This window comes from Eleutherodactylus coqui, chromosome 3 (genome assembly GCF_035609145.1).
Source record: "Eleutherodactylus coqui strain aEleCoq1 chromosome 3, aEleCoq1.hap1, whole genome shotgun sequence".
NCBI lineage: Eukaryota > Metazoa > Chordata > Amphibia > Anura > Eleutherodactylidae > Eleutherodactylus > Eleutherodactylus coqui.
In genome coordinates, this window is record NC_089839.1 from 146,041,619 (window position 1) to 146,185,797 (window position 144,179).

Here is a 144,179-nt window from a genome sequence, read left to right on the forward strand (position 1 = left end):
CCATATTCTGACAGCCATAATGTTTTTATTTTTCTGTCGACATAGTTGTGCGAGGGCTCATTTTTTCACAGGACGTCTTGTAATTTCTTCTGGTACCATCTTGGAATACATACGATTTTATGGATGTCAGAATTGTTACATTTTTTCTTGGAGACTGGGTGACCAAAAAAGCTCAATTCTGCTGGGTGTTTTTTTTTTTGGGGGGGGGGGGGGGGGAGATTCACGGTGTAGGGTAAACCATGCGTTACTTTGATAAATCGGACTTTTACGGATGCAGTGGTAGCAGCAGGTTTTCTTTGTTTTATTATAGAGATTCTTTTCTTCTAAATATGGCAAACATTTTTTTCTTTCAAACTTTCATTGCCTTTTTTAAAAATAACTTTTTAAAACTAAAAACTTTTATACATTTTTTTTAGTCCCCATAAGGAACAAGAACTTGCGATGCTTTGATCGCTTTTGCAGTATGATGCTGTGGGAGATATGCCATAACATTGCATTATCATTCCACAGGCATGGCTTGATAGGCAATCTGTCATGGCAGGCCTGAGGCCTTTCAGAAGGCCCCTGGCTACCACGGCAACCCGTGATCTTATTGCAGGGTACAGTGAGAGACCCCTGAACATCGATTGAGGTATTTAAAGGGTTAACAGCTTTGCTCAGTGGCATGGTTTATCGGGAGCTGTTGCCATCCCCCTCCATACATCCCTCGAACCTGCAGGATGTAAATGTAGGTCCTGTAGCATTAAGGGGTTAACATTCTAAGGCAATGTTTGAATTGGCTTGAGAAGTGGTGACCACTGAAAAGCAATTGTTAGTTTCTTGCCACCCACACATTGGTATGCCAAGCCATATACAGCGATTTACTGACACAGCGGTGTGCATGGAGCCTCATCGGAGCCGCATGTAAGCACATTGTGCAACCATTCAGCAAAGTATTATAAATATACTCTGTTAGAAGCAAATCTCCTGGGGAAAAACACTGCTGGAACAGGTTTCTGATGGAACATGTGTATGAACCAATTGGCATATCGAAGTACAGTACATAATCATACAATAGTCATCCGCATGAAGCTTTGCTGCAGGCTGAAATACATTGAGTAAAATAAAATATATTATATCAAACGCAGCCATATTAATAAAGAAAGAAATGACAGGAGCCAAATTAATTAATGCTTTAGCAGCCAAACACATTTTAATAGACTTTGTATTCCAAGAACCCCCCCAAAAAATATCTTGTCGTAGTTATAATGTGAAGCAACAAAGTTGCACATAATACAATCAAATGTTTTTTTAAAACAAGAAAAAAAACTTGTTAAAAGCTCCCACATTTGTCCCCTTTGAAAAGTTAAACAAAAAAAAAAACCCTCAGTTTTCAGAAGACTCCACATGTAAATCCCTTTTCTACCAGACTCGCCCTTTGTATGAGGATTTGCTGGTAGAGAATGGATAAATATATAACATCTGACAGGTATTTTGAGAAGTTACACAGACATTAACCAAAAAGCATCCAGAAAAATCCTGGCAACCCCACCCAATCCCCAATAATTTGGGTTTTTGTCTCTGAGTCATATGTAATGATACAGTACCAGCTGCTGCAAAACACAAAGAATTGTAAAATAATAACTACAGTCTCAGCTTATACACAACTTATAGAGTTAAACATTTTAGCTTGCAGGAATTGACAAACATAAAATTTCCTTCTTGTAAGTACCACAATACTACATAAGATTTAAAACATGGTCTACAGGAAAAAAATACAAAAAACAGAGGGGGCAATGTGCTAGATGGATATGCTGAAATGTGATTACTGGAACTGGAGGCTAAACAAGAAAAGATTACAAAGGTGAGAAAACAATAATGGTACACCCAACTATTTAGCCTGAGGAAGTTAGATGATGTTGAAGAACCTGATTTTGTCAAGACTTTATCTGGCCAAGATTTGGCATAACCAGTTAAGGTAAATCAAGAAAACAATTGGATTTCATGATATAGCCCATAGTGTTTCCAATTTCCATAGTAGCACATACACAAACCCCTCATCTCGATTATAACAATTTTCCATTCAGTTCACTTGCTGAGCAGTGTTCTATTAACAGTGTCTAAAGCTGGTCGAACACACTTTAAATAGAGGCATCATTCAGCCTCTGACTCTCCCATAAAAATGCTTGCTTGGATTGGCTGAGCATGCACGTTTAATGCCATAGAGAGATCAGCAGGTAGAAGACCCCTCCGGCTCCCCAAAAGCTAAGGAACAGGCATACTCGAAAATGCCCATTCGTGTTTTCTCAATGGCAAAGACTGGGGAACAATCAGTCTACCCTCACACAATTATCTGATGTGTGTGGCCAGCTGATGAAAAATGGCTGCACTTGCCAATCGGGTGACGGCATTGACTGCAGCTGCCCATCATGTTTGCCTATCAAGCAGGTTTCAGAACAGACACTATCCCGATTCCTAAGAGCACAATATATTTCATTTTTATCCGACAGTCATGTCCTGAGAAACCTAAAAACAGTGGAGGGTTGTCCTGTTGCTTTGGCAACATTAAAGTTGCTGATTTTGCGGTCTGCATAATATAGTAGTATAGCTCTAGCTTTATGGACCATAGTGTGAGATCAGACGTTTCTGATATCTGATAAAAACATACATACTTCATGTTTATGGACAGAGTTTCAAAAAGGACCTTAGATTTTTCCCTTTACCTGCGCAGGACACTTGCTGGGCATTTCATACAGCTTCTCTAGATCAGACGTTCGGAAGCAAAAATGTAGCTATGGATCATGTTTGTTAAGCACTGCGCACAAAGAATAGAACTGATATATGGTCACGCAGAGAACCTGGAAGGAGTTTCAGGTCTGGCCAATGCTTACCAATTAAGACCCATAATGCTTTGCAAGACAGAGCAGAGCATATTCAAGTATGGTTTAGAACAAAACACTGAAATCTAGAAATCTGCAAATCTTTCACTGCCAAAAGGCTCAAATATTCTTAACAGGCAGCATAATATAATGACAAAAACACGAAAGTAAAAAGAAGGATGAAAACATATTCTGACCAGGTATTTTGCATTACTTTTGTATCAGCAATATATGTGCAAGACACCTTTACTGTAACCTCTTGGAGGCGGCTTAACTGAGTCTATTGCTCAACCCTAATAAGAGGCACTGCATACGTGTACACTGAAGAGAGCTAGCAGGAGTAACGGTGTCAATCTTCTATTTGACATCACCTTTCTCTTATCTATTGCAGCTGACCCATGTTTCCTCAAACCTAGTCCATATCCCCCTAGAACTCAAGAACCACATGACAGATGATGGGAAGTAGAACTGTAGCCTAGTAAACATAAAAAAAGCAAATAAAACCTGCAACAGATGGAATTTCTTATGTGTTTCAGTTATGTTTAATATATATGTTAAATCTTGAAAATTAAGACATTTTTTAGATGACTCTTCGGTTAAAGACTTCACTATTTCAACGTCCAAGCATCTATGCAGGTTTCATGATACATTTGGTCTGAGAACTAACATCCAGCACTAAGAGCTCAAACATATAAAAGGTCAAAAACCAGTTAACTGAATGAAAAGCTTCCATTGACATGCTACCTTTGGCAACAGCAGGAAGGAAAGGGGGCACATACTTATAAAGGATAGGGGAGGGATGGCGCTGACCTGATGCACATTTATGGATTGTAAACAATGGACAGTCAGTTAAATTCCAGTCCCCAACCCACATGATGAAGGATATAACTAACTATTTTGCAGTTCTATAAGGCTGTAAATGGTTACAGAAATTCCAAAGCATGACGGAAGAGCAGCCTTCTTAAAACAGCACGAAAAGGCTTATTCGAAAACATGGTGGAACGTCAGCGACATACTAAAGATTATATAAAAACACCACACCAGGTTTGAAAATAAGCGATACCTTTCAAGATCGGCTATGACCTAACACTAAATGCCCCTTATTTAAAAAATGGCTGGAAATGGAACGTGGCGGTTTGTTAAAACATTAAGTCCTGGGATTACGGACCAGCAACAGACAAACAAGAGAATAACGCGGCCTTTACCTGGAGCCTGATAAGTAAAACGTTACAACAGGACTTCATAACAATACACATACATCTTTTTTTTTGTTTTATTTTATTTTTTGCTTATTTTGGTTAGCTGAGAAAAGTCCAAGTAACACAATTACACAATATACGAAACATGTTTCCCCTCTTAAATGCGGAGGAATTTATTTTCTGTAATCTTTAATATTGTTCCCTTCCTTGTCAATCTGAATTTAGTTCACAGCTCGGCATCTTCTTATTGGTGCAATGTTACAAAAATAATGTTAGTGCATTTTTTTGATAAGCTATCAAATTTCAATAGCGTTCGGTGTGATAAAATCCTAACAATTGCTTTGAAATGCCTTATTATAATTTTGGCAAAATTGTATGCAAATTTTGAAATGTAACTTTAGATACACATCCCGCAGAGGTACTTTCTGTAGATCAAACTGATTACCAAATTTTGTATTAGCAAAAAATATTCACAGTAGTTAGGCTAGGGATACATGTCCAACATTCGTACCGCTATACCACACACAAGTTTTGCAATGCTGTCCACGAAAATAGCATTGTGCTGCGATCATTACACGTACAGGCGTTCTGCTGCGGCACTATCATGCAGGATAACGAAATAGAAGTTCTGTATGTCAACACAGCAACTCATGGGAACACTTGACACATTGCCTGAATGCTACAGCCATGTAGCTCCAGCCTTAATGCAAAATTTTAGATCAGCAATCAGTTAAATTTTTTCTTCTTCACTTGCTTATAAAAATAAGTTTAATCTCAGAATGTAATCCTTGCATAAATTTCTTAACTGATGTTTTTACAAAATTAGGCATAATACAAATAATTTGCCATTTTACAAACAAGTTTTTTTTGCCATAAAAAGATCCTGTAATATTCTTCCATGATTAGTAATAGGGCTACCAAGTGTCATACAATCTGGGAACCTTTTTTTAACTTAAGTTTTTCATTCAGGTAACACCCCCCACAAGTAAACTTTAGTATTGTGTATTTGGAAATCTGTGCTTTTCTCATATTTCTAAAACACTGACTGAAAAAGAAAATCTAGGCAGCCTAAAATAGCAGTGCGTATTACTGTGTGTTAATTCATTGATGTTGCACTGGTTATGGTTGGGCGCAGGTAGTGTGATTCCAAATGCCCATCAAGTTAAGTGTCCATAGAGGGGGAACAAATATAATCAGGTGCTATACATTAAGATACAGGACAGTTTAAATTTGCATATGTAGCCTTAAAAAGGCAAATTCTAGGACATTTACAAAATTGACATGTGTTAGGGGTGCTCCACTTTATTTCTCGCTGCCCATAAATTTCAGTAGAGACAATCTGTTCACTGAGCCATCGGCTACCGCCTGTTGTCTTGATAGATGGGACCCTACATGTTTCACATTTATGGCATTTACCCAGGATAATAAAAAGTTGGAAAAACTTTATGAGTACAAAAAAAATATAAGATTGCCAAGAAGCTACAGCATGAAACTGATGTGCACTCAATTCGCATAACTGCAGACCAAATGCGGGGATTAATCACCTTCATATAATGAGCATGAAAACAGGTGCATGGCTTATATAATGCAAGGAACCTGTTTCTAACTGAAATATGGAGAAAACAAATCCTTACAGGCATCAATGGAAGATGCAATGCCTTCATCACTGCTTAGGAGGTAATGAGAGGTGATATCCTCCCCATGGCACATTTGCTTCTACATTTGTGTAACACCACCAGGACAGAATAAAGCTTGTACACCAGTTACTGGAGGAGTAGCACCGCTTAAAGATGCATCAGATCTGTAAACAATTTGGAATGAGGTAAATACAGCCATTATTTGTTGCCAAGTATTCAGAAACTTCTTTACCAACAACTCTAAAACACACCCATGGCCAACCATAGCAGCAAAGACACTTTTTGGACCATAAAGTGACGCTACAAATAACTGGCAGCTTACAATTTTACTCTACACATCTTTTATTCTGATGCCAGTCTTCCTCCTAAAAGGTACAACTGCTGCATTCACAAAGTAGGCACCACCCTGCTCCCAAATACAATCACACAGGCCATCAGTGATGATGCTGGTGAACTGATTGCCCACAATCTCATGCTCCGTGTTCAGCTTCACTATGTAAATGTAGCAAGTCAACCTCAAAATACTAATAATCAAGAGGCTACAAGAAAAACTCAGACAGTGGTGGACATTTGCTTAGCTGTAATCGAAAAACATAACATGCTGGATCTCATTAAACCTGTTGTCCTTAAATTAAAATGACCAGAGGACATATATTAAAAGGATGTATAAAATGAGGAGTTTTCATGGCAACACTTCCTCTATGCAGAATCTTACCAGTGAGAGAAAAAATGAAAGCTAAGACTCTGATTAGTTGTCACGAGGCCAAGTTGTTCAATGAGATCAATGAGGTACGGCGTACAGGGACAAAGTCGTATTATAGTTAAAATATTAGAACAAAAGGCCAGTTAGGTCAAAATCCGGTAACTCAGAACAAAAATGGAGAAATTCAAGAACTGATTTTTTTTAAACACACATCAATGGCGCTTTAGTATGCATTTTCTGTTTGTTTGCCTTTCCGATTATGAAACAGCAATGAACCTGTAACCTATCTGGATGCATTGCTAAAATGAGGAGGTGCAACATCCAGGAACTTCTGAAATACTACAGTTTGCTCATCACAGAGGTGAAGAAACTCCCAAGTTTGATAACCTGCCAGCCAATCAATGGAAACCACATCACCAAATTACATCAGAAATATGCATTAAGCACATTGCCTAAAAGCTCTAAAAGGAAAAAAAACGATTAAAATAATTGAAGATCAATTAGACATCAATGAAATAATATTTATGGTACTTACTCTACTTTATACCACTGCTCTACCAAATTGTTACCAACAGTCTATCCATTACTTTCCTTCTACACGTTCAGAAGTCAACACTTTTAGACCAGTCATTTCATAGCACTCACGCACAAAGCTCTAAAGAAAATTTGTGTTACTCCACTTTTTGACATCTAAAGCTGGTCAAAGACCGGAGATTACCTCTCGATCCAGAAATGCCATTAATCGTTACTTTCTCTCATCCAGTAGATTGCGGCCCTTATGTTAATAATATGCCATGTCAGATTTTACAAATAGTAGTTAGTTGTAATCTGAAGAGGAGCATACACCATTAAAGGAACACAAGGATGTTTCAATTTTACATCCGATGGTTTTTGTTCATGGTATATGTATTGTAATGCTATAGGGTAAAAGAACTGTCCCCTCTGGTGTACGGCCAGCTTTTTACATTTTGTTCTATTGTTACATATGAGTAATTACTGTATAATTTTACAAACTGTTCACAACCAGAGAAGCACTGAGAAGTCTTCAGGGTTCTTCTATCTAATCTCACAGCAGCTACAGTGCTCACTATGCTTATATGCCATCTCATAAGAGAAGTTTTTTCTCAAGTGTTATATAGAAACTAGATCTTCCAACGTAGGAGCTCCACTATAGGAGCTCAGCATCAATTCCATTAGCCAACATAGTTCAGAATGCATTTCAGTGAATGTGAACAGCCTATATAAGACATGAACCTCATGGTCAGTCAAGCATAAACAGTTGCTTAACCTCATATACATCAGCAAAAGGTGAACTTACAGTTTAAAAGGACAGTCAATGCAGGTTTGCACTTACTCAGTAGAAGCCTAAAATGGAACAAGAAGTCCAGCAGTAGATACATTTTATCAACTGCTTTGGAAGATTCATATAAAAGGGTCAAAATAAATCTTATACTATTTTACATACAATTATGAAGCAGCCAGAGATTCCATAAAAAGAAACGAGTGTCTATTAAAGTTTGTCCAGTTGCACACTACTGCTGGCTTATCCTCAGGATAGCTCAATAGATCGGTGGGGGGTCTATAACCTGGGACTCCGCCGATCAGATGTTCACCAGGCTGATGTGCTTGTGCACTGAGCTAATTTCTGCAGGATGCAGACAGTTCCGTTCCCATTGCAGTGGCCTTTCGGGGTATTGCGGGCCAATATACCATTAATTTCAAAGAGAACTTTGCCTGCAATACAAAGCTAGACCAGTGCAGTGGGAATGGAACTGTCTGCTTCCTGAGCGCACAGCTGATCGGCAGGGACCCAGGCAACGGATCCCTGCCCATCTACTACTAATCTAGCCTGAGAATAGGCCAACAGGATTTTACAACTGGGCAACCCCTTTAAGTGTTGGCCTTAACAGTGTATATAGGACATCACTGGGTGAAAAAGAAATAAAAACTTTATATAAACGATACAATTAATACAAGAGCAAAGTATAGAATAGCATACATGCGTAACATTAATAAGTGTATTACATTGTACGTTGATATGCAAATGTGTATATACATCGTATTACTATTCTCAGCTATGTACTGTTCAGCAGAAATCCTATCATGGGATTCCTTGTCTGCTCTCAATATGCTTAAAAGGGGGCTGTTATCCATAGAAGACGTCTGGTATTGCAGCTATGTGTCATTCAAGTGAATAGGACTGGCCTGCAATACCAGAAATAACCCATGGAGAACAGACCACAGCAATATTTTTAAAAAAACTTTTTTTTTAAATTCAGGGCAACCCCCTTTAAAGGGGAAAAATGCAGCCTGAACTACATTTATTATAATAGTGGCCACAAGCTAGTATAGTCTAGAACAAAACAGAATAAAAGTGTGGAAACAGCCAAAAGGAAGGTCCACATACAGGGTATAAAAAAATCATCCTTATTGTACACAAAACTATTATAAACAATTAAAAACCAGACCGACTGTAGATGTGCTACAAAATATGCGCAACTTCTACCTCCTATCCCCACAGATAACACATAGCATAGCCAATGTAACTTAAGGTGCTTATAAAAACATTCAAAAAATCATAGGGTATCAAAGAACTAAATCAAGCATAAAACTTGCATTCGTTATGTACTACAAGATGAAACATTGTATCATCAACAAACAATGTCTCAAAGCAGAATAGATCCAGGATATAGCATCATCAGCTTCTTTGAATGGGTAGGGAGGTAAGGGGGGAGAGAGAGAACCTGATATAGACTATGCCATGTGTATCATCTATGGGAACAGGAGATAGAAGCTGCGCATATTTTCTAGCACTTCTAGGTCTGATTTTTAACCCTTTCCAATCCACTGTCTGATGTCTAAAGACATTCTGATTGAAGCCTGTACAGCTCCAATGTCGGAATACGTCCGGCAGGGTATTCTTACTGTATATTACTGGCCGCTCTGTTGTCGGGGCCTCTCCAGCATGTCCCATACTGCAGTACTGGCTCTAGCCAGCAGAAGGCGCTATTGTATAATGTCAGAAAGAGAAAGCCCCCTAGGAAACCCTGTTAATGGTTTTGCTGCGTGTACAATAAAGATGCATATCAGCTGTCTGGGCATTAATCCTTTTCAGCCATTTGTACACTTTTTGCTTTTGTTTTGCCCCCTTCAAACAAGGTATACAGGTTTTAACAATTAATGGCCTATCCTCTGGTCACCAATACCTGATTGGTGGAAGCCTATCTCCCTATGCTGTTGACCAGCTTGTGTGCGCTGCAGCCTCTTCACTGTTTACATCTGAGAATTATCCTGTTTGTACTTAGAATACCATACTTTTCATAGCGCTAACTCTGAATTCTGGTTCCAAGTCCCAATTATTTTAATGGGACAAGGCTACAGTATTCAAGAAATGCCACTATGAAAAAGTCTGACTCATTATGATCATCCTCAGATGTAGACATTGAAAAGGCTGCAGCGCTCACATGAGTGCACGGCCCATTCAAATACATGACTGACGGGGTTGCTAGAAGTTAGATCCCCACCAATCAGGTATTGAAGGCCTATCCTGACGATAAACCATTAATTCTTAAAATCTACTGGTACCCAATGTTGTGTTATTTTATTCAGAAAGGCAATCACATTTAAACAGATATTTGGATTTGGTTCTAGGAGCTCGAGGTTCAAAGATGGATCTCAAAAGTAAAAAAAAAAGTCAATTTGAGAAAATCTGTAATGCAAAGAGTGAAAAAATGAAGATGGAATCAAGTGGACAAAAGTAAGGCATCTACAAGTAGTGCTAATTGGGCATGTGTCCAGAAAACTGCTTATCACGCATGTAAATGAGCCCATAAGGTGTCTCCTCTCATTCTATGAATTCTGTCAAGCAATCCGTAGTGATTTGGAGGTTTCCCATCCTCATCGAGGAAGAGAGGAGGAATGACATGTTCTCTTTAAGAAACAGGACAACATTATGTAACACACACACACACTTCTCTCTGGAGTTACAGGGACAGTTCCATTTCTAGCAGTTTTGATGCAGGAAGCAGGCAGCTCCATACATTGCACAGTGGCCTGGGTTAGTACTGCAGGCTGACACCCATTCACTTCAATAGGACTCAGCATGGAATACCAACCACGGCCACAGTGCAATGTATGGAATAGTCTGCTTCCTGAAGTTAAACAGCTAGAAGTGGGAGAACCCCTTTAAAATAACACTTTCATATCAATGTTTGATGAAATTAAAAAGGACAATATCCTTCTTTAAGTTTTCTAAAGTATATATATAAAAACGTCAGTCTTAATGATATCCAAAAATGACTTGCATGTATCTAAATTAAATGTATTTTTCAGGCATATTATTAGACCTTGATCTCACAGTACACTTTTTATGTACATTAAAATGAGAATTGTAAAGCTTCTCACATAGTTTCCTTCTGTGCAGCCAAGTTTTGGCCAGGTCTATGGCGGATACCTCGGATGTTTATGCTTTTAACGGATACCACCTTAAGGGATTGGCTACTCTGCTCTGATTAATCTGTTAAGCCCCACCCCCTCATCCAATCCCCATTGTTCACCCGTCCATAAGATGGCCGAATATGGACAGGCATGTGGCCATAGACTTCACTCTGACCATTCTTCATAGTAATGCACAGCATGCAGACACAGAGGAGGAGGCCAAGCTGTCTACAGGCACATGCCCCTACATAGTCAGTCATTTTAGAAATGAAGAGCAATAAGGATGGGACAAGGGGGCAGTGCTTCACAAATTCATCAAGAACAGAACAGCAAGAATAAAAAAAAGTACATAGGTTACTCAATCACATTTACAAAGTGCGTCTTATATTATTTGTAAGGTGGCTAACCCCTTTAAAAGCATCTTTGGCCCATAGCCCGACACTGTAAAACCCGTATACAACACTGTATACTTTTTTTACTAAATGCCTCTGCAAGAAGCAGCAGACGTCTGTACTATTCCATGCAGAAAAAAACCCAAGAACACAGAAACCATCTGAAAAAGGCCAAAATTGGGGTCAGCAGGTGAATGGAGGTCTAGGTTTTCAGGAGCTTTCCTGTGCATATGTGGGATTGTGTACTTATACACAGTGTGAAAGTAGTCTAAGTTGCAAGGTGTGAACACACGAAGAGGAGTTTAGGTAAAGATTAGGCAACTTTTGGCATTGACAGCGTACGTGATTTTAATTCACTAGAGCGGGAGGGGGGCAAGAATTACTACAGCCTACAGTGCTATACTTGCCATCAAAAATACCTAAAATTAATAACCCCCAAATTAAGTCTATAGGGCCCGTTGGAGAAAAGAAATCTGGAATAGCCATCATCGTTCTGTCATGAATGGAAGCCAAAATGCTTGACAAACTTAAGAAATAACAGAGCACAATAATGGCCAACACAACTTAAGTACCAAAACAGATGGTCATTGGTTTTTGCTCCATTGTTTCCGATGCACACAGATAGCGTCACAGTATACAAATTGTTCCGCTCTTCAGCAAATTAAGCATCACAGATTTCCATAAACCGCACCACAGCATTGATAGTATCTCAATACGCCCTAAACCTGGAAATACTTTCATCTATAAAAACACTCAAGCTGTTTTCTTTAGGAACTGGGTGAAAATTCAACCTTCAAAAACACCAAGGCTGCACTCACACAGGCGGCTGCGAGTCACATCCAAGAACTCACATCACTCCAGTCTGTGTGCTGTGTGATCCAAGGGAGGCCGCACATCTCGCACAAGAATATGTAGATTTGCATGAAAATAGAGCATGCAGCAGTTTTTACAATTTGGCAGCATTACTGCAAGAGAAAAATCGCTCATGCAAATATACCCATTGCAAATAATAGTTTGCATTTCCATGCAGGTTTTGAGAGTCTCACTTTCTCTCCTGTGTGAATGCACCCTAAGATGTTCATGGAGGGGAAGTTGTGTATCCAGTGGTGTTGCTGACTCAGACTGGATGCCACAAGTAACTCCACTATTTTGTTTGCCCCAATTGTAATCATTTTTAAGAGGTACTACTAAAATATAGTAGGAAAAAAAAAAAAAAAGCTTCAAAAAGTATGTAGTTTGCACCATGTTGAAGCTGTAAATCACTAAAGTTACAGCAGAGAGAAATGTGGAAATTGCTCACAGTATACATGCAGGCAGCACCATTCCAAGTATAGAAGGGTAAATGTAATCCTTTATTAACAAGCACCTTTTATTTGTCGACAAGTAAAGGTTAACTTGTATCATTTACAGTGCAGCGTTCTCACAACACCTTCATAATAACATCCCTGTTAATGACATCAACGTTTACAGCCACAAGGGTAAGTTTTAAGTGGTACAGATATTTTATGTTTCCCTGAATTCTGCACATTTCAGCTGGGGAACAAACAAAATCCCCTAAAAAAAGTCAAATACAGATTATAAAAGAAGGGTAAAACTAGGTCTACAATGTTTATCCACATAAAGAGGTATTCGCCATAATAAAGTGCATCCTGCACATATAAACAGTGGAGTCAATCAGTTCGCACAAGAATACTAATATTTCAAGAGGAACCTTTATGGTTGAATAAAGTCATTAAAGATCTTCCCGAGTATCGTTTGTGCTAATGGTTGCCTCCAATGTGTTCAGGACGTGTCTGGTAGAATCCAACCCTTCTCCACCACAACATCAAGACATGACTTTGATGAACAATATAGATCTCAAAATGCAAAAGGGATTTTGTATGATTACAAAGAGAGGAGACGCAATAGCTATAAACAGAGTATACTGTCCCTTTAAATGTATAATATATAACTAATAAGATTCTTTTAAACAACAAAATATACAAGGACAATTAGCAGCACATAGAAAAAGTAAATGTAACTTTCTGCTGGAAAGATGCAGCCTTTTACGTTGATGTACAGCGCACAAATGTCAATGGGCTTTAGGGCATGTTGGGCACAAGGTGAGAGTGTTGCTATGTGCCGTGAAGAGTACTAAATAGTGGAAATGATAATGCTGCGACATTGTAAACAGGATACTAGGATGGCCCGCCACAAGAAAAGCGGAGATACAGTCTTCATCAGAAGTAGATTCAAAATAAAGTTGGTTAAAAGACAACTTCTGCTGCCGCCGCCAAGTCTTTTTCCCTCTTTACTGCGTGATGTGAAGACTTCTTTGCTCGCTAGACATCAACGTTTTAGTAAATACTTGCATACCACATAAAATAATAATTCTTTGAATTGTGCGATTTCTTTGTTAATCCTCCTGGAAATGTTTTAGTAGTTAGACTAACCTCATTGTCAATGAGGCATGTTACTACATAGTCAGGTACTGTTCCATCTCTCTTATTTGCATGTTACCCAGAGGAGCATGAATGGCCGTATAAGTCTCCTCACTCACTCACCTTCTAGGTGCTCTCCCTAAGGAGAAAAGATAGCATTCCTGAGCTACATAGTCAGACATGGTCTAATCACTGCTGACAGTCAGGACTGTGTTAGGAGATACCTTGTTGAAAAGGGAGAATTTATTCATATGTTATTTACTAAAACACACGTCAGGAGAGCTGGCAGGGTCCTCTAAAAATTTTAGAGAAAGTATTATTGTGAGATAGAAAATACCATCGACTGGATTTTAACGGCTTTTATACCTTCTTCTGCTCAACTGTTTTCCAAACTATCCTTGTTTCTGTCAATGGGTTGACAACATACCCAGATAGCTGCAACTGCATTAAAATAACAAAGAGCTATACTTACCACTCTTCTGCTATGGGGATGCTGTAGCCCCAGTGTTGTCGTTCTCTAGGTGATTGTTGTGGAAGAGGTTGCCACAGGAAGTCACCCGATGGTTACAACCAATCAGAGGCTACAGGGTCTCTATTCTGAACTCCAGAATCATGGCACCCAGAATATGAGCACAGATGCTGGGTAATGATGCTGCAGGAGTCAAGTGACTTCCTGTGAGGATATCTCCCACATCAATCACCGGAAGGTGTTTACGGAGGGGCTACAACGCTGGATCCACGTAGCAGAGGAGTGGCAAGTACTGCTTTTTTTTTTTCTTCTTCACACAATTGCAACTATCGGGGGAATGTTGTCCCATCCGCGGACAACCCTTTAAAGAGGTTTTCAGATAACATTTCAATGAGACAACACATTAGCGTTACATCAGTGGAAGTCTCAGTGATGGGAGCATTTGTAGGTTTTCATAGCTCCCATAATTTCAGTAGACAGCTGTGCGTTATATCAGAGCTGGGATGCCCATGAGGAGGCCCCAATGATTCTCATTAAGAGTTTCTTAATACAACACGACCGATTCTCCTGAATATAGCCATGTTGCAGTTCCCTTAACAGCGGCTTCCTAGGAGCCGAGCGGAAGTACTGCTGAAGGGATATCCTTCCATTCGTTATAATATCAAAGCAAAGTCCCAGAGTCTGGACCCCCACCGATCATGACATTATGGTATATTACTCGATGGAAATATCTCTTTAAAAGAAACAAATGGTATTCAGAGCGATGTGTTCAAACCACAATTAAAATCTAACATGGACACGTAAAAACAAAAAAGACTGGAAATGGGGCTAAAACCAAAAGGCGGTTATAGTAGTTATATATCACTCTAGGTATTTACTTGTCAGGAATGGTTGAAATGTTCTGGATTAATATTAAGTTATACAGAGGTTAGCTAATGGGCATCAGGCAGAAATACATGTATAGGTTTTCAAAAAGGGTATAATTCTTTTCATAAACAGTGAACACAAAACCATTTTCAACCTCAGAAGTGCTCAGGAACAGTTCAGAGCATGAATATAGGTGAGGGCTCAAACCAGTAGATTAATCAATGACAGTCCATGGGAGATGAAATGGCGCAATGGTAAAATGCACAGGTGTGAACTGAAGAGCAACGTAGAGCTGATCACGTAGATCTGTGGACAGGTCATCCTTTACACTAATATACTGCAAGTTGTATTGATAGCAGCTCCATCAGATGACACTGCGTAGCATCCTACAGTATAGCGCTGTCCTAGCAATAGCGATTTCCCCCCCCAAAACTCTCAGCAAAGATGACCATGTTATTTTAAGCAAACACATATTCCCACTGTCTATGTGGCCCTGGATGCCATTTACTAGCGTAAGTGCATAAAGGTGAACTAACCCATAGTAAGCAATAAGACATGCTAAGAAATCATGGCGAACGGCTTGTTGACTGCAGACCACTCACTGCTGCATATATTCTCCATGTTGGAATATGTATGTTGGGAGCCATGGTTTTCCCAAAAACATGAATATGAACACAATGTTACACACAAATAAGTTGCCAAAAACACACCACAAAAACAAGTGAAGAAAACGACATTCTCCTCCTCCAGTCTTCGGCCTCTGTCACTTGGCAGTATTTTGCATCTGTAGTTACCAGTAACGGGCCTAAAATGCAGAGGTACATGGCTTTCTATTACAATTTTTTTTCGTTTATTCTCAGTTCCTGGTTTTGGCTTACAAATACTGAACAAAATACCGCCATGTGAGAGTGGCCTTATACTCAGAGCATAGTTAACACAACCAACAGTGACAAGCAGCATCATAATAATTGCTATAGCGTTAACTAAACAGCCGACGATAAATGCATAGATAAGGCCCATACTGACCAGTCAGAGAATCCAGTACCTTCATTTTATGTATACTCATCCCCAATACACAGGTGAGCCAACCATTGTGTCAACAGGTCTAACATTCATTTACAAGCCATCAAAACACTGTAGCCTTCAGACTGACTTGGTCCACCACACCGACGCCTTCTAGATGTGTTGGTGATGGTATATAATGAACCTCAATGTAATCTCCAGCAGGAAAATATTCTTCATGGAAGAATACTGTTTAAGGGATGAAATGTCACGCTATAACAGCAAGTCAAGCATTAAAGAGGGATAAGTGCTGATGAAGATCATTGCTTGGTTGAAGAAGTCTACCACACAAGTAACCAACTGAGCTTGTTCTTACTGCTATATTAACGGCATGTTCTCTATAGGTTGGAATATTCCCGCAAGAGATCTATAATGTACCTGTCCTAAACCAGTCAGAAAGTTCTCCAATTCTAGCCGGCATAAGGTAACTAGCTGTCATTAGTAAGCCTGCATGGTCATGAGCCCCACAAGCCTAAAGCAGGGTTCTCAAGGAGCAGCCAAAAACTGCAGTTTTACTGTAAAGCAGCACGTATTTCCAATAGACTGTTAATGGCAGCAAAATTACATAGCATTAATCAATATGCAAAATGCACTGATCTGCAGTAAAATTGCATGCCAGCAGACTTTTTGCCCGCTTCGTGACCACCATGCAAGAACCCAGCCTATTGCTGTGGGGAGGTTGGGATATAGTCAATTATGAGAAATAATAAAAGTTGATGGTCGAGACAATTTTTTTATTATTTTTAAGAACTTAAACCATCTTTTGCATTTCGTAACAAAGTAAAATGTTAATTTCTGTTGGGAGAAAAAAAAAAAAAAGGAGTTCAGGTCTTCAGCTTCTCCAGATTTACAAACAAGCGCTTCTCTATATTTACAGTTAAGTATCGACAAGACAATCTGGACAAAATGGAGGTCAGCATATGCAGCTTATATAGAGGCACAATGAACACCTTCTGGAATGGAACGTCACACTTGTCAGGTACGAGGATACAGCTTGGAGTGTGCTTAAAGAATTAAGACGTCAAACTGAAGTTTCTACAAAAAGACACGACATCGGCCGCGCACTTCTGTTTCAAATGCAGAAAATGAGCAAAGAACTTGAAACACTTTGTTGTTTGAAAGGTACCGAAATGTAAGCAGCAACCCACCAGTGAAGTATACAACTTAGTCCAGCACAAGAGATGTTAAAAAGGCTAAAAAAAAAAAAAAGTAGAAGTGTGTCAATACTAAACCAATAAAATGCCAGTTTTCAATATGTTATAATTAGTGCATCTGAGTGTAAGACGATAACAGTATGAACAGAGTACGTATGTATCTGAATCTCCAATGATCGGTAAGAGCCAACACATGACTCAAAGGGGTTATAGAAGATTCAATAATTGGTCTTTTTTCCCCCTTGTCTTTCAGAAACAGCGCCGCTCTTGTCCATGGGGCCATATCTGGTACTGCAGTTTAAACTCAGGTCTGAACTGCATTACCAGATATACCACTAATCTCAGAAACCCCTTTAATAAACTGGTGCCCTTCTTTTTAAACACACCCTTATCATGTATATATACTGTATGCATTAATAATACATGGTTAACCATTTGATCGCAATGCCAAGGAAACATTTACATTGTACACGGCAAACGGGTGCTACCATGGCACGATAGCGATTCTTCTTTAATAGGACTATACCTTAGGTATATGGGTACCATCGGCAATTTAGAAGAGACTGACGTTCTACAGATATGCGCCACATTTTACTTTTATCGTTAAATCCATGATCATAGTGCACACAGCATATTGTAATGTATACATTAAAGAGACTGTCAGCAGACAACACAGGGTATCTATTCGCTATTAGCCAATAACAGCAAGCTAAATGTGCCAAACATGACACCAAAGCGGATCATGGGTTCAGCAACACAAGTACTGTGGTGCCGGTGGCATAAGCAGCCCATGATGGCTTCTGCCTCGGATTGCATTCAATGGAACAGCACCCACTAACTTATTAGTGTTAGTGTAATAGAGGTCTGTCTGGTAACAGGTTCTCTTCAAGGCAGACTGAACTTACTAGGGTAAAAGTTGTAGAAGAAATGATTAAACATTTTTGATACCTCTTGAAATATTTAAAGCGAATACAATTCAGACCATCAATGGGACCCAGTGCACATTTCTATTGTAAAATTTATGACAATTGCGCAAATATGGAATTATATCTCCCCTCACCCCCCCATAACACTCATAATAAAATGATGACAAACTTTTAAAGATGCAGATACAAGTTATAAAAAAGGAGCAATATATTTAGCAGCAGATTATACAAACTGGTATTGTATTACCTTTGCCTGTAAAACTGTATTAATGCATAACCAATGTATTCAATAGAATGCACACAATTGTCACTCCGGGTGCACAATACAGTCGTAAAGGTGGTCGTACACAAGAGATAAACATCAGCTGAAGCAGCCAACCATTCACTGTGTATGCGGGTCCCCTCCCTGCCTCCCCCAAGAATGATGGGGCATGTAGGATTTCAGCATGCCCGATCATGCTGCCAATGACAGCTGCTTATACCCCCTTCTTCCTATTGAGGATGTGTGCACACTTGTCCAAGCTAGGGGTAATAGCTGAACAGTTATCTAAGGTGTAGAACCACCTCAAGAATTTCTGTATTTTATGAGTTTTACAGGCCTCAAAAGAAAAACATTAGACAAATGGTGCGTTTTTTTATCTGGAGATTTAACTTGCATTAACTTTGCATGTTGCAGTGGTAAAAAGGATTATTTGGAAATCACATGAGTGTTTTTTTTTTACTGGCATCCAGTGGAGGTGGAAATAGAAGCGACGGTTTAAGTACAGGTATCTAGACTGGCAGTGCAATATATGCAGCAACTACAGAAGGCTTGTAAACCAAACCTATAATAAGCTATTTCTGTGCATTGCTGTCATTTACGTTCATCTCAGAAATCCAATGCAGAATTACCCTATAGATGAGTGCCAAGTGCTGTTCTTTGCATTTGTGGAAGTCCGCTGTGCCGCTGGCCATCTTCGAATTGCATTTTGACACCGACATCCAAGAATCCATGAGGCAACAATGAACTATAAATTCTAAGTGCCACCAATAAGAGATCAGAGTTCAGACATTGACCCTTCTGTCACCAGAAAATCTCTAGAAAATGAAGGCCTCTCTGGCAGCAAACATATGGATCCTGTGGACGTAATGCACTGTAAAATGCATTATTCTCAGGAAAATAACAGAAAGGGTTTAAACCAACACAAAAAACAACCTAACACGTTGGGGGAGAGCATGTTTTATGTATTCATCACCTAATTGAAAGCCTATTCCCCCGACAGGCAGTCTTTCCTGCAGTGTGTGTTGCAGATGTTTGGAGAAACACCATAAAAAATACCTTGGATATTTACATTAAATCTCTGAAGTTGTGCCCGCACGGGCAACCAGGTGAAAGGGGGAGACAAAATAAAATGCATGACTGTCACAGTATACAATACAAGATGAGCATGATACAATTTGGTTTTCTTTGCCAGCCATGCCAAACCCCCGCCCCTCCCCGATCCCAAGCTGGGAAAGAAATAGGTGCTTACGTTGCCATGTTTTACCTTGAAATGTTCGTTAAATGCATGTTAGAGGAGCATTTCACTCACTTACCCTGAAAACAAACAGCTCTATTAATGGGTAAAGCACTTTGCTACCAGTGAGAACTTTAGTGCATTAATGTGCAACATGTCACAGCCCGCTCTGGCAGCAAACTGGTTATTTTTATTTTTAGATTTTTTATTTTTTTTTAAATACCCCTCTTCCCTGCATGTTCAAAAAAATAACTTTTGCACCAACATAATTTGTTTTCAGCAGTCCCAAAATGCCATGTAAAATAAAACAAAAACACCCCACTCTGAACCCCCCAGCACAAAATGACTCTTAAATGGTAGGTTTTGTGAATTCACATTGTCTTTCAACATTGGCTTTCATTATTCAAGTATTTCAAGACTGATATGTGTTTTTGTCCTTTTTTTGTTTTTCTTTCATTTTCTACATCTCCCTCCCCCCAGACCATTTCTTTCAGGAACCCTCTCTCTCCCCCCTTTTCTTCTGATCTTCAATGGGGGAGAGGAAGGAAATTGCAAGCACAAAAAGGATAAAAAAAAAATAAAAGAAAAAAACTGAAAAAAAAATTAACTAAAAACACAACCACTTTGATAGTGACCGCAGGCTTTTGTAACATTGGCGATCAGGAGTCTTAACTTAAACGCACCTGATTTAACTTTCTGTTTTCTTATTTTTTTTTCCTCTTAAGTTAAAAAAAAATGTATTTATTGCAAGTTTTGAAAAAAACAAACAAAAAAACAAAAAAAAAAAGGTCAAGTTAGTGCTGCTGCTGCTCTGAAAGGTCACGAGGTCAGAGTTGAAAGTTCAAAAGTTCATATTGAGTCGGTCCCTCCTCCCAATAGATCACCGGGTAGTAAAGGGGCGGGGCTGCCCATCCGATGGGCGTCCTCTGTGCTGGGCACCCCCCACAGGCTGGATGTGTAGCTTGGAGTACCCCATAGAGATACACCTGGCAGGTCATTACCACCACCGCCACTGCTCCACTGTCCCAGCCCTGTGGTCCCTCCGAAAAGGTTAAGGGCTGGTCCTACCGGTTCAGCCTGATGGTTTTGTCCCACTTCCAAAGGCTGCCAGCCTGCGCCAGGAGCAGAGGGAGTTGGCGGCTGAGCTTGTGCAAGGTAACGGCTCACCTCCTCATCCGTTGCAAATTCCGCCAGGATGGTCGTGTTACCCAAAACGCACCTAGGTTGCAGAAAAATCGTACATACAATGAACGCACAAATCTTTATAATATGTTAACAGTTACATTATTTGCTAGTGTGTGTAAAATTAGGAAACTTGCATAAAAAGTAACATGGCAGTCCTCTCTTTTTAAAAACTAACCTCTTACATGCCAATGTTCCCAAATGGGTTCATTTCTTTTCAACTTTTTCTAGTGGCCTAAATTTTACCACTTCTGTTAAAAAAATTTAGCCTGTAAAAGGTTAAGACTAGAGATGAGCGAGTATACTCACTAAGGCACATTACTCGAGCGAGTAGTGCCTTAGCCGAGGATCTCCCCGCTCATCTCTAAAGATTCGGGGGCCTGCGCCGGTGCCAGGTGGGTGGGAGGGAGAGGGAGGGAGGGAGGGAGAGGGAGGGAGAGAGAGAGACAGAGAGAGAGAGACACAGAGAGAGAGAGAGACACAGAGAGACACAGAGAGAGAGAGAGAGAGAGACAGAGAGAGAGAGACACAGAGAGAGAGAGAGAGAGAGAGACACAGAGAGAGAGAGAGAGAGAGAGACACACAGAGAGAGAGAGAGAGAGAGAGAGAGAGAGAGAGAGAGAGAGAGAGAGAGAGAGAGAGAGAGAGAGAGAGAGACACAGACAGAGAGACAGAGAGAGAGAGAGACACAGAGAGAGAGAGAGAGAGATCCCCCCTCCGTTCCTCCCCGCTCTCCCCCGCAGCTCCCCGCCCCCCCCCCAGCTCCCCGCCCCCCCCCCCCCCCCCCGAATCTTTAGAGACAAGCGGGGAGATACTCGGCTAAGGCACTACTCGCTCGAGTAATGTGCCTTAGCGAGTATACTCGCTCATCTCTAGTTAAGGCATCAAAACTTCTACTGATTTGTGGGACGCACGATGCATAATATTCTTAAGGTTCCTTTTACACCAACTGATTTCTCATCTGAACGAGCGAACGATGTCCGAGCTCGATCAGGCAGGCTTTCCTGGACAAAATAACACAGCATGCTGTGCTATTTCATCAGTGATACAGTTGCTGTTGACTTACATGTGCAGGGCATTCTGGGCCTTGGCTGCCTCCTGTTTGGTGCTGTATCGGATGAGAGCTGTGCCCTGGGTGAGGTTGAGATGGAATGTCAGCAGGGGGCCATGCTGCATGCAGATCGTCCGGAGTGTAGAGCCGTCGATCTAGAAAATTGGAAGCAAAAAATATCAAGGAAACAAAGACAATATTTGCCAAAGTTATGTCTACAGCAGGCAATGTCTGAACAAACCTGTGGTGTAAGATTAAGAAGGATCAGCCAATAGCTAGGGCGCACAGAACTGCCATCACTCCAGGTAGATCCTATAAAAGTAGCATAGTAATGGCTGTATTAAAAAAATATTATAAATACACACAAAGCTCTGTTAGGCAGAAATTACTCTATTTTTTTTTAATAAAAGGTGAGTAACGTCTCCCACGATCTCATGCTGGGGTCGGTCGGTGAATACAGTAATCTCCTACGAGAAAATTATCTATCAAAATAGAGGATGCCCAAACAAATTCCACAAAATATGGGACATCTGGTTGGATACCAACTCTACCTTATCCGCGGACTGAACTCCCAGACTCGTATCCCTTCTCTCTCCCCCCCCCTCCCTTCCCTCTCCCCACATATACTCCTGTGCCCCTATTTACCTAACAAATAATGAGAGCAGAGCTTTATCTCACAAGAATGCAACCAATCGGCATGGGCGGATCGAGTTTATCGGTTAAAAGTTTATTGTTATTTACAGAAAAAATATACAAGGAAAATGTTATGTTATTATATCTAAGCAAACTATAGCACAATATGTACTCTATGCAATATTGAGTCTATACTTTTACATAATTTTACTATGTACTGTGCAATTTTTCCTTAATAAAGAAAATAAATTTAAAAAAAAAAGGTGAGTAACGTACGCTTTCTAACTCTCAGATGCAGGCTAGTATGGCCAATAGCTTTCCCACACGATTCCCTGATAAACAAGCATGCTCAGACCCCCTGACAGCCTATGTTCATTTAATGGGGTGAGGGCTTATCTCCCAGGGAACAAAGGACCAAGCATAATGAAATCCAACACGCCCAATCCTTTTCCCCACTGAGAGGGCTGTTATAGGGGGGATGACCATCAAGCTGCCACCCACATACATGTGTTGTCCGAACTTGCCAACTTCCATCTAATGGTATGTTCACAAGCTCATTTTTGCTGTGGTTCTGGTAACAATAACAGGAAACTCACTTCTTGCTAATAAGGCACCTGGGTTTGACAGGCTTCTTATTGAACAAATATGGGGAGCTCTTACTGCTTGAACTCCTCAAAGTGAGGAGTCCTCCCTAAGCCATAAAAAGACCTGCTGTGCCCTGAATCATATCACCCAATTTTCTTGCTGACGACTGATATCAAGATGGCAACGAAGGCCATGTCCATCTATCTACTTAGAGTAATCGACACATTTATCCACCCCAACCAAACCGGGTTGATGCTAGCAAAAGCCAGGGAGATTAATTTGCGTAGATTTTATTTAAACTTACAAACTTCGGTGGACAATTTGGGAAGTAGGGTAATCTGTTCTCTGGATGCAGCCAAGGCCTTTAACAATGTATAGTGGGAGCTATTAGCTATTAGATCTCTCCCCCCCCCCCCGCTCATTCCTGCTGACTGCCGCTACTCACCGCTCCCCTGCGCCGGCGCCCGAACCTTCTGTCTCGAGCGGGCAGGTACTCGCTAAAGGCAATGCTCGCTCAAGCAATTGCCTGTAGCGTGTATACTCGCTCTTCTCTAACACAGACACATATTGAGGTACATGCATTACAACTAGTGTTTACATTCTATGATCATATATATTCCACAAAACCTTTTTTCAATGGTCAGTCACAAATAAGAAACATGAAAAATTATCATAAGTAAGAGGCGAGTGCGGACGTCAGACCAAAAAGTAGGTACTACTACCTCCTCATCAGTAATGGTCTTTGGTGACTTCACTGTAAAAGTGTGTGGTAGGGCAGTGAGGGTGATGGTTGGGAGAACTCGTTTAAAGGAGTAATCCCCTGTTAGACATAGTACATACCACACATGTCTAACAGGTAGTTGTCTCACCTGTAGAACCCTTACCCATCTACAAAACAGGAGCCCTGTGACCAGCACCATTTCACTTACTCAAAGCAGCCATCAGCAAGAAATTCAATAGAATTCAATTTGTTGCTGGCCAATGTTTACTCACACCTCTCTCCACTAAAGATTAGGGGAGTTACGAAAAGTGCCAAGCAAGCATGTGTGTCTGCTTTGCGTAGGTAAACCAGGGTCAGGGGGTCCTCCCTTCTCCAGGTTTTTGGGGGTTGGAACACACATACGTGTTTCAGGTGAGTATAGCCCTTTAAAGACTGAATTCCTGGAAGTAAAATCTGAAATAAAAAATAAAGCCAAGTGTATAGGAATAATAGGCAAAAAAGTGGATAAAACAATGTATGCACCTAAAAGGTTTTTTTCAGGGAAATACTATTGATACCCTTTCATCATGATAGGTCATCAATAATTGATCGGCTGGGGTCTGCGGTTCGGGCCCCCGACCGATCAGCTGAGCGGGTGCACGCACATGCTGTCAGGGCCACAAATACACAGAGATCGAAGCTGAAGCATCAGAAATCTCAGCGACGACCTCTGTGTAGTGGCTGGTGCTTGGAACTGCAGGCACAGCTTGCGTTGATTTAATGAGAGCCATGCCTGCAGTTACAAACGCCGGCCACTACACAGAGGTTGGCGCAGAGACTTCAGCTGCGACCTCTGTATTTGGGGTGCTGACAGCATGCGCCCCGCTCAGCTGATCAGTCGGGGTCCCGAGCGACGTACCCCAGCCAATCAACTATTGATGACCTATCCTGAATATAGGTTCTTAATAGTATTTCCTTGGAAAACCCCTTTAACACTTGACTCTTAAACCCTTTCAAATCCACTGTCTGACGTCTTCCTACATTCTAATTGAAGCTTGTACAGCTCCAATGTCAGCAAAACGTCCGACAGGGTAGTCTTACCATCTATTGCCAGCCGCTCTGCTGTCGGAGCCTCTCTGGCGCACACACACTGGCCTTAGCCAGCAGATGGCACCGTTGTAGAACAGCAAAAAGAGAAAGCCTTTTAGGAAACCCTGAATCCAAAATTGGATTGGAAAGGGTTAAATGAACTTAAAAAATAATTAAAGGCCCTTTTAGTGAACAGACAAAATGGCTGCCCATAAACATTAGTGGATCCTAATAAACAGAAAATCAGAGAGGTACAGCGATTAAGAATTGTAACTATATAGCAAGAAAGATGAGCAAATAATACAAGAAGGTAAGAGAGCTTAAACCATACCAGATGAAATCCTGGAGTCCTGTGCCCCCCATCCTCTGGCAGACCGAGGGGCTGTGCTGTTCCAGGGTGAGTTGGTGGCTTTGGGGTTGTTGGTGAGCCCTGGAGGGGGGCGAGGCAGCCCAGGGCTATTCCTGGACATCTGATTCTTCCACATCTTGTTTGAATGATGTGAGGGGTTGTGTCCAATGGGGTCTGGTGACCAGGTGGATTTATAGTCTCCAAACTTTGCTGAGAGTGCTAAAAAAATGAAATCTACATTTATTTCTAAAGTAACACATTCCACATCAAGCCAGCATTGCCACTAAATGAACAGAAAATCTTCATATTCTATTGATAAATACATAACTTCTACAGGTTAAGTACCTGAAGTGCTGTGGATATTCTCTGAGGCACTGTAGGGCCAGGCACCAGGTGAAGGCAGCGAGGTGTTGAGGGAAGAAGTGGACCCTAAAAGATGAAATACCACAAAGTACATGAAATACAAGACCACTGAGTTTACACTGCCCTCCTGTGGAGACACCTAGAATAGATTAAGGTAAATTTAAGCATTCAGAAGGTGCAAGCAAGTTGCAGATTTCTACTGCAATTACCCCATCAATATGGCATGTTTTTTGAAAATCGCAGAAGGTGGAATAAAAGAAACCTGACTTAACTGCACAGTCTGAGTAACCCCAAGTGCAGGTTTTCGAAGTACATGGTGGTTTGAGTTGAAATAATTTTTTTTCAAGCTTTGAACAGTTTAAATTATAACGGTATTTATTGTTACTGCTCCACTCCAGATTTTTTAGAATTCTGAAACATATACGGTTACGTTTACCAGAACTAAAGCATAACCTCCACGATCAGGACACTAAACGGAGACTTGTGCATAGCCCTAATTTGCTTTTGGTAAATGCTGGCACAAGACTGCCAAAGACTAAAAAACAGACTAAATAAAATGTAGCTACTCCCAAAATCTCCAGCACTATTCCTACTAGGAGATCGTCCGCCAGGAATAAAATACCAAGCACATAAATTGATCCAGCACATATGCATGGCAACTAGAATCCATATAGCAGCTAGGTGGAAACAGCCAACCCTCTCATATAATGAAGTCCAAAACCGGATCTCCCAGATTGCCTTATATGAAAGACTACATGCTATACAAACTGACACTCTAACGAAATACAGTGAATTATGGAGACCTTGGATTGAAATGATGGACATCCCAGGCCTTAGACATAACTGGCTCTCAACCTAAATCCCCCCCGATAACCACACAAATCCTAAAAGAGCTAAGCAAAAGAATTACCCAAAGTTGGTAGCGAATGGAAAACAAGATGTGAAGACCTACTTTTCCATGTTCTTTCATGTTTTTAGGTTTCCTTTATAATTTTGTAATTGCTGAAACCTGAATACCCAGAATTCACCGAAAAGGTCAGAAACAGGCGATACAATAGAATTCAGCTCGTTAAAAGAAAGGTTATGTAAGAAATGTACAAAAATGTCTGAAAATAAACCTTTGTCATTCCTTCTATTAGTCTCACCGCCCCCTGCGTGGGGAAATAAGAAAGCATGAATGACTACTGTTTTAACTTTCTGAACTTTAATAAAATCTGTTGAAACTAAATAAATGTAGCTACCACATACAAAACCTTTGCAGAAAGTGTATAAGGAACTTTGTATAATCTTTGTTCAAAACTCACCTGTTGGGGTGTCCTGCAGTAGCTGGTGGTCAGTATCTACGATGGGAGATGGGGCTGGACCCCCCAGCACACTGCCAGGGGTAACATATGGGTCAGATTCTGGGTCAATATTCTGAATTCCTTTCCATGGCACGCCTGGTTGAAACTCTACAAGATTAAAGTTAGGTGAAGCACGAAGACAAGCAATACTAATAACTACAATCTTTACAATGGACACTGCACAATTTTCTATCCTAGAAAACGTGGACACTTTGACAGATCATAAAGAACTTTATAACTTCAGAAATCACTAACTATGGGACTTTGTTCACACGCTGTTTTGTCATAACACTACTGTAAAAAAAAACCTCAATACAAAAACACAGACTTACACAGTGGAAGGAATCAAATATGACAATGAACAATTGTCTATATGCTGATTACTGAAAAGGAGTATGTACAATGATTTTTTACGGTGCTGTCACACATGCAGGTTTCATTCAGTGAATTAAAGAAAAACAAAAAAACAAACAGTAGTATTATTTGTCCTTTAGCATGGGCTCACATGGCCATAAGCGTAACACGCCGAGTGGGTCACACAGTGTTTTACAACTTTGGAGCCAGTGGTGACTCAGCGTACGGCTGCGTGTGTCAATGAAACTGTACTGCACATGACAGCGTATATCATGCATGCTGTCATGTGCAGTCCACCTGTTTTTTGTTTAGATTTCCTGCGCAGTCGCTTGGCGAAAAACAATGTAAAAAATTGCGGCCATCCGCAATATAATTACCTATATACGTACCCATAGAGAACAATGGGCTCTATCGTGCATATATGCGCAGCAAAATAGGTCATGCCATGTTCTTTTATGCGCTTGCATATTATGAAATTCTGACGCTATTTTGAGCAAAATTTCCTAAGGCAATGAAATTGATTGCTGCGAGTTACCGCGTATCACACAGGCGTACAGGGCACGTATAATACAATAGAGACGTTTTGTAGCATGACTTTGACAAATGGAACTACAAAAGATCTCCAAGTAGCCCCAGACTTCTACTTCTTGTCCTTTTATGATCCACACCTGATTTTAGTCTCAAAAATTGCATTAAAAACAAACTGAAAAAACCCTAATGTAACAAAAGCAGCCCGAGGGTCTGTTCCTACAGGGCATAATTGCCACAGATTTTCCGTGCAGAATTTCTGCATGGAATATCTGCAGTATGTACAAGTAATGTGCATAAGATTTTAGAAAATCTCATCCAACTGGTGTGGAAGAAGCAGCATGGAATCAATTGCTGGCTGTGATATTTCACAGTGAATTTCACCCTCTGCTTTGTAGTGTGAAAGCTTTAACAAAGTCTGCAAAATAGCCACACTGAATTCTACAACAAAAACCCCACACACATTTGTGGAGGATTTTGCAGCTGCAGATTTTCAGCAGATTTGCTGTGCTGTGGAAACATACCCTCAAACTTAAAAAGACTCACCTGGGGGCCAGCTGGTATTAATTGTCTTGCTTCCCATTTTGCTTGAAGGAGGTGATTTGGCAGGTAACCAGCTGTCACCCGTTGGCCCTCCATGTAATCCTACAGAATCTCCAGGCATCATGTCAAACTGGTTATAGGGGGAACCACCACGATTCTTCCCAGGGGGTGCAATGGAACCTGAGGGTAGAAGAAAAGATTCTAATACTACGTCAGAGCACTTTTTCTTTAACTCTCCATTGCTTGTCCTGTAATCTCCTGTACTCCGGCAGTGCCTTGCTGTCCTCCCGTTTATTTACAACAAATGTATAAAACCATTCTCTGCTGGAGGAAACCAATTTTGCATCAAGATTTCACTAGTCTTCATAGGAAGACTTTCTCAACATTTTTACTAAGCTTTATGCTAACATGTTATCTCACACAAGATAGTAATGTAGCTCCACAACACATCTAAAAACACAACAAGAAGAAAATAAATAAATAAATACACTTACCATTTTTAGGTAGACTGACATCTTGGGACACTGAAGAAGGCAACCCATCCATCATGGATGTCCACTGCTTGAAACGGGATTCTACCCCAGCCTCCTTTCCATAATCGACTCCACTTGAGCCGAAGCCTGGAAATGATAGGAAATAATTTTTTAAGGGAATACATAAATAAGTTGTTATTTTCCAAACCAGTTTTGACCAAAGAAAGTTTTTTGTTTTTTTTTTCTTCAAAGCACCATCATCTAAATATGAAATTATTTGGGCTGGGCTGTGGCACTACTCTACTACTTGTATGAGTGTCAGACCATAAGGAAATAGCTAAAGGAGGAGACTATATAAAAGTGGTGAAAAAAGTTGTCGGGGGTTTATGCTTCCCCACAATCCTGCAATATTTTTGGTCCAATGCATCATTACAAGACAATTGTACTTAGGCCACCTATGAAATAACAAAGACATAGCCCAAAGCCAACATTTGTTGCAGTAACAGCACTAACCTGATCCGTATCCAGACATGTGCCCTTTGGACTGCATGTCTGAGAGCCCTACAGGATCAAGATGAGACTTGGGCCCAGCTGGATGAGAAGGAGAGTGCTTCATACCCGGCTGCCTCTGTTGCTGTTGTTGCTGCTGCTGGAGGGCACTTACCATTCGAGCCAATTGCTGGAAAAAGCATGAGCAAGTAAATCAATAACCATAATGATACAGAAAGTATAACTAATGTGAAATGCTACAGAAGACAACTACAAACAGAGCATTAAATACATAATAAATGTATTCACTAGCTTCACATGCATTTCCTAAATACAAAAATAAAAGCATGTAGACTGCCTAGTAACCCCTTGGCACATTGTACTGAGCAAGAAGTCCCCTTAGAGGTCTCAGTCATTTGTAACCTTGGCACCTACATGGTTAAACATAGGAAAAGGATGGTTTATTATGGGGGGAGGGGGGGGGACATAGAACAAATTACATATTAGTATTGCCACAACCATTGCAAGCTATACGGAGGTTTAAAAACAAAAATTATATTATACCGGCTTGTTACCCACAACTTCGTCTACATGGGATTTATATTTATTTTCTCTAATCTGTGTTTTGCTGAATTTTGAAATGTAAAAAGTTGAAATATTAAAAGGAATGTAACTACAATCTGGTTTCAGCACAGTGCTGTACACCACGTTTTTTGGTCTTGCCATCTTTTGCTAGGATATAAAGGCTTTGTGGGCTGTATACACGTGTGAGCGCGCCATATACAGCTGCCCATATACTGTTTTTTTATAGGAATATATAAAACTTTTGATCATTTTTAACTTAACTTTTGTGACATGTATTCGCCAAAAACAAACAAAACAAAAAATAACAGCAACTCTGGCTTTGTGTACTCAGTGCAGGATAAATAATGTGACATTTTAAAAGTCTAAATTTTCACGGACTAATACTAATTATGTATTTTATTTATTGTTTACATGTTTTAATGCAAAAAGATGGAACTTTTTTTCTTTGTAATACATTTTTTTTTCTTTTTTCTTAAATTTAAAAGGGGATATTTGGTCATTATATCAATTTTTAAGCACAGGTTTTAAACAAACCCAGCGGTACTTACCTCTCCTCAGCATTAACAATCCAGCACTGTTTTTTGTTGTGAAATGGCTACTACCTGACCGCTGCAACCAATTAGACACTAACTCCCAGTTGCAGTGCTCCTGCTATTACTGTTCAGATGCTGTGAGCGGATATGCCAGGAGAATGGGATCTAACTCCTGCAGCAGTGAATCGTTAGCCATTTCACAATCAAACTACTAACGACCACTTGTTCGTATGTATGTATGTATGCATGTATATATGTATATGTGTGTATGTGTTTCCTTGCTTATCATGCCCCGCCCCCTTGTGACAGCATCAACCCCTGGTGACGTCATCGCAGGTCCTACAACATATATAAAACACAGAGCCTGACCAACACAAGAATAACAAAGTTAGGGCTCTTGAAAGGGGAGGACAAAAATAACAAAATGAGAATACAACTAAGCCATTATTATCTCAGACACAACTCAGGGGTCCTGACAGAGGACACAGACCTACTGCCACCACAGAGATCCGGTGGGCTGAAGGACCTGCAGTAAGGTCACTGCTGTGGGAGGAGCGATTGTGCAGTTTGCTTATCCAGTATGTAGTACTTTCTACCAGACAGCAGCCATCAGGACCTGTGATGACGTCACAGTCATGCGATCACCTGTGTGGGTGTGAGGTGTGTCAATCAGGATGCATGTAGTAGAGCTGTGTGTGTGTGATGTGTGGGGATCATAATGGATGTACCACTGTACACAACTGTATGGCGCATCGCACCACCAAAAAACACTGGTACTATAATTTCCTAATAATTACTAGTAACTAATAGGAGGACCACAAAGCGGCCAGATCGCCGAGACAGAAGACAAGCAAGTACTGCTGGTTTTGTTAGCTGTTCACCTGTCCTTACAAAATGCATATAGTAACTGAACAAGCCCTTTAATTTTACACTTTTTCTTTTCTTTCTTAACCACCACCCACTAGGGAACTTCAACATATAATCGCTTGTACAAAATACTTCTGCATAGCAGTATATAGTAATTTTTAAATGTTCAGCTATTAAAGTTTTGCTATAGGTATGACTGAATAATAGGCATCAATACATGATATGGCAATCTATTGGAACCCCACGACCACATCTTTAAAAGGCAATGGTGAGGGCGGGGGAAGGGATTTTCTGTTGTCTAAAATCTGGATGCGCCGTATTGTCAGGTGGGTCTTCTAGTCCAAAAAGTATATATACACTGCGTTTTATGAATAAAAAGCACTGATTAAATATACTATGACTAAAAAATGTAGAGAATTAGATTGTATCCATCTAAATAAGGGAAATGTGGAAACCACCGACTATGTAATCGTTCCATATAGAAATGCACATTCATAAAAGTTGAACTCCCATTTAATAAGTGCATCCTTTAATGAATAGGACATTTCAGGCACAAGTTAAATGGTTACCTGCTGTTCTTGCTGCTGCCTGACAGCCTGTGAGATCTTCCTCTGATTCTGTAGAAGTTGCTGCTGCTGCTGCTGCTGTTGTTGCAATAGGAGCTGACAGGCCTGTACAAAAAAAAAAAATATATTAATTAGCAATGCAAGTACCCAGAGCTAAAGGCCCCTTTACACACACAGATGATTGCTCAAAAGCCATCTTTTCAGCAATAACAATTGCTTGTAAATGTGTGCCCATCATGCACTTTTCGTCCATCGATGAGTTCAGCTCAGCTTAAAATCCGTCGTCCCTGAAAAGAGGGACTGCACAGGGAGTTATCTGCAGGCAGCGCTGATAACATTCCTTTCAGCAGCAATCCAGCTGGAGAAGAATAGTGATGTATTTAGAGAACAGACCACTCACTGTTCTCTAAATACATGCAAATGAAGCTCGTTAGCTACTAATGGGCTGATTAGCCCATTAGTAGCTATGCAAAATGATCGCATAAAACGGTCAGTTTCTGACGAATTTTGAGCAATCATGTGTGCGTGTAAATGCACCTTAATCTTGCTTAAAGCAGATTGCACAGGTAAAGCTGAACATGCCCTCCTAATAAACGGCAGCTGCATGCTACAAGCAGGGGTGGTGCCATACAGCATTCTGCACATTACTCTATCATTAACACAATGCTTCAAGTTAGCAATACAGATTAGGTCAAAAATTGTCTGAATCCGTTGATTATGGCAGGAAAAGTTGACAATCTAATGTGTATGGGGCCATTCCTGACTGTTCCACAATGACAGATACATGCCTTATCCTCTCTGGAGATGGATCGTTATCAGTTAATTCACAGTGAGTGATGGATGCCTGCAGGAGGGGTAAAGCTAGTGGGAGGAGTTAACACTTTTTATGCTTAGTCGCCTCCTAGTGGCAGAACCTATACCCAAGGTCTTTGCTGTGTCCCCCAATGATACCAATGAGAAACATGCCTTATCCTCTCTGAAGATGGGTTGTTATCAGTTAATTTACAGTGAATGAACAAGTTTTCTTGGTAATGACAAGGAGGCATGAGGGACGTGTTATTCTCTAGTACGATATATAACAAAAGTTTTTAATATTCGCTTGCAATATTGATTTAGAGATGACTGTTTATAATAATCTGATGTGTGTTTAAATCCCTTAACGGTACAGCCCTCCCCCCTGCCTTCCTATTTAAGTTTTTCCTTCCGCCTTTAAAAAAAAAACAAAAAAAAAAAAACGAGTTGAATTTTTCAATGGTACTATATAATGTACAATATAATGTACTGAAAAACTTTTTAAAAATTTTAAGTGGAGTAAAATGAAAAAAAACCAAAAAAAAAACAAACGACATTCCGCCATCTTTCAATCTTGTTTCTACGACATAAAAGACTGCAACAAAAATTACATGAATTGATAGGCAATCTGCAATGACAGACAGCCCTGTGGCCTTTCAGAAGGCCCCTGCTGCCGTTAGAACTGCACGGCAACCCAGAATCTTATCACAGGGGGCAGTGCGGGACCCAAGAACATTGATTGGGGCATTTAAACTGCCACTCCATACAAACCCTGAACCTGCAGGACCGTAAATGTACGTCCTGTAGCGTTAAGAGTTTAAACAGCTGCACATTTACATATGGTCTTAAAAAGAATGTGGCAGCTCTATGGAAAGATCTGCTGTAGTAAATAATTGTATGTCCATTAGTAAAACAATGGGATTATTCCTACTAGATGTTTATGAACAAACTGACAACTACTAAGGGTTACCAGTTGGGGCCATGTCCCTGCACAGTGTGACTGTCCTATTAGTGCTGACAGCGTAGGGACATGTCCTAATGAGAAGGAAATTGTTAACACCCATTGTCAAATTATTCATAAATTCCCAAGAGGAATAATAGAGGAACAGCACAGAGGTCTCAGAAGAGATTCTACAGAGCCGTTATATCACAAGGAATACAAGTGTACACAAAAATAGACATGTCAGGAGAGGAACGTCTTTTTTATTGTGTTTTATGTGAGCAATCTATTTTTGCATGTATGTAAGCTGTTCTGGTTTTGCTAGGTTGCTTGTTCAGCTTGATATGGGTGTATCTGATCAGATTCTGTTGGCAGTATTGCTTCATCTACTCACCAGCTGAAATTGCTGGATTTGGGGGAGCTGGCTCAGCATGGCAATCTGCTGAGGAGAGAGTTGGGGCCCCATGTTGAACAGTCCTGGGTTCATGTTGCTGTTAGGGAACTGCTTCAGCATAGAGGCTGAGACCTAATAAAATAGGGAAAAAAATAAGTAAAATTAAATGTAATATAATGTAAAGGTATAGAAAAAGCTTCAGTTATGAAAAAAAAAAAACACATTATGATCTCACCTGGGGAGAAAGGAACTGGGGAGGCACTTGTGCCCGGAGGTTGGGAGATGAGTTGAGCGATGGCACAGGGTTGTGCATGCCTCGCGATTGTGCACCGCTGTTCCCGAACAGACCGTGATTGCCACCCTAAATTATGAAAGTAACAGAAAAATTGCATTTTAGATTAGGCGACTGTACTTTAGGGTTAATTATGTGCTGTACATTAATATTCTCTTCAGGTGTCCCTACTACACTACCAAATTAGAGAAAAGGGAAAGAAATAAAATGCACAAAAACAGACCATTTGAAGTAGTCATTAAGTAAATTCACAAATATCCTCCAACTGTGGTAAACAAAGGCAACATACAAGTAGGGCACCTGTACGCTATCAAACCAGTGATGTAAGCCTATGCTGGCATGAAGCTTCCAGACAGGGCAGGTCCACACCAGACCTAATTTCCACAGAAGAAGAAATGCAACCAACCCACGACAAAATCTGCATGTGCCAACATATGGATTTGCCATGTATTGTGAAAATCCTACTGTGAAAACCCGCAGCAGAAACTGACATACCAAAGACTTAAGATCTGCTCTTCTGTTCACTTTACGTGTGGATGAAATTCCTTTAAATCTATCCACTTGGCTGGTACTGTAACACTGCGCATTTTGCACATGCAAATCTGCAGTGGAAAATATGTAGCATATATGCTAGGTGTGAATATGCCCTATGGCTGCATTCAGACGGCCCTGTGTGAGTTACACACATCAGATACCCTGCCCGTGTGCTATCGGAGCTCCAAAATGTGGTCTGTGTGAAAGATGGCTCCTCTAAGCAGCCCCATTGATTTTAACGGGCCCAAGTTCTGTCTGAATTGATTCACTTACAAATTGTGACGGGACTTGGTTGAAGGGGGGGAAAAAAATGCTCATGTGTTTTAGGCCTGAAAGTACCATTTTTCTTGGTACTAAACTAAAGCATTGAAAATGAAATAAAGTTTATTACTACAGTAATGCATTTTCGGCTGCCTTCAAAATTAGAGCTTCTAAAACATCACCCCCTCGGCCACTGAAAACTGGTCAGACAGCGGGGTGGTATCACAGCAGAGACCAGCTTTACAGGGAAGATATTGTTATAAAGTACTAAATGTAAAAGGGTTATGTACCCTATATAAACTTAGAGAGCCCTGTTCACATTATCATTATAGTCTACAGAGCCCTTACAGCTTTCACTGGATGGTTTTCATATAGATCCCATAGACTTATAATGAGTTAGGTCAGGTTTCCATTGTTTTGGATAGTGAGACTAGCACGTCAGATTAGTCGTGTTCATAAAGCGTGTAAAACCTGCTGTATGGCTACATCATATATCTTTGGGTTTCCACCAAGCACTCCAGTTTCCTTCCACACTCCAAAATATATGGACAGGCTAATTGGCTATGAAATTGGACCTAATGTGTGTCAACTGGGGGAATTAGATAGTGAGCCTCATTGGTGCATATGGCAATCTCTAGACAGCACTGTGAACTATGGAGGTGCTGCTATATAAACAAGAGGAAGGAAAAAAACATCTATACAAATCAAAAACATTCACCCACAAGACATCGGTGTTAGAAAATGATTAAATATAGGCAATGCTACATAATAAAACAACTAGTGAGAAGGTTACTTGTGATCATTAAGGAAAAAAAAAGTATAAAACTTAAAAACAATGGTAAACAAACAAGGATTCATAACTATCATTTTCTACAGAATGGAATTAAATGATAAAGCTTTTAATATTCCACTGCACAGAAAGGCTGCCTTAATAGGTGACCCAAAGCACACAACTCTTACTTGTCTAGCAGCGAAGGTTTGGGGGTTGAGGCCCGAACCAATAGCCCCCAGGCCCACGGATGGGAGCGAGGAGCCGGAGGGAGATAGCTTGTAGCTGGGGGAGGGAGAAAAGGGAGAGCACGGAGCCTCGTCCCCAAGGCACCCGTCTTGATTGGAGAAAGGCAAAGTCAGCTAAAGCCAGTCAAAGGGTGTTGGTTAGTGATGCAGCAGAAGGCGAGAGGGAAAAGGAGAGACAGACACAGAGAAATTCTATTGAGTGCAAATGAAAGATGTGTCAGTCTTCTACCAAATCACATTCATTGACGGGAAAAAAAATGTTCTCAAGTTGATAGCATGCAAAAAGGATTCAAACAAAAGATCACTTTAGGAAAGTAACATCCTTAAATATCTAAATAATTATAAGAAAGAACATACACTCCACTCAGTGGAGTTTACCCCTTTAGTGGCCAAGCACTTTAAATATACGGCTCTTGGTGCCAGGCCCTAAAACCGCTCTACAATAAATTTATGGTGCGGGTTTAAAGCACCTGCAATCTAGCAGGATCCGGTCCGATGCTCATCTGTGTACAGACAGCCAAGCACCTACTCTTGCAGCCAGGAGAGGAAAAACCTCTGTTCCGGACTGTTTACTGCCTTTAATGCCACAATCAATAGCAATCGTAGAATGGAAGCGGGTAACGAGGCTCACCCTTTCACCCATCGGCACTCCACCATGCAATGGAGAGGTGCCGATAAATTACCATGGCAGCAGGGAGCCTCGGGCAGAATCTGATAGGCTAAAGGTATACACAGAGTACTGCATTTCAGAATTAATGCAATGTACTATGCTAGTTATTAAACAATCATATCTTCAAGTCCCTTTAAGGGACTAAACTGTTTTAAAGGAAGTTCAATAAAGTTTCTTAAAAAAAAACACTATAAAAGAAAAAAACACAAGACAAACAAAAAAATAAAAATTACCGGTACATAAAATAGGCCTTGCCATGCCCGCAACTACCTGAACAATTACAATATTCATTATTCATCTAGTATAGTGATTGACGTAAAAATAATTTCAAATAACATCAGATTTACTATTTTTTGACTATTTTCCCGGCCAAAAAATGTAATATAAAGCAATAAAATTTTTTTTTAAAAAGGACTTCAAAAACTGTTCTAGAGTTGCTGTTTTGATACTTCCACCTCCTAAAAAGCAGAATAAGAAAATGGGCAAAAAGTTCACCTTAGCCAAAAATTGTACCAATAAAAACTACAGATTGTCCCACAAAAAATATGTACTTATACAGCTCTTTCAATAAAAAAAATAAAGATGTTCTGGGTCTTGTAAGGCAGCGATGGAGAAACAATTTTGCTTTCTATGTGTTTTTAGTGTGCAGAAGCAGTGACATATGAAAACTGCATAAATTTGGTATCGCCAATATCATGCTAATCCAGAGAATAACCTCTTCAGGTATTTTTCTTTTTTTGCTGCACCGCGAACACGAATAGAACAACTTCACATAAATCAATAGTACAGGGAATATAAGAAACTTTCTAATGCATCTTATCAAAGAAAAAGAAAAAAAAAAAAAAAAAAAAGTACTTTCTCCAATTCTCAGGCTCCCTTCTACTCTTCTCTCTCGGAACTACTGCTAAAATCAGCCTTGCTAGAGAAGACAGACTAAAATCTGGTTAAACAGACAATTACGCCCATAGGGAATCATTGGGCACCCACAAGTAATTAAATACCTATGGATGTCATTTTCCCCCGGCCTGCAGGAAAACAACCGGAGCATGCTCCACTTTTGTGCGGTTTTACCGCACGGACCGCTCCCACGGCTTCCACTGAAGCCAATAGAAGCCATCCAGATCCATGCTACAGATGCAGCTGTCACTGCCTCGCACGTTGCCGGAGTGCCGAGCATGTCCGCCGGCCCAAAGAAAGAAGATCCGGCAGCGATGGAGGGAAGACCCACAGTGTTTGGACAGGTAAGTATAATCTATTTCCTGGGTCATGTATGCGGGCCAGGAAAGAACCGCTGCAGGATTATGCATGGGGAATCAGTGCAGTCCCAAATTTTCCCGAGGACATGAGGCTTAATGGTTATATCCTCCCAAACACAAATAATAAATTGTATTCTTTATTAACGTATATGAAAATACTATTTATTATTTTGTGTTTGGGAGGATATAACCATTAGGCTATTCTCTTGCCTCTGTCAATTTTCTTGGTAATTGCAGTGCATGGGAGACATCATGGCAGCTAGTCTCCACCCACTACCTCTGGGGAAAACTGAGAATTAGAGATGGAGCTTGACAAGAGGAAAACTGCAGGATACAAGTCAGCTTATTTGGAAAAATCAAGTTGTTCAAATCAGGAGTTGATCAGAACAGATTCCTTAAATATATATTATCAAACATTGCTTATTTTATCTACTCCAAGAACAGAGAACTGCAGTGGTAGCATATTCCTTGTCAGGTAAAGGCAGTATTACATGTATGGCAGTATCTGCAATGTGGTGTCCATTAGCCAGTAACTGGTTACTATAGACAGAGGAGGAGGAGGAGTTTGGTTTGCACACAGTAGTAGAACAGCATCACTAGCATCAGAACATCACTTGTACGAAGGAACGCAAAGCTGGGTCAAGTCCCAAATTAGGACTCACTGAAGAGGAACCAGGGCAGACCATAACAAAATTACATTTAAAAAGATCCCTGCTCTGGTCACTATAATAATTACAATTTTCGTTTGTAGACAATGATTACAGAGGGTTCCTGATCATGGAGAACGGTAGGGCTTATAATTGGGGACAGTCGTCTGATTTGACCACAAAGATAAATGCTCACCTTCTCAAAATAAGGCCCGCTGTCTGCGGCTCCCATCTCTTTGGAATTGGGCAGACGGAAGCCAGACCGGTCCTTCCGCATCATATCATTGAAATCCCCGAGATTCACACCCCTCTTGTCTGCCTCAAACTTCTTATCTGGAAGAACACCTGTGGGCAATAATCAAGGGGGAAAACAATAACTTTTAGAATTCAATAGTTGGAAACAGTATGTGGAAGTGATGTCATTCTTCATACAGAACAGGACTAAAAGGCAACCATAGAACTCACCAACAGGGTGGTCCATCTTACTAGGAGATGAGTCATCCACTTGGCTCTATACAAGACAAGAACAAATTTGAATCGATCAATTAGTACAGTACACCAAGAACAGGGGACAGGAGACCTTTTGAGCATTAAGTGCCACTCTAAAACCACTCACTTGTAGAAACATTAACCTACAATGTACGTTTAGCAAAAGCATTTAGGAAAAACTGGGCCAAAATAATCCCCAAAGCAACGGCGTAATCCAGCAAATGTGGTTACTGTAGAATATACCGTTTCTTACCGCATACATATAAAGTACATACCCACATTTTAAGCAGTGTTAAGGTACCTTTACATGGGACGCCCATTGCTTGAACGATCGCTGGAAAGAGTGAATTAAAACGATAGCCGTTCAGTGTGAACATGGACACTGACAGCGAGATGAGCGAAAAGCCGCTAATAGTTTAGTTTCCGTTTACCAAGATAAAAAATCATTAGTTGACCAAAAGTTGTGTGCTGCAAAGTCAGTCATTGGTATTTGAATGACCAGCGAACAACTCTGCATGGAGATCCTTTGTATCTCAGCAAACAACTAATGAACAATCTTCGCTCTGTGTAAAACCAAATGAATGACTGTTTATACGCTTTAAGGACTTTCCTGAGCAACATCTGAACGATAGTTGCTCGGTGTAAAAGGTACCTTTATGGTCCCTGACATATCAGGTAAAAGGCATCTGGGTTTGGGGATGGATTACAGGAGTCTGAAAACCTGTTTCCAAATGTCCCACATTTAAGTAACATCTTAGACAATTTTCACAATTTACAATAGTAAGGCTGCCTGCAGACGGGCAGGTCGGATTCTCACCGCGGGACCCAACCCGAGTGCCTGCAGGGACCAGCGCGTACTCACCCGCGCCCGCGGCTCCGGCTGTTTGATGTGCCAGCTTGCCGGGCAGCTGGCGCATGCGCAGACCGGGAGCCAGCGGTGGGTGAGTGACCGCACAGAAATAGAACATGCCGCGGTTTGTTTGCCGCGCGAGGTTTCGTGCGGCCAAAACGCGGCTGTCTGCATAGGATTGCGGGATTTCCGCTCATGTGCAGGCGGCCTTAGACAAGGTTAAAAACTCTAAACAAGGGAGAAACCCCCTAAAAAATATCCATTAGGATATTCTGATTAACACAAAGGTTCAACATAGTCGAACTGTCTAATACATTAAGGAACTTTATTTCCAGAAGTTACCCCCCCCAAGGGAAAAAAAACCCCATTAGCTGTAATATACGAGCGCTAATGACAGTCGCTAAAGGTTTTCTGATCGCATATATCTATATTACTCCCCAAATGCACACCATTCACAGCCTGATTGGTTGTTTGGATTTACTCATTCCTGGTGATTGGTTATTTGGTTTGCCTGGTTCACGGTGATTGGTTGTTTAAGTTGGCTCGTGTAGAAGTGGGGAGTAAGAGGCTAATATACTTCCTGGTCATTGCTGGGCTATACCTGCTTAGATGAAAGCGTACATCGGACGGCCGTAAAAACGCCGGCCGATATATGCTCGTGTGAATAAGCCCTAAGGGTGTGTTTTTGGGCTATGTGGTTTTTACACATGAAGCCCAGTCAAACTATGAGCTTCACCTGTAAAGGTTGCACGGCCAAAAGCTATAGTAATTTGTGGCAATGTGCACAGATTTTAAAATGAGTTAATGCGAGTAATTAAAACGTACATAAGAAAAAAAACTAAACTGCAGTAAAAATGTTGGGGTGGGGAAAATCTCCATGAAAACCCTTCCTACCAAATCAGATGCTATACAGAGGTATAAAAACATTAATGCTGTTCATTACTGTCACTTACCAATAATCCCATGTTTGAGAACTGCTTGGACAATGGGTTTATCCAGGAATCATTGTTTCCCCCTTTTAGGGGACCCTAAAGTAAAAAAAATTCCAACATATGTTCAAGTTTCAGATAGAAGATTTGAATTACATAAAAATGTGTCCATTAACCCCTTAACGACCTATGACTGATATATCACGCGTGGCAACGGAAGGTATGTGGCGTGCTCAGGAATAGAGCTCGCTTCATACCCAGTAGTTATCAGCTGTTTCTGACAGAAGCCAATAACCATTTAACTACTTAAATGCTGCAGTCAATGCAAACCACAGAATCTTAGCAGCTAGCCAAGGTAGAGGGCCAAAAGCATCCCATCAACGCACCAGTGAGGAGATGGTAGGATACCCATGGGTTGGCATGGAATGCTGACGTCTACTGAAGGCTCCCAGAGCAGTCAAGCATTGATGCCTATTAAGGCTTGCCTGTGGGCTTAAATGAAGTCTATCAGTTCGATCATGCTGTCCAAACTCCAGGCATCAGATTATAAAGCAGGAGGAGCGGAGCAGATTAATTTATAGTTTTATGGGGAAAGTTTCAGCAGAACTTTTTATTAATTTAAACCTCTGCTCATTCTGAGCTTAGAGATCCAATGGGCAGTCCTATCAGTGGTTAACAGCTGTCTGAGAAATTGCAAAAATCAGTAAAGTTACAATATACTGCAATACTCAAGTGTCACAATATATTGTACAAGTAATCAAACTATCTCAAGTTTAAGTTTCCTATAGGACCTCCAAAATAAATATTATATAATATAAATCTATATCTCTGTAAATATAGTTACATTTAATTTTTAAAAATGTAGTATTAGAAAGAAATAAAAATCCCTTTTCTAGGTTTCAAAAATCTATTGACAAATAACAATGAGCATAATTAGTATCGCAGAGTCTGTAACAGTCCGAAATATCGAAATATTGCATTAATTTTTATCACACATGGTGAATGACACAAGGGGGGAAAAAAACAGTGTAAGAAGTGGGTTTTTCCACCCTGCCACTTTAAAGAAAAATTGAATAAAAATTGATCAAAACGTTGTATGTACTTCATGATAAAACTACAGCTCACCACGAAAAAAAAAAAAAAAAAAAATACGCAAAAAAAGCTCACATAGCTCCACTAAGAGAAAAATAAAGTTCTAAAGGTTAGAATGTGGCAAGAAAAAAAACAAACAACTTTTAGCGTTCTATATTTTTTTAAAGTAGTAAAACATAAAAACTATATAAATTTGGCATTGCTGTAATCTTACAGCGCCATAGAATAATGATAACCTGTCAATTTCAGCAGACCGTGAATGCCATAAAAGCAAGATACAACCCCCAAAAATGTCACAGCCCACTTAATATATCAATACGGTACATTAAATAATACCATTAAAAAATCTACCTCATCCCACAATAAACAAGCCTCAATATGGCTCTATTGAAGAAAAAAATGAATAAATATGAAAGTGAGGATGAAAAAACACGAATAAAAAACAGTGTGTTCAGTCAAAACTCTATATTCATACCTTGTGATTGTATTACTTTTTTGTCACCATTTTCCCCAAAAGTGCAACATTCTGCCACAATTTCATGACAATCACTCCAAGAGCCACAATATGTGAATATAACCATACTGCAATAACTTATGTGCACATAGACAAAGCAATTGGATCTGAAGATTCCTGCGAAACATCACTACACGGTAGAGTGGGGGGGCTACCTGCCCGATCGAAGTATGGAAAAATAAAGAAATATTTTGCGCGCAGAATATGGTGGCAGAAAATAATTTAAAAAAATTAAATGTCTTTGAATATAAAAGTAGTAGAGCAAAAAACAAACAAAAAGCCCCCCAAAAAACTAGATTCGCTTGGCATTGTAGTAATCATACTGACCAATAGAATAAAGTTATCATGTCCTTTTCGTTGCAGTTTATGTGCCATAGAAACAAACTCATCCAAAGATGGTGGAATGTTGTTTTTTTTTTTCATTTTACTCCACAGAATTTTTTTAAAGTTTTTCATACATTATATAGTACCATTGAAAAATACAACTCATCCCACAAAAAACAAGCCATCATACAGCGACGTCGATAAATAAAAAAAGAAGTTGCGATTTTTTAAAAGGGGGGAGGAAAAGACAAATGGGAAAAAAAGGGGGGGGCCGTGTCCTTAAGGAGTTAATTGCATCAAAACCACCAGATGTGAATACACCCTAACTGGGCTCATTGCTACCTCTGATGTTTGAGTGACCTGGGGTTATACTATGATGTTTAAAGAGGTTTTCCAGTGAGAATACTATTGATGACCTATTTTCGGGATAGATCATCAATAGTTGATTGGCTGGTGTCGATCGCTAGGGATCCTGACAGATCAGCTGATTGCATGCCCGCTGACAGCGCCGTAAAAACACAGGGGTCGGAGCGAAAGTCTCTGCTCTAAACTCCAAGAAGTGTCCGGCACTTGTAACTGCATAACCGTCTCGCGTTGATCTCATTGAGAGCTGCAGTTATAAGCGCCAGACACTTCACAGAGGAAGGAGCAGGGACTTCCACTCCAACCCGTGTATTTACGGTGCTATCAGCAGGCGCACAATCAGCTGATCGGTCAGGGTCCTGCGTGTGGACCCCAGCTGAAGAACTATTGATGACCTATCCTGAGGATACATCAATAGTATTCTCCCTGGAAAACCCCTAAGAGTCCCCTTATCTTTTTTTGAGCAGCGTATAGCAAGATACACAAATAAGACAAGCTGGTGACTTGTAATACATAAGCTTTATACATTACATGGCAATGTCTTTGCTTCTAGTAAGGTTTTAGACAAGTGAAATATGCAATTGTGTGTTTCTACAAGACTGTATATACCCCCATACAAAACATTTCTGGTCACCAAAACCTTACCTTAATCTGTGGTTTCTTTCCTTGGCCCCACCCTGCTGAATTATGGGAGGAGCCACTTCCCTGAGATCCTGCGCTATTCCAGACACCCCCCTCCTCCTCTTCATCCCAGCTGCTGTGACGAGTCCCTGCCACCGGTCCTTCAGTCTCTCCCCAGCCGTCTTGCATAGTTTTTGTACCTGCAAGTAAGAGAAAATTATTTTGCTTCTAATTTCAGTACTTTACATTTACACCGGCATCGCCACAAACCTCGTGTGCAGAATTATATTACGGGAGGGACTTTACAATACATCCACAACAGACATAAAGCAGCAGACCCCTCTCGGTCTTCACAGGGGGACTCACCAGTTTTCATGGCACTGGGAGCTACAGGGGCTGCATTTCCCCAACCTGGGGTTGGAGGTCCTGTCTCCTCGCCTTCTCCCCATCCGGAAGCAGGTTCAGACGGCTCGCCCCAGGCTGATGTCCCATTATCAGCTGGAGGAACCTTATTTTTGCTCCAAACTACGAATATAAATAAGAATAGAAATTTGGTACAAGACACAAGCATATATATCTGCGAATCAAAAAGGGTATGAAGCAAATGAAGTCACCTGCTACAAGCTAGTGACAAAACAGTGTCTTGGTGGATGATGGCCTCTAGAAAGGAATCCAATAGGCTAGTACATAATACCACTTTCAGAATGGATGATCAGGGTTAAAGGACATTTCTGGGACTACAAAAACTTTTTTGGGTAGGGAATGGTGTAAACTAACACTGCTCTCTGATGCACATGTGACCTCTGCAGCCAATCACAGACCTCAGCGGTGATAGTGCCACAAACCGTATGGGACGGTGATGTAGGTGACCGGCTGCAGCGGTAACATGTACAATGAACAGCATGTGATCATGGCAGTGTTGGATTGAGGTCCGTCTAACACAGAAGTATTCTGTTTTTTCCTTTCACCATTCCATGCTTATAGGACAATAAAAGATGCTAGTCTGGGAAACCCCCTTTAAACTGCAGTAGTTTACAATCATGTGCCAAGGATTTAAATGATGACATACAGGTGAGGAAATTGACGACAAACATCTGTAGAAATGACAGGTATTACAAAGAGCAGCATTGTGCGCACCATGAGTAAGAACACACTGTAAAAGCACATGACTTGCCTACAGACTAGTACAATTACACGATATCCCCCCATGTATCTGTCAGATACCGGCACTCACAAGCATATTTTTGGAGGCGAAGCATGTTTATCGTACTTCTGCATTATAAATCTAATTGCATTTTATTTCTATTTTATTATAAGACCGCTGCGCCCTTTAAGGCCGTGTTACATGGATGAATGCGATATCAATGTCACAATTGCAAACTTGTAATTTTACCTGCAAGTGCAAGAAAACGCATCGCTACACATACGATGGCATGTTTTAGTACGAGGGAAAGAAAAAAAACAAACAAACTGCATTGCACACGGATGTGAGTACGATGCAATTTTTTTGCTCCTATTGAAAATAATGGACAATATCGCCCCCCCCCCCCCCCCCAAAAGGACGTGCTTTGATTTTTTGCTTTCACACTATTGGTGCAAGTGAAAAGTCCCTCATGTACCCATTGAGGATAATGGGTTAATACAACATGCAATTCCTGTGTGTCTAGCAATCGCACGCAGCCGTGTACATACGGCCTGAGACCCCTTTCCAAGCAGGAGTGAAGTACCACAGTGGAGAGTTCTGCTCCTTTTCTCACTGCAGGGAATTATAGGCGATGCAACTGATGCTCCGATTAGGAGTCACATGACTTGTATTGTCTTTGGAGCCATCATTCTATCAAAAGACATCTGATCATAGCAATTTATTTTTTACTAGCAGGCATGCTTTCAGATAAATCCTGCTCACACATAATTATTGTAATTCTCACCTAAGAAAGCTGTGTGTCTCCGGGGAATCACTTCTACAGCATCTGTCACCAACATACAGTATGCTTTAGGCTGGTTTCACACCTGCGCCGGGGATTCTGCTTCCCTACTCCGTTTGGGAAGCAGAAAAGGGGAATCCCCGTGGCCGAACGGTCCAGTCTGTGGATGGAACCAAACAGCACTGGGTGGACCCCATTGACTATAGTCAATGGGGTCCGCCAGCTGGTGGATGGAAGAAAAAGTGCTGCAGCTGGATCTGTGAAGGAAACCTTCAGCCGGAGGTTCCGCCATAGATGTGAAACCACCCTTAGACCAGTCATTTTAGAATGCAATAATAGATATATTTAACATTGAGTGTGATCCTTCCTTTACACTTTCATACCTTTTGGATCCATTTCCAGCTCCTGGCTAAAAAGGAACTGCCTAAAAAGTTCAAGTATGAATCCAGCATCAGGTCTCATGCACAAGGTTATACTGCAGCTTCGTTGTGTGTGGAGCCATCATAGGAGAAGGTCCATGAAGCATCTACTTGTACCCCCACATGCCTTTAATTTTATAAGGAGCCATGTTCCATCTGATGCTTTAAAGGGGCTCTACAGGACTCAAAAAACATGGCAACTTTTTTCCAAAAACCACACCTGCCCAAGCGTTGTGTTCAGTGCTGTAGTACCGTACACTACCTGTGGACAGGTGTGGCTCCATTTCAGAAAGAAAGGAAAAAAAAAAAAAAGTGGTTTTCTTATGTCCTGTACAACCTCTTTAAGCAATGCATCTAGGGGAGGCTTGTATGGTGGCACACAGAATATGCAGGAGCCCCAAGAGATTTCACAGACTACAGTCACAGAAATAACTCCGATTACACATAGAAATTATATTTCAATTAAAGAAAGATAACCCCCAGCATTTAAATGACACTTAGCTAACTTTCACAATTTCAACTACTGCTGCACAAATATTCCAACACTTCATCCTCCATATCTCTTCTGCATCTTCAAGATCATCACGTTAACCCAAAACAACAGGTTGTTATGACAGACCCACTTTGTGTGAAGGGAAGCCTAAAAGTATCATACCAAAATTTCTTGTGGACGTTCTTTCTGGCTTGTTTAAAAAAAAAAAAAAAAAAGAAACAACTCGCCACACTTGATATTTAAACGTTTTGTGTGGCTTTCTATGCCCACACATAAGCATATGACAAAAAAACCAGCACAAGTCAAACCAAATGCTGTTTTTGAAAAATATGCCACCAACCAAAAAAGTGCACGGCAAGTGAAGTGTACTGCTTGTAGCGGGTATAATATACCCATATTTCCCTCCTGCGCTGCTGTTAACATCTGGCTGCGGGGGTTTTTACCGTAATGAAAAAAAAAAGTTGCAATAACACCTGGAAAAATGCCATTACAAACGTGGCTTTTAAAGGGAAAAAACAAAAAAAAGATGTGTGTGAAATCACCCAACTGCGGTCATTCAAGCTGGGAGAGTTACACTTTCCAAGCAGCTTCCAAAGTGCCGAAGAAGGAGGACGAGAGAAAAGCTCTTGGAATAATATGCTGCATCACTTGTGCCCTTTGGGGTGGTTAAGTGGTCCCACTACTACGGTGGTGCACTAGATGAGGAGTTAACATTTTTAGGAGTTTAAGGATTACCGTTTATTTTTTAATGCATCAACAAAGAGTTGTGAAAGATCTTAAAAAGTACATGTGTAATTTTTTTTTTAAGGGGGTGTTCACATGTCGCTGATTTGCTGGGGATTTTGGTGCAGATCTGCAGAAGAATTCAAACTGAAAGGTTAAAATCTGCAGCAAATCAGTGACATGTAAACATAACCTTAATCTACAGACTAGGCAATTCTAATTTTTTCATCAAGTTTTATTAGCCTATTCTGTACATTTTTCATGCAGAACCCCTCCTCAGCTATGCTTCACTAGATGAAGATGGGCTAAGAAATCACCCTTCACTTGACGGAATAGCAGAAGAGCGAGTTCCAACTGTACCTGCACTGTTCTCTCTAAGGCCCCCTGTCCACGACCGTGACGGAATATCGCCAGCGATATTCCGGCGCGGGGGACGAGGGGGGGAGCGCTGAGAGGTCTCAGTGGTGAGTCTATCTGACAGATAGGCTCACCATGGAGAATTGCAGAATGCCGCGATTTGAGTCCCGTGAGCAGAGAATTGCTATGATTCGCCGCTCATGGGCGGGGGGGGGGGGGGGGGGGGCTGCGCTTTCCATAGCAACGCTATGGAAAGCGTGCACTGCATTATTCGCGGCCAGGTTATTGCCTCGAGTCACACAATGCACTATTGCCTGTGGACAGAAGCCCTAATGCAGGCATGTGCTGTGTTTATTAATTGCCTGCTTGTGTTGCTCGTTCCCCAGCACTGTGCATGCAGCAGCTGTTCTATGCTGCAGATGGCTTCTCTCCTTCACAATGCTCCTTCCTCAATGGACCTGAAGTACTTTCAGGGTGTCAGTGAATTGGATGTATAGTACTACTGTGTTTCCCCCAAAATAAGACACTGTCCTATATTAATTTTTGCCCCAAAAAGGGCACATTGTCTTATTTTCGCATGGGGGGGGCTTATACTCACCTGGTCTGCTGCGTCCCAATGATCTTCGGTGGTGCTGCAGTAAACTCTGTCCTCCTCGTCTCATAGCTGAGCTTCTTCTTGGTGACGTGGCTTTGAATACCCCGCCTCCAGCAAAGAGCGCTGTGATTAGCTAATCGAGCGCCAGCAGTCAATCACAATCAGCGCGCGATGAGCCAATCATAGCCATTCAGTGAGGTCGTTCACTGAATGACTGTGATTGGCTCATCAAGCGCCGGCTGTGATTGGCTGCTTGCGCTCGATTAGCCAATCGCAGCGCTCGCTTTGCTGGAGGCGGGGTATACAAAGCCCCGTCACCAGAAGCTGAGATAGCAGACCGGGAGGACTCAGCAGTTTGCCGCAGCGCCGCCGGACGCCGCAGACCAGATGTGTATTGATTTCCTTTTTTGGGGGGGTGGGGGGCTTCTATTTAAAGCCTCTCCCAAAACCCGGTAGGTCTTACTATCAGGGTAGGATCTATTTTCGGGGAAACACGGTATGTGTCATAGCTTGATGAACAGACATCTTGACAATGCATCGGGTCTGGCGGCGAGTGAGCGCTGTGAAGGGGAAAAGCCGTCTGTAGCACAGAACAGCTTTTCCATACACACTGCTGGGGAACGAGTAGCACAGGCAGGAGATTAATAAACACAGCACAAAGTTCAGATCACAGGAGCATGCAGTATTTAAAAAAATCAATGCAAATATATAAAGCAGACTTGATTGGTTATAATGAACAGATGTGCCTGCACTAGAGACCACAGTGCAGGCACAGCTAGAACGCACTCATCTGCCACGCAGTAAGGCTGCCTGTCCACAGCGGAGGAGGGGTGAGCACCGACCGATCTTCGCAGTAAGCCTATCTAATAGATGGGCTCACCGCGATAAAATCGCAGGATGCCGCGATTTGAATTCCGCAAGTGGAGAATCGCTATGATTCTCCGCTCTTGGATGTCAGGCTGCACTTTCCATAGTTCTCCTATTGCAAGCGTTCACTGCGTTACCTGCAGCCGCATTATAGCCGCAGATAACGCAATGACAACTCACCTGTAGACAGGCAGCCTTAGGTGAAGACTGATTTCTCACCTCCATTTTCGCCTAGCTGCATAGCTCTAGTGGGGTTTTGGAAGAAAAATTAACAGAATAGGCTAATAAAATCTATTGCAAAAATGCTTAGAATTACCTAATCTGTTCTTACTCTTTACAAAAAAAAAAAAAAATGACAGACAAAATATTAAAATTCACATCCTTGCAGATTGCAACTGTATTTCTATGTGACGTAATAAAAAAGAATGTTTGTACAGTTATAAAACTTAATATATTAAAGAGAATAGCAGTAACATATTTACCCATACCTGATGGCGCTGCCTTGCTGGCTACTGGCCCTGGCATTCCCTGCTCCCGTGGCAACTGTCCAGGGTTTCCTTGCGCATTCTTGTCCCACAAGCTAACATTCTTGTAATTGTAATTGTTAGGATCCCCCCAGGCCGCTGTACCATCATCAATGTCCATTTTACGTCCGATGGATTGCGCTGATGGCTCCTCCCAGCCACTTGGCTCTTCATCTTTCGACACTGTAGGGGTAGGACCACCTTTCCATCCTTGGGTGGGTGGCTGTCGCCCATTTCCAGATGCTGGAGCCTGAGGGCCCCAAGAGCCAGAAGACTGTGGAGCTGGTGGAGCTTCTTGCTGCTTGTTCCAGGTTATGGGAGGCCTAGGTGCTTCTCCCCAATTACCTCCTCCAGGAGGCCTCTTATTCTCATCCCAACCACTTCGAGAAGCTGGGTTAGGATTAGCCCCATTGCCCCAAGAGCCAACATCATTTTGCCCTACTTCTCCCCAGCCAGAGGAAGCTTTGTTTCCTGAACCATCCCAGCCAACAGGGCCTTTGGGAGGCTCTATGTCCTCACTGTTGCTTCCTCCCCATCCATTCTTTCCAGCAGACCATCCACTTCCAGGATTAAGTTGTCGAGTACCCCAACCCTGCTCAGTACTAGAACCATTATCATTGTTCCATCCAGGACCTGCCTTTTCCTCTTGACGTCCACCAACCCCACCCACATTCCCACCACCACCACCACCACCGCCGCCACCACCACCACCACCACCCCAACCAGATGGGCTATTTTTATAGTCATTCCAGCTAGTTGCTTTGGTGTCCTTCCATTCCTGACCAGATGAAACAGGGGCAGGGGATTCTCCCCAACCAGACTTATTTTGATTGCTTTGGTTGGGGGCATCCCCCCAACCCCCTGAGCTCTTTGCTTGTGATGTATTTTCCCAGCCTTCAGTGCCACGGTCTGCTTTACCATCAGGTCGAGCTGTAACTTCCTCTGAATCCCATGCTGCATCTTGCTTTATCTGGGTTTGGCCCCAGCCCGAGTTGGAAAGTACTCTGGGATCTAAGTCTGTTCGATTTAGCAGGGTCTGCAAAACAGCCTGACTATCAGGGAGAGTAGATCTATGTGAACGCCGATTACACGAGTTCAAACTGTCTCCACTACCCCCAGCCTTGGGGTTGCTTCCAGTGCTTTGCCCACCTGCCTCACTTCCTGCAGAGCTGGGAGAGCGGCCCCAGCAGGCCGATGATGACGTGTTGCCCTGGTTTTCGGATAGTGAGTGGCCCTTCTGATTGTCCCATGCTCCAGTGCTAGAATTTCCTTGGCTTGAACCCCCCCAATCTCCAACTTTTAAGTCCTCTTGTCCAGACTGCTGCTTCCATTCTCCCTGAGACGCCCCACCTGCCACCAATTTGTTCCCTTCACCCCACTTCACTTCACTGGGATCTGCCTGTGGGCCATATCCCCAAGAACCATTTCCACCACTTTTGCTGTCCCAAGAATCTCCCCTGGACCCATTGGGCCTATGAGATGAAGACACTTTCCTTGCATCCTCCCTCTCTCGTCCATTATTTCCAGAATTACCATGTCCACTATTGGCATCTCCTGTGACAGACTGACCCCTTGTTGTCCCCCAAGTGCCCACCCCTCCATTCTTTCTTTCTCCAGTGCTTTGAGCAGAGAGGTCAGAACCTCGGCAGGCATCCCCCGCCCCAAAGGCAGTTCCCTTGTTGTCAAGGGGATTTGAAGAATTTGAGTTCGTAGAGTTAGTGTTTCCATTTTTTGGTCCGTCAGTGTGATGGGTTGTTGCCGACTCTCTGCCTGAGGCTGCAAAACCGGCACCCGCATTTTCCATCTTTGACTGCTGCTCCCGAGAGGTTGGACCCGTGGGGCCAAGCTGTGCACTGGAGAAGCTGCCATCTGGCTCTGGGTTCCCTTTCCTGCTGCCTTCCTGAACCAGGGCCGGCCAGGCCGACGGGTTGGTATTTGGGTTAAAATTGCTGAAACCAGAGGCAGGCCCCGTTCTTTCAGGCCCACCCATATTCCTCCAGTTTCCTAGTCTATTAACGCCCTCTGTAGCAGGGTTGGAAGACGGGACGGGCTTAGCCTTGGGGTCAGCTTTCCATACCCCCTGGATACATTCACTGCCAGGCTGCTGCTGTTGTTGGCCTTGGCCCCCCCTTCCTTTGTGATTAGTGGCGCTTCCTTGCGGGGGACCCTTCTCCGAGGCTGGGTTCGAGGCACTGTTGTTGTCTGTGGCGTTGTCGGAAGGGGGCTCTGCGTCCACGCCGGCTATGCAAGGCCACTCTTCCATATCTGACCCGTCTACAATCACTTTGTCCCAGGCGTGGGGAGGGTTTGCGTTAGGGCCGCTGCTGGATGGGGCTCCCGAGCCCCAAGTGGAATTTGCATAATTTGAAGTAGCAGCTGCCCCTGACGATGAATCTGGAAAAAAAATATAACAGTAAAATTAGGATTCAAATTACACAAAGGCAAAAAATATTAAAATATTACATAGCCGTAATAAAATAACATTTCAGAAATGGCAGGGCTGTGGAGTCAGTAAGCCAAACCTCAAAACTCCTCAATTTTCCCAGACTCAGACTCCTTCACATATGACTAAAGTTGAAGTGATAAATTTACTGTATTAAAATGGTAACGTCAGGCTTTTTCACCACCGTTCTGATAAAATAATCAAGATATTTAGATCTTTTCACATCTTAACAATGTTTTTGATAAATAGGGGCTTAGATGATACAGAACATATATTTAGGACATTTCAAAAACACTTTCCTAAATTCCTATTAAAAGGAAATCTGCAAATTCTGTATTGAATTATACCATATTTATAACATTATACGTAATGTTATAAATATGGTATAATTATATATAGGATTTTTTTTTAGAAGCCAGAGTTGGTATATCTCTAACAGATCCAACTCCACAGCCCTGAGAATCAGGTCTCGCATGTGCAGCAAGGTTGCAATATATTTAAAGGGGTTGTCTCGCGGCAGCAAGTGGGGTTATACACTTCCGTATGGCCATATTAATGCACTTTGTAATGTACATCATGCATTAAATATGAGCCATACAGAAGTTATTCACTTACCTGCTCCGTTGCTAGCGTCCACGTCTCCATGGTTCCGTCTAATTTCGCTGGCGGCTTGCTTTTTTAGACGCGCTTGCGCAGTCCGTTCTTCTGCTCTGAGCACGAGCAGCTTCAGCGTGCTCGCCGCTACAGCTCTTCTGCGCATGCGCAGACGAGCTGTAACTTCTTGGGAGCGCGCTGGAGCGGCCATTCTGCTACCATCCTCACTTAGAGGAAGATGCAGAAACTTGAGCCGCCCAGCAGTGCCTAGAAGCCGCGCAGCCGTGCCGAGAAGCCGCCCAGGTAAGTGATGGGTCAGGGGTGATGTGTGACTAACTGGCCTGGGCCCCGGAGCCTACATCTGTAGCGAGGGGACTGCCGCTGTGGCCCCGGAGCCTTCGTCTGTTGTCAGGGGACTGCCGCTGGGGAGCCGGGGCCTAGCGTGGGGGAGCCGGGGCCTAGCGCCGGTTACCTGCTGCCTGGCGGTGGGTGATTGTGGCCCAAGAGCGTGTGCTGTGGTCAGCCGCGTTCAATCCCGAGGCCTGGTCGGTGGCTGTGGGGTCCGGTCGGCGGCCGCGGTGGGTCTGGTCGGCGGCTGCGGGGCGTCTGGTTGTCAGGGAGACACAGCTGGTAGCGTCTCGGGAGCGCGCAAGTCGGGCTACAGCAAGCGCGGTGCACCATGGGAGAAACCCGCGGTGCACCTTGGGAAAAGAACCGGTGGCCATCTTTGGGAAACGTTTTATAAGTTGCTGAAACACAAGAACTGTGAGTAGAAACCTGCTTTAAAACCCATTTACACGTGTGCATAGTAATGTATGCTTAAGATGAGGGACTGGGCAATAAAAAAATTCCACCCTTGCCTCGAGACAACCCCTTTAAGGAAAAAAAAACAAAATTGCAAATTCTCTTAAAATTGAACCATTTTAGGATAGAAATAATGTAGTGTTTAACTTTATTCTTTTGAAGGTGGGGTGAAAAAAACACAGCAATCACAAGTTCTTTGGGTTTTGTTACTATGACAATACCAAAATCAGAATTTTTTTTTTAAGAATTTTGTTTTTTTACTTTTGCAAAATAAAAACACAATTTTTTTTGCATTTATTTTTGTGGCAATTCAAAGACCAATATCAGTTTTACTTTCTATGTGAGAGCTTGTGGATTTTTTTTTGTAATACAATTTTCTTTACAATGCTCACTATGAGGGATAATTAATGTTTTCACTACTACTGTATGGATCATTGTGGATGTGGTGATAAAATTATGCATAGGTTTCCAGTTTATTTTCCATAAAATAAGGTACTTATTTTGTCAGATAGGCTCAGCGCGGAGAACAGTCTGCTCTCCCCTGCTCCCCGGCGGCAGTTCCCGCAGCGGGATATCGCTATGCCCGTGGACAGGAGCCCTAAGGGGTTACCGTGGGTTTTGTGCGCATAATACAGGGTATCAAACTTTATATTACTTACAATTGTGCCTCTCACATACAGCGCTCAAAAGCGTTGCTATGGAAAGCGCAGCCCCTTGTCCACGAGGGGAGAATCATGACGATTCTTCGCTGGCGGGACTCAAATCGCGGCATGCCGCGATGAGCTTATCTGTCAAATAGGCTCACCGCAGAGAACTGTCAGTTCTCTTCCCTGCTTGCTAGCGATATTCCGCCTACCCCATGGACAGGGGGCCTTAAGCTTGCAATCCTCTGATCTCTCATATAATACACTGCAGTACTTCATTATTACAGTGTATTGCGTTTGTAATTATAAATCTGACATGCAGCCTTTTAAGTCCTTTGTAAGAGCATAATAAACATCCATACAGGGCAGACTACCAACACCGCCTCTGCGCTATAATATAATGGCAGCTCATGAGAACAATGTACTGTTGCAGCGAGGGGTGGGAAGGGGTTAATAAAAATCATCAAGGATAAATGTCTGCATTTTAACGTGACTGTGCCTTCTCAGAATCCAACCGGTGTTTTTCCTTTATTAACTATTAATTAAAACACAACTTGATAGGAAAATAGGGTGAAAACACAGCATATATTTCACGCCAAAATACATATTTAAATCAATATTCCTAAAAGAAACCGAAGGAAGAAATCAAATTGTAATATGGAGTGAGATTTTCTGTGCATATGTGGGTGTCTGTACGGGGCCACTGACAGGCCTTCTGAGTACACACATCATTGGAGAGCTGTTTCTGTTTCCACTCTGAAGGATAAAAGCCAAGTTTTTGGACCTACATAAGAGTCTACAGATGTCTGGACAGAAGTCTTGGACACCATAAGGGTTGCCCCTCAAGAGGCCTCAATAAGTGAAAGAGATTCTTACAGCCTGAAAAGCTATTCCAGAACACCATGTACACTGCTGGCTCTGCACAGAAAGGGGCCTTTGTGTTGTAAAGAGACCCTGCCACATGCAGAGAAGAGTATGCTCCTATTCCAGATACTTCCTACAGCACACCGCTACTGCCCAACCATTCTCCAATATATACCATTAACTTATAGCTCAAATTCTCCAAAACCGCCGCATAAAGAGCTACTATGTCTTCTCTACACCTGGCCATAAATATGTATTAGGGCACATTCACATGGGTGGATATTCCGTTTGTATATTTCACAGACATCACATGGACACCAGACTGTTCACAAGTTATCACACAGACAGTGTGGGAAAAATAGGAAAAAAATTGCAGCATGTTCTATTCTAGCCCGTGTCACGGCCGAGTACAATATGCAATGTCTACTGTCCTGCATACAGACAGGGTGCTGTCAGTTCTGCCTGACAATCGCGGGGCAACTCACACAACTGTCTGAATGCAGCCTTAGGCCGGTCACCCTGCGTACCGCACTTTAATGACAGCGGAGGCTCGCAGGCAGTCATGTGTAGTACAGTTTTTTTCCTTTTTTGCTCATTTGTAATTCCTGCGCCGCTGCTTAGTGACGACTCTGGTACCCGCAGCCCATACGCAATGTTAAGTGCGTGTGGGCTGCGACTCGCACTCCTCTATTGACATAAATGGAGGCAGTCTGCATGTATTCTGCGGTAAAATAGAGCATGCTGTGATTTTTCTTCTGCTCGCAAAATACGAAATTCGTATCCGCGAGTGTGAAGAAAAAATTCATGCCTTTCAATGCCCACATTTTCACATGGAAAGTCTGATTGTGCAATCTGTGATTCAAATTCGGTAGTGTCAGACTGGCCTCAGACAAAAAAAACAAAACAAAACATGTGGTTAGCATAACTTCTAATAGAGTTCCCCAAGAAAAGGCTCTTGGTCCTCCCCGCATGGGGTTTCCCAGCTGTGGGTACGTTTTGTACATCAGTAGTACCAGGGACATTATACCACTGCAACTTGGCAAGACCACTTTACTGGCAGTTGTCTCTACAGTACAGGCCTAATCATGTGGTATTTTTGTTTTCAACCTCAGAGTTAGAAAAGCCTGGGGACTACTGGCATGCAGCAACCAATACGCTTGTTTAGTCTTAAAGGGGTTGTCCCGCGCCGAAACGTTTTTTTATTTTTTTTAACCCCCCCCCCCCCCCCCCCGTTCGGCGCGAGACAACCCCGATGCAGGGGTTAAAAAAACAACCCGCACAGCGCTTACCTGAATCCCGGCGGTCCGGCGTCTTCATACTTACCTGCTGAAGATGGCCGCCGGGATCCTCTGTCTCCGTGGACCGCAGGGCTTCTGTGCGGTCCATTGCCGATTCCAGCCTCCTGAGTGGCTGGAATCGGCACGTGACGGGGCGGAGCTACACGGAGCCGGCATTCTACACCAGCGGCCCCATAGAAGACTGCAGAAGACCCGGACTGCGCAAGCGCGTCTAATTTGGCCATCGGAGGGCGAAAATTAGTCGGCTCCATGGGAACGAGGACGCCAGCAACGGAGCAGGTAAGTATAAAACTTTTTATAACTTCTGTATGGCTCATAATTAATGCACAATGTACATTACAAAGTGCATTATTATGGCCATACAGAAGTGTATAGACCCACTTGCTGCCGCGGGACAACCCCTTTAAGCGAGCCATAGACATTAGGTTTAAGGTTGACTGAACCCGACAATGATCAATGTGTATAAGCACACATCAACAGCGTCCGGATGACAGATGTTAGGGTGAGGTATAGAAAGACTGAGCATATTTCCATATTTCCAAGGACTCTTGTTCGTCCAGTTGGGACGATCAAACAGATTGTTTAAAAAAGAAATTAAATAGCCACTCCAGCAAAAACAGATTTTAACATCACTGCATCCCTCACCTGATTGTCCTTCACACTCTGGATGTCCACTATGTACACTACCAGCTAGAAAGTCTCATCTTTTCCAGTTACTTTTGACATTAACACAGTTAAGTCTAGCAAATAACGTGAAATGGTTCAAAGGTTCAAAAGAAAGTTAAAAACATAAAAATATTATGAAAATTTTACCTCAAAAGCAACATTAGTCTATTTATGTCAACCAAAGGGCTCTTTTTTCTTCAATAAACATATCAAGGACAATTGTTCTGCAGCAGAGAAAGCAAATTATGGTTTGAAATGGGATGCAAATTATTCCCACAGGTGTCTCAACCTTTGGAGATTACTTTCAAACCCTCTGATTCTATATAACCAGCACTAAAACAGACTGCATTACAACACCCCTCTAGGATAGGATTTGCACAGTTTTGCAGAGCACATTGTGATTATAATGGCAAGAAAAAGGCAATTAGCTAATGACAACATACTGAGAATTATAACCCTTAGACATATAGGCATGTCCTACATATCAAAAGGCACTTGGAAACTGGGGAAAAGTCTGACCGGAAGAGATCTGGCTGACCAAAATAAGATGACGAGTTTTTAAGAGTCACCCGTGATTTGTACCTCATAGCACAAAATCTTCAAGCACAGCTTAACGCCGAACTCACACGAGTGTGGGATTACCGCGTATTACACGTGCGCTACATGCACGTGTAGTATGTGGTCATTTGCAGGCAAATACGTTGCTATATGCAGTTCTGCTCACATCTGAGTGTAGGAATTAATATGCAATGGAAATTTAAAAAAAACATTAAAAAAAAACAAACACATGGACTACATATGACAGCGTGCATGAGATACTCTGTCATGCGTAGTACAATTTCGCTGACATACGTGGCAACAGTCCGGATCACCAGCGGCTCCACAGCGGTAAGAGGCTCTGTGACTCATGCAGCGTTTTACGCATACGGCTGTGTGAGCTTTATGCAGCAAAATAGAAACAAGTTTCAATTTCAGCTGTGAAGAAAAGACTTCTATTTGCAGGTCTGAGAGGTATAGTATCAGTAAGACAGACACTGCGAAGATTGCAAAATAATAAAAAAACATGCATGGGCCAAGCATGGATCTCCAGTGGGCTACTAAGAGTGTAAGAAGGGCTTATGGACACATGAATCAAAATCTGTCATCTTTGGTACATCACGAAGGGTTTTTGTATGCCATCGATTAGGTGAAAGGATGGTTCCAAGTGTGTGACACCAACTGTCAAACATGGAGGAGGAAGCGTGATAGTCTATGGCTCTCTTGCTGGATCCAGAGTTGGCAACTTACACAGGGTGACTGGCACACTGGACAAAAATGGCTAACACAGCTGGTAATACCCTCTGGTGTACGCCTAGTTGGTCAAGGGTTCATATTACAGCAAGACAATAATCCAAAACATACTTCTAGGTTATGTAAGAACTACTTAAAGGGGTTGTCCCGCGCCGAAACTGTTTTTTTTTTTTTTTTTTTTTTTAACCCCCCCCCCCCCGTTCGGCGCGAGACAACCCCGATGCAGGGGTTAAAAAAACAAACCGGAGAGTGCTTACCTGAATCCCGGCGGTCCGGCGTCTTCATACTCACCTGCTGAAGATGGCCGCCGGGGTCTGCTCCCTCCGTGGACCGCAGCTCTTCTGTGCGGTCCATTGCCGATTCCAGCCTCCTAATTGGCTGGAATCGGCACGTGACAGGGCGGTGCTACACGGAGCCGGCATTCTGCACGAGCGGCTGCATTGAAGAGAGCAGAAGACCCGGACTGCGCAAGCGCGGCTAATTTGGCCATCGGAGGCCGAAAATTAGTCGGCACCATGGAGACGAGGACGCCAGCAACGGAGCAGGTAAGTATAAAACTTTTGATAACTTCTGTATGGCTCATAATTAATGCACAATGTACATTACAAAGTGCATTAATATGGCCATACAGAAGTGTATAGACCCACTTGCTGCCGCGGGACAACCCCTTTAAGAAGACAAGAAGAAGCCAGTAGGCTTCAAAGAATGGAATGACCTGCAGTGTCTAAAGACTTAAACCTCATTGAGCTTGTTTGGGATGAACTAGAGCAAAAAGTGAAAGTAGACAATCTACAACTGCAGCACATTTGTTGGAACTTCTACAACAATGTTGGGAAGAAATTTCTGAGTAATAACTGAATGCAATTGTAGAAAGAATGCCTCGATGGTGTGAAGCTGTTATATCAGCTAGAGGGGGCGACTGTGAAAAGACAAAAATCTAGACTTAATTTGGTGAAACAAAGTTAATCCATTATTTTTATTCATCTTAACGTTTTCATTTGTTCTATGCTTTAATTTTAAAGTACATTTGATACATTAAACTGCGCAAAGAGGATTAAAAACTGGAAAAATTGAGGGATTCTAAAATCTTTGACTGGTAGCGTATATTGCAGTTACTTCCATGCAGTGCAGCCTCCTGTCTGGTACTTATCAGATACCAACTTGATTTTTACTTTTCTCCCTGCTTTCACTATGCTAAGCTAGCAATCCCATGATGTGTCAGCACAGCATCACATGACCAACTAGAGCCAGTACCATATCTACCTGCTGGGAGGATAGTGTGATTATATTATGATAATCATCATTAACCTCTAAGGTCTCCTAAATAAGCTAAAGTACATAAGTATTCAGTCACAGAGGATAATTTGCCACTGCTTTCATTATAAATGTATGACAAGAGCCTCTAAACAGCAGGTGTAACTGTGATAGGAGTTTGTCCCCGACGTGAAGAGCATGTGTCGTATAGTCCATGCAGTTTCATCATACAGCATGTTCTAGTGATTGAATAGAGTTTTTGGAGTGAACAGAGAGAAGTACTTCCCAGGCAGTCACTATGAGATCACATGGCCCAGTGGAAGAGAAGAATTCCAAGAAATTTGAAATACAAAGAAATAACTGAACAAGGCAATACTAGTAGACTTCTTTATATAGAGGGATTAGTTACATGATTATATTATGGTCACTACTATGTGGCTGGTACAATTTAATGGACAATGGTATATGGTAGACACATTGGCAGACACTATCTAGAGTGGATGTTATTACTGGGCTGGCACTGCAGTGTGTTATATCTACTAGTTGGGACAAATGTGTAGGTACTTTATGTCTCTAGTGGTAAGAGTGTGCTATGTGCACTAGAATTTGCAACAATTTAGGGGTGTAATAAAAGTCACTAGACTGAAGCATTATACAGTAAACCCTTGAGAAGCATTGCTCTTAAGTAACACTGTTTTCAACTTAACACGATGTGTCAGGGCAGCGGCGGTCCCTCAAATAAAGTTGCATTCCCCAGATAAGGGGACCCTGATCCTGGGCGCCGCTGCGCAACTGATGCCAGTCACTTCCTGCTTCTCCTGCATCAGCGCGTGCCTAGTCCAACCCCTCTCCACAGTGCCGGCTGAACGTTGCGGTGTCTGCCTGCCTCCTGACACAGTACAGCAGCTGAATCCCCAAAGTGCCAGCTGAACGCTGCCTGACTCCTGAATCCCCACTGTACTACAAAATGTAAGTACTGTACAGATGAGTACAATACAGTAAAGAAACATAGGACTGCAAGTAAATACTGCAGTCCAATGTCAAAGCACAGATAACACAGTGATACGTACCGCAATAATGATGTCCCTGCAGTCCTATGTCAAAGCACTGTATGCTAAGACCTCATGTTCAGTTAAAAAATACAATCCGCGCAGAATCTGCCACGGATTCGCTTTAAATGGTATTTTTTTTGCATGCAGATATCCACACACATTGCTATCAATGTGATAGCTATGTTGCTGATCCGTGCGGAATCCGCGGCAGAATGGAGCATGCCGCGTTTTTTTTCTCCCGCGCGTGAAAAACGCAATTCTTTTAAAATGCCAATGATTCCCTATGGGCAAAATCCGCTGCGGATTCCGCAATTTCATTTAGCTAGTGGACATGAGGCCTAAATGTCCAAAAACCAATTAAATGTTAATTTATTCTTTACAGTTGTGTTTTATATTCATTCAATATTGTTATTCTTTTTGGTATTAAAGACCAGAGCTATTCTCTATTAAATGGGGTTTGGTGCGTTTTTTGGAACGTCTAGAACCAATTAATTGGATTTACATTAATTCCTATGAAAATAATGTCATCAACTAACATTGATTTCTACTAAAGTCCATTGCTTCCGGGCGGATTAATGACGTTAGCTGAGGTTCTACTGTATTACCTTAAAATTACAACGAGGATCAGTTTCGAAGGATTGTTCATAGTAGTAAACGGTGTGACTGGGTTTGGGCTAAAATATGAAAAATCTGCTTCAGCATGTGCTATGCCTCCATAATTGAGGTTCCTGAATGGCAACCAGCCATTATTGTAAAGACAACATGAGAGAATTTGCCACCTTCTCCTTGTTTATTACATTGCATTACCATTGTAGACAAATTTTCTTACCTGTAGCAGGTCCGCTCTCCCCCGGCAGCAGTGCTCCTGTCCCTGGCTGTGCGTTGCCTGGGCTAGTCCCTGGTGCAGTGGAGGAGGGGGGAGTCCCTGCTCCTCCCCCCAGCAGCATACAGGACGCCGGAGGGGGCTGCCCACGTTTCAGTAACACTTTGTGGTCCTGCTGGCAGCGGAATCGCGGTGGCACCTCCCGAGGCATGTAGCGGGTGGTGCTGGGCGGTTGTCCGTTCGGCACTGCCACCCTTTTGGCATTGTTGCCACCATTTACTGGTGGCGAGGGGGAACTGCCAGGTAGGCTGGCGGCCGTCGCTTGGCTTGAACTTGGTTTCGTCACTTCGGGCACTTTGGTTTTTTGTTCTGTGACCTACAAAGAAATGTAAGCGAAAATCAAATAACGAAAATAAGAATATAGCAAACTGATGGTAGAAAGACTATGTGGTCATCTTGAGCAGTGTTTTTCAACTCCAGTCCTCATGGAGCCCCAAAAGGTCATGTTTTGAGGATATTCTAGAGTAGGAACTCCTGTGGCAATGTCTGAGGCACCGACAATTACATCACCTGTGCAATAGTGAGGAAATCCTGAAAACATGATCTGCTGGGGGTCCACGAGGACTGGAGTTGAGGGAACACTGATCTACATGGCCCGGAGATCATTTCAATTTTGTTCTTAACATAACGTGTTTTCCCAAAAATAAGACACTGTCATATTAATTTTTGCCTCAAAAGGGGCACAGTGTCTTATAATACTCACCTAGCAGCCTGCAATCGGGTCCCTAGAGCTGGTCTCCGTCGCTCCAGCAGGCTGCCATGTGCTCCTGCACATTGATAGAGCAGTTCTTTCTGGTAGCAGGGCTTGAATACCCCGCCTCCAGGAAGCTAATGCTCTGATTGGTTAATCGAGCGCCATGTCAGCCAATGAGAACTAGCGCTCGATTAACCAATCACAGCCATTCATGGAATGGCTGTGATTTAGTCGAGCGCTGGCTTTCATTGGTTAATAAAGCACCGCGCCAGCCAATCAGAGCATTAACTTGCTGAAGGTGGGGTATTCAAGCCCTACTACCACAAATAACTGCTCTGTCGGCATGCCGGAGGACACAGAAGCCTGCGGGAGTGACAAGGGCCACCGCGAGAGACCCAAACGCCGCCTGCTAGGTATTTAAAAAAAATTTTTTTACATGTAGTGTAGCTAGGGCTTATTTATGGGGAGAGCTTATTATCGGGGAAACACGGTCGATATATGCTTTTCCCAGACATTATTGGATTTACTGCCGATTTTCCAACCAAATCTGTAAGTTTGTTCCAAGCATCTGCTGCTTTTTAGTAAACTAATAAGTTATGACATTGTTACTGATTTTTCCCCCTCAACTAATCTCAGATTGTGCGCCCTTGTTCTCGTGTTTAGCTTCTAAATAAAAACTCTTCCCTCTTGATCTTTATTCATATCTTTAACATATTTAAAAGTTTTGATCATGTCCCTCCTCTCTCCTCCAGGCTATACAAATTAAGTACTTTAAGTCCTTTCTGTTAAGTTTGGCTCTTGAGACCTTCCACTATCTGGTAGTCCGTCCTTAAACTTCTATTTTATCAACGTCTTTCTGTATATTAGGCCTACAGAACTGAACACAGTATTCCAGGATCAGAAGCCCCATCCTGCAGCAGGCCTTACGCAAACCCTCCCCTCAGTATTCTGGTGGTCTCACCAGAGTTCTATACAACAGGTCCATAATCTCGCTCCTTCTACTTGTTATAGCTCTAGCTATGCAACCAAGCATCCTACTTGATTTCCATGCTGCCTAATCACACTCTTGACTCATTTCGGAGTGTGAAATCAGAACACCCATCTCCTTCTCTTCTGAGGTCCTTGATAAAACTGAACAACAGATCGGCTACTCAATCGGAGTATCCCTTCTCTCCAAGTGCATTATTTTACATTTGGAAGCATTGAACTGCAGCTTGCATTGTTTGGACCATTTATCTACCTATTCTCTAAAGTGAGCTGCTCCAGCAGTTAGCAGGAAAAATGCATAAGAAGCACATAGAAATTTAGTAGTACAGGCTGACCATTCAAGTGAATAGCCAACCATGGAAAACATGGACGAGCAGGGCCAACCAGACTAGGAGCTGCTGGTACTTAGGACCCTCCACTATGAGTCACTGAATAGGTCACCCTGCTCTATGACGATTTAACTCATTACTGAGGAAGGCACCTCCCTGCCAACCCGGATAAAAATTCCCTCCTGACTCCCAATCTGGCAAGCGGAATACTCCCCGGATCACCGACCCTTCTGACATAATCGGTGATATAACATGTAATATGGTGTCGCTCAAGAAAGACGTCCAAGGCCCTCATACTCTAATCAAATTTGCCATCACAAGATCCTTAGGCAGAGAGTTACATAGTCTCACTGCTCTTACAGTAAAGAACCTCCTTCTATGTCTGTGTAGAAAACCTCTTTCTTCTAGACATAGAGGGCACCCCCTTGTTACAGTCCTGGGTATAAACAGATGATGGGAGAAACCTCTGTATTGTCCCGATATATTTATACATAGTTATTAGGTCACCACTCAGTCGGCTTTTTTCTAAACAAAATTTGATAACCCATCTGGGTGTTGTAGTCCCCCCATTCCGTTTATTACTTTAGTTGCCTGCCTTTGAACCCGTCAAGCACTGATATGTCCTTCTTGAGTACCAGTGCCCAAAACTGTCCACAATATTCCATGTGTGGTCTGACCAGTGGCTTGTAAAAAGGAAGAACAAATGTTCTCATCATGTGCCCCTAGACCTCTTTCGATGGCCCCATCATGATCCTATTTGCCTTGGCAGCAGCTGCCTGACAATTTGCCTTGGCAGCAGCTGCCTGACACTGGTTGCTCCAGTTAAGAACTGGACATTCATATTACAGTTTAACAAAAGTTTGTCATTGATAGAGCACAGGACTGAACATAGAAAGGAGGATGCTGCACTGAGGAAATTAGAGAAAAATCATTTTAAGGAACATCAACAGCAACAAAAACGAGGCGGATATGAATTGGCCATTAATTGTTGCCAGGGACAAGTCTAAAGAACAAGGCTCTTTATCAATGAATTTGTGGTTTCCAAGCCAAAGTGCTTTCCCATCAGCCTGTAATTGTTTGTCCCAGAGGGGAGGAGGTTGTGAGAGGAAGTGGATGTACAAGAGAGGCAGGTATTGTACATGCACAAACCTAGGAAACTTCTGAGAAGCACCACAAAAGTGAGCTAAAAGTTAACTCATTACTTAAAACAGGTTTAGGGCTTTATCTGTTTTATAAACGTAAATAATATGACTTTTGGTAAAATCCCTGCCTGTGCTTTCACAAAAGAATGATAATCGCTCACTGAACGGAGGCAAAGAGCACCACAGATTTCTTCCGGACGTCCATCCCCATTCAAGAGTAAACAGGCAGTCAATCATAGATGAGCAACTGCCTGTTTAAACAGTTCGATGGTCACTTGGCTCTTGGCAAGTTAAAACAAGCAATTCACACTCGCTTGCCCCGCCAGGTCCTATGTTTACATTGAACGGCAGTTGCTCATAATTGCTCTTGAGCGATCACACCAGCGACTATCGTCCTATGTAAAAATACCCTTACAGTACAAGCCCTGGCAATGTGCAAACTAAGGCATGCCTTCTGCCATTACACTATGAAGGCCAAGCTGCACCAAGAGAGATCAATAGCCCCAATATCTGCTCAAATGGATGAGGAGCTTCAAAAAAGCTGCAGGAAAGCTGCACTCTGGACGCAGGAGTACTTCAGGAGGACTTTTATTAGGGTCCAGCTGCAACCAATATTGTGCCTACACAAGGGACTCAAGTAGAATTTCAAAGAGGTTTTGTGAGGGACCCCTTATAAGCATTTTATGTCTGGGCATATTGTGACCTCTAGGAAAGCAGAATCCCATTCTGAGAACCATAACGAGTAATGGAGAACTTTTTGATTAGTCAGAGCCACTTTCTTCAGAAATACCTTTGAAAAGGGTCTAGCAAGGCACAAAAAGTGTCTAAAACTGATGGAAATGTGGTATACAACATGGAAGACATTTTCGGTGCATTTTAAGTTAAAAGTTCTTGCACATCTGCATGAGTAAATCTGCTGCAATTTTATTTTTGTATTGCTGCATTTCTTTACAATTGTTTTTATGTATGGGTTTGTTTCTGCAGGTTACGCTGTTAACCTGCAGTTTAAATAAGGTGCTAGCTTTATTATTTGGATTGTTATAAGTTACATTGCAGCGATTTTATATTTGTGTATTTTTTTAAACAAACTTTATGTAAATGGTAAATACTTTTGCTGATATTATGCTTTGGTGTACTGAGAATCTCAAGTGTTCTACCTGTCAGATTAAAACTGACACTAAAAAGTCCAATAGGCATAGCAGGCCTTTATTAGGCTCCCCGCTGGCATAGCAACCCATGAGTGACACAGGAGTCCCCTTCCTCGAACTACGTTAATGCTGCAGTTGCTATTGACATCAGCATTTAAGGGATTAAATGGTCAAGATTGAAGAGAAATCAACAACAGCAGTTGTTGCAGAAGTAGCTGGGCTGTATGTTACAGTTTTGGGTCACCTTCACACCGCCGAGAAAATTGTGTGAGATTTGTGCATTCGAGATGCATAAATCTCACACGAATATGAACCACTTCTGAATGGGGTCATATACATGAACGATTTCTGTCCCATCTTTGGGTGTTCTCTCAGAACACCTCGTCCATTTTTTTCAATGAGGCCAGAACAAACATCGCACAGCGTGCGTGTGCCTGCGAGTGTGACGCACTGAGAGGTTTTCCAATGAAAACAATGGGAAATACTTGTCGATCTTCCAGCACAGCTGGAAGCTACACCAGAGGATCACTACTTCCCTGAAGTGATGGGAGGCGTTTTTGACACAAAAACACCTTACATCCGCGTGGAAATGGCACTCGTCCCTGTGAAATTGGCCCTCTAAGGCCTCATGTCCACGGCACGCACGGATTTCTCATGCAGATTTCCACACGAATGCGCTGCGAATCATCTGCACTGAAAAAATACACAACCCCACCTCCCAGCCTTTTCCCCACCTGCCCAATTGATTTTAACTTTCAAATCTATAGTAAATCCGCAAATGTATTTGCAGATGCACCGTGGATCGTAAGCTCCCATACAGATTAATGGAGCACAACCGCGCATGATCCACGGTAAAACGGAGCATGCTGCAATTTATTATTCACATGTGGCATCAGCAAATCAAATAAAAACAAATCCGCAGGTGTTAAATGGTGTGCGGTGACCAATGCTTCCCTATGGGTGGCTTGATTTACAGATCTCATACGCGGATTCCGCAAATCAAATCCGTCCGTGGATATTGGGCCTTAGACAGATAAGCCATTTACTTTATGAGAGTAGTATTCTTATGACCCTACAAAATTGCAACATTACAACTTTTTATCTTCGTGTAACAAGTCAGCCCTCACTCTAATGGTTAAATACAAGTCTAAAATCCGATAACGAGCGACTGTGACACATAGTAATATACACTGGCATTTTTTTAGTTATATTTACAAAGGCCTTTTCCCTTTTTTAAATATCCCCTCATCTGCATCTCACTCACCAGCAGCTCTGGGTTTTTCCCTCATGATGTAAGCTTTACAGGCTGCAGCAGCCAATGACAGAGCCCAGTGCGGAGGCCTGCGATTGGCTGCAGCAGCCCACGACGTCCTGTACACAGGTTGACTGCAGCCAGTAAACGAAGACCAAACATGGAGTACCGCGCAGCATCTCAGGAGATATCAGGAGAGGCAAGTATATGACTGTGGGTTATTTTGTAGCCCGGGGTACATTTCTGTTACAAATCTCAGACAATCCCTTTAATATATACTTTTTTCTTTAAGCTGAAGTTACATTTGGTACACTTCTCCTGACTCCCGTCTCTACAGTCTAGATACAAGTTTACATTTCTTGCTGTGTAGAATGTGTTGAAATCTTGTAAAGTCAATGCTATAAAATCCCTAACAGTGGGAAGAAATGAATTGAAAATATGTACAATATGCTGGACTGTTCAACACTCGGCCCACTGTCCACCTCATGTTGGCATTGCTCACTGACACAGTGCTCTGATGTGAAGCATGAACCTAGCAGGAGCTGTAGTTATGCTTGCTGGACCACGCTAGGAAGGTGAAGTATCATGCCGGGACCCTCTTGCTTAAGGTCCTTTTAGAGAAGCCAATCATTTGAACGAGTGAGCGACGTCACCACTAGCTCGCTCTCATGCAGCCTGTGTAAACAGACAGATAAATCATTGGCCTGTTCAAACGAGAATTGTTCAATCTTTCACATCGGCTGTATAAGCAAATAAGAGGGATTAACAATTACTGTTTAAACTGAAATATAAGCAAATGATGATTTTTATGGCAACGTAAAATGGATAGACAAAAAGTGACTAATTTGTCGTTCAGTTGTTGGCTCGCGTATATATATATATATCGAACGATAGCATTCACATTTGCTCATTTGAACGATTTTTTGAAAGATAATCCTATCTAAAAGCACCTTTACTAACTGGTTTCAGCACTAGGGAGCTTTGGCTATCTCCAGCCATCAGTAAGTATAGATAGCACAGAGCTCAACAATAGCATGAAGAACGGCATGCCTTCCAGAACAGATCTGTCGTAACTCTGAGCAGAAGCCATCTCACTAATGTCAACAGAGCACTATTGACGGGCACTCAGATCGGGGAACAGCTGGATGCAGAAGGCAAGCGGGGATACCCCACTTGCCTTCTGCATCCTCCGGTGGAAACGCTCGGCTGTATGACAGCAGGGCGCCTCCCAGCAGGGAACAGCTGGATGCAGAGAACAAGTGCACCCCCCGCTTGTTCTCTGCATTCTCCGGAGCACAACGTGATCGCTCAATGTTTGAGGGATCATCTTGCGATGTAAATGACACAACGATTATCACTCAAAAGACATCTTTTGAGCGATAATCGTTGTGTCTAAATGGGCCTTAATGGGAACACCAGATAGAAGAGCCTACCTTCTGAGCAGCGTCTTTCTTCTTCTTATCCTCTTTCTTCCTTTTCTTGTCTTCCATTAACTGTTCTTCCCTTTCTTGCTCCTTCTCTCTGGAAACACAAGAGCAAACAGCATTTAGAATTAGCGCAATTAACGTACCCATTTACATTGGTACAAGCCTCTGCTTCATAACAATCACTCTATGGTGTATTTTTAGGCTCCTTTCACAATGCGTCTGAGGCTTCTATGGGGAAGATTCCTCGGATGTATGTGTTTTAATAAGGATACAGCGGCTAATGATCCCTTCTCCAGTCTAGCACATGTATGTTGGAATATATGACAACGATAACACAGGCGCCATCTGCTTTGTGCACCAATGGTGCCGCACACAGAGCTATCAGTGTGGATAACTTAAGAGATTGTTGATGAATATTATAACTTGTAAATAACTATTTTGAGAAGGCAATGCGGAAGTTCAAGAAGATTAAGATGGTAGGAGAAATGCCTTAATGCCTTTATTCATTGTAACCCTTTCATAGTTGCAAAAATGTCTATTTCTTCCGCAGCCCGTTTGGCAATACTTCAACGAAGTGCAGTGGTTGCTAACCCATAGCCTACCACTAAATGACTCTGTATGGGAAACTGTAATAAGCCATTAGATCCTACATTAGGCAAATTCATAAATGCAAGTAACTCTTCCCAGCAGTCTAGCAGAGACTCTACATCTATTTTAGTAGGAACTAAGAATGCTTATTGTTCAATTAAAAGCAAGTGCCTACATTTTTGTTTCATGCCATACCCCAAGAAGCAATGCATTTAAAACACAGATGAGCACCACTACCAGCGTGGCGCAGAACCCTCAGGTGGCACCGTTACGACATCCAAAAGTACTATAATACAAATTCAAGAGACAGGATTGCACTTCTTGCATTTGTAAAAGTTTGCAAATGCTTTTATTACTAATCTATGAGATGTTCACAGTAAATCCAAGCAACGTTTTAGGCAGCATAGCACGGTATTATTGTATCTTGTCTCCACCAAAATTATGGGTGGAGACCTTGAGTGATAGCTCTAAGGTCTTATTTCTAGTATTACCTGGTAGACTCAACTACCAGCCACCAAGGCGTTGTACTTCTATACCACACTCTGAGGTTTTCACTCTTCGGTATTATAGTTGCTGTTTTTTGTTTTTGGCTCTTTAGTTTTCTACCACCACTACGGTATATGCCACCATGTTATTCATGTTCTTTTCTTGATGTCTTTTAGATAGCTTGACTTCAAGAAGTGTGCGCCATCCTGTCTTTTGACTAAACAGTGATAGACACTATATAGACGACGTACGTTTGGCAACCATGGATTCTATTCATTGTTGGAGGGCATCAGTTCTTAAAAAGGCAACGCAATACCTCAGTAGAAAGCTTATGACTCCTTTCACCCCATCACACCATAACTTTAATGGTGCTTACACACATTAAATTAAGTCGGCAGAACTTACAGATTTGAGAACAGCTGATGGCGTCACAACGCTCCCTCTATGGTAGATAAGCGAAAGAAAGATGGGGAATGTTTTATTTCATATCCCATATCCACAGGTCCTGAGAGAGATAAGCTGCTACCAGCCGAACAAGTGCTCTGCGGACATATCTAAAAAGTGTATGGGCACCTTTATCCATGGGAGTACAGCTACCATCAGAGGACTGCAGGAACTGCTTTACAGGTTTTTTGGGGGCCCCTCCTTCCTATAATGGGATCCAGTTTAGTTCTTGTCTCTTATATGGTTGGGTGTTTAGATTTTATAATAATAGTACAAACTTAATAAAAAGGTATGAGCTTTAAGAAACTGCACATTGAAACCAGTTTCCAGCTCTGATTTTAAGAGGCCCATTGTTATGTGCACACGGTACCTCTGATTGGCTACTATATGCAAAATAATCAGGTCATGTACAGTATATAACTACAGTAATCAGGCAGGAATTTATTGTTTGGGAGAAGTGCCATGTATGCATAAAACAAGCCAAACTCGCATTTTGGGGGGGAGAAATGGAAAGGAAAAATTGCTGGCAATCCCCTAATATATATGGCTCGCATCAGTGCAAGCACTTGACTGCAGAGAAGAGTTTATTTTATCAGTGTTTCTACAGATCAGCCTGCACAGGGCCGATTACACAGGAGTAACCGCACCCTGCCGTCCGGGGTAGACTCCATATCATCTGAGGTCACCACACCAACATGCCAAACACCCCAGGCTAGTAGACAAATCAGACGGCAGTCACTGCAGCTCCTCTTCCAAAGGACTAATCATAAGAGCTACACATGTATGCTGAAACTCAGGAACTTTATTAAGCTGCAAATTAGAATAATAATCTAAAACTATACAAAAAAAAAAAAAAGTACTTTCCGTCTAGTGAATAAGGCACAATCCAGGGTCAATGTAAAAGGCTCCCAGTAACTTCACAACTACTCTGCTCTACCGTAACAAATGCAGGACGAGAACCATGATGGCAAGCTCTATAATATATATATTATATACACACACACACTTCTTGTCCTGCATTTGTTATGGTAGGTCTGGTGGAGGAGAGATGATGATCTTACCCCTTTTCATTCAAGCAAAGGACAGATGCGCGATAACATATTACAGTAAAATAGTGCCATACAGCAGTATCCAGACTGCCCACAGCCCCTTTAGGGAATCTGGGTGTCTCTACACAAAGTCATGTGCCGCATCCCTAAATCTTAAGAATAACGTATTCAGGCCGAGGAACTTGCGTAAGACTTCATGCGCTGCAAGACACTCAAATATTGCGTGAATATGAGCCCAATCTTTTGAATGGAGTCATATACATAACTCGCTGCAGGTTTTCACATTCCTCTGAATGCATCACTCATTGGTGTCAATGGAACCTTTAATGCATCGCATGGTTCTTGCATGCCATGCAATGTGCATGCGAGGTTTCCCATTTAAAATCAATGGAAAACACTTCCGATCCTCTATCGAGCGCGAAACTTACGCGAAAGGATCGGAATTTCACAGATGCGATGCAAGGATGCTTTAGTCTGAAAAAATCACCTCGCATCAGCGGGTAAAATGCAGGTTGCCGAGTACAATATCGGGCTCGCCCATGTGTAGGTAGCCTTAGACTAGTGAAGTCTTCTGCAGTTCGTTCTCCCATGAGGCCATACTGTAGTATACAGAAAGCATTTTCTACCTCCCTTATGGTGTGAGGCATGCCTTTACCCAAAGCATTATATTTACAGATAATCTTTCAGATTTAACATAGTAACCAGTACTGGTTAATGGGACTGATGGGTGGAACCGACTGAATGAATCATTGTTTAGGTGAGAATTATTATTGGTCGCTAAGAAATCGTGGGTGAGTGAGGCCAATGAGCGTCCATGTAATAAATAGTAGTAGCAAGTCCCCACAAACTTTCTTCAAAGGGCTTCTCAGGCTACTATAGAGGAGTCTCCATCAGCTACATGTTCTCACGTAGGGAAACCATAAGGGTGTTGTCTACGGGGGACAACTCAAACATGCATATTTGGCCCAGCCAACTGAGCCACTAAATAGCAAGATGATGTTCATTTCTATAACTGTTCACCCTTCAATCAGTAAATGAATGGCGTCTTCACAGTGAACTAAAGTTTACTCATCAGGAACCTGTCATGTTGAAAATGGACAAGTCGCAGTCTACAATCCAACATCTATGGATTTAAAACTCTGCTCATTCTAGGCTTAAGAGTCCAGCGAGCGGTCCCATCAGTGATTGGCAGCGGTCTGTGCATGCACGCTGCAACGGGGGAGGCTGTCAATCACTGATTAGGGCTGAGAAAGAGCAGAGTATTAGAAGAAATGTCCGGTTATACGCAATCCTTTCCCAGAAAATTAAATAGTAATCTGCTCAACGCCTCCTGTTATATAACACACTGCCGGTGGAACAGACATTACTTCAATGTGATAGGTTCCCTTGAAGGCCATGCTACCATCTGTGTAAGGCCGGGCAAAGACCACCATAGGTAATACATAGAATGGTAGAGTTGGAAGGGACCTCCAGGATCATCGGGTCCAACCCCCTGCTCAGTGCAGGATCTCCAAATCATCCCAGACAGATAGTTGTCCAGCCTTTATTTGAACATTTCCATTGAAGGAGAACTAACCATCTCCTGTGGTAACCTGTTCCACTCATTGATCACTGTCTAATATCTAATCTGTGTCTCCTCCCTTTCAGTTTCATCCCATTGCTTCTAGTCTTTCCTTGTACAAATGAGAATAGGGCTGATCCCTCTGCACTGTGACAACCCTTAAGATATTTGTAGACAGCTATTAAGGCCTCCTGCACACGGGCGGAAATTCCACGGTGGGATTTCCCGCAGAATTTCCGCCCGTGGAAGCTGCCATAGAAAACGCAATCCTAGGCAGACGGCCGCGATTTGTCTGCGCGAAATCACGTAAATTATGCACGGCAAACAAATCGCGGCATGATCTATTTCTGTGCGGGGCTCGCAGAGATCAAAGAGCCGCAGCCGCGGGAGAGGCGAGTGCAGTGCTAGTACCTGCATTGGCTTCCTGGTTTCTTTCTTCTATCTTTTAATTCATGTTGCCTAGCAACATGGGTAAAAGACGCAGTACAGTTGCAATGTGATTGCATATGTACGGCGTTCCATATGCACCCATAGTAAACAATAGGGCTGTATGCGCTTAATATGTAGTAAAATAGAACATGCTGCGTTCTTTTTACACACGTAATAAATGCAATAAAATATACGCAAGTGTGAATGATACAAAGAAAATCAGTTTACTTTCATTAAAACCATTCACCAGGTATTACACATGCGTACACTGTGTGCGTAATATGCAATTCAAATATGTTCATGCGAGCGTGGACGTGGCGAAGATCAGGCACAAAATCCCAGATAAATCACTGGTATTTTCACTGTTTGGATTCTCCGACGGAGCCAAACAAGCAGCCGTTTAACTGGAAATGCCAACGTGGCATCAGTTTGTTTCCAATAAGAGAGGGGCCGGGCCCACATGAAGGGTCATATTCCGCTTGTGGATATCCGAAGCGGAAGACCTGTGAATGATCGCGGAAGCGAACTGCATATCATCAGGTATGCATATGGTTTTCCGCACAGATGTACATTTAAAAAGACAGTGTATTGACTGTGCAGAAGAAAGTTCGCAAGCAGGGAATGACATCAGAAAGTTGCCCCTGGAAACCCCCTTCTATCACTCAGGTGACATTCTTTTGTGCAGTCATGGTGAGCGCTGCTCTGAGAGCCTTCAGGATGGGATACTGCTGTCTCTGCTTGGCTGGTTTATACTACTTATTTTGGAAGTAGTATAAGCCACTTATTCTTGTGCAGGAAGAGCCCAGAAGAACAAGCGGAGGCTGCAGACAGTCTGGATGGGTGTTGCTCCCCAGACTCCGTCCTGCATTGTCTGTCCACAAATTACTGCTTTCTTGATACCATTTGTATCTGGTCTCCTAGTAATGCACGTATGAATCCACATCCATATGCAATGTAATTGGATGTCGTCAATCCGCAGTGTATAACCATAGAGAAAACAAATAGCTCATATGTACAGAATCCACGGTACAATAGGGCATGCAGCTCTTTTTCTTCCGCTTGCAGAATCCACAATTCCTAGCCGCAAGTGTGAGCAAACCGGCAAAAGTCAATGCATTTCAATGCCCACAAATAACCACGTATCGTATGAGCGCACGGCAACTGCGGAATCCGTAATTCAGATCAGTTGGTGTGAAACCAGCCATATTGGCGACACTGCATTACTTTATTTTTGACTATTTGATCCAGAGATAAGGAAAAACTAAAACGCAGACTTCTCACCAGGCTTTAGTTTAGTGAATTATTCCATCTGCTGAATGCATGCAGGTTGCATACATTATATAAACTACATGGGATGGACAAACATTACCGCAGACTTTAGGAACCAACTCCGTTTTAGTAGCCAGGCAATTACAAATTTAATTGCAAAAAACCCAAAATACACCACTAGAAAATCTGCGGTAACCCGGCCGCTGGAATTTATAGCAAACAGTAATAATACAATATCTTATTAACCTATTAGTTGAATTAGTGACTGCATATTTGGATTCCTAACTCCAAGCACTCCAAGAATAAGAACTCTTCTGGTCTCCACGTATGATGCTAAAATCCTCTGCTTCACAGCGGAGTTGCATATGAAAACGCCGCCCATACTTAATGTATTGCATATGGACAGCGTTTCATACGCAGCCTGTACGAGTCTATAGGGCTCACTCTGCAATCTATTTCTCGTGCGTATCGATACGGAGCGTCTACACGCACACGTGAACAGATCAATGACAGTCCATTGACTTTCAGGAATAAGGAAATAGTGACTGGCAGCATTCAGCAATGTAGAAAAATACAAGATTTATTTCCCCATTACAAAAATTACGGCAACGTTTCGGTCGTAATAGACCTTCCTCAAGCCAAGTTTGGCTTGAGGAAGGTCTATTACGACCGAAACGTTGCCGTAATTTTTGTAATGGGGAAATAAATCTTGTATTTTTCTACATTGCTGAATGCTGCCAGTCACTATTTCCTTATTCCTGACTGCACCCTTGGAGCCTCTCTGGTTTAGGCTTCCTGACTGGCTTTTGCACACTGTTTTGCCTGGCTCTATGTGAGGATATATGCTGTGCTGCTGGGAACCTCTTTTTTCTACTCAGTCCATTGACTTTCATTGACTCCATGCATCGCACATAACGTGGCGGCGGTGCCACACACGTGCAATCTGCAGTGAAAAGACAGTCGTGGACATGAGCCCTTACGTGTGCAAGGTGCGTGCGTGTGATACGCAGTAATTCGCAGGCAGATAAAAATATTGCCTTACGCAGCTCCGCTCATATTTGTGCGTAGGAATTGCGCAATATGAGAGTGCAAAAAAAGAACCCAGCAGTTTCTAGTTTATCATGTATTACATGCGAGAGAGCCAACTGTTCTCTATGGGTGTGTAATAAACGTATATATGTGCCATTGCGAAGCAACAGTGCGGGAAATATGAACCAAAAAATAGGAAGACTTTGCATAACAGCATGTGTGAGATACGCTGTCATACGCAGTACAATATTGCTGCCATACGTGGCAATAGGCCAGCTCCACAGCGGTAAAACAGAGTGTTTTACAGATATGGCCGTGCAAGCCTGGCCTTCCAGTATGTGCCCAAACGACTGCTGGTGCAATTATTTGGGCACATACCCTTCCATGATTGTCGGAAGCACAGCCTTGTTTACACAGAGAGAGGCGTGACTGACATAACGATTTATGGTGCCACATAGAAGATTCAATCAACTGACAAATGAGTGAAATACATACAGAGTATTCCAGATAGTCTATGCTTTGTCCAGAGAGATTGCAGCGGGCAGACACTACTAGGACCCTATGGATTCTCATAGCCATTTACTGCTCTCATGGGATGCCTGGTCAAAACCATCATACTCTAATGAAGAGAACCAAGAGGTGGCAACACGTTGCAGGATCTGTACGAGGAATATCACAAGTGTAACTTTTCTGTACTGTGCACATCTGCAGCTAATGAGAAGCATTATCAAAATGAATGTTGCTGTAGTAACGGTACCGTGCTTAGACAGAGGTTACGGCTCCGTTCCTTATATAGTCACAATTATATTTCTTGTATTTCCCTAACCTGGCAGCGCAAAAACATAAAATGAAGTAATATGCTGGTCAGTGTAAATAGGCTATTGAAATCGGTGGTCATCTTTAATAAGTCCAAAAAAGGGGCATTTCCATCCAAGTCTGACAGGCGGGCTTCCATAAGTCGGACCGCATCTTATACGAGAACTCACCTTCTCAACCCGGCTGCATACTGGGGGGGGGGGGGGGGGGGGGAAACAAAGTAGCACAACCTGCTCATCTCTTTCTGTACACCAAGAGTGGGCGTCCCACGTAAGCTAGGATTGCAGAGGTGATCCTACCCCTTTAAGTGGGTGAAACAGGAGGTGCAATGTCCCCGTGGCATCTAGGTTAGAAGAGGTGGTTGTACAGGTCCCAGTTGTCAGTGGGGTCACTTCACCCCACTATTTATCTGGACATTAATGCATCATAGACATGCTTTCTCAATGTTGAACTAATGGTTGCAATGATGACAACTTAACCCTTTAAGGACCAGACACTTCAGGGATTTTACCCAAATATATATATTATACACAACATCCTAAGCTTGTACATAGAAGTACTGTATTTTCCTGACTATACGGCTAATTTCACATAGGCAAGTGCGATATCGGTCGTGAATCACAGCCAGATATCATGCTCACCGACAAGTGACTTCCCCATGGATGTGAGGCGGTTTTATCTCAAAACCACCTCACATCACTTCGGGGAAGTAGTGATCCCGCGGCGGTGGATCGCAGAGTTTGTCCAATTGTTTTCAATGGGGAGAACTCACATTGCACTGTGTGCACCTCACAAGTGGCGAGATGCTGCCGCCAGTCTCTCTGAAAACAATGGGTGATGCAAGGGCATACCCAAAGATAGGACGTGCTGTGGAGGTGGGGAGAAAAAACCCGCTTATACATATGACCCCACTCAAAAACTCTATCTGTTCTCCGCCAGACGGTGGGTGAGTGTGGAGACTTAAAAGGCCACTCATGCTCCTCTGGGTAATATGCAAATAAGGGAGATGGAATAATACCTCCAAACACCATGAAACAACTGTCTGTGCTTGAAGTCTAGCTTTGCTTTCAATTCCCAGTCATTGTTACAGGGCTTGCATAAAGAGTCTAACATTGACTTGAAGGAATGCTGCCTTCCAATAGGTGGCGCTGCAGAGGTATTGTTCCATCTCCCTTATTTGCATATACAGGAATAGCAAAGTAAATGACAGTAGCCCCTCCAAGTTAGTAGATCCCCAGGGAGGTTTACATTTGTGTTAAATATTTTTTCTTCTGTTGTCTAAACCTGGGGTGTGTAGTTCACACAGAGTAGAAAATGGTTTGGATTCTGCAGCAAAAAGAGAAGTCAAAATCCATGCCACAGCTTTGGGTCTTGATGCAGGTCCACAGCAAATGCCATCCCTTCAACCATTCTCCGCTACTTGTGAAATACCTTTATAGTCACGTGCATCTTATAGTCTGAGAAATACGGTAATTCTAGAGAAGAAAAAAACCAGATACCTGTCCAACAGGTAAGTGCCCATTAGTATTCAGAGGTTGCCAACTATGTTGTAATGCTGGAACATGCACACAAACCACTCCCTATACAATGTGGAATACTTGTAGTTTGCAAATAGCAACCTAACGCTAGAATTGTCCTTCTCAAGCCAAGAAACCATCTGTCAAACAAACCTTAGATGGAAGCCGGTTTTATACGGTAAAAGGAAAGCTCGGGGAAGGTTATTCAGTGAATACAGCAAGCTTACAGCCCCATGTTTGTGAAGGAGGAAGCTTACAAAGCCAATATACTTCTCTGTAGATCTGCAGGGACATTACAACAAGTAGTCAGACCATTACAAGGTTTGTGCCGTGTGTTCTTCTTTTTGCAGACCAACAAGTTGCTGACCGTTGACTTTTCTCCCAAAGCCTCAAAGAACCTTTACATTTGGTTAATGTGGTTAGGTATTGCCGATATGGTTAGATACCAGATCCATTCACACCATGTCTGTAGTCCATGTGTTGATGTGCCCAGTGCTTAAAGAAGTAGTCCCATCTCAGCTTCCCGAGCTTTCATTGACTGCATTCACCATGTATCATGGTTGTGTGACTGAGCCCAAACAGTACATGACCCAATTTCCAGCCATATAATGTAGAAGAAGGACAAGATCCTTCTAGCAATACATGACTCTAAAAATCATCTGCTTAAGGCCTGGCTTACATGACCGTACGGTGTTACACTGCGTAAAAAAAGCAGTGTTTTACCGGCGTAGGGGGACTACGTATGCTGCATATTGTCGCATTTTTGCATGCGAATGCCTGAGCTTGAACAACATATTTTACGCACAGTGTCATGCACCGGCTACCCAGTTTTTTTTTTTCTAACTTTCTTCTTATGCCCCCTAGCAACATGCATATAAATGCCGTACATACATATAATTGCAATGTATTGTGTTCTGAACGCACGCATAGAGAACAATAGGGCTGTACTCACATAATACATGATAAAATAGAACATGCGGTGTTCTCTTATACACATGTAACATACTTAAATATATGTAAGTTTGTATGGAACTATGAAAATCAATGTACCTTCATGGACGCCATTCACTGTGCAATATGCAATTCAAATTTGTTTGCGTGAGCCCGTCCTAAAGCTAGAAAGAAATGCCCAATAATCTTCTCTATGGTGTCTGTCAAATCATCTGCTTAAATATCATCTACTGCATAAAAAGAAATAAAATTTATATATATATATATATATATATATATATATATATATATATATATATATATATATATATATATATATATATATATATATATATATATATATATATATATATATATATATATATATATAAATTTCACTCTTTTCCCCCAATAAGGATTTTTATTGCGGTCCAGAGAATAAGCAAAAAACTTCCCTATATGAAGCGCGCCTCCCTGCTTCTCATCAGTGGATGTGAGACGACAAGACAGGCCAGTGAGCTGTCAGCTTGTATAGGAAGCTACTAAATTATGTATGTTGAGGCCTAATAGGGGCAGAGCCCATAGTGAAAAGCAGATCAGCAGGTCTATGAGCACGCTGCATATACTGGCATGAAAGGTAGAGGAGGTAGGCGCTGTGTAATAGTGAAGTCTCCAAACGGCCTTGCAACTATGAAAATATTACCAGATACTCCTTGCAAGTGTTTCCACTACAGGTAACTGATGAACAAGTGACTGACTTTACTGTGATTGAGGCGCAACCTCCCGTGCGGATACGGTTTTATGTGCAATTAAAGAGTTGCTTTACAATCTAACACCAGGAAATTGTAAGATACCACAGTTGGCAAAAAGAACTGTGTGCCACCCTATGAGGGCAACGCGTGAAGCATAGGATTATTAAGTAAGGCTGCTTTCACACTGGGGATTCCACATTCCTGCTCCGTTCGGGGAGCAAGAAAGGGGAATCCCGACAGCCAACAGCGCCGAACGGACTCCATTGACTATAATGGGGTTCACCTGCTTTCCACCCAGCTGCCCAGGTTTTGGGAAGGAAGAAACAGAGATTTTTTGTGACGGATTTATAATCCTCGCTGTATGAACTGTGGTGGATGCCACGTCAAATTCCACTAAGGGAAATTAACCCTTGCCAACTCATTTAATAAACTAAGGCCCGGCTCACACAGATGCAAGCCCATTTCAGCTACGCAAATACGCCACGTGTTTGCATGGCTAAAATGCACATCCGCCTGCTCCTGCATTTACTTTTGTGCACAATGAACTCTTGTGGTATGCAGAATGCAAACAAGATAGGTTGTGGATCTTTTCACGTAATCACACATGTGAATAAACCCATTGAAATCAATGTGTTCTATTCACAACATGCTGCAGAGATACATGGGTGTCAACGAGCCCTAAAGCTTGGGTCACCTAAGATAAGGAAATACAGATCCATCCATGATATTAAAAAGAAACTCCGTCCATAGTAGCTTTAAGAGGTCTAGTGATCTTAGTAACCTGTGCAGTTGTATATTAAATGGTTGTCTCATCTTAGACATCTACAACATATCTACTCTACAGAATATGCCATAAATGCCTGACAGAGGGGGTCCCAGCTCTGCAAACTGCACCCCAATGTCCGTGGAAGCAAAAGGGTTGTACCAAGATGCACAGGCGCTATGAGACCACGGGAGCTGGGGTGATCAGCTAATCGCCTTGAGTCCCGCTCTTGGTACCCCGGCAATAGTAGACTGCCAGGGGAAGCTGTGGAAACAGCCTGACATTTCCCTTGCAGAGACTGCTGCATAAGAAACACGGAGTTTTACAGCATTTTCAAACACGTTTGACAAGGTTTTTAATGCACCGCATCATTGCAATGGGTGATGTGGCATTTAAAAATAATTAAAATCGCTGAAACGCACTAAAATAGAGCAAACGCTCATCTGATAAGCCCCACTAAAATCAATGGAGGAGTTTTACAGCAGGTAGTGTGCCTTTACTTAACGGGTTCCTTGGATAGAGGGGTCCTGAGTGGAGAACCCCGCTCTATGCCAGTCATATGAACAAAGAATGCCACTCACAACCACTTTAAGAGCCAGGGGACAAAAAAGACTTCAATAATCAATTAAGAACAACCCAAATAGTTGGTCACCATTAGTAGGTTCTCAGCACATTGACTACCTGGTTTCTGGAAATGGTCCAGCCTTGAAGCAGAGTGACACTTGGAGATACGGTGGCCTGGCTAAGAAGTGACAACACCCCAGCTACTAGCCTGTAATATACGGCTTCTCTGGCACCCCGCTATGGAGCCAAATACTGTATATCAGTCTATATGGGCAGTCCTTTCATATACTAGGGGCTACCAACATGCACAAACCACAGCTGCTCGCCGGAGTAAAAATCCAAAAGGGTATGTTCGCACGTAGCTGAAAATTCTGCAGCACAGTACGCAGCAATGCCACATTAAAGACAAGAGTCAAAATCCACACGACTGGTGTGGAAATCAACTGTGGATGCGGATATGCTGCGGAATTTAGCTTTCTCACTACATGCAAACATGGCCCAAGGACATGGATCCGCATGCAGATTGTGCTGTTGGTTCCTGTGCCGGGGAGTGGTGCCCCAATAATAAATGTGGCTCAGTGGTAAGCACTGTTGCCTTGCAATGCCGCAGTCCTAAGCGCAACATCAACTTTGAAGAAGTACTTTTTCAAAGTGCAATTCTACAGGCAATCTACACAGCGGTGTTCTACGGGTGAATGGTTGGATCTCTGTTGAGAGATTAGTGTAACATTTGGACTCTGCGGTGCGCCCATCTCCTGCTGCCTCAGTGGGTTGAGGTCACCGGGAGTCCGTTGGGAAATCAAGTGACCTCTGCTCGTCATGTGCGGAGGCCCAGAGAGGGTTGTTGACATCCCAGAATCCAGGACCACATACAATAAATGAGCTAGGCTACTCCATCTACAAAACCTGCACCATCTACTGTCCCAGCAATACAAAGAATCAAAAACGGACAGTTATTTGGCCATATGTGCAATGTTTCAGCCTGCAGGTTGCACACATAAGTGAACCCCACCTTTCACTTTTAGGGTGCCTTTCCACTAGCGGTTTTTTAACGCTGCAATATGGCTGCGTTTTTTAAACGCAAACGTCAATGGGACTTTCTAATGTTAAAAACGCATCGCACAAGTTGGTGCGTCTTGATTTTTGAGCGATGCGTTTTTGACATTAGAAAGTCCCATTGACAATCGCGTGAAAAAAACGCAGCGATATCGCAGCGTTAAAGAAATGCTAGTGAAAAGGCACCCTTATACCTAATGTTGACTATTAATTATTTTATATACATACCACCAGACTTTCCTTAGGATTGTGAACTTCAAATTGCACAGATGGGGCATTATTGTATCCTCCACTACAAAAAGGAGTACCGTAGTTAGGGTGCTTGCATGGGGATTCCACTTTCCTGTTCCATTCGGAGAGCAGGAAAGGGAAATGCTCACGGAGCAAGGGTTCCATCTCTTGACAGAACTGAACAGCGCCGGGTGGATCCCATTGACTATAATGGGGTCCACCCACCTGGTTTTGGGATGCATGCAGTGCCGGATCTGCGATGGAACCTCCGACCTAAGGGCACATTTCCTTTTACCTAACAACTTTCTCAAAACAACGGGGAAAAAAAAAACATGAAAGCTACATGGATTCTTGTGCAATGGACTGGTCGCTGTGCCAGCCTGTCATTTTAGATGACTTTTCAGAAGAAGCTGCTGTATGTGTACATGAGGGATAACACACTGCCTTCACATTATACAACTTGTATCCAGCATGTATCACCAGTCCTACTATCTGCTAATCCACATCATGGATGGGGGTGAACACTACCATTGAGGCTTGAAAAAAGCTCCGGATAGGAGCTGAAACATTGCTTCTTGCTAGTGTGTGTGATAAACCTTTTTGTATATGGAGGAACAAAATATTTGCCGCTTCACCACTCTGCTGCCGGACATCCTCTATTCTTTGGTTTATCATCGCCTAGCAATGGCGCCGCCTATTCTGTGCTGCGTATGTGCGCCGGCCAGCACATCCGCAGAACAGAATAGAATATGCAGTACAGGTATGCGGGGGAGGGGGGGGGGGGTGTCACCGTCTGGGCACAGGGTTGGATTCCGCTGTGGGATTTCACATGCGGAATCCAACCCACCCGTGTGCAGGCGGCCTTAATCTGCAATCTTAATGCGGCCTAAGTCACTGAAGAGCTGGGTATATAAATCCCTGTATCCACACTGAAAATAACTGGCAAATGTGTAAGCATAAACACCGGGCATCAGGGTTACCCTCGGATGTCACCAGCTGCTCTCTGGGAAAATGTAAAATAAAACGGGGAGACAGTGGTGAATGCGAGATAGAATCTAGAGGACAAGTGTGCAGCCGCCATCCGCATGATCCTTGATCGGGGGTTTTATTGGGCAGCATTTCATTGAGAGTGATGTCACATAGGCCCCCTGTCCTCGGGCGTTGCGGAATATCGCCAGCGATATTCCGCCACGGGGGAAGAGGGGGACCGCCATCAGTTCTCTGCGGTGAGCCTATCTGGCAGATAGGCTCACCGAAGCAAATCAAAGCATACTCCGATTTGAGTCCCGTGAGCGGAGAATCGCTATGATTCTCCACTCGTGGGCGCAGCGGCTGCGCTTTTCATAGCAACGCTATGGGATAATCGCCATGGGTAACGCAATGAAGAATCGCCCGTGGACAGGCAGCCTAAGGGGAGAAGCGACCCCCAACAGTGAGGGGACATGGGAGTCTCATTCTCCAGATCAGTAGGGGGTCTCAGCGGTGAAACCCCACTGAACAGCAAGTTATTTCCTATCTTGTGGATAGACGATACTTGATATTCTGGTACAATGCCTTAAAAAATAAAAGACAGACAAACGTTTCTGTTGTCACCCAATGACTAGAATATATATATATTTTTTTTTTTTGAAGGGTCCCTTCTGTTCGCTTTTTTTTAGCAGTAAGAAGCGCTGCACTATGTGCTATTTTTTCATAAAGAAAATATAAATTTAAAAAATTGTAACAGAAAGCGGAGAGAACAGAATCAAACTGAGTGAAACCGAAGCTCAGGAAATCCCACGGAAGTTAAAGGGAAGTAAAACAGAACCATTTTCCCCCCACCGTGTCGCTCCTCTGACAGAGCATTGAATAAGGCCTAGTACTGCAGCAGTTCAGTGCCAACAGGGGGCACTAGAGGCATGGCTTTCAATGGTCATCCTTCTGAGCAGGTGCTGGGCAAAGTGATGGAAACCATCAGGTGACTGTTTGCCTTTCATATCTTCCCCCCAGGAGCAGAAACTTGGCACTAGCTTTTCGAGCTTGATAAGGCCTTGCTGTACTTTGCCACATTTTTGTGAAGCGGCAGCACATGCAACTGAAGCACAACAAGGCCCAAGAACCAAGGGGGCTGTGCAAGGCATATACTGGAAAAAGTCTAAACTTTATGTGCTAAATTTCCCTAGTAGAGGAGCTTCACGTAAATCTACTGATCCACATGCATCTATGGATGTTCTGTGGAAGGCCGGAAAGTTGGAAAACACTTCAAAGACTTTGATACATATTTTTGCTGAGATCATGGAAATCTGTTACATAAAGCATGGCTGACAAAGAAGTCATGTGTGACGCATTAAGCCAAGCCGTGATCTCTAGCAAATGTCTTTCCATAATATTCACTAACAAGAGCTCCATGTTTATTCGGCCAGCCTCACACAAGCGTTTACTTGCTGCGTATTACACGTTTTGCGCGGGTAAAATCTGCAACACTAAAGCTCTATTTATTTCAATGGGCCCTTGTTTTTGTGCAGAGTATTTGGCGAGCACAAATTTGCATGCTGCGTATTCTATTTTACACGTTGTGCACGTTTTCCGCTCTACATCGCCGATTGAAATGAATGGGTTATGCAAAATACACAGTAAACATGCAATCGTATGCGTAATACTGCATTTAACTGCGTCTAGTACGCGTATTACTATGTCAATGGGAGGGGGAAAAGTTGTGACATTATCAGCTTGCTTGTGTTGTCACTGTACAAAAAAACGTAAAAAAATGCAGCGTTTCCACAAACACTTGTGTAATCCTATTTAGACGGGACGAGAGTCATCTAAACTACTGCACGAGCGCTGATGTCACCACTAAGGTAGTGCAGAACTTTAGACAGGCAGAGAACACCGCTGGATCGCAGGCTTCTCGCTCAGCGCTTCACCTTCTGTATTGTTCTCCACACTTGTCATTTAAGCGATCACACTATGTTTTTTGTGTATGTTTTAAGGCTAAGCTCAGGACTGCTTAATACGCGAACACTAAAAAGCACGCAGTACGTTCTAATTGCCGCATATATATGCCTGATGGAGCCCAATCGTAGGCGCATATATATGCTCGCCCAAAACAAACAAAAACCAAAACCAAGTGGACTGCACATGATCGCGTGCGGGAGATACGCTGTCATGCGCAATACAATTTTGCCACCATACGCAGCAGTACACCAGATCACCGCCGGCTCCAAAGCTGTAAAACATGGCGTGACCAAGGCAGCGCTTTACACTTACGCCCGTGTGAGCCTGGCCTTATACTGTTAAGAGTACAAAAATGTGTACTTTTACATTGACTTTTATAGGAAAAACGTAGAAACGCAGACATAACATATGGTGTATGCTCATCTATGGTTCCCAGATTTGCGCTTCAATACGTTTATTTTGCAGTACGCTGTAGCGTAGTTGACAGTTATTGCCATGCTAAAAAAAAAAAGTACACGTTTATTTCCACTTTGCTTTCCCATATCCGGGCGTACTGGGCAGCGTGCCGTTCTGCACATTTCTCCCTATAGAAAATGTATACAAACAGAGGAAGATCAGCAAACTAGACAAAGAACTTTAATTTTCCAAGATTCTCCTCCTCTTCAGTAAAAACGTATGCCAATCTATAGGTTATTTAATAAGTTCTACTTTTGCAGGAGTTACTACACTTTTGTGATCTATACACTAACTTGTATGATTAATGTACGCAGTAGACCCAGTGTGAACGTGGCCTTATCGCCCCCACATCTGCATCTTCAGTACTGACATTCTGCTAATCAGGTTGACACTGTGACCGAGCGGTCACTTCCTTGGTAAGTACAAATCAGTGCTGTAGTGTAATCCTACTTCTTTATACTTCTGGAAGCATCACACTGACATCCTTACATTAGCCACCGAGGTTTCAGCCTATAGAACTACTGAGAACAAATTTGAAGAAGCACCCCAGTTTGGTTTTTCCCCCCCAAAAAATGTAAGTTAGTATTAAGACCAAGGAATCATTGCCCTTGAGATTTCTACTACCCAGTTACAAGAATGTGGACCGGGATCATTATGTGTCGCTCCTCCTGATATGTATAGCAGAACTGGCTTCCCGTGAGGGTTAATGCTAATTTGTGACATAGTATAAAGCCTCTGGCTTCTAAGATGCCCCCATGAGGCAGACGGGCAGAATCACAACTTGCTTGGAGAAGTGGGGAAGAGCCAGGAGGGGACTAGTTGAAGACGCACCTCATACTGTAGTCTTTCGGAAGTCAGGGATACACCAGGAGATTCCCAACCTGTTATCACCACCGGCTGTTGGGGGCACATATTTTTGTGGTCTAATTGCTCAGAAGTACAAGAAAAGACAAAAGAGGGGCTTCAGAAAATTGTTTTTTACCCCTTTGCAATACTGCTGGAAAAAAAACAAAACAAAAAAACACAAGCATGTATTACAGAACCTTTTTGTTGAGTCACATAGCATCTTAACACTGTGGAGCCGTCCTGTCATGTATGGCAGCGATCTTGGACTGCGCATGACAACGTATCTCAACACCATCATGCGCATTATTCCCGATTTTCTTTTTTAAATTTCCGCGCTTCACAATGATGCGTATAAACGATGCCCGTAAGGAATGCAACGGTGTACGTAAAGTGGCGATTGCGCACCCAGAGAACAATGGGCTCTCTTGCGCACAATATACAGCAAAATAGAACATTCTGCATATGACATGCAACGAATATTCGCAAGTGTAGATGGATGAAAATCAACGTGCTCTCATTGATCCATTCACATTAGAGTTACGCTCGTGTGAGCTGGCCTTAAAGGATTTTTCATACCCCCAATGAATGATCAATAGTTTGAAAAATTGTTGCCAGCAGACACTTGCATGAGAGCGATCTCCACTGCCAACGGGGAGCGAGCGGAACCAAACCAAGCAGCAAAGCTTAACCCTCTCCAATCCACTGTCTGACTTCTGAAGACATTACTATTTAAGGCTGTACAGCTCCGATGTTAGTGGACATCCGTCGGGATTCTCTTACTGTATATTACCAGCCTCTCTGCTGCGGGAGCCTATCCAATGTGTCACTTCATGAAGTACTGGCTTTAGCCAGCATATAGCGCCATTGTATAATGGCAGAAAAAGAGTAAGCCCCCCCCCAGGAAAACCAGGATACAAATTGGATTGGAAAGGGTTAATGTAAATGGAAGAGTCGCTCCAAGACTATGTAGAGATCATGTGACCCATAACTACACACAACTTATCAAGACTGCTAATCGTGTCTTGTATTCACACCGGCCAATTATATAGGAAAATAGTACATCATGACAATAAGGCCCAATGTCTACCGGCAGATCAGATCCTGCATGCGGGAGCCCTCAGGGGAATCTGACCCTGGTCGCGGCCGAGAACACTGCTTACCTGTCCGGGTCTTCTATTTTCTTCACTGCAGATGTGTGTGGAAGCGCCGGTCGGCACGCGCAGTGGAGTTTCTACTTTTCTTTTTAAACGCCTGCTTTCCTGCGGCCCATCCGCACGGATCGAACGGCTTCCATTGACTTCGATGAAGGCCATCCACGCAGGATCCACACTGAACTGGAGCGTACTGCGATTTGTTTTCTACACCAAAAAGGTCCACAAAACAAATCCACATGCTTTAATTCTCGTGCAGACACCCATGCTTCCCCAGGGGTGGCTTGATTTGCGGATCTTCTGCGCGAATGACCCACATGGATGCCGCAAATCAGATCCGCCCATGGACATTTGGCCAAGAGCTTGTTCACACGGGGCATACACGTACAATGCTACAATTCTCCCATAGAGTTGTCACATTACAGCCCATACGCTCTGCTGCCAGAGACAGTGTACGGGCTGCGATTGGCACTGCCCATGCCCGGGAATCTGACATGCGGAGTGCCCCCCGCCCCCCAATTCCTCGCACTGTTCAGAGGGCGGATGCGTATGGAAATGATGCCCCCCTTTCGCAATGCATGCGTATGGACAGAATTACATACGCAGCCCATGATAATACGCAGAGAAATAGGAGCATGTCATGATTCATTTCTCCAGCGTATCAATACGCAGTGTCTGCACGCCGATGTGAATGGAAGAATGACTTCCATTGCCCCCATTCACCACATATTACGCACGTGAAATATATGTGCGTAATACGCGGTGACAATATGCCAGTGTGAATGAGCCCCAACTGGCAAGAGCAAAATAGTACCAGGTTGGAGGTTTTGCTAAGTGACCAAAACGGTTCACCTTAAAGGGGTTGTCCCGCGAAAGCAAGTGGGGTTATACACTTCTGTATGGCCATATTAATGCACTTTGTAATGTACATCGTGCATTAATTATGAGCCATACAGAAGTTATTCACTTACCTGCTCCGTTGCTGGCGTCCTCGTCTCCATGGTGCTGTCTAATTTCAGCGTCTAATCGCCCGATTAGACGCGCTTGCGCAGTCCGGTCTTCTCCCTTCTGAATGGGGCCGCTCGTGCCGGCGAGCTGCTCCTCGTAGCTCCGCCCTGTCACGTGTGCCGATTCCAGCCAATCAGGAGGCTGGAATCGGCAATGGAACGCACAGAGCCCACGGTGCACCATGGGAGAAGACCTGCGGTGCATCGTGGGTGAAGATCCCGGCGGCCATCTTCGCAAGGTAAGTAAGAAGTCACCGGAGCGCGGGGATTTGGGTAAGTACTATCCGGGTTTTTTTTTTTAAACCCCTGCATCGGGTTTGTCTCGCGCCGAACGGGGGGGCTATTGAAAAAAAAAAAAAACCCGTTTCGGCGCGGGACAACCCTTTTAAGGTCAGGTTCACATGGCTGTAAGCATAATAATAATAATCTTTATTTGTATAGCGCCAACATATTCCGCAGCACTTACATAGACAGGGGGAATACAGAAAGACAAAAGTACAAACATTACAGAACCACGGTTACATAGTAATCAATTGATGGAAACAATAGGGGTGAGGGTCCTGCTCCAACGAGCTTACATACTACAAGTAATGGGGTGATACAGAAGGTAGAGGGGCTGGAGATGTGCACGGTATGGCGAGGTGGAGAGTGAGGGATTCTATACACATAGACAATGGTCAGACATTTAGCCGTGTGACGACAGAATCGGTATGTCTGCAGGAGCAGTATATGGTGGCTAGCAGGGATTGCAGTCAGTAGGTCAGGGAGCATGTTATCAGGCGGAGTACAGAGCGGTTTGTTTAGGGTATGCGGTATGCCTCCCTGAAGAGGTGCGTTTTTAGAGCACGCCTGAAGTTCTGCGAGTCCTGGATTGCTCGGATAGCCTTTGGTAGTGCGTTCCAGAGGACCGGTGCTGCTCTGGAGAAGTCTTGGAGGCGGGAATGAGAAGTTCAAATTAGAGGGGTGCGCAGTCTAGTTCCGTTAGCAGAGCGGAGAGCCCGGGCTGGGTGATAGATTGAGATGAGGGAAGCAATATAGGGGGGCGCTGCACTATGGAGGGCTTTGTGGATGAAGGTGGCGAGTTTAAATTGAATTCTGTATTTAACGGGCAGCCAGTGCAGTGACTGGCACAGGGCAGAGGCGTCCGAGTAGCGGCTGGACAGGAAGATGAGCCTGCCTGCCGCATTCAGGATGGATTGGAGAGGGTAGAGTCTGGTGCAGGGGAGGCCGATCAGCAACGAGTTGCAATAATCGAGCCGGGAGTGGATGAGGGCAGCAGTAAGCGTTTTTAGCGTGCCCACGGTGAGAAAAGAGCGGATTCTTGCGATGTTCTTGAGGTGCAGCTGACATGTTCGGGCAAGAGATTGGATGTAGGGGGTAAATAATAGATCAGAGTCGAATATGACCCCAAGGCAGCGGGCATGTTGTCTAGGAGTTATGGTGGCGCCACACACTGAGATGGAGATATCAGGATGAGGTCGGTTAGTGGAGGGTGGAAATACCAGTAAGTCAGTTTTAGAGAGGTCCTGCAGGTCATTACAGCTATGGAGCCTGCTGTGACGCGTATTGCCACGTATGGCGGTGAGATTGTACTGCGCATGACTGTGTACTCACCCAGGTGGTCACGCGCAGTAGACCTGTTTTTTTTTTTTCCGTTTATATATCCCGCACCATTGCTTAGCGATGACGGGTATACCAGTCGCCCATATGCAATGTAATTGCATATTGGCACGTGTATATACGCGCCCATAGAGAACAATGGGTTTCTCTCACATATAAATGCTGCAAAATAAAACATGCTGCGTTCTGTTTTACGCTCGCGAATTACGCTGTGAGCAGAACTATGTAAGGCAATGTATTTCATTGCCTGCGAGTTACCGTGTATCACACGGGCGTACAGTACCCGCGTAATACGTGGCAAATATACGGTCATATGAGCCCGGCCTAAAACAAAAACAGAGCCAGGTAGCCCACATGCCTAGAGATGTATTGCTATTTCCTAAACTCCTCACACATATGTGCGATAGACTTCAAGCAAACACTTTCCCAGCCAATAGCTTTCCCATAAACGTCTTTTTTTCTATACTGAACGCAACGTATTTGTATTGCATATTCCGTGTGCGATGTATGTACACAGTGTGAATTGCATCAATGAAAGTACATTGATTTTCTGCATGTTGCTAGGAAACATGAGAAGAAAGTTAGAAAAAATCCCAGAAGAAACCAGGAAGTCTGTAGAGGACAGCGTGCATAAAATACGTTGGCGGGGATACACTATTCCCTACGCAAGTAAGTGCGGTTTTATGCAGCGTTCTACAATACGGTCGCGTGAGCCTGTCCGACATGTATGACACTTCTAGGGTAACCAATTATGAAGTATGTCCAAACCCTATATCCCCCCCTGACAGCAGGAGACACTGGGGGGCAGCTGCTGTACATTAGACATTATTAGGCTAATTTCACAAGGGTGAGTGCCATATCGGGACCTCGCATGCCATGCCGGCCCCATTGAAAGCAATGGGCGATGCAGGGCATTCCGAAGGAATGCCTAAAGATAGGACATGCCACGGTTTTTTTCCCCCGCGATGCAAAAAAAATAAAAATTGCTCATGTATATGCCCCATTCAGAAGACTAGGGCTCATATTCCTGTGAGATTTTTGCACCTCGCAGCGCACAAATTTTACACTATTTTCTTGGCCATGTGAAAATGGCGTTAGCCTGTGTTTTAGAGCATTAAACATAGTCTCTGGAAGTTTAAATGGCATAGGTACCAAAATGAAACCCGCCCGGGGCGGCTGTGCTGGTGCTGTATTTTGTAGAGGTCTTAGGCCGGACAGCAATGTATTTGGAACGTATATTGTGCACTCAAAAAAATGGTAAATAGCTTCAACGAAACTATATATATTTTTTCGTTGTTCCAGTCACACTTGCGTAAATTTATTGTGTATATCACGCGTGGAAAAAAAAGAAACGCAGCATGTTATATTACCAGGTATTACGCACGTACAACCCTATTGTTTTTTTTGAGTGCGTTTGGAACGCATTACATACGCAATGACATTGTAAGAAACATGAAAAAAAAAATAAAAATCAAGAAGCCAGTGCATGATAGCGTGCGGAAAATACGCTGTTCATACACAGGCAAAACGCAACAATACGCAGCTTCCTGCGCCGGTAAAATGATGCGGTTTTCACACAGCGTATTAACGTACAGTCGTGTGAGCCGGCCTTAAAGCAGGCCTGGTCATGCCAATTTTTTTTATACTAAGTTAATCGCTAAAACCAGGGCCAGATCCGAAAAAAAGAACTATAAATCTCTCTATGATCGCCTATCTAAACAATTTGCAGTTGTGCCAGAGATAAAACAAAACAAACAAACAAACAAAAACACAAAACTAAAACACAAATTCCAATCTCACTGGTTAACCTAAAACCCCGGCACTCTAGGACGAGCGCCTACAGACAATGCAGCAGTCCGTAGAATACCTACAAAGCTGAATAAGGGCTCATTCACACGGGCGTATTTTCAGCGCAGTATATATGCAGCTAGACACGAACGCAACAAAAAAAAAAATTTGAACAATATGCATTTCAAACGCTGCGATGTTTCTGCAGCATTTTACACATCTGTCCATGCGAATGAGCCCTAATCTAGGAGACGGCGGTTTCCATCAGGAGGAATAACCGGACTTGTTGCACCTCCTTCTAATTGCCATTATCCCCTAATATTGCACATTACCTTCCCGTCCTACGAGCCAGTCAGATGCTAACGACACAGTGCTTGTCCAACATAACGGACAAAACCGCAGACTGTCCTGGAAGCTGATTGTATGAGATTGCGCTGGAAGGTCCATAATGAGGCGTGCGGTCGCCCCTCGCCACGGACACCTATACAAACTACCATGGCCTATTCTACCAGGATCTGTACTGACGGCACGTATAGCAACGCTAACAGATAGCGCTACAATCTAAACCCCGCACACCGCCGCGGATCCTGGGAATGATACCGGCTATTAACAACGCATTAGCGCAATCAGACAAATTACAGTTTTTTTTTTTAAATAATCAACGCTGTTGCAGAGTGAAATAACGAAGCACGCAGCGTCCTTGTCTAGAACGCTCACCCTCGACTTGTGTGCCAACATTTGTTATGTTCCCGTGCCGGAAAGGAAGAGGTTAATCCCACACATCGAAGAGAGATTTAATCCTATGTGACACGATAATTAGCAGCGAGCGCGCTCACACCCCTTCAGCTTTTAATAAAACCCCAAGTAGACGCAGATCACAAACATTGCAGATGCCTGCATATATATATATATACACACACACACATATACAGTACGCATTAATGCCCCCAACCCCCACCATACTGACTCTCTCCCTCCTCCCCCTCCCTTCCTTCCTCCACTCTCCCCTCCTGTTAGGCCTTTAGTGGCTTTGAAAATGCAAATCCGTTGATATTTCAGCAACATTCACTGCCGTAATCTCCAGCTTTAAATACACAGAAAACGACAAAAGACAAGAAATCCCCTCGTCCGACACCCTGAGACGACGCCGATTATTATTTTTTTTGTTTCGTTTTTTTTAATAAACCTACAATTTGCATAAATAAAAGACAGTCGGCTTGAAGCAAAGAAAGGGTTAAATATCCCCCCCCCTCCCTATATAATTAGGAGGGAGCGAAGTTCCCGTCCACAGACACACTGCAGCAAATCATCTGGAGGGCTTCCACTCTCCGTCCCCACAATATAAACAATGTGTACCACCAAAGCGAGAACGGCGGCGGGACGTGAAGCCGCAGCGCGGTACTGACCTTATAAAGTGCAACTGTGCTATAATCCAGCGATTTGAGGCATACAAGGTAAATCCAGTACAAAAAAAAAAAAAAACAAGAAAAAAAAAATGCACAAAATAAAAATCGACGGAATTCAAAAACAACGACAATAATAAATTCCAAACACACTTTTGCTTTCTTTTTTTCTTTTAAAGGTAAATGTGCAGAAACCAGAGACTGGCAGCCATTTTGCATTGATCGTTCTCTCTGCTCTCTCCTCCCTCTCGCTCTCTCTCCCTCTCTGAAGGAAGCAGCTTTTTTTGTGACCTTCAAATAGAGGCAGGTCATGTGACCAGGGCTAGACTTGTCAATCAGCAGGGAAGAGGAGGGGCTTCCAGTCTTAAAGGAACAGCAACCAGTTTATCAGCAGGGTTAGCTAATTTCTTAGTAACCGGAGGAGATACAAACACGGAGCGCTCGCCTACTTGGGATTTGTCTTATATATTACTGGAGGGATTACTTATAGATGACACTCACTTTCTTAGCTTTATTATTGATTTTTCTTACGTTATGAAACACGTTATATAATATAAATATATATATATATATATATATATATATACACATACACATACATACACACATTCTTTATGTTTGACAAATAAATATTAAATACTTCATTTCAAATCTCTGCACTGTATTAAACTTTAAACAATAAAATTACACAGTTTTTTTAATTAAGTGTTGCAGGTAAAAAAAAAAAATAAAAAAAAAAGATTGATTTTGCTGATTTTACATAACTCCAAGGCCAGTGTTACACAACTGTATAGGAATTGCGCATACTCTGTACGCCCGTGTGATACGTGGTAGCTCGCAGGCAATCAATTACATTGCCTTACGGAGTTCCACTTACATTAGTGGGTTGGAATTACATGATCTAAATGCATAAAATAGAACGCAGCATTATACGTGAGATAGAGCCCATTGTTCTCTATGGTCGCGCATATACCCACAGTTCATATGCAATTACATTGTGAATGGGCTGCGGGTATATACATCATAGCTAAGCGACAGCGTGGGAAATATAAACAGGTGTGCTGCACATGACCGCTTGCGTGAGTACGTGCAGCACAAGGTCATCGCCATACGCGGCCGTGCGCAGGGTCACAACCGGGTTCAGCTGTAAAATTCCAATAGCTCCTGCAGCGTTTTACGCTTCCGGCTGTGAGCCCGGCTTCCTAACACTTCTGTACACTTTAGGCCGCCTGCACACGAGCGGAAATTCCCGCCGCTGGAAGCCTGCATAGGATTGCGTTAACAAACGTAATCCTATGCAGACGGCCGCAATTGGCCCCGTGAAATCTTGCGCGGCAAACAAATCGCGGCATGCTCTATTTCTGTGCGGGGCTCGCACAGAAATGTCACTCAACCGCCGCCGGCTCCGGTCTGCGCATACGCCGGCTGCCCGGCAAGCCGGCACATCAAACAGCCGGCGGGTGCGGGTGAGTACGCGCTGGTCCCTGCAGGCGCTCGGGTCGGGTCCCGCGGCGAGAATCCTCGCCGCCGGATCCGACCCGCCCGCCTGCAGGCGGCCTTATTTGTGTCCAACAACACAGACTCACTGACTTCTGAAGCTTTATAGATAGTTTTTTTGTTTGTTTGTTTTTTTAAACACAAACCAGCTGTTTGTGCAAATAAAATAAAACACAGAATGTCCTATTTTCATCCATATTATGACGGAGAGTAGAACATACAATGTCCAAGACCCGGGGTGATCGGACAGCGCACAGATGTGCATTCATGTGCTGCACCTGTGAATCGCGTGGACGACTCGCATACAAATGTGTAAATAAGCCCAAAAAAGTCACATATTACAAAAAACAAGTCGTTTTAGGGCTCCCCTGCACTGCTGTGCAGCACTTTCAGCAGCCAGGGATTTAAAAATCCCTGCCTCCTGAAAGGGCTGTGTTGATTGGCTGAGCTCTCAGCTAATTAGAGGCACCACTTAGTTATTCAGCAGCACCGACACCATTGAAAGCAATGGGATAGCATCGTGGACTTCTGCCACAGCTGTGGCAGAGGATTCCTTCTTCCCCCCAGGGATGAAGGAAACTCCTGTCACAGCTGTGGCAAATGTCCACAATATACTCCCTATGTTTTCAATGAGGCTAGCGCTGCTGCTGTTGGCCCCATTGAAAACACTGGCGATATTGCAGCGTTTCTCTTGTGCTGCGAGATGAGTGTTTTCACCTGTTTAATACATTTAGCACATATTTTGGCTGTCCATGCACTAGTGAAGCAAAAATTATGCCAGCTGTAAGAGTTAAGTGGTTTCTGTCTTTTCAGGAGTGCAAAGGGGGCACTACTGCTGCAGGGGCATAAATACTAGGTGTTTGAATACGGGGTTACTACCACCAAATCGAAGGAATAAAAGTTAGCATTACTGAGTGGGGGCGTTATCAGCAAGTGGGAGCAGAAGGTGACTATTACTCAAGAAAAAGGGGATATTACCGAATGGAGGGGATAAAGGGAGAACTTTTACTGTGCAGATGCACTAAATGCATCAGTGTGTAGGACCTATTATTACTGTGTGGGTCACCACGGGTGGCATTACTACTATCTGGAGCACTGTGGATTTGGAGATTTTGCAGTGGTGTGGAAAATGTGGAAAGAGTGCTGAAAAAGGCAGGAGCCAGAGAGGTCTTGTATTCTAGGGATACAAGTTGTGGTCTGGGCGGGATGGAGAAGAAAAGGGAACGTAAATGATTCCAATCAGAGAGGGCTTCGCCTGTATTCACTGGAAGTAACTGTACTGTAATCACTTATGTGGTTTCCAGAGCTGGTATCTACCAAGGTATGGTCACTGTATGGTGGTAATATCTGTCTTTGTTCAATTTTATGTTTGCTAGTAATAATATGGTGGTATTAAGGGCTAACTCCCACGGACGGATTTCTGCTTCTGTTTCACTCGGTCGAAATTCGTGGCGTTGTTCTGCAGCCATTAGGTTCTATTGAACCTAATAGCTTTTTGCCTTGCAATGCTCACGCTGCAGAATGCCACCATGGAATTCTGCAGCGTGAAAGAAATAGCCGCATGTTCTATTTGCTGCAAAAAAAAAAGGTGCGGTTGGCTTCCGTTGTAGTCAATGGAAGCTGTTCATCACGCGATACTTCCGCTGTGAGCACAGCGGAAGTATTGTGTGATTACGCATCACCACCCACCGCCGGCGTGTCATGGGCTGCTCACAGCGGATCCGGAGGGGTGAGCGTGTCGGACTTCGCTGCGATATTCTGCTGGCGGAGTCCGACACAGCCGTGGGCAGGAGGCCTAAGTGTTCAGGGTCTGGGGCTATTTGCCTTATACAGTTATTGTTCATAGTAGTCTTTCTTCAGTAAAAGTATGGTATTATTAGTTACTATGTGGTGGTAATACTGTATGTAATCATGGTGTGGCAGTATAATTAAGGCCTTGTAGAGTGTTTTTATTGGTAATGTTAGTCTTAGTACAATGAGTTTTGTTCAGTAACCATATGGCGGTAATATGGTTATATCATCTGCGTCTTGTACACATAGTATGCAATATCATTTTGTGGTCCGATCTTCACAAATATTAGACCTCAGCAGTTATACCATATCCAAGCTTGTAAGGCCCCCTGTCCACAGGAGAGACGGAATATCGCTAGTGATATTCCGCCGCTGCGGAGCAGGGGAGAGAACTGTCAGTTCTCTGCGGTGAGCCTAACTGGCAGATAGGCTCACCGTGGAGAATTGCGGCAAATCACAGTATGTCGCGATTTGAGTCCCACGCGCGGAGAATCGTGATTCTCCGCTCGTGGACAGGGGGCTGCACTTTCCATAGCAACGCTATGGAAAGCGTGAACTGCGCATTATCGCCACGAGTAACGCAATGCAAGATCATCCATGGACAGGCTTAGGGCACATTCAGCAGTCTAGTTTTCCACGTTTTTTTTTTCTAAGCACAACAGGCAGGAAATAGTGACCTTATGAGATTTACATGAGGATGGTAAATGTTCATTCTCGAGGTTGAGCCCCATTCAAAATTTAGCTTTTTCCAGTTATACCATTGCATACAATAGTTATTTATTGTTGATCTTGATTGACAACGTTATTGTTATCAGCAACAAGATCTGTCAGTAAGTAGCAACATTTATATTAAGCATTGCCACCCAGCTCACGGCTCAGGTGAGAGCCACCAGTGGCCAACAATGACACTCCTCATCCGGGAGTAAGGACGATCCCACTGGAAATGACCATACGATACTCGCTGTAGACTTTTCAAACCATTGACAGTACTGTATGTTAAAGGCCAAGTCCAGCGAGAAAAAATTTTAATAGAAACCTGCTGAGCACCTCACCCGATCCTGCAGATCCCGTTCCAACAGTACTCAGGCTCCCTCTGCACTTGTCTTCCCATTCTTGCTGAGGACTTCCTTTCACAGAGATGTGACCACTGCAGGCATACAGACAGTAATTCCCTGCAGCACGCAAGTGTTCTGTGACTAGATACTATCTCTAGGAATCAGAAGAAAAAAAGAGTGCACCCGAGGAGTCGGAACTATAGGTGATGAAGTGAAGGATGACTTTTTTTCTAAGGGATATAGACTATCCCTTTAAAATGATCACATGGACATAGGATTTGTGCCCACACAATCACCACAGGAACACACGGTGACAGACAGCAGGACTATCTGTAATGGTCAGGGTCAGAGCTAGCTCTGATCTTGGCCTTCAAAGTGGTTGTCTGACTAATTGAATATTTTTTTTTAAAGGCACAGAATGGTATAAGTCACACTCCCCTTACTAGTCCTATACCACTCTACCTCCTGGCTCCTCTTGACATGTCTCTGCTGCAGCAGTCACGTTTTGTGTTAATAAGAGCCAGGAAGTAGAGAATGGCAGAAGAATTGGTAAAGGGAGTATCATTCATTTTATATCATTATGGGGATTTTCTTAAGAGAAAACCTGAAACCTGTCAGATATCCGCTTTAGACCCTTAGATGCTGCATTCAATGCTGACTGCGGCATCTAGATGGCTTACAGAAGATTGACCTCCTCTGTGAGTGACACTGGGCTGCTACGGCAGTCAGACGTCCATATGGCCTCCAGGTCTCTAGCCAATGGAAGCTTATTAGGCTACCTATCAGTGCAATACTAACAAGAATAGTGCACTGCACTACAGAAGTACTGCATTGTATTATATCAGTGATTCATGTATTAGAGGTTTACATCTCTTAATTGTTACTGTGACAGTAACATGGGAGCATGCTCTACATCTAGAGGAGAGAAGGCTTTCATGCTGACATAGAAGGGGGTTCTTTACTGTAAGAGCAGTGAGACTGTGGAACTCTCTGCCTGAGGACGTGGTGATGGCAAATTTAATAAGAGTGTTCAAGAGGGGCCTGGACGTCTTTCTTGAGGTTTACAATATTACATGTTGTAATTATTAATTACTTCAGAAGGGTCAGTGATCCAGGAATTATTAAGAGTGCCAGATTGGAGTCAGGAAGGAATTTTTTCTCTTAAATGAGGAAAATTGGCTTCTACCTCATTGGGGCTTTTCTTTGCCTTCCTCCGGATCAACATAGGGGGGGGGGGGGGGTTGATAGGCTGAACTAAATGGACATAGTATGCAATGCCGAAAAAAGACCTATGTTACTAATGGGGCCAAAATGTAATAAAAAAAATAAAAAAGGTAAGAAAATATTGAACACCTTAAAACACTCAAAGAAGTTTAATTAAGAAGCGATTGAGATGTAATTTGTGCCCCAATATAGGGCAAATAAAAAAAATAAAAAATACAGCTCGTACCAGAGAAAACGAGCACTAATACATCTTAGTTGACGCAAAGTTTAAAAAGTCTAAAAAAATTTTGGCTTCTGGAATTTGGTGGTTAACTTTTTATTAAAAAATATTTATTGTTCAAACGTAGTAAAACAAAAAACATTTATATAAAAATGTGTTATTGCTGTGATTGTACTGACACGGAGAATAAATGTTATTTGTGACATACTGTCAATGCCGGTAAAAAATTAAAACGTACAAACAAAAAAAAGACTGTTGCAGAATTGTTGTTTAATTTATTCTGTGCCTTTCAGAAAGAGTTAAGAACACTTTTTTAATACAACCATAAACATATCCCAAATGGTGCCACTGAGAAAAAAAACTAGTCGCACAAAATACAAGATCACACAAAACCACGTCAACAGAAACATACAGCCATGGTGACTCTCAGAACCAGGGATGAAAAAATGGAAAACTGCCACGACATAAAGGCGTGTGTACGCGAGGGAAGAGAGCCTCAGTAGAGTAGTATAATACAAGCACAGTATTTTGGGTTTATACAGACCAATGCTGGTACCGATACCACAATATATGCGTGAACTCTCTAGACTAATGGCACACCACCCAATATATCCCTCTAGTATGAGCACAAAGCGAGCACACTTAAATGTACATAAAATATAGGACCACGTTTAAAAAAAACAGTCAAAAGTATTTTGGGGTTTTTAGTGTATCTGATGATTGCACAGGTCAGAGCAAACAGAAACCTAAGGCTAATTTCACACGGATGAGTGCGATATCTTTCACAGTCCGATATCGTGCTCGCCAACTGTGGCTGCCCCGCGGATGTATGGTGTCTGTTTGTCAAAACCGCCTCGCATCACTTCAGGGAAGTAGTGATCCTCCATCGCGGCTAAAAACTCGTGGAGTGTTTCCCATTGTTTTTTGGGAAACCTCACATTGCACTTGCGTGCACCTGCTTTTCTGGCCGCATTGAAAAGAATGGGCAATGAGTTCCAAGGGAACTCCCAAAGATAAGACATGCCGCCATTTTTTCCTGCGATGTAGAGAGAAAAAAAAAATGTAATCCCTCATGTGTATAAACCCCATTCAAAAGAATGGAGTTCATATTCATGCGTCTCACAGCACACAAATCTTGCGCGATTGCCACGGGCGGCTAAAAGCGGCCAAAGGCCACGTTCACGTGGAGGAACTGCTGTTCAATTTTTGGTGCAAATTCCACAACATATTCTCTGCACTTTATGGTACAGCACATAAGGATGGGTTTTTATAAAACCACCATATGCACATTATTTTACCATACACAGCAAAAAAGTTTCAAAACGTTTCACCGCAGACTTCAACCTTTCGTCCTTGGACAAATTTTGCCCTGGGACTGGATGGTTGGTCTAAGAAAATAAATATGCGCAGTGCCTTAACTACCTGGTCTACATCTGTTGCCTTGTAGTACTGTGGGGGGCAACATGTACATGCAGTTTGAATGTTCTATCTATGCTTGTGCTAGAGGACCCACATGGCATGTTCACACGTGAGGTTTTGGCCACAGATTTTTTTCCCTTATTTAAGAACGTCATGCGCACATAGCAAAATTACGGTAAGTCACAGATTTGATGCTGAATCCGTTGCAACTCTGTATCAAATTTGCATCAACCTAGAGCGGCTTACCTTATCACGCAGGCTCCAATCACCCCTAACAGACAGACATTGTAGTATTACATGGATGTCTGGAGTCCATCAGTGCGGTTTTGTTCTGTGTATGGATAGTGTGGCTCACACAACTTCATAGTATAGATTGTGTATGACTACACTAGTTCCAGGTCCTACTGGCTACTATGACATACAGTGTCCGCTGATAAGTGTTGCAGCCATTGCCAAACGTTAGAACTGAAGTCTTCTCCACGCACAAACCAAGCCTAGCTTACCACGACGTTCTAGGAGACTGTCCATTAATTCTGACATTACATGGGTTAAGCCTGTGAAGAACATGTTTAAGTAACTCAAAAATATCATGTCAGCCAAACAAGATTACACGCCTGAGCGCCCTCCAATCTGCCAGGGATGGGAAATGCCCGATGCTCCCAGGAAGGCTGCTAATTACAATATACAAAGAGTCACATGTTCTGCGGAGAGGATTTAACCCACAATCCACACTGCTGATCGCTGTGGCATTCTAGGCCATCTATTCCACCAAAGGACAAAAGAGCAGGGAAAAAACCCTCATGCCTGTCATACCAGACTTTAGGACAAACTCTTGTAGTATGTGGATGAGAATACATTACGTGATATAAGAGCATTGACATTAGGTAGGTCGTTGGCGTGTGATTGACGTTTGTGCGTTGTCAGATGCTTGTCCTATGTTTTTGCATTCCTCGGAACACATTGCCCATTGCTTTCAATGGGACAGTAAAGCACATCGCACGGCGTGTGATGTGAGGTTTCCCATTGAAAACAATGGGAAACACTTGCCAATGCTCCGACTCGGCTGAAAGCCGCACCGCAGGATTGCTACTTCACAGAAGTGACGGGAGGCATTTTTGGCCAAAAAAGGCCCGATATAGCGCGTTTACGCAGCCCAGGTTTACGTAGCCTTACTGTGCCAAAAGCGGTACCATACAAATTCAGATAAACTTCAGCCCACAAAGACAAGTTGCCAAAACAGCTCTATATACAACTAGTACCAGAAAAAAAATCCAAATTTCCTTGACGAGGGCCTACACTGACCCCTATAAAGGTCTTGCTCCGCCTTCACCGTCCAGCCGAGAATCAAGCAATCCACCACTCCATTAACCATACAGTCACTAAGCACTTAAATAGTTAGTGAGCTGCAGAGGCTTCCAATCTTTGTTTACAAGCTGCCAGCCATGACATGTATGGGGTTTTTTTTGTTACGTTAAACATTTGCCACTTTTTTTATTCTTCTTAAAGCCACCTTCTTAGTCCTCCCTCGCACAGATGCTTTTGTACAGCGTTTAGTGCTGCCTTTTCAGCACAGCACTGAACGCTGTACATCGCTCCCATTCATTTCAGTGGGGCTGCTCACACAAGTGTCTTCAACGCTGCGCTTTGACAGCGATGCAGGTTCTATCTTTGGCCGTTTTCAGCCCGGCGTCGCCCATTAAAATTAAACTGGCAGCAATTTCAGCACTGCTGAAAACGTGGCACAACTTGGTACCAAATTTTGGCAACGCTAAACACAAGCGCTAGCTGCACTACCTTATAAAAAAAGACGGAATACTCCTCTAGCTGGCACCATCTGGTTCCCCACCACTACTCTCCAGAGCTCCGGGCAGGCTGCCGGGCACTTGACAAGCCGACAGAGCATCTACTGATAGTGACGGGGATATAAATCCCCACCTCCCAGCGAGAGATTGCTCTGATTGGTTCAGGAGCGCCGACTCTGCTAGTCAGAGCCGACGCTCGATGCACCAATCACAGCCATTCATTGATTGGCTGAGCCTGCTGACACTCAGTGGGCTCATCCAATCAGTGCAATCTTTTACTGGAGGCGGGGTCTTCAAACCACATCACTAGCAAAAGACCTTCCGTCAGCGATGACAAGTGCCGGGAGCTCTGGAGAACAGCGGGAGGGACGGGAGGGACCCAAACAGCGCTAGCCAGGTGAGTATTGATTTTTTTTTTCAGCATCCTTGGCTGCGTTTTCAGCTGAGCTGAAAACACAGCCAAAACGTTGTCAAAAATGCACAACATCGCTGCTGAAACCGCAGTAAAGTCAGCGTTCAAAACCGCTGAGTTTCTACAAATGGCTGTGTGAGGGAGGCCTAAGACTTCAGATCTCAACTGTGAGGCCAAGGACCACACACATTATTGGATAAAACCTGGTACGTCTTAAACCTAACTTGAGTACGCAATTTTTGGTTTAAAAAGATTCTGTCACCAGCTGAGCCCCGAGTCACAGAGGTGGGCCGCCCTGGTCTCTCCTCGTCCAAACCATGCACAAAGGGGAGTAAGCCGTCAGCCTGCATGATGCAGGCAGAAGAAAGCTGGCACAGCCCCCCTCCGTGACTCAGAGCTAAGCTCTATGTCAAACTTCATAAACCTGGTTACAGAAGCCCTTTAAATCAACAGGGGAGAAACTGCAAGAAAAATGTAAGTTTAAAGCACCGTACACTGTAAAAGAAAAAATAAAACACTAAAAAGGCCAAAAAAACTTTAGCACAACATTGTGTGGATCCACATACAAACACCTTCCACTACTTAGGATGTGAAACTGTATTTGGCTAGTGATCTGGATGTAAATATGCATTAATGGACTTTTACAAGCAATTCATAGGAGTCCACGTATTCGTGCCGCAGACGGCTGTAAGTATGCACCATTTTTCTACGGAAGAGTTCTCTATTCTGTGATTCTTGTCCACATTTTGGATTTGGCCAGAGATTTTTCTTACAGACTCTTGGGTGTAGATTGCAGCAGAAGCTGAGAGTATACTAAATAGTAGTCTCTCACTGATAAACATCAGGAAAGTGAAACTTAACAGGTTTGTCCCACTTTTTTATTATTGATGGCCTATCCTCAGGATCAGCAGATACCCAGGGACAGTCACTGTCAGTACAGAGCTGGAAGCAGATAGCTCCATACATTGTGCAGTGGCCCCAGCTGGCATTACATGCTGAGTCATAATCAGTCCAATGGGAGGGTGTTATAGCAGCTGGGGCCACTGCACAGAATATGGAGCAGTCTGCTTCTGCAACAAAGACAGCTCCATACACACAAACATTAGCCTTCGTCACAGATTCCAGCCGATCTGCTATTGATGATGTATCCTGAGCATAGGTCATCATTAGTAAGAAGTGGGATAAGGCCATTAAGAGGTGATTTAAATTCCAGATAAAAAATGTTTAAATTTTTGTTTGAAGTTTAACCCCATAAAAACCATCTGCTGTAAACGTATCAGGCGGGTGATAAATAAAATGGGCTCAGGAGCAGAACCCCCTCTATATCAGATGGTTGCCAGCTGTTTGACAGCTGACAACCACATGCAACAGCTCCGGTTGCAGCTGGTACTCTTTTAGATACTGCTGTCAAAATTGATAGCACATCTAAGCAGGCAAAACTCCAGTGCCCCACTGGGGCCCCCGCAACATAATTCAGGGGTACCACTGGGTTTGCATGGCAACCTGGAGCCCAGTTAAGGCAGGGCTTAACTAACATTGAAATAAACACTTTACAGAAGTATAGCAGCGTAAAGTAGATGCAATCCTGCGATCACAAGTTCAAGTCCCCTGTGGGGGCCAAATTAAGACGTTAAAATAGTTTTAGAAATACTTTAACATTTTTTTTTTAGACTTTTAGAGTTAAAAATGCCTCTTATATGGATATTGTCACGTTAATAAAAGTCAGAACTTTTAAAATATATCACTATTTATCCTACATGGTGAAAATCGTAAGGAAAAATAAAAGTTATGGATGTCAGAATATAGCGATGGAAAACAAATTTCTTGATTTAAAAAAAAAAAAAGTTATTTATATATTTTTTAAGTCATAATGCATAAGAAAATGGTACTGCCACATTTTACTGACTCATGAGAGAAAAAATAAAGTACCATGTAATTTTTACAGCTACATAAAACACAACAAAAACAATGGCACAAAGTTTTTCAATATATTAAGTAGTATTTCTAAAAATAGAGCTTGTCCCGCAAAAAAAACTAAACAAAAACCCTCATGTTTTTTTGAAAAGTGGACATGAAAAAAAAAAAAGAAATGTTGCATCAACACTAAGCTTCGTAAAAAAACACTCTGGTGAGGAAGAGTAAAGCACTGTCCAGTATGCCAATACCATCTAGCAGGTCCCTATGTCCTTGAAATCCTTGTCAGTGGCACTTTACTGATCCTTGCCCACAATGCATTACACACAGTGGATTCTGGACCAACCGTGAAGATCTCAAAATATATAAAGGGATCTGTGATCGCCTCTGAGGGCAGCACAGGGAAGTGACAGGAGTGCTGATCAGCGCCATGTCTGTTCTATGCATGTGAAAAGTACTTTCTGAGACATTCATGGCCCGCCTACCTTCAGGCCAATGATTGACAATTTTTTTTTTCCTTATTAACCCCTTCACGCCCCTCAGGGTGTACAATTATGTCCTGGGTGGTGGGGGTTGTCGTGCGTGAACTCTGGTCACAGCTGTTAACCCTTTGGTTGCTGTGCTCAATTTGGACAGCAGTATTCAAATGCCACGATGAGTGTTCAGGGATCCTGAACGATTCCCCCTGCGATTAGATCACGAAGGTGCTGTTTGCTTGCCACAGCGTGGGACCTTCTAAAATCCCCTAAGGCTACCATGATTGATTGCCTATCAAAATGCGGTATAATGCAACACTATGTTATTGCATTGTGCTGTATGAGCAATCACAGGTTCTAGAACCCTATAGGAACTTAGATGATTAACGGTTTTAGAATTAGGAAAATGAAATAAACATTTAAGAAACCCCCTTTTCCTATGTTTATAAATTTTAAAAAATCAAGACTTTAAAAGACCAAACCAAAAAATAAATTAAGAAAATAAAAACACGTTTGGCATCACGGTGTCCGTAAAAGCCTGATCTAACAAAGTAACACATGGTTTATCCAACACGGAGAACATTGTGAGGAAAACAAAAATAAAAGAAAAATGTATATTTTTTTAAAAAGGAAACAAAAGGTTATATGAACTCCAAAATGATACCAATAAAAACTACAGAAAGTCTTGCAAAAAACACAACCAGATCGACGAAAAAATAAAAAATATAAAATATGGTATCGCCGCAACAGTACTGAACCATAGAATAAAGTGATCATTTCATTTTTGACGCAGTGTGAACGCCATGAAAACAAGACCCTCCCAAAGACGGAGGAATTGTGTTTTTTTCCCATTTCACTCCACTTACACAAAAAAAAAAAAAACATGAAGAAAAAAAAAAAAGAAAAAGGCCACTTGATTAAAGGATTAAGTTGCATAGAGAACTGTCAATTAGCGACCTAAATGTGGGGCCAGTATAGCAGGTCATGAATACCAAGGATTACTTCCTGCCAACACAAAGTGAGTACTTGTAAGTTTCTCAGAAAGTACTTCAAAGACACAGAAGAGACTTCGTGCTGAAACCAGTGCACCCGTCACAACCTTCTGCTGTCCCTAGAAAGAGCAGCATCAAGGAATGATCACAAGTCGCAGAAAAATCCACACTAAAATTGTGCAGATTTTACTCCCTCATTTGAAGACGACTGATATATAGTTTTATGGGGAAACATTCAGTAGAACTTGTTTTTTATTCATTTACATCTCTGCACATTCTGAGCTGAACAGTCCAGTGGGTGGAGCTATCAGTGATTGACAACCTTCCCTGTATGTACAGTCATCCAGCAATAGCTGTCAATCACTGATAGCTCCGCCCACCGGACTGTTCAGCTCAGAATGTGCAGAGATATAAATGGATAAATTACAAGTTCTACTGAATCTTTCCCCATAAAACTATATATCCATCTGCTCAGCTCCTTCTGCTCTACAACATGCTGCCTGCAGTTTGGACAGTATGTTCCAGCTGACAGATGCCCTTTAACAAAAATGATGCAGCTAAATGGAATATACAGGTAGCCCCCTAGACAACATTTCCCTTTTTTTCAGTTATATAACATGGTGCTATTTCTCCATCAGCTTCTGACTATGACAATTTACCTGGGAAATCCTTTAGATGCTGCCACATTATTTTATTATATCCCTGTTGTAAATCCAGATTCAGTAACCCCATTACCAGTGACCAGCCATTCTTACATACAACAGCCGATGGTCACATGCAGTCCACGTAACATCCGGACCAGGGCCGATGAACCACTGATCTGATGAGGAACACTAGTGCTCTAAATTGTTGCATTCAGCCCAGCAACTACTGTCTAAGCATTTTATTTTTGCTGGAAACATTCCTGTCAGGAAGTATTTTCCCTAAAACCTCCTTCTTACCACCCACCAGCAAATGGCAGAATGTAAAAAGCTGTCAAAAGATCTCACTAAGCGACTTAACCCCTTAAGGACCAGGGTGCTTTGATCCTAAAGGACCAGACACTTTTTAGGGATTTTACCCATATGGTGGTTTTACTGCCCTATTTTATTTCCTTTATCTACCAAAATTATTTTTGCTGCCTTTTTTTTCCATGACACATAGGGCTATTTTTTTAATATCATTTTTCACTGACTTTCTCAGGTTTTTAGTTTTATTAGGGGTAAAAAGCTGATTTTTTTTTATAGTTTATTTTTTTTAATTAGTATATTAACACTAAAAAAGTATTGGAATGGGTTTCTAATGACACATATAATATATAATTTGTAGGGTCTCAGATTACGGGGCGCATATGGCGACAATTTTGGTTCTCGTCGGCAGTTGGTCATTTTCTTTTTTTATATATATATTTAAATTTAATTCTGTAATTTTCAACAATTTTTTTTACCATCTATATCCCCCACAATGTCATATGAGACCTCTGGGGGTCATTCACATGTTTTGTAGGTTTTTTCAAACTTTCCCACTGTAGCTGAGTATTAAAGGGGAAAACATCCCCCAGTAGTGACAGCAGTCATAAGCAGAGCTGATCAGGGTCTGCTACGACCCTGCAGCTCTGCTGTACCAGCGGGCACCCGGCGGCCACGTGATAGCCAAGTCGCAGAGCGGTATGAGCACTTCCGCTTTCACATTTTAGTACATGGAGCTCATTGAGTGCTATGAAGGCTGGAAAGGATAAGGCAGAAGCAGTTAAAAACCGCTTCTCCCTTCTCCTCCGGGTGTGTCTGACAGCTGAGGAACTGACCTGCTCCTGCTTGATTGCAGGAGCAGGTTTAATCCCACGCCGTATTTTTGCCATCGGCCAGGATTAAAGCCCAGGACCAAGCACCGTAAATTTACGGTGCACTTAAAGGGTTAATTTTTGGCAGCATCCCGACAGAATTTTGTGGGGGACTCTTCCTCAGTAGAGATGTAACACTAAGAATACATTTGTGTCACTGGCCTAAAGCAGAATTCCTCCTCCCATGCATTAAAAGAGTTCTCTGACCCTTTCAGCAATTTTGAGGAATGCCTTACCCCATAACACGCTCTGCAAACACAACACAATCACAGAGGTGAGAAAAAATGCTCAAGGACATAACTCACAGAAAAAGAAGCCAGATACAAGATATGTACTACAGGAAATGCTTAATTGGCATTCGACCTGATAGCATGCAGCAAGCCAGATTGCTATATAGGGGAGCAAAAACGGTCATGTGCTGGCTGATTGAGCTGCCGCTCTACTCAACTCAGGGTGGGGGAGAGGTGACTGCCAACAGGCTCAGCCCGCACAATATGAACCGATACCAAGGATGGCCACCCTAGATATATGCGCGATTGAGCATTTCCTGTAGTATATATCTTGTATCTGGCTCCTTTTCCTGTGAGTTATGTCTTTGAGCATTTTTTTTCACCTCTGTGATTTTATGTAATCAATTGTGAGATAGCGTAGGTTCTGGTGTATGCGCTGTGGCCTTTCTTTAAAGGGAACCGTTGGGAGTGCATGATTGTGCCTGGTACTGCAGATTATACCATTAAAGAAAATGAAATGAGCTGCATTACTAGGCATGGCATCTTGTCCTATTTAAACAATGAATGGAACTCGCAGGAAAGCTGCAGCCCTTGCATTGTACTGAAGATGCCCAAATTGAAGGGCTGAAAGTTGCCATCATGTACATATAGAACTGATTGCAATGATGACTGCACAGTGTTAAAGAGATTTTCCAGGAATATGTTATTAATGACCTATCCTCAGGATAGGTCATCAATTCATTTGCTGATTGGCTGAGGTCCGCAACTCAGGATCCCAAATGATCAACTCTCTGGGCGCCCGCTGTCAGCGCCACAGTACACAATATGGAGCCGCAGAAGTTTGCTCCAATCTCTTGGTAGCAGTCGGCTCTGGTAACTGCAGCAAAGTTCTCATTGACTTTAATGAGAGCTGCAGCTACAATTACTAGCGCCGGCCACTACAGTGGGGTCGGAGCTATGTGCTTCCACTCCATACCTGTGCGTTGTGGTGCTAATCAGTTGGGGTCCTAACCTGCAGACTCCAGTCAATCAACTATTAATTACCTATCTTGGGGATAGGTCATCAATAACATTTGCCTGGAAAACCCCTTTAAATGAGGAAAAGATCAATGGAAAAAAACTACTGTTTATCACTGCTTAATTGCACTGTCACAATAATCATAATTATGCGCAGCATGATCTGTAAATGCCTCTCATAGCAACATTACTGTTATAATAGAGATTGCTGCACTAAGCAAGAAGGATGCTCGCTGCAGGGAGAACACCCGCCAGCAGTAAGGTCCAAGGAGGTGTCCAATGGATACACTGCAACAATTTTGCACACTTCTCAGTCATTGCGAGTTAAAAAAAATCGTTGTGTAAAGCGTCCTTTGGACAGATTAGTTTCTGCAGTAGATTCTCCAACTGTGCAATTTTTTTTTCTATAAAGCTAATAAATCAGCTTGCTCCTTAAGAAACAGACAACTTTCTACAGTGGTATGTTTCTGCATTGCTCTATTTGTGGCCATTTGTCTCTTACAAGATTACAATCTTTATCTTGTTCATACCACGGGCTTCGTGTACTGACCTTGGGACAGCTTTCCTTAAGTGTTTCTCCCTCATTCGTCTGCATGGGAAAGAAAAATGGTGTGCAAAATGGTGAAGAATCACACGCAGGTATTGTCTAGAAGAAAAAATAAAGAAAAGATAGCTTATAACAGGTGCGTATATCTTATACAGTGGTTATGAGTAGCAGCATGCAGAAGTAAATTTACTTTGCGCATAGATTTACACATAAAATCAATATGGATTGTGCGTAAATACACAACTAAAAATATATAAGCATTGCAGCTCATGGCTTTTGACCATTTGCTCATATATGCTTGGGGATCATTTAACACTGAAAAATTCTTCTGGTTACCTAATATTTGCTATACCTTACCGAATGTACAGGTAACCTAAAGTGTATAGACCTACAGGTCTGTAACAGCACTCCTCAGACATGAGGTTACTTGATAGCCAAGAAGTAAAATCAGCCCTGACAACCGGGTTTTACTCCCCGCACTTCACCTAAATGGCATTACAGAATGCTCGGGGTGGGCAAAGAAAGTACATAGCGATTGTCATAATGACAGTGATGCATCCTTTCCCCATCTCTGACGCTTCTGCCTACCGGTAAGATGGAGGACCCTAGTTTGATGAGGAAGGGCAGGGGAGTACAAAGGGCAAAACATATATTACCAGATGGGTCCAGGGAGATACTGGCTCCCATTGAAGAAACCAAGCAGGTGTATAAAGACTTATTTTCAGGCAATGCTCCAAGGGAAAAATATGTATTTGCTCATGTCAACCTTAGACTCCTCTGAATGGAAACACAATCCATCTGTAGACAGACTGTTTCAGGGGATTCTTGCCCTTCATCAGTATGGAGCAGTGTAAAGGTCAGCCGGATGAGATGCCTTAGATGCAGCAACTCAATGGAGCCATTGGTCCTCAATGAAGAGACCCAGTGGGTTTACTACCCCTTGTCAGAATAGCCTGGATACAATTTTTTTTAATGCATGCACAAAATTGTTGTAAATTTTCCATTGTGTTCTCAGTTTTCCAAACTATATATTTTCTTAAAAGGGATCTTTCAGGGAGAATACTATTGATGATGTATCCTCAGGATAGGTCATCAATAGTTGATCAGCTAGGATCCGTCACTCAGGACTCCGACCAATCACCTGATCGTGCTCCTGCTGACAGCGCTGCAGATACACAGGGGTTTCAGCAGAAGGCTCTGCTTCGACCTCTGTGAAGTGGCCGGCACTTGGACCTGCAAGTGCAGCTCTTATTGACTCCTGTTTGTTTGCCGCGCTATCAGCAGGTGAACAATCAGCTGAGCGGTCGGGATCCCAAGCGACGGATCCCAGCCGATCATCAGCAATAGTATTCTCCCAGAAAAACCCCTTTAAATTTTAACTATTCTTCTATACTAGTGGAATGCAAGTTTAGGAAACTAGCTGAACTAACTAGAATTTAGAGGGTAGCTGAACTGTAATGAAAAGGGGTAATATAAACAGTACGTTTACAGATGGGCCGCCCCTACTTTTGGAGGAGTCTATTGGCTGCGTGAATGTAGAATCATTAAGGGAAACTCTACTTCAAAGCTTATCTCTGTCGCAACTTGCTTATGAACAGAAGTTGTCCAGTTCAGACAAGTTATTAACTTTTAAAGTCTTGTGTGCAACTTAGGAAAACAGCATCATAAAGTTAGGCCTTACATGGCACTATACGTAGGGGTGGCATAATATACAAAGACTCTGCAGAGTATGCAGGGATGTCAGCCAGCAGTGTGGATGGTAGAAGCACGACTCACTCTATGAAACTTGCAATACAGAAATGAAGCTGAAGGAAATACACAGGCGTCTTCTAGAAATTCTTGTGTTGCCTTAAAAAGTCTCAGATGCAGTACAACATATACCTCAAAAGAAGCATGACACTATAACTACTTGCCATGTGCAGAACTTTTGCGTGCTAAATAAATGTTGCTAAATGTTTTAGGCCAGGCACACACGACTGTATTGTAACACCTTGCATTAAAATCGCAGCATTTTACCGGCGTATGGAACTGCGTATAGTCACGTTTTTGCTCATGTGTGCCTATGCATGTACAGCGTATTTTACGTGTGCCGTCCTGCACTGGCTTCCTGGTTTCTTTTTATTTGCTTCTATTGTCTCCTAACATGCATAAAAATGGCAGCACATACGCAATGTAATTGTGTATGCACTGCCTTTAGAACACACCCATAAAGAAAAATAGGACTCTTACGCTTGTAATAGGCGGTAAAATAGAATAGGCTGCGTTCTTTTTTTACGCATGTAACATACACAATAAATATACACAAGTGTGAGTGGAACAATGAAAATCAATTGATGCCATTTACTGCGTATTATGCGTGCGCAATACACAATTCAAATATGTTCGTGTGAGCCTGGCCTTATACTAGTGCCACCCAATAACTGAAGTGGGTACTGGCACATTAGGTCTCCACCGGAAGTATGGGTAGAGACATGGGTGTAGCCGGGTTGAAATACAGGGGACGGGCAGGTGACGCCCACAGGTGCTGATTGGCTGATGCATGCTGTCACTTTCTCCGCTGTCCGTGTGCCATCTCCCCTCCCAACCCCGCTGCTGTCCGTGTGCCATCTCCCCTCCCAACCCCGCTGCTGTCCGTGTGCCATCTCCCCTCCCAACCCCGCTGCTGTCCGTGTGCCATCTCCCCCCCCCCAACCCCGCTGCTGTCCGTGTGCCATCTCCCCCCCCCCAACCCCGCTGCTGTCCGTGTGCCATCTCCCCCCCCCCAACCCCGCTGCTGTCCGTGTGCCATCTCCCCCCCCCCAACCCCGCTGCTGTCCGTGTGCCATCTCCCCCCCCCCAACCCCGCTGCTGTCCGTGTGCCATCTCCCCCCCCCCAACCCCGCTGCTGTCCGTGTGCCATCTCCCCCCCCCCAACCCCGCTGCTGTCCGTGTGCCATCTCCCCCCCCCCAACCCCGCTGCTGTCCGTGTGCCATCTCCCCCCCCCCAACCCCGCTGCTGTCCGTGTGCCATCTCCCCCCCCCCAACCCCGCTGCTGTCCGTGTGCCATCTCCCCCCCCCCAACCCCGCTGCTGTCCGTGTGCCATCTCCCCCCCCAACCCCGCTGCTGTCCGTGTGCCATCTCCCCCCCCAACCCCGCTGCTGTCCGTGTCCCATCTCCCCCCCCAACCCCGCTGCTGTCCGTGTCCCATCTCCCCCCCCAACCCCGCTGCTGTCCGTGTCCCATCTCCCCCCCCAACCCCGCTGCTGTCCGTGTCCCATCTCCCCCCCCAACCCCGCTGCTGTCCGTGTCCCATCTCCCCCCCCAGCCCCGCTGCTGTCCGTGTCCCATCTCCCCCCCCAGCCCCGCTGCTGTCCGTGTGCCATCTCCCCCCCCAACCCCGCTGCTGTCCGTGTGCCATCTCCTCCCCCAACCCCGCTGCTGTCCGTGTGCCATCTCCCCTCCCAACCCCGCTGCTGCCCGTGTGCCATCTCCCCTCCCAACCCCGCTGCTGCCCGTGTGCCATCTCCCCTCCCAACCCCGCTGCTGCCCGTGTGCCATCTCCCCTCCCAACCCCGCTGCTGCCCGTGTGCCATCTCCCCTCCCAACCCCGCTGCTGCCCGTGTGCCATCTCCCCTCCCAACCCCGCTGCTGTCCGTGTGCCATCTCCCCTCCCAACCCCGCTGCTGTCCGTGTGCCATCTCCCCTCCCAACCCCGCTGCTGTCCGTGTGCCATCTCCCCTCCCAACCCCGCTGCTGTCCGTGTGCCATCTCCCCTCCCAACCCCGCTGCTGTCCGTGTGCCATCTCCCCTCCCAACCCCGCTGCTGTCCGTGTGCCATCTCCCCTCCCAACCCCGCTGCTGTCAGTGTCCCCACTAGCTAGCGCTGTCATCTGAGGCGACGGCTCTCCCGACCTTTACATGCAGGGGGCAGCTATCATTTTGGAATACACTTATAGTAATACATAATTGTACATTAGCAACATTGGAAACAATTTGAATTCAAAAAGTCTTTATAGTCAGGCTTTTCAGTAATTCCATAATGTTGCCCAGCTATAAAGAAGCAGAGTCTGCTGGAAATCTTTCATTATTAAAAAAGTCCATTGCCGCTGTTAACACTATGTAGGGCTGAATAGTTTTGCTGATGCACTGGATGGGGTGTGAATGCGTGATCGTACCTTTCACCAGCTCTGTGTGTGACAACAGCCACAAGGTGTCAGGTCCTGGGTAGTCAGTGCACAGAGTAAGAGACAAAAGACCTGCAATAGAAAGAAAACGAGAGATAAGCAATGTTACAGAATCAAGCCTCTGACCTGCTAGAATCGGGGAGCTGACCTCAAATCTGCTGCCACGTGCAGATATCAGACTGCTGCAGAACCAACAGAATACACACCAGATATCCTCTACAAAGTGCACCATATATACAGCCAAGCCCATTAGTAATGTATACTGCAGCATTAAGGAAAACTTACCCCTAAATCAATACAATCACCAGGAAGCAGCAAGGCCCAGTTCACACTGTCGTAACACAGCACATTTCTGTGCCTGTATTATGGCCACAAATCTCACCCGACTGCGGGGACTGGAGACCACAACTAACACAATCCTAAGGACCTATGATAGGGTTAGGCTGGTTTTACATCTGCGCTGGGGATTCCGCTTTTTATGTTCCCTTTGGGGAACAGGAAAGGAGAATCCCCGTGGCCGAACAGTTCCATCTGTGGACAGAACCAATCAGCGCCTAGCCAACCCTATTGACAAATGGGGTTTGCCCGCTTTCCACCCAGCTGCCCAGTTTAGGCCCAGAAGAAAAAGCGCTACATGCAGCGCTTTTTCTTCCGGTATTTACAGCCGGATCTGCGACAGAACCTCTGACTGGAGGTTTCAATACAGATGTGAAGTCCGCCTAAGGCTGCCTGCACACGGGTACATTTGCACTGCGGAATCCACGGTCGGCGTCTGTACCGCGGTTCTGCAGCAAATACCGTTCATAACATACTATGGAAAAGTTGCAGCATGCACTATTTTTGTATCGCGTTGGCATGAACGGCTTCCACTGAAGTCAATAGAAGCCGTCCGACCCGCAGCCAATCCGCAATTGACATTGCGGATAACTCACAGGTACCCTGGTCATCACCTAGCAACGGCGCAAAAAATTGAAACATTTAAAAAGATCTGTACTTCGCATGTCTGATTTTGGCTCGTCGCAGCCATCTGCAGCACAGACAAAGATCAATGACAGGTACGCGGAGTTGCCAGCCGGGCACAGGATTCAATTCTGCTGCGGGCTCCCGCATGCAGAATCCGATCCATTTGTGTGGAGGGGGCCTAAGGCTTCCAACATACGGCCGCGAAACTCACAATATCGCACCCGTGTGATGTACTGATGGATGTATCACTTCGGTGAGGTTGCAATCCTCCCAGGGGGCTTTCACCCACATCAGGGGTTCGCAACAGTTTTCAATGGATAACCTTGCATTGCAATCGCGGTTGTACACACAATGGGCGTTGCGTTCCGAGAGAACGCCCAAAGATAGAATGCACCACGCTTTTTTGCCACACTGCAATGCGTAATTAAAAATCGCTCATGTATATGGTCATATTGGTGCGCCTCACAACCCACAAATCTTGCGTGGCTTAACGCTGCATTCACAAGTTACGGACTTTCCGCAGCATTTGCTGTGGGTTTTGACACGGACGCCCTGCAGTTGAAGGCTGCTGCAAATCCATCTCAAAATTCACACCAAACAGTACCGATTTTCCGCTGTATAAAATCGGCTACATGTGAACGCACCCCAAGGCCAGCTGCGCGGGAGCATGTCGTTCCATGCCCATACAGACATCTCACAGATGACACTAACTGCATGTCATCAGTATTCGGCAGTCACTGGTTTTCTTTTCTACTGGGTAAATACAGATCCGTATTTGCCCAGTATAAATTAATAGCAATAAATACAAAGGCAAACGTAGCGCAAGCGGCATCTTAAACATGGCCGTGGAAGTGACAGCTGTGTAAATAGGTACATAGTTTAACATTAACTCCATATAAGGCTTCTTTCCCATAAGCGTATATCGGCCAATGTTTTCATCTGTAGCGTTAAAGCTCGTGAACAGGCGCACAAATCTAACACTTAGCCCCACCCCCTCCCACTGCAAAGAGCGAGCGGGGGTGAGAGCAGAGGGAGGAAGTTTAGCAGCCACGCTGCTATACTTCCTCCCACCTGTGGCTGCTGCCATGGGCTCCCGTAGGAGCCCAAGCAGCAGCCGACGTATTCCGGTCCAAGAGATAGTTCCAGGACTATCTTTTGGGCCCGACGTAAAAACGCCCGGCGCTATATAGGTCGGCTGGGTGCTTTTACGTCTCAGGAATACGGCCATGTGATCTGATGCATTGGAATCCAATGCCTCAGATCACAGAGTATATCAGCCAACCGTGAAAACGGCAGGCTGATATACTCTTGTGGGAAAGAAGCCTTACAATCAGCAAAATATGCTCGTCTGAAAGCAGCCTAAAGGCGTGTTCACACGTAGCGGGTTCGCTGCAGGTCCACAGTACATTTCACCACTTTAATTAGGAGGGTGAAATCTGCTGCGGATTTGGTTACGGATCTGCACCAAAATCATATGTGGATGCTTCCTTAGGGAGGTTTCTTGGCAAAACTCCATTCAGTTATTTCGGAAGTTATATGCTCGGTGCCAACTAATATCGTTGCACGCGCCGAGCGGTCCTACTCTTCGTAAATGCTGTATGACAGGTGGAGAAGCATCCAAGCTGGGAGCTGCGAAGTCTTTCAGTTCTTGTTTGGCTTCAGTTTCTCCATGCAGAAAACATGACGACGTGTCGATCCGTGCAAACCGGCAGAATGAACCACTGCCTGCTTACTGTAAATGGAGGCGGGCGGGCCAGAATGATCCCCGCCACTTTGCCTCAATTCATTAGCGATGATCGTTCCTTTGAAGAAGCGCAGGAGCGATTTTGGCTGGGCCAGCCTGCCGGGCGTCTATTGCTTGACAGATCGCCCTGCGTAAAAGCGCCTCTAGACTACAGTCACATGGGCGAGTGGGATATTGGGCCAAGAAGCACTTCTGAATCTGCATTTTACCTGCGGATGAAGGGCGTTTTTCATACAAGACCGCCTCGATCGGCAAGTGTTTCATTGATTTCAAAGGGAAACATCAGATCGCACGGCATGTGATGTGCTTGACTGTCCCATTGGAAACAATGGGCGATGTGTTCCGAGGAACATAAAAAATTGGGCATGCTACGATTTTTTTTTTTACCTGGCAGCATCACTCCTGTATACCGCTCTGTTCTGTAGCATCACAACAAATCACCACTTGCACCAGAATCATGACGGTCTGAAGTGCTTTCCAATGCAATAAAAATAATCTGCCGCAAAGTTGTGGCGCTCCGGCATCTATCGGATCTTTCGACCAATCAGGGAACACGCAGCAAGTATACGTGAACATGCTCCAAATGTGGGGGGCAAAGCTGCACATACATGGGCGTTATACGCGCACGAGCCGTGTGCGACTGCGAGGCGGACAGAACACAGGTTGATGCACACAAGCAATATTTATCTCGGACCAACACCCCACGTTAGGCCGGATTCACACGGCAGAGCCCGATGTGGGGCCGAGATATTGCGCTTGCCAACATGTGTTTTTTCTTGCAGATGCGAGACATGTCAGAGGATCACAAGCGTCTCCCACTGATTTCAATGGGAAAGCTCACAACGCACGGCCTGCGAGGGCATTTAAAGGCCCATTGAACCCATTGGCTGAGGTGTTTCGAGGGACACCGAAAGATGGAACGGGGCGCGATTAATCAAATAAAGAATGGATTTCATATTCGTGCGAGTTCTGTGCATCTTGCATCGTGCAAAACTGGCACAAGATTCTCCCCATGTGAACAAGCCGTGAAACTCAACCCAATATCACGCTTGTGCGGTGTACCGGCGAATACGGGGCGGTTTTCTGTAAGACACGCCTCCCATCACTTCGGTGAGGTTGCGACCCTCGGCCGCGGCTTTCAGCTACGTCGGATCGGCAAGTGTTTCCCATTGCTTTCACCGCGATGTGATGAGCGATTTTTCACCCGCAGGCACAGGACGCCGTTCACAGGAATGGAGGTTCATATTTGTGTGAGATTTGCGCCCCAAGACCACCAACATGAGTTGTTTTACAGACACTATCAGGGTCTGCCATAATGTGAGGCGCGATGCATGTGGCGGTGACAGAGGACCGTCTCCAGGCAGCAACACCTGCCGGGTCTGTATGCAAGACCCCCGTCTGATCCGCTGCACCCCAACTAATAATGGTGTAGAAGCTGGCAGCAGCCTGCAGGAGGAGCCGCAGCAGACGCCATTCTATGGAGCGCTACACACTGATACATTGTAACAACACGCCTGCTGTCAGACACAAGGTAACACAGTGCTCTGCCCGGCCGTCTACAGCTGACTGCCGCAGAAGGTGAACATACCACCCAATATCGCGATACATGTCACAGAGAGGTGGGCAGCCACAGGTCGTGCAGCTCACAGCGTAGGCCCTGCCACCCAGCGCTCCCCCCGGCGCCTCACACACCGCACACACATACAACTACATGACAGCGGCCATCACCCCCTCACACAGTCCGGCCCGTGCACCCCGTCATTCCCTCTCACCGGTCTCCCGGTAACTCCCACCTCCGCCAGCTCCGCGCTCCCCTGCCTGACTGCACCACAGCCCGCTCCGCCCTCTGGCAACAACACCACAACATGACTCGACACGAACACGCCCCTTCGCCGTCATCATTGGCCCAGAGCTTAGAGGTTTCACTCTCTGATTGGCTATCTTGGTTGTCAATCTCAGACGCCCGCCTTATTATTAGCCTTCGCTCCTTATTGGGCCTACGGTGAACACGCCCTTCGCAGCGTTACCCAGGCCGCCGGATAGACGAGGTGATGTCATGGCGCTGGAGCGTGTGCGGGCCAAGCCTCTTTTTAGCTGTTACTGCGGGAATGAAGTCATTTCTGGAGGTTTCTATGCCGCCAACCAACGACTGAGGACGGCGGCCAATAGGAGGTGTTACAGGCTATGGCGTTATATGCGGCTCCATAGCAATCTCCATGACGAGCAGTGGGGGCCATGTTTTTGATATATATTGGGTTTACACTCTTTGTTACAGGCGGACGTGTTCTGTGCGCAGTAGTTACGTTCTGCGGGTCCTGAGGAATGCTGAGGAGTTGATACATTGTATAGAAGTGACGTCACAAGGTTACCACAGATACAGAGCAGGTCATCTATTAAGGAGGGCTCCCGCCCCAAAAAGTAAATGGGGAAACAATAACTAGAGCCATAGGGCTAATGCCCACGTTCGGAAATCCGTGGTGTTATGCCGCGTCTATTAGGAGCTATTGAACCTAATAGCTCAGTGTTCACGCTACAGAATTCTACTGTGGAATTCCGCAGCGTGAAATAAACTGCGGCATGCTGTAATTGCAATAGGAATTTGCGCGGCCGGCTTCCGGTGTAGTCAATGGAAGCCGGCCGTCACACTCTACTTCCACTGTGAGCACAGCGTCCTCCTGCACTGCCGTTGCGTCACGCCCTGTACTGTGCCCGCTTTGCCAGATGGGACGCACACAGCGGATCCGGAGAGGTGAGTATGGGTTCTTTGGGGGGCTCCGTGACGGACGCTGCTGCCATATTCTGCTGGCGGAGTCCGTCACAGCTTTTGACATGAGGCCATAATTTAATTCACCTATTGAAAAAAAGGCTTTTTTTTTTTTTTTAAAAGAAAGGTGTTTTCCAAGGAGTTTTTATCAAAAGCCGATTGGCTTGGGTCCACCGCATGGAACATAAGACGCAATTTAAATACGTTCATGTGAGCCCAGGCTAAATTTGATGAACGCTTTATCTGCAATTACTAGCACCGACCACAAATTGTTTGGGTTAGGGGATGGGAGCAATTAAGATAAATGAAAATAAGTTGGAAACCCCTCACAGTTCCAGCAGACCATGTAATATACTTACAACAAAAAGATTGGGGTGCCGCAAAGCTTCGTTAGGGTGATTGCACATCTGAAAGAAGGGTTCTTCTTTCCTCTTTCGTTCAGGGAGTAGGGAAGGGGAATCACATGACCGAATGGACCCCACTGACTATATAGGTATTAGTGTATCTTGACGCCACCAGGAAGTCCTGGTGGCATCAGGATTGACGGGGTTGATGGTGGTGAGGGCCGCATCTATCGGGGGCGGGGGGCAGCGGCCAAGGAGATGAGATTCCCAGCGGAGGCACAGAAGAGCTCAGGCCGGCAGCTTTGAACAGGGGAGTGGGCGAAACGGGCCAGACAGTCCACGCTGCGGCCAACAAGAGGTGAGAGCGGCAGCGGAGGGTAAGGGTCACATTTCTTCATAATCTAAGCCTAAGAATTAATTAAACCCTGTGTGTTATGCTGCACACTGTCCTAATAGAACCTTGCTGCCTTGACCCTATCAGAAGCTGGGGATGTGACGGGCATTCCTCCTGTCACACCCCTAGCTACTGGTGGCGTCAAGATACACTAATACCCTGACTATAATGGGGTCCGTTCAGTTTCTGCTCAGCTGCTCGCCTAAAAGCATGTGGCGCTTCTTCCGGTATTTTGAACCAGACCTGCGATGGAACCTCTGGCCAGAGGGCCAACGCAGATGTAAAACTGGCCTTAAATGCACACTACCAAAAAGTAACTCATAAAAAATTGTGCACACCCAGCAAATAATTATATATGCAGCTATAACCCCACTTGTATAACCCCACTTGATTTCGCGAGACAACCCCTTTAACGTGACTGGCGAAGCATGATGTCTCGATTTACAACATTCTAGTATGTTGTACTTAAAGGGGTTTTCTCTGCAAATCCTATTTATGACCTATCATCCGCATCAGAGCTCAGATGCCATGGCGCACACAGATGGGGTGATATCCACGTGGTAAGAGAAGCAACCAATGGAGGGTATGGGCTCTCTTTGAAGTGCCCAGCTTGTGCCACATTAGGAAGGGGTGCTGCTGTCAGCCTGGACTTCATCAGTGGGTCTGACTAGTGTGTGCAGCAGGCTGCCTGATATTTCCCTTTATTATAATAGTCTGGGTCAGGTTTAGGGAATCTGTGAAATGGGGTATGCTGCCCCTAAGGCTATGATCACACAGTCAAGATTTACTGTGGATTTTTTTGTCCAGACTCTACCCTGAAAATCCACCTCTTCTGTCAAACCAAGGTTTGGGCAATGGTACTCGAGAAGCACATATTAGAGCTTGACTGAGTACAAAGGTGGGCAACTAGAGTAATAAATAGAATGGGTGGACTACAATACCCAGAAAGGTTATAATTTGGATTTTTTTTTTAGTTTAGAAAAAAGGCTAAGGTGCGACCTAATAAATATATCAGTGTCCATACAAGGATCTCTCCCGTAATCCATTTAAACCCAGGACTGTAATAAGGGGGTGCTGTAATAACTATGTTTAAATATATTGGGGGACAAGACAGAGATCTCTCCCATCATCTATTTATACCCATGATTGTAACAAGGGGGTGCCGTCTATTTCTAGAGGAAAGAAGGTTTCTACATAACATAGAAGGGGGTTCTTTACTGTAAGAGCAGTGAGAATATGGAACACTCTGCCTAAGGACTCTTTCACACGAGCGTATATCAGCCACCATTTTCACGGCTGGCCAATATACGCTACGATGTGAGGAGTAAAAACTCATAAACGCGTGCACAAATCTAACGTTTGTGCACCTGTTGGGATGGCATGGGCCCCGGCGCATATACTCCAAGGCTGCCATGCCGCTGAGCCTTCCCTCACCAGCTCTCCTCCTTTCTCCTCCCCATCAGCTGATTGCAATGGGGGTGGAGCTAAGCACCACCCCATCCTGCCTCCTCCATTGCTGGCTGTGGGAGCTTAGCTCTGCCCCCGTCTTGCCCCTTGTCTGCAACCAGCAATAGAAGAAGGCGGGATGGGGTGGCACTTGGCTCTGCCCCCTCCCATTGTAATCAGCCCCCCCCCACCCCTGGTTGCAGGAATATAGCCATTTATAGCAGCGTTTTACTGGTTCAGCCATGGACAGGAGGCCTGATGGAGAGATTTGCACATCTTCTGTATTTTGGACCCACTTGCATCATACTACCATGTGAAAGTGGCCTTAGAGCAACTAATGTAAAAAGTGGGAATATAAACCCCCGACAGCTGGTCAGATATACATGGAAAAACAGAGTTAAGAAACAGTCTCTAACGGGGGTTCACACAGGGCGGATTTGCTGCGGAAATTCCGCCTGCGGCCGCTAATCTCGGGGTTGGCCAGCCATGTGGAGGTTTCTCAGAAATCTCGTCCACACGGGACGGCCAATCCGCTGCGGTTAATCCGGCCGAAGGCACGGCTTTGCCGACCGCAGCATGTCCATTCTTTTTTCTTTCCGCTGCGGCCGCGCTCTCCTCTATGGCCAAACCGCATGATTTCCGGTGGGAATCCGCCCCATGTGACCCCAGCCTTAGGGTGGTTTCACACCTGCGTTGTGGATTATGCTTTTGTGCTCTATATGGGGATCAGGAAAGGGGAATTCCCACAGCCGACCTGTGCCATCTCTGGACAGAACTGAACAGCACTGGGCGATCTCTATTCACAAAAATGGGGTCTGCCTGCTTTCAACCCAGCTGCCTGGCTTTTGGACAGAAAAAAGTGGATCTGTGGCGCAGATGTGAAAGCTGCCTTCAAGCTCATTCACACAGATATATTTTTGGTCCATGGAACTACAGACCGCATAACCCCCATTGATTTGCATTGGCCTATTCAGATGTGCATTTTTAATCAAATGGATAACGGCGATTGCATAAAAGTGTTAAGGCCCATTTAGACACAACAATTATCGCTCAAAAGCCATCTTTTGAGCAATAATCGTTGTGTGTAACTGCACTTACATCGTGCAGTTTTCGTTATCCCATCTCTCATCGTTGTCTTTCAGCGTGCTGAAAGATGACGATGAGTCTTATCAGGGATTTACAGTGGGATACAGCTGACACTATTGTTTCAGCTGTATCCCGCTCTCTGATGACAGGCTGGGTATGAGGAACACAGCGGTCCAGCTCTGTTCTCCATACCTGGCACAGAGCACTCTGCTGTATAACAGCCGGGCGCTCCGTGCAGAAAACAGCTTGATGCTGAAGGCAAGCCGGGACACCCCGTTTGTCTTCTGCATCCTCCGTTCTGAGCGCTTGGCTGTATAGCAGCTGCGCACTTGGAGCGGGGAACAGCTGGATGCAGAAGACAAGCGGGGACACCCCGCTTCTCTTCGGCATCCTCCACTGGCAGCACAAGGTGATCCCTCACCTTGAGTAGCCGAGAGCAGGGAAGTGTCTGCGGGCACTGGTGTATGTGGTTCCTGGTCACATGATCGCTGTTATCCAATGGATAACGGTGGTCATGTAAAAGTAAAAAAAAAATTATTTTCCCCTCCTGTCACAGATCCGATTCGTGAAGGGAGGTAAAATGACTTGTGTAAGGCCTCCACCGATGTCCCACCGAGGGGATCCTTATCCGCAGACCTTTCCCCAGCTTTGGCGCATGTGCCCGTCGGCAAAATGGCAGATGCAAGCGCAAAAGCTGGGGAGGGCCTGGATTTAAAATCTCCTGGCTACTAAAGGTAGGCGAGAGTCTGGAGCAGTGACAGAGGGCTTCAGTGAGCGGTCACGTGGTCACCGTCATCCAATGGATAATGGTGATCATGTAAACGTTAAAAAACAGTTGAAGTTTAATGCTCCTTTCGGTTTGGGTCCTGTTATGCATACAGACATAAGATTAGGGCCACAATGGGTGTGTTTCTAAACACAGAACAAACGGGTATGCATTTTGGGGTGAAGTCTTCATTTGTATGTTTGCTGTACAAAAAAAACTTCCAGGATAAAGTAAACAGATGGAAATATATACCTCATCAAAAATTTGTACAGTATGTTTGCACATATTTGAGAGATTGCAGTTGAAAATGTGAAAAAATATTTTTTAAAAATTCCAAACTTTGGTAGAATTTATGTTTATTTATTCAATCTGTTTTTAACCCCTAAATGAAGTACAATATGTGGCAAAAAAACCCCAATATCCGAATCACTTTAACATAGAATAACTCTAAAGGTTTTGCATATTGAAGTAACACATGTCAGATATCCAAAATTTGGCTTGGTCATTAAGGCACAAAGATGCTTTGTCACTAAGGGGTTAAAAAAAAAAAATCACAGCATGTTCTGTTTTATTTTGTATGATGGACCAAAATTGCCTATTAAAGTCTATGGGAAACTCGTAAAAGCACAGCAAAAACGCAATTGCATGCATTTCACTGAGGAAGGACCCTGCGAGGTTGGACAGCTCGCAATAACATGTATTTTTGTTAGCAAGATAAACCAAGAATTCTTATAGATATAACTTTTAATTGCTGAGAACAATCACATTTAATTGAAGTTTTACACATGTTGACATGGTACATAATCATTCTGACATGCAGAAGAAAGGGAATATCATTTTTACCACACAATGAGCTGTAATACAAAATCCAAGTTGTGCAATTGTATGTTTTTCCATTTTCCCCCACTTAAATATATTCCATAATTTTTTTTTCAATGTTATATGGGATATTAAATGGGACCATTTATACAATAGAACTGGAGAAAAACATATGTCAACAAGAAAACTTAAATATATGTCTCTAGAATAGCAGAGATGAACCTCCGAACATTGAGACGCTTGTTTCTGTATTTTACATAGGTGACACAATGAGCCAATCAGACGCTTGCTTTCACGTAATTTAAAAGTGACAGTTACAAGCAACCAACCAGATGCTGGCTTTTATTCTGTTACCTGGCAGATGGCAGTTGGAATGTTATGGTATCTTAAGAGACTGCAGTCCAGCAACAATCTCCGCACGAAGACTCAGCGCCTCCGAGGTCGCTGTCCAACAACCACCAAGTGCCTTTAGGTAGGAGACTTAGGCCAACTGCACACAAGCGGAAATTCCGCGGCGGGATTTCCTGCGGAATTTCCGTCGCTGGAAGCCTGCATAGGATTGCGTTAACAAACGCAATCCTATGCAGATGGCCGCGAAACAAATCGCGGTGTGCTCTATTTCTGTGCGGGGCTTGCGCATGCGCCGGCTGTGCGGCAAGCCGCAACATCAAACAGCCGGAGCCGGCGGGCGCGGGTGAGTACGCGCTGGTCCCTGCAGGCGCTCGGGGCGGGTCCCGCGGCGAGAATCCTCGCCGCCAGATCCGGCCCGCCCGTCCGCAGGCGGCCTTAATGAGGTAAATGACTTGGGGCTCTTGCACACTGGCGATAGCGCAGATTTTATTTATTTTTTTTAGTGTTTAATCGCTCTTGAGTAAACACATCGCAAATGAGAATGAAACTATGGAAGATCATTGGTTTCATAATCATGCGTTTTCACTCGCATCGATAGAGCTCTTACACACTGGCGATAGGATTTCTAAGGTTGTAATTGGAAGTATAAAGTAATGGGGACAATATAGGATGACCTCTGCGGGAGCCCAGAAGAATTCTGACTATGAGATATTTAGGGGTAATATGAGATTCTAGGGACATGAATATTTCGCTTTGGGGGCAGGAACACATGATGTACCATATAGTAATTGGATGTTGGTACTTTGTGTAGTAATGGCACCTTATGGGATAAATAAGACAAGATATTGGTATGGACAGTATGGAACAAAGTGCAGTAGGACTCAAGAAGATACAATGTAAGACGGTATTTATATGAAGTGATCGGTATTTGGCTGTGATCACACACATTGGTTTCAGGCTTGGTGTAGGTAAGGGATGACTGCTCTACATCCCGCAGTACTTAGATCACATTCATACTGCAATTTACAGCATTGCTTCATTAGCATTGGCGCTTTTTTTTTTTTTGACAATTTATATTGAAAATTTTCCATTATACAAAGAAATAGCAGTATGAAAAATTATCACAGAACAATATTTGATCTGGTTTGATAAACAATACCAAGTTTTGGTGTTCCAGTGTAACCAGAGTTTTCTGTTGTATTTCAAATAGTAGCAATTCACTGTTAAAGGGGTGGTCTCGCGAAACCAAGTGGGGTTATACACTTCCGTATGGCCATATTAATGCACTTTGTAATGTACATTGTGCATTAAATATGAGCCATACAGAAGTTATTCCACTTACCTGCTCCGTTGCTAGTGTCCTCGTCTCCATGGTTCCGTCTAAATTCGCTGGCAGCTTGCTTTTTTAGACGCGCTTGCGCAGTCCGGTCTTCTCCATTCAGCACGAGCCGCTTCAGTGTGCTCCCCGCTACAGCTCTTCTGCGCATGCGCAGACTGTTAGAGGAAGGTGCAGAAACTGCAGCTGCCCAGCGGAGAAGCCCAGCCCAGCCCAGCAGCCCCGAGAAGCCTCCCAGGTAAGTCATTTGTCGGGGGGGGGGGGGGCTGCCGCTGCGCCGGGCTGCGCCGGGGGGGGGGGCTGTCGCTGCGCCGGGGGGGGGGGGGGGCTGCCGCTGCGCCGGGCTGCGCCGGGGGGGGGGGGCTGTCGCTGCGCCGGGGGGGGCTGTCGCTGCGCCCGGAGGGGGGGGGGGTTGCCGCTGCGCCGGGGGGGCTGCCGCTGCGCTGGGGGGGGCTGCCGCTGTGATGGGGGAACTAGCGCTAGGCAGGGGGGGCTGTCGCTAGGCCGGGGGGGGGGGGGGGGCTGCCGCTGCGATGGGGGGGCTGTCGCTAGGCCGGGGGGGGGGGCTGCCGCTGCGATGGGGGGGCTGTCGCTAGGCCGGGGGGGGGGGGCTGCCGCTGCGATGGGGGGGCTGTCGCTAGGCCGGGGGGGGGGGGCTGCCGCTGCGATGGGGGGGCTGTCGCTAGGCCGGGGGGGGGGGCTGTCGCTGCGATGGGGGGGGGGCTGTCGCTAGGCCGGGGGGGGGGGCTGTCGCTGCGATGGGGGGGGGCTGTCGCTAGGCCGGGGGGGGCTGTTGCTGCGATGGGGGGGCTGTCGCTAGGCCGGGGGGGGCTGCCGCTAGGCCGGGGGAACTAGCGCTGGGCTCCGGGGCCTTCACCTGGGCTGAGGGTCTAGCGCTGGGGAGCCGGGGGCTAGCGCCGGTTACCTGCTGCCTGGCGGTGGGCGTCTGGTCGGCGGCTGCGGGGCGTCTGGTCGGCGGCTGCGATGCGTCCGGTTGCCATGGAGACACAGCTGGCGGCGTCTCGGGAGCGCGCACGTCGGGCTGCAGCGAGCGACGGGGAAAGAGCCGGCGGCCATCTTGAGGAAACTTTTATAAGTTGCTGAAACGCTGGAACGGTAAGTACGAACCAGCTAGAAATGTCATTTACAGGGGGGCTTAGTAATGTGTACTTAATGGGGGGGACTGGGCAAAAAAAAAATTTAACTGCTTCCTCGAGACATCTCCTTTAATAACAGCCTGGCCAGCGTCAATGAAGGTCAAAGGGGAGGAGGAGGGAGGGGGATTCTTCTCTCTCGGGGTGATGCCCTTAAAGGGATGAGGGGAGCTGTAAGACTATGTTTTGGACTTAGAGAGGTTGTTGGGCAACTCCCATTGCAGGGAGGGCATAATCTATCCATGGGGTCCAAATGCTCAGGAACCTATCATACCTGTCTTCTGTTATTGATGATAGTTTTTCATTAACTAGATACCAGTTCATACGGCGCTTAACCTCAGAAGTCCAGGGAAGCCTTAAACCAAGATGTAACGTTAGCTTGCTTTGTGGCTAAAAAGAACGAGATTAGTTTTCTGGAAGATAGGGGTATATTTTTGATCCTCTTATTTAACAGGGCTTCCCATGGTTTTTTTTTCTTAGGTTATGATAGGTTACCGAATAAATTGGAGAATATGTCCTAATAAAGAGTCTTTTGACTAGAGGGCAGGACCGCCATATGTGGAACAAGTCTCCAGGGGAGGAGCGTCCCCGGTAGCAATCTCTGGAGTAGCCTGGAACTGCATGTGCTATTCTAGTGGGAACTAAATACCAATGCAATAGAATTTTATGATGTTTCCAGTATTGGTGTAGTCCGGGCACCACAGTTGGTCTATCTCCATATCTGGGACCACTCCTCTTTCTCTAAGGTATTGCCTATATCTTGTTCTCATCTAGATACATAACATAGTTGTGCGCGGTACGAGGTATGTACTAGCCTTGAGTAGATTTGTGAGAGGAGGCCTTTTGCTCGCGGGTATTTAAGACAGAATGTTTCAAAGGGAGTTATGATTAAAGTGTTTGCTTTTTTTATTGTACAGTACAATATAATGTTTATTACTGCTCTCCATAGGAGGATGTTCAGTGCAGTCATACTGATATTAGCGTTTTATGACCTTTTAGGGAAGTGTCTTTTTAGCCTTTTATTGTTTAAAGGGTCTGTACAAGGAACAACATTTTTTCCCTAAGGAGGCCTTCACACTGGCGAGAATATTGTGCGAGATTTGTGCATTGCGAGACGCACAGATATGAAACCAATTCTTTTCCATGGGTGCATTCACACTTGGGATGTTTCCCTGCATGGCACCGCATTGTTGTGCAATGCGGGAAACAAATCACCATGTGCAATGTTTTAGCGATATCGCCCGTTTTTTTTAATGGGAGAAGGTTGCTGTCCACTGTGCAGCTGTGACAGCCACGGCAGGAGATTCCTTCAGCCCTGCTGTGGTGCGAAGCTGTTTCCCTGCAATAACGCCTCACATCCAGAGCTTTTCAGAAGGATTACGAGAGCGATATCGGGCTATGAATCGCCTTTTAATATCGCTCTTTTCAGTGTGCAGGAGCCCTTATGCACAGGATTGATAAGTCTAATCGGTGGGGGTCTCACTGCTGACACCCCACTGATCCTGAGAACGGGGGTCCAAAGTCCCCCTCTTCTGTTACTACAAACTCACGGAACCTATTCGCAGAAATGTCAGATTTAAAAAAGTGTCACACATGTACAACATCCCATTTATTTCAATAGGACTGACGGCAATAGTGGAGTACAAGCGCTCAACTACCTCCAGCAGTCCCATTGAAAATAAATGGAGTGGTGACACACGTGCAAATGCCAATCCATTCAGTCTCCTCCTCACTGTCGGGGGGTTCAGTGAGCCCACAATGAGGATGAAGGATGACACGGGACCCCTGTTTGCAGGATTGGTGGGGGTCTGAGTGGTGAGAACCCTACTGATCAGACTTTTATAACCTATCCGTCCTGTTATTAGTGATACATAGCTGGTGCTTTGTTGGAGAACTCCTGCAGCCAGAACCTTCTGACAATAACAGTTTGTTTAGCTGCTTTCAGACTAACGTATTTTTGCTCCGTAGTAGGTTTGTCATGTGAAGCTAATGTAAATCTATAGGGCTAATCATGTGGCTGTATTTTTTTGAATTCAGGCTTTTTCAAAACACAGCAAGTTTGTGGGGTTTTTTTTGTTTTTTTTTTGCATATTTGCCTCTGTATTTGTATAATTTTCTATTGGACAAATACAGATCATAATTTGCCAATGAAAATATGGGGAGAAATACAGATAAATTAATGATTGGCGGATGTAATGTGTCTTGAAACATCTCTGTAATAGGCTGCCTACAGACGGCCGGGTCGGATCTGGCTGCAAGAATTCTCACCGCGGGACCCGACCGCCTGCAGAGAGCAGCGCGTACTCACCAGCGGCCCCGGCTCTTTCATGTGCCGGCAGCCGGCACATGCGCAGACCGGAGCTGGCGGCGGGTGAGTGACAAAATGGAGCATGCTGCGGTTTGTTTGCTGCGCAAGATTTCGCACGGCCGAACCGCGGCCGTCTGCATAGGATTGCGTTTGTTAACGCAATCCTATGCAGGCTTCCAGCGGCGGAAATCCCGCTGCGGAATTTCCGCCAGTCTGCAGGCGGCCATACTCATCTGAAACCAGCCTTTTAGTAACTTGCACGACTCTTTTTACACTGTTATTTAAATTTTTTTTTTTATTGTTTTAGGTAAAACATACAATATACAAGAAAGTAGTGTCGTCATTACCTTGTGGCACTTGCATCAAAATTCAACTTGCGGAACAGGAGGAAACTGTAATTTGGTGGACGAAATATTGAACCCTTTCCAATCCATTGTCTGATTCTGAAGACCTTATGATTTAAGGCTGTACAGCTCCGATGTTGGAAGACATCTCTCGGGGTTCTCTTACTGTATATGGCCAGCCTCTGTCGGAGCCTATCCAACATGTCACCTCATGCAGTACTGGCTTTAGCCAGCATATAGCGCCGTTGTATAACGGCGGAAAAAGAGTAAGCCCCCTAGGAAAACCAGGATACAAATTGGATTGGAAATGGTTAAACCATCTTAAAGGTCCTCTGTCATCATCCGTGAGCCCCATAAACTGCATTATGGGGTTCAAAGGTGAGGGAACAAGGGAGCTGGAGAGCTACTTTTTATACTCTGTGTCCTTCATCCTTGCGCTGTGCCCTAGAGAAATCAGAGTGTGCGCACACCGCCTCGTGAAAGGAATCGCAATGTATGGGAATTGGTGGTGATGACAGAGGCCCTTTTAAGTTTAAGGCCACTTTCACACTTCCTTTTTACTCTCTGGTATAATTTTTGTTGTTTTTCTTGCTCCTATTATGAAACCAATGAAAATGCCAGATGCTTCACAGGGCGGGCCCAAGCGGCACTAGACTGAGCTCATTGACTGTGTATTCTGTTAGTGAATTCTGTGCTGCACTTATCACATTGCTTCTTGGAATCTCTGCTGTTACTACTCAAAAGTAGCCAAGTATGGTGTATGCGTGTCCATCTTATGTTGATGACTGCATGCCTGTTGGTTTATGGCAGTGGATGTATAAAGCACCATGGATGTACCCATTAACCTCTTCACTATCAATAACTACTAAAGATTGTGGCATACTGTTATTTACTGTGTTAAGTTACAGTCTTCTAGATCTGTAAAGCATCTGTTTTAGGACAGTAGCTGTTCTAGATTTACAACTATTTGACCACAATCATGTATTTTGTTAATTAGGTAATGTTTTTTGGTAGGGGTAGTGGAGGACCCCCTGGGAGAGACAAGAGGAAGGGTGCGGGGGGTGCTAGATGTTCTAAGGTCTATTTAGACCTGCCGATTTCTCGTTTGAATGAGCGATTAAAGTCAAGAGTTCACTTGTGTAGCCTGTTTATACAGGCAGATACATTGTTGGCTCACTCAAACGGGAAATCGTTCAGTCGTTCACATTCGGTTTATGAGAAACTGAACGATCGCTATTTAAACCAATTAGTGAATGAGCCAACAATGATTGTTATGCCTGCATAAAATGGATGAAGAGCGCGCATATTGTTTGTCGTTCGATCATTGGCTGCGATTACACTGAACGAGTATTGTTCATCTTTGCTCATTTGAACAATTTTTTTTTTTTAAATAATAGCATCCTGGGTCAAGAAGGGCAGGGGCACCATGAGTAATATGTCCTGGCACCGGCCCACTGCAGCGCCACTCTTTTACTACTTACGAAATAGTTTGGCGTGGAGCAATTTAAAAAAAAAAAATCAGTTAGAAACTCCTTTTAGGTTCCAGCCTATGATGTTGTATTGAAAGCAAGAAAAAGCACTGCTATGGATAAAAGTTGGAGTGTTGCAAAACTGTACTAAATACGCACTCTACCAGAAAACAACCCAATAAAAATTGCGCGCACACCCAACAAATACTAATATATACAGATTTAGCTATCTTTAACACGACAGACAGCATTGTGATGACCTGTTTACAGCATTCTAGTACAGTGTAGCCATGATGTATTAAATGTCAAGTTAATGTTTGCTACGTCTATGCATAAATATGCATGTATATAATAATCTCTTAATATAAGGAATTACACTGTAGGCCCAATGTCCACGGGCGGATCAGATTCCACATGCGAGGGCCCGCAGTGGAATGTGACCCTACCCGTGGCTGAGGATACTGCTTATCTGTCTGGGTCTTCTCTGCGTATTCTTTTGTTATGTTTTTTTTTTTGGGTTGTTTTTTTGTTTTTAACTCCTGTTTTCCCGCTGAATTTATGTTAATAATGTATTATCAAAGACAAACCAACATGCATATAGCTTCAGATGGACAGGGTTCATTGTTTCTGCAGATGATCTTAGGCCATCACAGTAGGCGCCTTGGAATCTTCAGAAAGACTCTATGCGTGAGATGACAATTCTTGTAGGACAAGTCCACTGGTCTACACCAAAGAGCAAACACAAGTAGAAAGAACCTTTAATGAAGGCTACTTTCACATGAGCGCATATCGGCTGGCTGTTTTCACGTTGTGATCTGATGCATTGGATTCAAATGCATCAGATCACATGGGTGTATTTCTGAGACTTAAAAACGTCCGGACAAGCCTATGGCAGCGGCGTGGCTGCTAAACTCTCTCCCTCTGTTCTTCCCTTCCAAGCAGGGTCACCTCTCTTCCTCCCCGTTCGTTCTGTTCAATGGGAAGTGGGCGGAGCTAAATGCCGCCCTGCCTCTTCCCATTGATGGCTATGGACAAGGGGTGGGATGTGGGCAGAGCTATCCATAGCCATCAATGGGAGGAGGCGGACCAGCGCTTAGCTCTGCCACCGTCCCGCCCCCTCCCACTGCACAGAACGAGTGATGAGCCTGTGATTGGGAGGGAGTAGAAATAAGCGATGGCCTGGTGAGCTCGGCGCATTTGGCCGGCCTCACCAGGCCATAAGAACAGGCACACAAACGTTGGATTTGTGCCCCCGGTCACCAGATTTTTCACTAACAACGTAGAGTATATCGGCTGGCTGTGAAAAGGCCGGCCGACATGTACTCGTGTGAAAGAAGCCTAAGAGGTAAAAGTGTAGAGCAGAGGGTGGTCAATGCAACTAAAAAGCTGACATTTTAGATAAAGTGGATTACGGATCCATTTCGACAAACTGACTTATTGTTTGAACGAGCGAATAATGGCAGCATTCACTCAGGCAGCCAGTTTATACAGGCAAATACATCGTTGGCTCATTCAAATGAGAAATTATTCAGTCTTTCACAATCATCGTATAAGTGAATGAGAAGGACTGAAGGTCAGTATTTAAACTGAACAATAAGTGAACGAGCCAGTAATGGTTTTTATGCCTGCGTAAAATGAATGATGAACGGAAAGTAAACAATAATCTTTCAGTCGTTTGCTGCATTTAGACTGAGGACTATTCACTTTCGCTCATTTGAACAACAATAGTTCTTTTCGATAGCGATCTTATGGCCATTTAAAAGGAACGAATCTCTACAGGACTCGTCAGAAAAAATACCGGACTCTGAGCACACAGTGATTCTGAAAAAAACATATTGGGTTCACAACAAAAATGAAAAAATATCAAAAAATGCAATGTTACTAGTGCATTTCATAATTGCCTATTAAGGCCACTCTTACACACGGCATCTGCAAAAGGCCCTGCTTTTGATTGTGACGGTTTATTTTTTAATTTTTTCCTTTTAACACCACCGTTTTCGAACGCAGGTTACTTCTTTCAACAGTGCTTTTTAACACATACCCTCATTATGAGGGGTGATGAGGTGCATTAAAAAGCATGAAAACATGCCAAAATATAGCGGACAGCCCAGGTCTGTGAGGCCTTATTGAAATTAATTGGAGCATTGTACCGTGGTGTTCAAAATGCCATGGTAAAAAACGGGAATTTTTCTTACCAATAATTCCCTTTCTTGAAGGCATCATGACAGCATACACCTGGAGGTTGCTCACCTGATGGGATAGGAAGAGGCAGAACATAAAAGGCACCTTCCCTCCACCAACACCAGTGCGTTCCAAATAACCACAGTGACAGTATACTTAACCAGAAGGTGTGGTTTTGTTTTTTTTTTTTTTTAATTGGCACCACACACCTTTTAGACAAAGAAATCATAAGCATACACATTACCTCATGTGTTACACAAACAAGGGTAACCATGTCGGGGGGGGGGGGGGGGGGGAGCCCGTATGCTGTCATGATGCCTTCAAGAAAGGGAATTATCGGTAAGAAAAATTCCCGTTTTCCCTCCGACATCATGACAGCATACACCTGGAGGAATACCAAATAACTGGCATGGGCTTTTTTAGGGAGGGATTACTGCTTGAAACACCTTTCTCCCGAAGGTTGCATCCTCACTAGATTTTAATGTCCAGCCTGTAGTGTCTAAAACATATGACTAGAAGTCCACGTGGCTGCGTTACAAATCTGTTCGATTGAGGCTTGCGCTCTTTCTGCCCAGGAAAATGCCACCGCCCAAGTAATAGTGGGCTTTCAAACCTTCTGGGGCAGGAATGCCCTTGGCTTTGTAAGCCTCCTGGATGGCTCTTCTGAGCCACCAGGCTATTGAATCTCTAGAAGTGGCCTTCCCTTTGGCCTGCCCCTGAAATTGAACGAAAGTTTCAGTCCTTCTGCAACTTTCGTTTGCATCAAGGTACGCTAGTGCAGCTCTTTTAACGTCAAGATTATGGAGCCTCTGCTCCTTTTTGTTTTTAAAACTTAGACAAAGGCTGGAATGACTATTGGCAGGCCTCCATGGAAGTCTGACAAGACTGTGCGTTGGAAAGAAGGGTCTAAGGAGAATACGATCTCATTGGGGTGCGTAGTCATATATGGGGCCCTTTGCGAAAGGGCCTGGACTTCACCTACGCACATAGCCGACATAATTGCCACAAGGAGGGCTACCTTGTACGCCAGCAAGGCAATGGATAGGTTTCTAATAGGTTCAAACGGGGGAAATCGCAAAAGGCCTGAAGGACTATAGTCAGATCTCAGTCCTGACCCATCCATTCTGAGATTTTTTTTTCCCGACTTTGGAATAAATCTTTTCCGTCGAGGGCATAAGGCTCTCGCAATTAGTGGAAACCCCATTAGATGATAGACCCTTTTAATAAGAATTTTACCCGTTCAAGATCCAGGCCGTAAGCCTGAACTTGTGAACCTCCGGGTAGAGGTGAGGACCCTGCAGCAATAGGTACAGTCTTGGCAGAAGATGGAGAGGCTCTCCCACTGACAGATCTCAGGAGAGGAAACCAAGGTCTTTTTGGCCAATAAGGCGCTACTAAAGTTACTGACAGCCTTGGCCGCAGTAATTTTCTTAGGAGGATCGGAATCAGGGGTAAAGGCGAAAAAGTGTAAGCTAAGTCCCAAACCCAGGAGTGAGAGGGGGCGCCCGTGCCTAAGGCTTGTTTCTCCGAGTCTCAGGAAAAGAGAAAACGGCACTTGGTATTTGCGCTTCACGCAAACAGAACTATTTCGAGTACCCCCTATTTGTCCCGAGTAGGCTAAACACTTCGGGATGGAGTCCCCACTCTCCTGGTCCACTTTCTTCCTGCTTAGAAAGCCCGCGGCTAAATTCTCGGCTCCTTTTATATGGAAGGCCGACAGTGACTTAGTTGTGAGTTCCGCCCATTGAAGGAACCTTCCCGCCAAATGCTGAAGTAGAGGATTCCTGGTGGTATCCTGGTGGTGAATGAGTGGCACTGCCATCATGTTATCGGAAAAGATCCTCACATGCATCCCTAAACAGTTTGCAGGCTACGTCGGGTTTCCCAAACCTCATTACGTTCTCTAACGTTAGATAACCTGGATCTCTCATGAGGGTCCTATGTACCCTGTGTATAGCCACCTTCAAAGGTGACCCCTCACCCTTTGGCGCTGGCATCCGTTATTATCGCGTGGTCCCCATTGAAAGGTTGTCTGAGGACAACCGCCAGCGGAGTGAGGATCTAGCCCTAGTGGAAATAGGGATTGTCCTGTCAAGTGAGGACCAACTTTTCCCCATTCTGGAGGATAAATGTCTGGAGATCACAGCTGTGGAACTGGGCCCAGGGAACCACTCCAATGCATGAAGTCATTAGCCCCAGGATCCGCATCGCCTCTTATTGAAACTGTAGATTTTTTTTATATAGAGCAGAACATTCTCTAGAATGAGCTGTTTCCTTAGAGGAGGAAGGGACGAACATTGGTGACAAAAATCCAAAATCACTCCCAGGAATCTTTCCCCGGTGTCCGGATCCATGTTGGATTTCAGATCATTAATGATCCAGCTCAGACCCTTAGATAGCTGAAGCGTGGACCCCCAAGTGTGACCTCAGAATAGTGCGGGAATCTGCCACCAGCAGGGAACCATCCACTGAGCTATGCCCCCTTCTAGATGGGGGACGATGATAATCCCGCGATTGTGCAGAAAGGCTACCATTTCAATCACCCCTTTAGAAAAGCTCCGTGGAGCAGAGGAGATTCCAAAAGGAAGGCGCCATTTTCAGCGCAAATTTAGGAACTTTTTGTGAGTTGACATAATTGGGGATGTGATAATACTTATCCTTTACGTCAATCGTAGCCATAACATTATCCCTACCACTCGGGGGTTGCGGTTCTGATGGTCTCCATCAGTGGGAGCCATCTGGTTGGGAACCAGAAAGAGAGGGGAGTAAAACCCTTTCCCCCCATTCCATCTTAGGGATGGGGATAACTGCACCGATATCCAGCATGATCTGTTCACCCTTAAGTAGAGCCTGCTCTAGGGTTGGTGCCTGGATGACTGTCGTGGTGGAACCGAAAGCCCGTACTTGGACCCATGCCCACACAGTCCCCCGACGTTAAAATGAATCTATTTGGAGGGCGGGATTCTAGCTCAATCTTGTACCCCTCCACCACCAGGCCTGCGCTTGTGGGATCGATTCCTGTCCTTAGGATCGTTTACCAGTGTGTGGTAGGCACCGTCAGTAGCTAAGTTTCTCCAACTAGTGCACAAATGAACTAATCTCCTGCTCACCGGGCATGAAGATGCAGGTTGAGGGACAACAGTAAGAGCGTTACCCCTTCCTCCGGTATTTCCTTTCCCCACGTACATTGTAGACTAGGGACATGGAATGAAGGCGCTTTTTGCGGGGTCTGATGACTAGCCGCCCCGAAAGGGTAAGGTACACAACCTATTTTTCTGGCCTCCGCCTCAGCACTTATAGTGACCCCCCCCCCACAGCCGCCTCAGCACTAATAGTGACCCCCCCCCACAGCCGCCTCAGCGCTAATAGTGACCCCCCCAGCGGCCTCAGCGCTAATAGTGACCCCCCCCACAGCGGCCTCAGCGCTAATAGTGACCCCCCCCCCCCACAGCGGCCTCAGCGCTAATAGTGACCCCCCCCCCCCACAGTGGCCTCAGCACTAAGTGACCCCCCCCCCACAGCGGCCTCAGCACTAAGTGACCCCCCCCCCCCACAGCGGCTTCAGCACTAATAGTGACACCCCCCCCCCCAGCGGCCTCAGCACTAATAGTGACCCCCCCCCACAGCGGCCTCAGCACTAATAGTGAATCCCCCCCACAGCGGCCTCAGCGCTAATTTGGGCCCCTCCCCCCCACAGCAGCCTCAGCACTAATGGTGACCCCGCCCCCCCCGCCCCACAGCGGCCTCAGCACTAATAGTGACCCCCCACAGCGGCCTCAGCACTAATAGTGACCCCCCCCCCACAGCGGCCTCAGCACTAAGTGACCCCCCCCTCCCACAGCGGCCTCAGCACTAATAGTGACCCCCCCCCCACACTCCTCCCACAGCGGCCTCAGCACTAATAGTGACCCCCACCCCCCACTCCTCCCACAGCGGCCTCAGCACTAATAGTGACCCCCACCCCCCACTCCTCCCACAGCGGCCTCAGCACTAATAGTGACCCCCCCCCCTCCTCCCACAGCGGCCTCAGCACTAATAGTGACCCCCCACAGCGGCCTCAGCACTAATAGTGACCTCCCCCCCACTCCTCCCACAGCGGCCTCAGCACTAATAGTGACCCCCCCCCCCCACTCCTCCCACAGCGGCCTCAGCACTAATAGTGACCCCCCTCCCACAGCGGCCTTAGCACTAATAGTGACCCCCCCCCCTCCCACAGCGGCCTCAGCACTAATAGTGACCCCCCCCCCTCCCACAGCGGCCTCAGCACTAATAGTGGCCCCCCCCAGCGGCCTCGGCACTAATAGTGACCCCCCCCCCCCAGCGGCCTCGGCACTAATAGTGACCCCCCCCCCCCCACAGCGGCCTCGGCACTAAGTGACCCCCCCACAGCGGCCTCGGCACTAATAGTGACCCCCCCCCACAGGGGCCTCGGCACTAATAGTGACCTCCCCCCCACAGCGGCCTCGGCACTAATAGTGACCTCCTCCCCCCCCCCCCCCCCACAGCGGCCTCGGCACTAATGGTGACCTCCCCCCCCCCCCCACAGCGGCCTCGGCACTAATGGTGACCTCCCCCCCCCCCCACAGCGGCCTCGGCACTAATAGTGACACCCCCCCCCACAGCGGCCTCGGCACTAATAGTGACACCCCCCCCCCCACAGCGGCCTCGGCACTAATAGTGACACCCCCCCCACAGCGGCCTCGGCACTAATAGTGGCACCCCCCCCACAGCAGCCTCGGCACTAATAGTGGCACCCCCCCCCCCACAGCGGCCTCGGCACTAATAGTGACACCCCCCCACAGCGGCCTCGGCACTAATAGTGACCCCCCCCCCCACAGCGGCCTCGGCACTAATAGTGACACCCCCCCCCCACAGCGGCCTCGGCACTAATAGTGACACCCCCCCCCCCCACAGCGGCCTCGGCACTAATAGTGACACCCCCCCCCCCCACAGCGGCCTCGGCACTAATAGTGACACCCCCCCCCACAGCGGCCTCGGCACTAATAGTGACACCCCCCCCCCCCACAGCGGCCTCGGCACTAATAGTGACACCCCCCCCCCCACAGCAGCCTCGGCACTAATAGTGGCACCCCCCCCCCCACAGCGGCCTCGGCACTAATAGTGACACCCCCCCACAGCGGCCTCGGCACTAATAGTGACACCCCCCCACAGCGGCCTCGGCACTAATAGTGACACCCCCCCACAGCGGCCTCGGCACTAATAGTGACCCCCCCCCCACAGCGGCCTCGGCACTAATAGTGACCCCCCCCCCCCCCCACAGCGGCCTCGGCACTAATAGTGACACCCCCCCCACACAGCGGCCTCAGCACTAATAGTGACACTCCCCCCACAGCGGCCTCAGCACTAATAGTGACACACACACACACACACACCCACAGCGGCCTCAGCACTAATAGTGACACCCCCCACAGCGGCCTCAGCACTAATAGTGACACCCCCCACAGCGGCCTCAGCACTAATAGTGACACCCCCCACAGCGGCCTCAGCACTAATAGTGACACCCCCCACAGCGGCCTCAGCACTAATAGTGACCACCCCCCACAGCGGCCTCAGCACTAATAGTGACCTCCCCCCACAGCGGCCTCAGCACTAATAGTGACCTCCCCCCACAGCGGCCTCAGCACTAATAGTGACCTCCCCCCACAGCGGCCTCAGCACTAATAGTGACCTCCCCCCACAGCGGCCTCAGCACTAATAGTGACCACCCCCCACAGCGGCCTCAGCACTAATAGTGACACCCCCCACAGCGGCCTCAGCACTAATAGTGACACCCCCCACAGCGGCCTCAGCACTAATAGTGACACCCCCCACAGCGGCCTCAGCACTAATAGTGACACCCCCCACAGCGGCCTCAGCACTAATAGTGACACCCCCCACAGCGGCCTCAGCACTAATAGTGACACCCCCCACAGCGGCCTCAGCACTAATAGTGACACCCCCCACAGCGGCCTCAGCACTAATAGTGACACCCCCCACAGCGGCCTCAGCACTAATAGTGACACCCCCCACAGCGGCCTCAGCACTAATAGTGACCTCCCCCCACAGCGGCCTCAGCACTAATACTGACCTCCCCCCACAGCGGCCTCAGCACTAATAGTGACCACCCCCCACAGCGGCCTCAGCACTAATAGTGACCACCCCCCCCCCCCCCCACACACACACACACACACACATACAGAGGCATTAGCAGTAATAGTGACCCTCATAGCAGCCCCAGTAGTAATGCTATTACTACTCGGGCCAACATAGGGGACACTATTACTAATACTATCCCCTCAATCAGTAGTAATAGAGCCCCCTGAAATCCATATACTTTCCCCCTCCTCCTCCTTGTGGAAGTGCTGCTGCTCTTTTGCTTGCTGTTACTGGTGCTGATTGCAGGTGCACACTGTGTTGTCAGTGTGCACGTCTGGATGCCTCCTCCCTTCTGCTCTCGTGGAACCAGGGGAGGGAGGAGGAGGATCCTGGGTGCACACTGATGTCACAGTGTGCGCCTGGGATCTGCGCCACTGACTGCATACCAGCAGGGGAGCCGCGGCCCTCCAGCTAGGATTCACTGCTGTGGTGAGCGGATGCTGGCCATGCTCACAGGCAATGTACAATAAGATGATGGGATGGATTTGGCTCGCGGGCCTTGTGTTTGACAAGTGCCCTACAGCAATCAAGAAGCCACAGTGAGAACCAGGTATGGGGATACAGAACGGTTTGAGGTCAAAAAGGGCACAAGACAAGGATGCATCCTCGTTTCTTATCAACCTCTATGCGGAAGTGATCAGGAGGCTGTTGGACTTAAATGATCGTTGTATTGTGTTCAAAATAGGTGGAAGAACCATCACTAATCTAAGCTACACAGAAGATACGACTCGGGTAGCAGAGACAGTGAAGTATCTGAAGACGCTGATCCTGAAGCTAAAAGAAGAAAGCAAGAAGATGGGACTTTACCTGAATATCAAGAAGACAAAAATCATGGCCACCGCCAACAAGGAAGTCCACATAAAGGTCAACAACCAGAAAATCGAAGTGGTTAATAGTTTTGTATTCCTTGGGTCACACATTGATCATAGTGGCCGCTCCACAGGTGAGATAAAGCGTCGATTAGCATTGGGGTGTACAGCCATGGTGGAAATGGACTCAATTAGGAAGTACAAGGATGTCTTGGTCACCATTAAATAAAGGTTAATCACAGCTTTGGTCTTCCCAATTACAACATATAGCTGTGAGACGTGGACATTGAGGATAGCAGACTGAAGAAAAATAGATTCTTACGAGCTGTGGTGTTTTATGAATTCCCTCGACAGCCAGTGTCACCAACAAAGCTGACCTGGACTGTATCTACCCAGAGGTCCCTGGAAGGCAAGATCACCAGACAGAGACGGACTTAGTTTGGACATATGATGAGAGCGAATTTGCTGGAAAAAGAGATGCTACTTGGAATGGTCCGTGGTAAAGGGAAACCAGCCAGACACCACCGAGAAGGACACAAAATGGACATCAGGCAACTGAAAGCGACTCCAGAGAATATAGAAGCGTGGAGAGGACAAGCCTACAAAGCATCCAAGAGGTCAGACATGACTGAACAGATAGAATTGGAATAATAAGGGTAATTTTTATATTGCACAAATGGCGCAAACTTTAAAATATACTGTCGTAATTAATGGGGTTTTTTCTGTTACCCCAAAAGAGTTAATAAAGGTTAATGACTATTGGTATATACCCCGAAATGCTGGTAGTGAGAATTGCAACCTGTCCCAGAAGAACAAGCAATCATATGACTGCATTGCTGGAATGTGTGCACTGTGTGTATCTATGTGTAATGTGTATATATTGTAAAAAAGTCCTCCAGGGGATGGAGGCGGCAAAGACACACTGGACCAGAAAGTGAATAAAACTTGCTTCAGTTTTATTTTAAGGTAAAGTCCAAGCAAAGCAAAATAGAGAAGTCCTCTCAAAACAACAGGTGCACCACGCAGGGTGCTCAGGTCCATGCAGTGAGGTGTTGCTCCCTTCTCAGCTTGACAGACACTGACTTTTTGGGAGCTGCAGTCTTTTATGTTCCCATTAACGGGGTCAGTGCCTACAGCTGAACCTCCTAAGAACCAGGGTGATGTTGTGGACTGGACCGCCACCCTGTCCAGACTTAGAGCCTGGGAGGGACATATACTCCATCCACAACCTCACGCTTTAACTGCCTACATATCCACCCCCCCCCCTCTTCTCCAGACCGGAGGGCTGGGCCTTTCTGGTGATCAGACAATGTACCCTAGACAGGGCATCAGCATTACCTTGTGACTTGCCTGGTCTATATTTGAGGGTGAGCTTGAAGTTCTGAAGCGAAAGAAACCACCTCGTCACCCTCGCATTCTTTTCCTTATTCTGCTTCATCCAGGTCAAGGGGGCATGGTCTAACACCAATTTGAACTCTCTCCCCAAGAGATAGTACCTTAATGTTTCCAGTGCCCATTTTACCGCTAAACATTCATGTTCAACAATAGCGTAATTCTTCTCTGCAGGAGATAGCTTCTGGCTTAAATACAGTACTGGATGTTCTTCCCCATTTATGGACTGGGACAACATTGCACCCAACGCTACATTAGAAGCATCCGTCTGCACAATAAACTCTTTCGAGAAGTTGGCCATTATCAATACTGGCTGTTGGCAAAGAGCAGACTTTAAACTTTGAAAGGCCTGCTCGGCCTCCACTGTCCATGCCACCATTACCAACTTGCCCCCTTTCGTCAAGTCCATAAGTGGTGCTGCAATGGAGGCAAAGTTAGGCACATACCTGCAGTAGTACCCGGTCATTCCTAAAAAAGTTCTGACCTGTTTTTTTTTGTTAAAGGTCTAGGCCATGCCTATATGGCCTCTACCTTGTTGACCTGGGGTTTAATGATGCCATGGCCAATAACATAGCCAAGGTACTTGGCTTCCTCCAGGGCTAGTGCACATTTTCCAGGGTTTAAGATTAAACCTGCCCCTTTTATGACATCCATGATCGCTTGTACCTTCCCAAGGTGACTCTCCCAATCGGTACTATAGACTACGACATCGTCTAGGTACGCAGCAGAATAGTTACGGTGAGACCTCAAAATCCGATCCATTAACCTTTGAAAGGTAGCAGGCACGCCATGTAGTCCAAACGGCATGTCTTTGTACTGAAACAAGCCCTCTGGGGTTGAGAAGGCCATTTTCTTTTTGGCCTTGTCAGTCAGAGGTATTTGCCAGTACCCTTTGGTAAGGTCAAGTGTGGTGATATATCTGGCATTACCCAGTCTCTCAATTAATTCATCAACACTGGGCATGGGATATGCATCAAATTTGGAGATTTCGTTTAACTTCGTGAAATCATTTCAAAACCTCCAAGTAACGTCTGGTTTGTAAACTAACACAATGGGGCTTGGCCACTCGCTTTTTGATTCCTCTATCACCCCTAACTCCAGCATGTGCTTAACCTTGGCAGAAACTGCTTCCCTACGTGCTTCTGGAATCCTATACGGTTTTGAGTTTACCTTCATCCCGGGTTCGGTCACCGGGACTAAAAGTTCTCACCCTGGCAGAACGATTGTACACTCTGCTTTTGGGCCTCCTGTGCCCTCTGCAAGTGTTCCCTGACAATGGGCATTACAGTATTAATGCGGTCCTGCATCTGAGCCACGTTCTCTATGACGCTCCTATAGGGAATAGACTCGGTCTCCCAGGTTTCTCTAGCTATATACAACAACCCTCTGGGGTGCCAACCATATAGCAACTCAAATGGCGAGAAGCCTGTGGTACCTCTCATATGAGGAACATGAGATAAGGTAACAGATGGTCCCAGTCCCGGCCATCTTTCTCTACTACCCGCTTGAGCATTTGCTTCAGGGTCTTATTGAACCTCTCCACCAACCTATCCGTCTGAGGGTGGTATACCAAGGTTCGTATGTGATCAATTTTAAAGAGTTGGCACAATTCTTTCATTACTTTGGACATGAACGGGGTCCTTTGGTCCGTGAGGATTTCCTTGGGAAGACCTACTCTGGAGAACATAATGGACAACTCTTGTGCAATGTTTTTGGCAATAGGGCTTTTTAAAGGGATTACCTCAGGGTATCGAGTGGCATAATCTAACATGATCAAAATGTATTGACGCCCTCTAGCCAACTTGACTATGGGACCCACTAAATCCATTCCAATTCTCTCAAAGGGAACCTCTATAATTGGGAGAGACACTAAGGGACTGCGGAAGTGTGACAAAAGAGCGGTGATCTGACAGGTGGGGCATGACTCGTAGTACTCCTTTATGTCCATGCATACCCCTTGCCAGAAGAACCTTTGAAGGATTCTATCCTGCTTTTTATCAGTTCCTAAATGTCCTCCTAATACATGATTATGTGCTAAGTCTAGCACCTTGCGCCTGTACGGCTTTGGCACGACCAACTGTTCCACCACTTTCCCGCTTAACTTGTTGTATAGAGTAACAAAAATATCATTCATGGCAAAATGGGGGAACCGTTGGTCAGAACCCAGTTCCTAAAATACACCATTTATCACTACGCCTTTTTATTTGGCATTGATAAGAGTGGGATCCCTTAACTGGGCTGTCCCAAAGTTCCCAGGCGCATCTTCCAGATAGGACACATCCTGAACCGAGGGGTAGACTTCCTCCTCAGCGTCATCTCCAGCCAAGACCTGTTAAGGAAAAGTTACATTCTCTGGTTCAATGACCACATTTACCCTGCTATCCTTCGGAGGTGTAAGGTCAGCTGGGTTTGCATCGGTCTCTTTAGAAGGGGGTATCATTTTTCCCCACAAGTCCCAGAATACAGGAAAATCGCGCCCCAATATCACTCAGTGCATCAATCCTTTGACAACACCTACATCGTAGGTCACAGTTCCAATATGAGTTTCAAAGTTACACTGTGCCATAGGATA

The 144,179-nt window shown here is 44.4% G+C and overlaps 1 protein-coding gene across 2 annotated transcripts; it reads right to left on the reverse strand.

The window, feature by feature from the left end:
• Positions 1-1,162: 1,162 nt before the first annotated feature.
• TNRC6B (trinucleotide repeat containing adaptor 6B) lies at positions 1,163-118,346 on the reverse strand. 2 transcript variants are annotated; one of them, XM_066596244.1, is made up of 23 exons: positions 118,282-118,346; positions 113,773-113,853; positions 109,620-109,715; positions 68,519-68,606; positions 61,480-61,849; positions 49,700-52,135; positions 44,205-44,363; positions 43,863-44,038; positions 40,949-41,023; positions 39,122-39,167; positions 38,853-39,001; positions 34,215-34,340; positions 33,980-34,111; positions 31,857-31,958; positions 29,327-29,492; positions 28,835-28,960; positions 28,344-28,520; positions 26,877-27,023; positions 25,555-25,638; positions 25,192-25,428; positions 22,095-22,165; positions 21,869-22,008; positions 1,163-20,839 (listed from the first exon to the last, which is right to left on the reverse strand). In XM_066596244.1, exons 3-23 carry the CDS (start codon positions 109,652-109,654, stop codon positions 20,470-20,472), a joined length of 5,412 nt encoding a protein of 1,803 aa, XP_066452341.1. In that variant the 5' UTR covers positions 109,655-109,715; positions 113,773-113,853; positions 118,282-118,346; the 3' UTR covers positions 1,163-20,469. The 2 variants fall into 2 exon arrangements, with proteins under 2 accessions (XP_066452341.1, XP_066452340.1); XM_066596243.1 differs by having other exon boundaries at positions 118,261-118,333.
• Between the last annotated feature and the right edge of the window lie 25,833 nt (positions 118,347-144,179).

Coding starts and splice junctions, on each gene's coding strand:
- TNRC6B (XM_066596244.1), bottom strand. CDS start 109,654: ATGAGGGAGAAACACTTAAGGAAAGCTGTCCCAAG. Junction 39,168..40,948: donor TCTCAAACATGGGATTATTG/GTAAGTGACAGT, acceptor TGTCTTGTATAG/AGCCAAGTGGATGACTCATC. Junction 27,024..28,343: donor TAATACCAGCTGGCCCCCAG/GTGAGTCTTTTT, acceptor TTAATCTTGTAG/AGTTTCAACCAGGCGTGCCA.